The 139607-nt window shown below is 43.4% G+C and overlaps 1 protein-coding gene and 1 long non-coding RNA gene across 4 annotated transcripts; one reads left to right on the top strand and one right to left on the bottom strand.

Moving 5' to 3' along the window:
- Positions 1–18558: 18558 nt before the first annotated feature.
- On the top strand, positions 18559–98465 carry EPAS1 (endothelial PAS domain protein 1). Of its 2 annotated transcripts, none has more exons than XM_075412857.1 (16): positions 18559–18859; positions 63267–63457; positions 74611–74762; positions 75359–75443; positions 75931–76049; positions 76156–76358; positions 85173–85279; positions 90418–90565; positions 91332–91540; positions 91865–92052; positions 92968–93078; positions 94726–95213; positions 96314–96437; positions 96527–96644; positions 97164–97349; positions 98075–98465. In XM_075412857.1, the coding sequence occupies exons 1-16, from the start codon at positions 18834–18836 to the stop codon at positions 98224–98226; spliced, it is 2607 nt and encodes an 868-aa protein (XP_075268972.1). In that variant the 5' UTR covers positions 18559–18833; the 3' UTR covers positions 98227–98465. The 2 variants fall into 2 exon arrangements, with proteins under 2 accessions (XP_075268972.1, XP_075268971.1); XM_075412856.1 differs by lacking the exon at positions 18559–18859 and adding an exon at positions 58110–58288.
- Positions 76352–96571, bottom strand: LOC142360462 (uncharacterized). 2 transcript variants are annotated; one of them, XR_012763072.1, is made up of 3 exons: positions 96480–96559; positions 79383–79469; positions 76352–76455 (listed from the first exon to the last, which is right to left on the bottom strand). It is a non-coding gene; the product is annotated as an uncharacterized LOC142360462 (long non-coding RNA). The 2 variants fall into 2 exon arrangements; XR_012763073.1 differs by lacking the exons at positions 76352–76455; positions 79383–79469 and adding exons at positions 87608–89846; positions 95703–95819 and having other exon boundaries at positions 96480–96571.
- Positions 98466–139607: the final 41142 nt, after the last annotated feature.

Genomic DNA, 139607 nt, shown 5'->3' with positions numbered 1-139607 from the left:
ATGCTGTAAGTACCTTCCACACCCACAGCTCTAGGTTAGGTCCTGTTTGAAGGAGAGCTGCATTTCATCTTGCTTTCTCTTTAAAATGGATACTGCTTTATCTTTGCCTGGAAGTGTTTCTTTTAAAATGAATGTCATATCAGTGTGAGACTTTTTTAAAAATTAGGTATAAGAACGGGAAATGACACTTGCTTTTTCATTACTGGGAGGAGTAAGCAGGTAATTTCTTACAACAACTTCCCTTTGCTTAAGTCCAAAATCTTTATACAAATGAGTTGGAAATTAAGGATCCAGTCAAGTGCAAGCACTGAAGTGCATACCTGGGTTCAAGCAGGAGTTGTTATGGGATTTACTCATGTACTTCAGAAGGAGAATGTGCTTTAAGTTGCAGAGATAAGTAAGCTGGCCTTTCTAAATTCAAGATGATATATCTTTTTTTTTCCTGCTGCTGTAACATGAAATAGTTGCCTATGAACCTGACTTAGCTACCACAGCTCTATATGCCGATGCAGACACATACACTAGCTCCTGGCTGCAGATGACCCTGAGTTTTCCTGTGAAAATGAGGAATAGGTCTACCTAAAATGTGAAGTGCTTTACCCCAAATGCCCCCATTATTGCTCCTTACTTGCTCTGCTCATAAAGGGATAAAGAGGGTATTATCTCCTCATGTTTTTGGCTAATGATCTGGCCGAAAGTAAATACAGACTGCATCACAGGAATGCAGGTCTTCGCTGCTGCTGTTCTCTTGGTCAGGGATGACCTTCCTCTGCGGCTGCCCCACCACAGCCTCGCTGCCCAATGGCAGCTCGTGCCGATGGCGCTTTGTCAATGGAGCATGCGCGTGCTCCTTGGAGAGCAGCAAAGCCTCCGTGATGGATAAGGATGTGGGGCCTCATGAAAAGTGTGTAGCCTGATGGCAGCTCTTCCATCTTAAAAGTGCTGTGAAGAAAGCATGCTGGTTTGCCTTGCTACCAGGCTGAAGGGCCCATTTTGCTGAGATGTGGGTGGTGTGTAGATGAGCCTTCTTTCTTGCTTGCGCTAGTTCTCTTGTTTCTGCTGTGTGCGACGGTCCGTACTTCCAAAGAGGAAAAGAGGCTTCTTACTGGTGAGAAAAATGCCTATATGATAAGAACCACCCCGTCTGGTGGCGTACAGCAAATGATTAACAGCAGCCATATATTCTTATCTAGCCATAAGCATATCAGTTTTTCCACATTAGAACTATCAAAACTATTCTTCCAACAGCCTCACACTGGACTTCTTGCTTTGCTACCTGATAGTCAGTCTCTAATTGTTCATGAATAACTAAATGTCATAAATGATAACATTTTAAAAAAATCATCATAATAAAAGAAAACCCCTTAAATTTCTTGGGTCTTTTGATCTGCTGTGGGCAAGTGCCCTTAAAGGACATTCCTTTGACCAGTATGGTTGTATTAAAGATTATTTTTGAAGTTTAATTGATAATCTTCTCCATGCATTGAGGTCTGAGGATGAAGTGGATAAAACTTTGTTTTTTCCCTGGAGAAAGGATTCATGACACGGAAGAAAAGACGACTAGGAGCTGGGTTTTTGTAGGGGGATGTGTGTGCACTTCTGAATTTTGGAAGAGTGCAGTCTTTTTATTCTTAGCCATGTGTTCACATGATTTAAAAAAAAACAAACCACAACTTTTTATCAGTGAAGTTGTAAGAACTCTTATATGTTGGTGCTCTTGGAGTTAGTCAATATTAGCGACAATTGGTCGCCTCGAGAGAGGCACCTCTGTTTCTAAGGGCCTGATGTATGCAAAATGCAAAGATGTGAGCAGCTGAGGGACTCCTATGGGTGTATAGGCCTCAATCCAGCGAAATACTCAATTTAAGCATCAATTTTCCATGTCCTTCACTTGAAATACCCCCAGCCTTGGGGTAAACCATGCATGTTGCCAATCATGATACTTCTCCGCATGAAGTATCTTTGTATAACTCGGTGCTAATAGTGCTGTAGACTTCCACATTTTGAAAGGAAGAAAGATCCAGATTTCCGTGGCAGGCAGCCTCTCTGGTTCAACACACCTCTCTCGTACATCGTAGCATGCTTTTTTTTTTTTCATTACTATGAGTGAGCCAAGGTTGGTATGTCCAATGAACTCGGATGAAAGCTGAAATAAAACACAGAGCAAATGATTGGTTTGGAGCATAATTGTGGGATTTCTGTTGATTTCTTGGGTTCCATATTGTAATACTATAAACAGGTGAAGAATGTGGTATTTGTTCAGAAAGGTGTGGGGGAAGAGGATGTGTGTTTGTACTGCAGTCTTATTTACTGAGCTATGAGTATTTATATAGAATTTTTTCAGGGCAGGAAGCCCTGAGCTAGTCTAAATTGATTGAGTTCATTTATCATTACATTTCTGACTTTAAAGGAGGCACCTGATCTATAGCAACCAAGTATCTGCATGCATTCAGTCCTCCTTTGCCAGGAGCTGGCAGGTGAGACTTACGTAAATAAATGAAGAAGAAAATGCTTTCTTATAGTGTAACCATATACACTGGACAACTAACCCGATTTCTTCCTTCATATTAATGCTTTACTTGCACAAAAGTTTAGTCTGTATTGCTACTTGAAGCCATTGCTTTTAGGTGGAGTCTCTGTATATATAGTATTGATTATAAAGTTGAGAATAAAGCATTATGATAGAATTAATCCAAACCTCTGAAAGCTTGCCCGCTGATGGATCATACAGACTGGCAGTGCTGCCTGCCTATGAAATTTGTCTTCCTGCAGTGTGGCACTTAGGTTTGATCTAATTCCAACTGCAATCAACAAGAATCTTCTGACCTATTATTTTCATTTGAGAAGTGGTTAAAGTTCCCATGCTAACTGTGTGATTGTGTAAGGAAACAAACATGAAGATAATCCTCAGTTAGACAAGTCAAAATAACAAAGGATCATTGTGACAGAACATCAGTTTAAATAATTGTTTCTGGGGTGGTGGTATCTTTTTAACTTCTAAATGAAGACTTAAAAAAAAAAAAAAAGGTGATAGGGTGATGAAGAGAGCTTGTTTTAGAAGGTGAGGACCGTAAGACACATTACATAGGCTGAGGGCTGGTTCGTCAGGCAGAGTAACTGGTGCAATTTCCCTGAAGATTTGAGCTGTTGTATCTTGATTTCATCTATATTGGCCACATGTAAGCATGAATAGCTCTATTTAAATATATTTTTTCCCATATGTTGGATGGGAGGATGTGTGTGACAAGTGTGCAAGGTAACGCAAATGAACATAATGTAAAAGACGACAGGAAATAGTTAATCATTCGTCACCTCTGCAAACTGTGGGTAACATATTCAGATGCCTGTTTGTTTCTGTTTCAGTGCTTAAAAGACAGCATCAAAATGTACTGTAAACAAGAGATAAGCTTCTGTGAGATAGCTGTGTTAAACTCCTTAGAATTTTGCTTACTACCGAAAGAACATTTAAAAAAATAATAATAATATCTTAAGTGACAATCAGTCTTTCTAGGAAAATGTCAATTAATAGACAGTGAAGCTTCCCTGTTTCTAATAACTGCACTCCTCCCTTTTTTTTTCTTACTGATTAAAAAATACTTCCTGGTGTAGTGCAGTTGGAAAATTTGGCAGGCAGTCTGCATTTCAATGGAGCACAACTGCTGCCTTTTCTTCCCTTGGACTCTCCCAGCCCAGCTGTAGCAGCTTCCTCTCTCCGCTGGCTCTGCTCCTTGTGCGTCGAGGACCAGGTGGAGTCTGGGTCTACAGCTATACACATCGAAGGTTTAATGCCGTTCTTCCGGCAAAACGTTATGGAATTTTTGCTTCCCGGATTTCATATCTTTTATATTTGAGAATAGTCATTTATTGCAGAGACAGTAATAATGTAAAGCCCAAAATATATTGAATCTAAAAGAAAAGAAATAATAGAAAGCCTGACCAGAATCCAGAACATGGCACATCAGAGTAATACAGAGAGATGTGTATCATCTTGGCTGCTACCCGCTGGTAATGGGATTAGTCACAGCTAGAACTTCATGATTGGGAGGCTTTTGGTGAAGGCATTCTGAAACCAGTTGTGAAGTCTCAAAGGCTGGTGTTCTCTCACCAAGGTTCCTTCAGTGGTATTGGTGCTATGCGCAAATGTAGTGGTCCATTGACACGTGTGTCTTTCCTTGGAAATCGGTTTTGCATTATTGCATTCTAAGGAAGAGTAAGCAAGAAAGTAGGCAGACATCTGACTGACAGCCCTCACAAAGCTAACCAGGCAATTTCAACTCAGTTCATGGGTTGTCGTAAGTGCACAAGATAACTTCCAGGTTAGGTTATTTCTAGCATTACCCACCTCTACTAAAAGGTAGCTCTGCACAGTAAGGGCAGTAATGCTTATGAATGTTTTTGTAACTACTGTGTTGTATCGTATGAGGAAAATCAAAAGGTCTTGCCCGTACACTTCTGTTGGCCTTCTTGTGAAGCACTGAATTACTTGAGAAAGTCTGAGTGTGCATGTGTACCTGTTGCTATGAAATCTGCCTGCTTTCCCTCTCCAACACGCGTGTAACCAGATTACTCGGCACAATCACACAGGACACTGACAGATCCTCCTCTCCACGCATCAGCTTCTCCTCTACCACAGCTCACTACAACAAAAATTAAAAGTTGTCAAGTATCCGTTTCAACATGCTCAGAAATGCGCAGAAGAGCATAGCTCTTCTCCTGCTGTTCCAGCACCAGTTGAGTGCTTCAGAAACCTGTTCTCTTCACAAACTGTCGCCCTACAATTGTGCCTTTCACATAGCAAAAACAAGCTAAAAAATATTTACGTTAATTGTAGACATAGGTGTGTAGCCCAAGAAATTCCCCCTATAAATCACTGCTTGGACAGTATTAAGGGAGAATGACTTCCTTCGATATATTTACATGCTTTCAGAAAAAAAAGGTGGACTGTTGGTGCTAGCTGCATTGGAAAAGTATGTGTCCAGATTCATGATAATGAATTCAATAGCCTTGAAGGGTATTAGGGCGCTCATCTTGTTTTTTCTGCTGCTTGGTTGTTTGTTTTTTTTTCCCTTGCCACTGTTTATTTTCTGATTCCTGTGTTTTCACTTGTGTCATTTTTGCAAGTTTTCTTCTGAAACTATGAGGTTTAGAAACCTTTTTTTTAATGAAATTTTAGATTTTTATGTATTTTATGGTTTTAGCAAATGGGATCTAAAGAGATTTACCAACAGTATTGAGATTAATAATAAAAGTAAACCATTTTAATATTCTTGACTTCATAGGGGCATAGATGGAGACTTCCTAACTCCCCCAAACCAATCTATTACTCCATGTGAATGCTGTAAAATCTTTTTGAAAACATACAAAGTGACAGATCTAAACTATTTAGATGTTTCTTCCCAAATCCTTTTGATACACAGCTGTTTAGGTGGTTACTTCTCCAGTGACTGAGCACATTCTTCTCAGCACCAATATTTTTTTGTTGAAGAATTACTGTTGATTTACTGAAGCTTATGTGTATTGCTCACTTGTATAAAAGAAAAGGAATGGGATGTGGTACTAATTTGTGTCTGCTGTATATGTCAGATGGCTGGTGTTTAAGGGTTTGGAAAACCTGGATATATGGTATACACAGCACAGTAAAACCAATAGCAGGTTACTATGGAAGACTAGCATATGACAGTTCTGCGCTGCAAGCTGTGAAACAGGATAATAATTTGTAAATACTAAATGAAAAGTTTTCAAACCCAGGAAATGGGTGCTCACCATCAGGGAGGAGGGAAGAGATGATGCGTCTTTAAAAATATTGTCGCTGTAATTCCTCTTTCATCATAAAATTAATGAATGTGGTAAAATATAGTTTAATTGCATTGATTCTATTTTGACTCTATTCCATTTCTACAAGTTTGTGAGCAGCGTCCTATACATTTTTTCACACTGCTGAATCTGGGCCTTCTCATGCCAACTGTGTGGGGATAAAAGGACCAAAGTCTGTCCTCATCAGCTATTTGTACATCTTTTCTGAGAATTGTTCCTGTAAGTCAATGCCCAGTCACAGCTCACTCTTCCTAATAACAAAGTTAATTTTCACTAAAATCTGAGTCTGTATAGTTTAAGTCTCAGTTTTGTCCTTGCCACTGTTGGTTACCAGATGGTTACCTTCTTTTTTTGCAGAAGCTTTTCTATATTTAAAGTTTGCTATTGGCCAGCTTTTCTTTCCTGGTCACGCTAAAGACCTCTGACCACTCTTGTTGGTCTCTTCTAGTCATTCTCTGGCTTTATCCACCCCTGAGAGCTGCATTTCAGGAAAGGTATGGTTCAGCCTTATGGCTGAGACCTAGATGCTGAGCAGAGTGGCAGAACTTTTCCATGTGTCTTATGAGCTGCACTGTCAAGTGGATGTCTGAGTATGATTATCATACTGTTACAGTAGTAAGAAATGTTGAATTATGCCTGCTTTGTGATCCACCCTGTAGTCTCCAAATTATTTCTTGCAGAATTTTTGCCTCACCTCTTGTTTTCCACACTATATCTGTGCAGTCAGGTATCCTAGTAACTTGCATTTTTCCTGCCGAATTCACTTTTTTCCCCACTTGTCCAGGATTACGCAACCTATCTTTTCTTTCTAATATTATCATTCAACGTACACCCAGAAACTCCCCTGTCTCCAATGGATTACAGCCAAAAAATAAGAGGATGCCTCAATGTACTCTGGGACTTGCCAGACAGCACTAACGAATTTGGGAGATATGACAGTCTTTGCGCCCTAACTAGAAGGCCTGCAATTGTGTTCGGGGTGAAAATTAATTTGGCTGGGCAAGATTTGTTGTTGATAGATCCAAAATAATTGCTGTTACTCTCTTCGTTTCTTCTACAGCAGATTAATTATTTACCATACAATTGTTCTAGAGATTTAAGTAAAGTCTAGAAATCTATATATTGTTTGACATCTCCTCTCCCACTCCACCCCCCTCCCTTTTTAGAGCTAGCCACCAAGTTTGCCTCTTCCAGTTATCTGGTACACAACCATTCCCTGTTATCTCTCAAAGAATAACCATCTGAGGTTCTGAGTTTAGTTAAGCCCAAACTTTAAGAATCCTACGACAAAAACAAGGTGAGAGTGTTTAATTTAAATATTCTTTTACATAATCCCTGTCACCGGTGTCACTGTACGTACCAGCAGCCTACTCACAGCTGGCTTTTGGCAAATGCTGATGCAAAGATGGTGTTAAACGGTTTGGCCTCCTTGGCATGGGATCAGTTGGCTGATTCATAATTTGAAGTCATCATTCATGTTTCTGTTAAATCTGGTGAGACTTTTTTAAGCAAGTGTTGCAACGTGCTCAAAAAGCTCCTGCAGGTAGTTGCAGAAGGTGCCCGTGCAGGCAAAACTAGTGACTGATGCAGATCAAGCTATCGATCACAGAGAACTTTCTTGCAAGAAGTTCTCTTGCCGGAAGAGAAGGAAATTAAAATGATAGGGCTGTTGGTAGACCTATGAATGGTAGAACCTATGCTGAAAGGGATATAAAAACAGAATTGAAGAAAATGTTACTAGTTTGCTAAAATTTAAAAACAGACAAATAAGCAGTAATGCTAAAAGGCTGAGCATTTATTTGTGTAATGTATTTGAGAGAGGCCCAGTGACACAGAAATCGCAGGATGAAGTCAAAAGTGTTCCGGTATCGCTCATGACAAAGGAGGATAATAAATAGGAGTGTCTTGACAGGCTGAAATGACTTGCGTTTGAGAGTTTTAAAAGGGTCTCTGGGATACTGATTTCTTCCCCAAATAGCTATTTGAAACTGTGGAAAAGATAAGGAGATTTGACCTAAAACTTCACATTGTAGCAGCATTTTTAGAAAGATAAATTATGGTCTTATTCTGGGGAATATAATGGAACAACTAGTACGAAACCTGGTAAAGAATGAACGGATGAACTTAGTGCCACACAACAGTGTTGTCGTGTAAAATACACCCCACTAAACAAAATCTTTCTGGAAGGTTTGCTTCCAGAAATCAGGAGTGTGTAAGTAATGTGTTTCGCTTCCTGTAAAATATTTCAGTTGATGTCATACACTGTTTAAATTAGCAACTAGAATGACTTAGTTTAGCAGAAGATACTGAGTGCATTAAAACTGCATGACTGGCAGGTCTCAAAATGTAACTACGATAGGGACAGTGTTTCTAGAAATGTTTGGAAAAGCTTAGTTCTTCACCCAACTCTGATGCCTTTTAATAGGGCCCTTGGAGTAAACCAAAACCAGGCAACAACCACTCGCAGCCTGTGCAAAGGCTGAGGAAGCGCAAGGCAGTGGAGACTTGCAGCACCTGGAGGAAAGCGGTGGAGGTGCTCGGTGAGCTGGACGCTGCCTTGCTGAGCCTCGCTGTGCAGTTACACAGCAGAGTAAAAATGGAGACTGTGTTTGCATGGCGCAAACCTGGAGTGCAGTGACTCTGATGTCAGTTTAATGATCTCTGGCTGGATAACTTACTGAACCTCACCATCTGGTATGTTTGTAACTATAAGACTAACGTGGTCCTGAAATTTATGAACTGAAGAATTTCAGGCAATATTCACAGAACCTACGCTTGCTCTGTATTTTACACGGGAGATGCTTTCATGGTGCTTTCCAGTTAGTCCTATATAGAAATTGCAGGGTGTCCATCTGGGAATAATTAAAAGAGCAGAAAACTGCTTGTAGTGGGGCACATGAAGAAAAAAACTGCCAGAAGAGTCAAGCAGAAGGATGGGAGCTGACTAGATGGCAGATCGTGAGTAACTCCCAGGCAAAAGGGAATGAAACTGGAAAAACTTCATATTGATTATGAAAAACATAAAACATGTTACAGGTAGTAGAAGCCAGGCCATGTCACGCTGCATGTAGGTTTTCAACTGGGAGGATAAAAACATGAGAGCATTTACGAAGAGTTGTGATGGATTCTCACGGAGAATTATCTAAAAGATACTAGAAAACTTCTCCGAGGTATGCGGTTTTATTGGCTTATATCTATGGATCTATGACAACTGTATGTAAGGAGTCTTTTTAAATGGAGCATTTTGAGTGAAAGTGAAATGTCAGCTTGAGAAAAAGGTGAAGAGTGATGTGGGGACAGAGCTGCGAGGGGGGCATCTGGGATGGGTCTGTGGGAGAAGGTGGAGGGAGGGAGGGGAGAGGGTGAGAATTTAAAGAACAGTAAGGAGCTGGCATTTCATCAGCAGACTCCTGCAGGACAAAAACTAGTGAGGAAACAAGGCTGATAGTGCCAGATGGCAGACAGAAACACGGGAGCCTTTCTGTTTCACTGCAAGGAGGGAGTCCTGTGGCAATACCTAGAGAGCTCTTTGCTTCCTCCCAGCTTGGGTACAGCCTCAGACTGCTGAAAATCCCCCTTGCTTCTCCGTTGTTCCAGAAGACACATGTTAGAGACCCCACAAAATCGCAGAACTAATTCTTTTGAAGGATATTTTTACGTACATCTTCCAAATCATGAAGATTAAAATTAACTAAGCTTTCACAGGCAAAAAAAAAGAGAAATTCCAAGAGAAAAATAAACCAAAATCGATTGACAAGGCATGGAACATTTTGGTTGGTTGGAACAGTACTTCATGGTTCTCTTTCTTTTTTTCTTTTTCGCCATCATGTTCACATTTGTGGCTGAAGTTTCTATATCACAAATTCACATACCTTTTTCTGTTTGAAGCTGATGCTGTGTATGGACCAAAATCTCAGCTGGAAAACGAAAGTTATCCCACGTAAGTGTGGGATGAGAACACGTGTTAAGCTCTGAGCTCAGTACTTTGATTCCAGTGCTTGCCAGTAATGCTACACGCTTCATGCCAGGGGTTGAGCAGCACAGCTTGGAGAAAGCTCAGTGCTTTAGTCTCAATACATCATAATCTGTTTCTGCTATTTATTAAAGAAATTTATGGGCTTTGACATAAACTACTTTTTACTTAATCTCTTGGGAGATTAATTCTCTCATTTGCTTGCCAGGTTTCCTGGAAAAGAATTGAAAATTGCCTTGCAGAATAGATAGTTCAGGGTTTTCTCTCTGTTTTCATTATTTTAAGTTGCATGGCAGGGATAGCGGGTATTTTCTGGTAAAAACCACTTAAAAAAAAATGCAGTATTGTTAACGTGAACTAGCTTTAATTTGAATATAAACTTCTGTTTAAGTTACATTCATTCAGACAGCAAAAATTACTGTTTCCATCAAAAGCATCTGTACACAAGCATCTTCTCTTCCAGAACATTTTTAGGAGACAAAACTACAGAGCATAAACAGAAAAATGAAAACTAAATAAAAAATGTAACCGAAACATTTAGGTACAAAGTAAAAGCTGTGTTAATAATGCGAACGTTGAGTTAATTCAGCCTGTTGGAGAACTCTGCTGAAGTCATTTATGTGCCTGTAACTACGAGAATATGCCAGCACCCTGTGTTAAGCCACATCATGAGTCAATGAAGGCCTTAAAAACTGAAGTTCTTCACTGTGATCAGGTCAAATAATGGTTTATTTTAGTAGGACACTGATTCCCAATTGTTACCCTGCCTTTGGAGATTGCTACAAGTTATGAACGTACCTTTATGTTTCTGACTATGTGATATGCACAGACTTTCCAGTGCTTTTCTGAGACTCAGATGCATTACATGACACAGCTCAAAAGGCTTTTAGTAAAGCACACATCTGGATAACCAGATGAAGCTCTGTGCAATCAGTGTTTGGAAATGTGTAGGTTTCGGGGCAAGCTTTGATGTCCAAGCTGGTTTTGAGCTGAATTGTTGTGATAACAACAGTGGGTGCTGTGATTTCAAAATCTTGCTGCTTGTATTGAAAGCTGGTGTCTGTGGGGACTTAGGAAAATCCCACCGGTGATCATTTAGCAGAATGAAAGCAACTTGTGCTGACAGTGGGAAATGTCTCAAACTGACTGATGTAGGTGCCTTTAATGTTAACTGGGAGGGGGTAGGAGGTCCTGTTTTCAGTTTCATAATTTGCATGTATGTTCTGTAGGACTCTTGTAGCAAAACTTCTACTTGCGTCACTGAAAACTCGAGCGCGGTGTTCACACTTGCTCACCCTTCGCTTCTGACACAAGGCATGTCTGGGACTCTGCTATACTTGTCCCCGGGCTGGTGACACAGTTCAGGGAGAAAACCTGCCGAGCCTGTCAGGCTGGCCGAAATTTTGGGCCGTACTGGCCTAACATGCTCCGCTATTTGAAAAATGTAATTGGAGGTTTTACCTGTGTTCCCAAAGCCTCTCCGTCTGAAGAGAAAAACAGTTTTTAACATTGTTCTTTCCTTTTGCTGCTACACTTACTTGTCTATGGGACATATCATACAAAATCAGTAAGTCAACAACTCCCGCAGCTTGAGCAAACGCTTTTGTTGCAACTGCTCTGAAGCAGAGGGCAGATGTAGAGCTCAAATAAACTTGCTGGAGATGGAGATTCAGAGGATTTAGCACTTTTTGAACTTAATTTTAAGGCTGTTGAAAGGTAATGTGAGCCTCTGAAGCAGTTCCTTTTTCACTGGTACAGAAAGAAGAAAAACCACATATAATAGTGTCTCTGATTCCATGTTACTGAGTGGGATTTTCAGATATTTGCAATCTAATTGTAGTTGTCTGTAGCAATGTACATGAAGAGTAGCTTGGAGTCAGTGACTACGCAAGGATATTTATGTAGTCCCCAGCTTTGGCTTTGTGGAAATAGAAGTACCTACCCTCGTTCACCATGCTGCTGTGTAATATCAATTTTGAGTATGCAAAAATGGAATGATGAACTCCTACTTGAATGTATGTGTTGTGACCAAACTCACTGCCAGATTAAATTTTCTCAAGTTCATCATTAATGCCAATTTGCAGCAATCTGTGATGGTCCTTCTTGTTTTGATTCTTATGAGTACTGAAACCCAAGGGTTTGGAGAATGTTAAAGCATTCCCTTACCCAAAACAGCTTGCAATGAAATTAAACTTATTTCTCCTCAGAAATAAATGACTTAGGATATAATAGTTGCAGTTTTCTCCTACTCTTATTTTTTCTTTCTCAGTGAAATGGCACGGTATCATAAACTATATATTACCATGTAATGACGAGATATGCCCTTTAGTACACACAGCCAGGGTCATTACTGGTAACAGGTGCCTCACACAAAGCGTGCAGCACGTAGACATGGAAGGAGAACACAAAGCACAGAAACGGCTTTGGTGAAAAGGGGGATGGCTATCCAACTCCTTGTCTATGCGTGAAATCACTTGTACTGTTACAAATACCTTGTGTTATCTGTACTTAAAGAGCCTATAAATATTTCCAGGAGCAGATCTGCTTGAGAAACAAATGTCAGGCCCTGTGCCAAACAGTTGTTGGAGTGGTTCCCCAAAATAAAAGAAATTTCAGGGTGAAGAGGGGGAGGTGAACTCTACCAGCACTTTAAGTCATCAGGTTGCGGTGATCTTGTGGCTGTTCAGGAGGCAGCTCATGAGCAGCCCGGGTTCCTGGGTGGTGGGGGTGTGCTGGTAGGTGGAGGCTGTCCCAGGCATCTCCGAGACCTGGGTCAGGCTCTTGCTTCAGGTCACACTCTCATGGAAGTAATGTTTGCATCATCGACTGAGAGGGAGCTAAGGGAGACTTGGTTACGGTTATCCGCTGTGAACAGCTATGGCTGCCGCGGGTCGGTTAAGGTTTTGGAGTACCCCAGATACATTTGGAAGTTGTACAGCAGTACCTTTCAGCTGGGATTTCAATTACCCAGGACCTCACCCACTAAAAACTAGCCTTTCTGTAGGACAAAAGAAAAGAAGTCCAAGAGCTCCAGCAATACTGTGTGATTCTTTGGAAGGATGCAGTGATAAGGAACTTATACCTTTACGACAGTTTTCTGCTCCCCGAAAAGGTAATTTTTTCGTAGGGATTTGGCATTTAGTATTGCAGCACATGAAGAATTTAGGATTTTTTTTTTCCCCCAGCGTTACAACAATTTGTCACCTTCTTTGGGTGACAAGTGTCTACAGGGTTCATGGGTTCAGTGGCTTTGCTAAACACCAGTAATTTAAGAATGACTGTCTTAAAACAAACTCTTTTCAAGATCTTCATTAAAGTAAATTAGTCTTTGGGGAACAAAAACAAAGTCCAAGTCTGTTTGCCTGGATTAGGGTTAAATCAGCATTTAGTGCTGGGATTAAGAAGAGAGGTCATTATTTCAGTTTCATTCTAGTCTGAGTTTTGATTGGGATTATGTTAGAGGGAAATTCACTGCTATGCAGAAAGTCAGTATAGGCTTGAGCATCGCCCACGTGCCATGCAGACCCTCTAGAAGTAACCGCCAGAGACTAAAAGATTTAGGAGCTGTGTTGCCTTTGATATTTAGGTTCCTAAAATAATTTAAAAATAAAAAAAGGTCTATTGGCTCTTCTTAAAACTCAAAGTTCTGCACTAGGCATGTTACACTGTCTCTGAATAAATATTTGTTGAGTGACTGAATGTTAACTACTAGGCATTGGTATCAGCTTCAGTATTGCAAAAATCTTCAGTCACAGCTTCCCATCTCTCTGGACATTCCTCTGGCACACAGTGCTTTTGCTCGTGTTTATATTGCTGCTCCTCCTCCTCTGCGATGATAACTGGTTCTTGGGGACAGGAGGTAATGAGTATTAAAAACATCACTACAAAATTTGGCTTCTAAAATCCACCTGGAGGAATGGTTTCCCCTCCTGTCTCCTAAACGTTACTGTTGTTTTTGCTGGCTTTGAGTAAAATGTGCTTCTGGTGATCTTGTGTCCATGTTTCCTTCTGAGAGCTTCTGTCAAGGAGTACGAAGAGGCTGCAGACCTCTTCTGCCCGACGCTAGCACTGACAGCAAGGTAGTATGGAGGGTGAAGTAGGAGGTAATAATTAATATTATACCTATATGGTGCCTACCTTCCAGAAACATTGAAAAGAATTTCTGAAAATTGGGTGAAGGCTGTATCTGCTTCATACTTCATTTTCATTATGTTGGGCTATTACTGCATGACATACCAAAAAGCATACAGTAACAGACTATATTCGTAGATCAAGCTCACTCCTCAGTAGGTTTTTTTATATACGCTGGAGTCTCTTGTGTGCCCTAAGTCTTCAAACTGCTGCCTGGTTGCCCTGGCTGCCCTACAGTTGTTTGCGTTCTAGATGATGAATCAGGGTCCTGCTTAGCAAATGTGTTCAGCCTTTAGTCTCCACAGGCCAATAAAAAAAGCCCAAAAAGTAACCATGAAACATAGTATTTCTAAATAATAAGCTACCAAAGGTCAGGAGAAAAACCTGAAACAAAAGCCTTCTACATTTAACAAGCTGGATTGCATCTGTTTTCGCTTTGGTTGAGCTTTCCCAAAATTTCAAAATGATAGTTCCCAGTGTCGTCACAAGAGTGTTTCTGTCTGCTTATTCATCACCAGTTTTCTTTCTAAACCAATTCTGTTGCATCACATTGCTATGTTAATTGAACTTTCTTTCTTTTATCACCTTTCCCTGGGATAGGCCTAAGACATCCTCAGTATGTCATTTTGAAAAAGGCTAAAAGATAAGATGAGCAATTTTAAGCCTTTTCATATTTTCTGGTACATGCCCAACATTTTGGCCATCATGTCTCTTTTTTTGGATGGGAGTGTGATGGCTGAAACGTCTGGAATGTGTCTGTAAGTAATCAATGCCTCGAAACACCGGAGCTTATCTGTGAGCCTTGCTTGAAGTTGTGCACTCAGTATTTAGAAGCTCTTGAAGACATCTTAATGTATTCCCTCGAAATTACATTTTAAACTGGCTGGTGCAGTATTGCCTAGAGAGTGGGTATTGCTTTCTGCCTAGGGCAACAGGAGGAGTACTGTTTTAATCATGGAATAGAATCGTTGAAAGGTAAGGGACCTTAAAGATCATCTAGTTCCAACCTCCCTGCCATGAGCAAGTTCTTCTTAATATCTGTCCTTGTATAAGAGCAATATATGTATCTTAACTTTTCTTATTCTTGTGTAAGAATTCTCTCTCTGACATGAAACTGTAGCAACAGGCAAAGAAATCCCAAAGGCTCCAGGGTCTGTGGTGCTGCTCCCTACCCTGGCAAGTGGTTGGTGCCACTGTGGGGAACGGGCACAGCTACTGATTCTGCAGAAGGTACAGCTATGCTAAGACACAGGTGCGCACCTGGAGTTATGAAAGAAGGTGTGAGTGAGTGTAAGTGATCGGTTGCACAAAGAACAGTACTTCATTTTTTTGCACCACGGTTCAGGCATCTTTATTACATCTCCGTCTGTAACTCCCCCTTCCTCCCATGGACCTTTTGTGGTTTATCGAGCTTATAAATACCACTTTTTCTCTGCTAATAAAATCACCTGTAGTTTGATACCTTTCTGTCTCATTTGCTATCACATATAATAAATGTTCTGTGGCAATAATTTACCTATTCTGGTACGATCAAGTGAAGAATCCTGTCTCTTTCCTTCAAAGGATCAGCTGTGTTGTAGTAACAGGACTCTTTCTCCCCTTCTCTTCCCCATAATGTCATTATTTGTTGTTACAAGCATCAGCTTTTTGCTGTCATACTTCCATGCAGTATTGAGGAGCCAGAAAAAAAAAGAAACCAAACAAGGATTATTAATGAAACTGAAACACTTCATCCTCTCAACAATCTCTTTTTAATTTTAATAATAACGCCTCCCGTGTGAGGAATGGAGTGTCCGTGTTTTCTTCTCACTACTCTGGAGCATTAGTGTCCAGCTTCTGTACGTTTTACCAATACTCTTCAGTGAAGACGGGGGCCAGCAGCATGCATACATAAGCCAGGGCACTAGAGCTGCTTTTACTTCACTCACGACAGCTATGCGCATTCAAACTGGTGCAAGCCCTGATTTGGGTGGTTGATTACATACATATGCACATCCTGAGAAAACACAATGTAGCATAACTGGTCCTAAATCAATGGTGTGTTTCAGAATGAACGGCAGCAATCAGGAGCTTGCCTGCGCCTTCTTTGGGTGACGGGGTATTCCTGCCCGGGAACACCAGAAGGGTGATCTGAGCACCAAGGGCCCAGTCGCTGCCCTATGCAGGTTTTCTAATTTCTTGGGGTAGTTTAAACTTGAGGATGGGTCATGAAAATTGCTAGCATGCCACCATTGTATTTTTGTAAGTCTTCAATTTGTTTTTTCCCTACCACCTAGTCCAAACGCACTTGATGTAAACTGGTCCCCTGTAAACCTGCAGGCCCCTTCAAGAACAACCATCTCCTGTCCGGGCAGCTGCTAATGCGTCATTTCAAATACCTCATCTGAAGGTTGCTTTTAGGAAATCAAAAACTGTCTGTTCCTATAACATCTCTAGAATAATTCACATAGGAGCAATGTGAGTCACCTCCATACAATTTCCAGAATAGAGCGGACAACATAACCATTTTCTGTTTCCTCTGACCACCAGGAGTAAGGAAGCCCGGTTGTTGATTCTGCTTGAAACCTTGATGGGGAAAAAACCCAGAAGCTGACACCTGCTAAGGTCAGCTCATGAAGTTTTCTGGGTACTTTTTCACCTTCCGTGAGCTTTTCTCTGAGTTATACCTACTAAGCTAAGTGTAAAATACAGCAAGATAAGCTGTAAGGAGGAATATTGGAATACAAAATGGAAAGAGCTCTTACAATATGATAAGCAATAGGACAAACTGTGCTTGCTGTCTGTTTGGGGTTTTTCTTGGCTTTCCTGGCAGTTGTCATCTCCTGCAGATTAAATATTGCACCTCTGTAGAGTAAATTCATTCACAGTGTGGCTCCTATTGAAGCTTCTGAGTAGTCTAAGACCAGACAAAGTCTGCCTTAGAGTTGGTACTACTCTTAATAAACATTGACTGATCATGAAGGAGATCAAAGTAGTGATGAGGTGCATTTGAGAATGAAATTGTGTGATTGTCTCTATTGTTCTCCAGCAAGGAGAAAACTTTCTGCATCACTGTATGTGCCGTGGAGTCCCTTATGGTGGTGGGATGGCCCAAGTAGAATGACTGTGCTATTAAATCTGTGTTTGATCTTTCCCTCCCTGAATAGTCGTGGGAAAGAGAGGGAATTAACAACTGAAGTAAGCTCCAGAAGACAGGCCATTTGTTTTCCCCCTGGTCAAGGCGGGGAGCTCAGCTGCCAGAAGTAATAGTACAGACAACTGCAGGAACCGAACTCGCGAGGGGGCCGTAAGAATCACCCGGTCTTGCTTGCTGTGCCTTACTGACGCAGCAGCAAGGTTCTGCTTTTGCCGGGTGTTGATCAGCACTGAAGCCCACCAGCTTGTCTCCACAGAGGAGGACGGGTGGTGGGTCCTGTGCGGCGCTTAGATGTGAATTCTCCTGTTGCCAGAGCACCTTCAGGCCTCGCTGGTCAAGAGAGCAAGAGGTTTAGACTGTTAATCAGCTACACCATGTCTGTGTAGGCAGAGCCAACAAGAGCCAGGCCGATGGGCTAGACCTGGAATATTTGAAATTTACCGAGTAGTTTAGATTCAGCCGATCCGAATGCTTTTCTTGTCTGATTTTTGAAGGCACGTTGTTTGTCCAAGTGAAGTGCTTGAAGATACAGCAAGGAGCATTGACATCAGCCGAGATCAGTGAAGGACGAGGAGGTCTATTTAATCTAGGAAATGAGTGACTTGGCTCTTTGATCCTGTTGCATTTTCTTCTTCCCAGAAGGTTAAATTTAGTCCTGCATGCACAAATTCTGTTTGCCTAAGTTTACTTGGGTTTTAAATATCTGTGAGTGTCTTTTGTTTAGGTTCTCTTGTATAACACACACAGAAAAAAAACCCCAGTGGTTACCACGTAATGAGGCTGTTGCTGCGTAAGCATGTGTAGCTCTTTTCAGACTGGAGCGCAGAATATGCAAATTCAAACCCAAATGCGTTTCTTTAGATATGAATATTGTAGAAAAGCAAAAAAAACCCAAAAAAACCCCAACAAACAACGCCACCTCTGACCCATTGTACCCAAACAGGCCTGGGACACGGCGTAGGGAAATTGCTGAAATTTGAATGACCGAGAAATAAAACGTAATTTTGCTCATGGCGCCTGCAGAGCTCCCCCTTTTTTTTTTTTTTTCCACAGAAGCGCGGGGCGAACGCCGAGGTGCGCGTTTCGGGAGGAGGTAAGGCAAAATAATAATAATAACAGTGATAATAATAATAAAGAAGAGCCCTCGCGTCGCTCTGTATTTATGATTGACGTTGGCCTTAACGGCAGCGAACCGTAGCAGGTGCGAGCAGCCCCGGGAGTCTTAACAGTGCGCGAAGGCAGGGCCGACCCCTCCCGCCGCGGGGGGTCGCCGGGACCCACACCCCCCCCCCCCCCCCCCCCCGCCCGCAGGTGCCGGTGTGGCGGGCGAGGGGGGGTCCCGCCGACCCCCCGCGGCGCGACCGGGCAGCTGGGGGCGGGGAGGCCGGGGCGCGGCGGCGGCTCCCCGTCGGGCCCCCATTGGCGGGCGCGGCGGGGCCGGGCCGGGCCGGGGCCGGGGCGGAGGGGCCGGCCCTGCCCCCGCGGCCGGCGGGGCGTCCCAAGGCTTAAAGTGAGAACTTTCTGCGGGCGGCGCCGAGCCCGCACAGCCCGCCGCCGCGCCGCTCCTGCCCCGCAGCAGCAGCCGCCGCCTCCCCCGGGCGGGCCGTACAATCCTCGGCAGTGTCCTGAGACTGTACGCCCGCCTCGGGGGCGACCCGGCCGAACCAGACCCCGACCGAGCGACCGACGTCCCGCTCGCCGAGCCCCGCGCGGGCAGGTGCTGAGCCCGCCCCGGCCCGCCCGGCCCGAGAGGCGGCGCAGGAGCCGGCAGCCGCCGCGATGACAGCTGACAAGGAGAAGAAGAGGTGAGGGGGCCGCGGGCAAGGCGCCGGGCTGCTCGGGCCGCTTCCTCCCCGGGCTGCCCCCTTCCCCCGCGGCAGCTCCGGCCCGGCCGCGGGGGCCGGCCGCGGCGGGAGCTGGTTCGCCCAGCCCGGGTTGGGGCTGGCGGGGCAGCGTCGGGCTCCTCCGTCGCGGGAGCTGCCCCTGCCGAGCGGCACAGCGGCGAGGGGCGGCCCCGGCCTACGCGCCCCGAGCCGCCTGCCCGGGCAGGTACCGCTGGGGGCACGGCCGGTGCGGGACCGCCGCTCTTGCAGGGCTGGCTGTAACGCGCCGTGGCGGGCGGTGCGCGCTCACTGACCGAGCGGGGCGAAGCCGCCCGGACGCGGGCCCGCTCCGGCCCGAGGAGCCCCGCGGGGCTCTGTGGCGGGCCGAGGGCCGGGGAGCAGCCCGGCGGGGCGCGGGGCTCGGCCCCTGCTGCGGAGCCGGGCATTGCCAGGGCGAGCCTTCCCGAGGGAATGAAAGTTCTGTTGCGGTCGCGTCAAGGAGCGTTTTCCTGCTCGCTCCCGGGGCTGAGCGTCCGAAGTTGCGGTCCCTAACGCAGAAGTTACAGGTGGAGGTTAGGAAAAGCAGCGTCTAGTCGTGGCTCCAAGCCCACAGACAGTTCCCGTGGATGGCACGGTGAGGGCTGAGCAGGCGGGGGAAGGTCCACCAAGTCTGGTAACAGGGCATTTATCCGCTCTGTGTTACGCGGCCGGCGGTCACAGGGCCGGCTCTGTTCCTGGCTCAGGTGGCTGTGCTGTTCTGGCTACCGGTCGCGTTCAGAAACGATGTGATTTACAGACTGAGAATTTTATCTTGCCGTTTGTCACGCGTGCTTCGCAGTTGGTGATGCCCTAAACTTTAAACGCTGCTTTTTGGTTTGTGCAATAGCTCCTTTTTTATTGAGTCACCCTACGACGACGTAGTAGGGGAAGTGTTATAAATCATACATTTTCTGGGTAGCTAGCTTCAGTTTATCAGACACTGATGTATTAAGGTTAAATGAATGCCTCAATTGTAGTTTGTTGTAGGTATCAATCTTCTGTGCAGGGTATAAAATATGGGTACATTTTGTGTCCTTGAACAAGAGAGTGAAAGATTATAATACAGGATGATGTAGTTATAAAAATGTTATAGCAGTTTATAGGAATGAGAATATTGAAAATACACTGCGTTCATGGTATCACCTCTTTTTGATGAGGCACTCTTTATCTCTTCGGTTTTAACCTCTTACATTCAAGCACAGTGGGGGATTGAGCGCTGCCCAATCTTGCAGAACAGTGCGCTGAAGTGCTTTGTGGAAATACTCTGCAGATCCAACACAGAAACTTCACAGGACCAAAGTTTGAACGCTAATCGTGACTCTGTCACTGATTTTACGTGGACCGTGTGACACTCCAGTGACAATTGTCTGTCTCTCTCAGAAGCAGGCTAACTGTTGTCTGGCTCATGGGATTGTTGTGTGAATTGCTGTTTGTGGAAGAACCAGGAGAGTATCAGATGAGGGATTTCAGGTAGCAAGCTGTCTGCGCACGTATGTACATCCCTGTGGGGACGTACCCTGTGTAGCCTATTGGAGCAAGATTGGGGTTGTTTTTGAGCTTTATGATACTGTTATAGAATAGATTCATTACCTTGAGTTCAACAGTAGTGGTATTATTTGCTTGATCTCTATCCAGATATGCAGCTAGGAACTCTAACCTGACTCGCTAATAGCATTTATAAATCAATTTGAGGGGGAAAAGGTGGTAGGGGTGATCTGATTTACCAGATTTGCAGGCAGCTCTGGAACATGTGTTTAGAGGAGCAGTTCTCTTACAGATGCTCTGTGGAAGATAATCTTTGATTCTTTTAATGGTCCATTTAAGTTGAAGAGCATTCTCAGGTTCTCGTTTGAAGCTCTGTCTGTCAAGAGAAAAGAGCAACTGCTTTCTTTGGAATAAATGTTCTAACACTTTCAATAAGCTGATTTCCCCCATTTAAAATTAGTCTAGGATACTGGGTTGAGATTAATACGATTATTATTTTAACTTAATTAAAAAAAAGAAATTATCTACACAGTCTTTCTAGTTTCCTAGAATGCCAGTAATTGGAAACTGGGAAGAGGAGGAGTAAATGCGTAAAACACATTTTAGCAAATAGTAAAAGCTAAGGAAAAAACGTCTGTGATCATTACGCAGTACAATGACAATGAGTAGATGGGTCCTAATTTAATTAGGGCAGTCTTGTAGAATACCTTGGTGTGATTTTAAATTATTTAGTCATCGTGTGCTTTTGAATTATTTGAGGGACGTGGTCATTTTTTTAGAAATGGATGATGTGTTAAATGGACTATTGTGGATGGGCAACAGCATATGTTTGAGAAAAGTTTGAAACCAGGCTCAGGACAAATCAGGTACCGCTGAGAGTAGGAAGCATCATTTGGCTTCACCTTTTCAGTTGTGGTGTTCGGGGATTTTTTGTGTTTGTTTTCCAGTTGTATAAAAAATAAACCAGTTGTGCAGCTCAGGGAGATTCTATACTAGCCGTGCCTATATAATTATACAGTATTGTTTTGTGACCCTAACGATGCAGTGTTATATAAATCTGTTCAACTTCTTCTGGTCCAGATAGCAAACAAACGGGATTCCTCCCCGGTATTGACTAGGTAACTGATTGCTTTCCATTACCCTTTCACTTCAGGCTTTATTAGATGTTGAGCCCCTCTAAGGAGACACCTTGTGACTCAATTTTCACTGACCTTTATTTCAGGAGAGTGATTTTGCCAAGCTGAGGTCACTCTTGGCTGATCCTCCTCCGGATGAGGAAACGGTCCTGATGGCACCGCTCTCCGGAGCTCAGGTAGTCCCTGGCTCTTAGTGGACCTAATTCAGATGCCAGGAAACGCGAGCGTTTGGCTGTGCCAAGGTGTTAGTCTGCAGATTTCAGGAAACATACAGTCTCAGTTTTGTTTTACCCAGTATGCTTTCTGTTTGAAGGTATGTCACTGTTGTCAGGTGTACTACCTCTTGCCTGTTATTCTGTGACAGGGGTGAGTTAGATGATCTTGTCCGTCTACTTGCCAGCATAGATTGTTCCTTATATTCTTGTAAACTTCATGTACTTCAGCTGAGGGGGCTTTGACCGCTTTCCTTTGCAGACTGTTGGATAGATTACTTGGCTTCATAAAAAAATTGTTAAAGTTTTGTTATTGCTCAGCACCTCCCCACATGCAGCCCACATATTTCGTTTACTCCTGTTTGCTTCTATGTTAACATCCGCCCTTACAATTTTTCTTATTTGGAGTTATCGAAAAAAGGAAGTGCAATCTCCTGAATTCGTGACAAACAACCTGTTTCAGCACGTGTTTATGGTATGTTGACGTTAAGCAGCTCGGACGTACGTTTCGACACCAAAGGTGCAGGCACTTCATCGCTTGCAGGTCTTCTGGAATGGCCCTGGCCACTGCTGTTGCACTTTGCTTTCGCCCCTGCTGGTTTCTGCACTCCCTGCCCTGTCTGTATTTCTGCAGGTGTGGAAAGGGCTTTGCTCCCGGAGGGTGGCCCAGGGGTGCAGGAGTGAGGAGCGGCAGGCTGCGTGCGTGCCTCCCTGTCCCCCTTTGCCTGCGGTGGCACGTAGCAGAGGCTGGGCTGAGCTCTGGCTTGGCGTCCTGGCCTACCTGGGAAGGCTTGGCTTCTGCCACCCAACTGCTGCGGCTTCACCTCTGCAGAGCCGGAGCGCCTGAGCCGAGTGAGGGCTGAACGGCTTTCGCGGTGTGCAGTGGCAGTGTGCGTGCTTCCCGGGCTGTGCCGGAGTCACCTCGGCTTCCTCGGGTTTGTGCTCTGCAGGGGCTGGCTCTGCTCACCTTCAGAACTTAGCCCAAGAGCAGGTTAAGAATCTAACACCCTTTACTATCTGACACCTTGCTGTGTCGTCTCCTTTGCGCTTGATCTTCCGGTGTCATTGGGAACATCTTGTGTATTGGAGGTACTCTGCTAATAGGAGTCTTGGGATTATGCTGCTAATTTAGGAGACCCATAATGAGTATCAAAAATTAATATCTCTGCCTTCCTATACTGTTTTTTATTACGGTGGATTCATAAACATTAAGTATTTTTGTTTTCAAGTTCCAAATAGGAGCTTCTGTTAGGTGTGTTGAACTTTTTGCTGTTATTTTCAAATGGATAATCTTTTTGAAACTGAGAATTAGGATAAACATTAGAGTAAGGAAATGAGCAATGCAAAGGCGGGCTGTATTTAAAAATAATTTTGATATATACAATGGTTTTATTCCTCTAAAGCTGTTTGTGAAATGCTATGCTGTTAATACTCCAATATTCAAAGTGTCGTATATACCTTAGTAGTTATAAATACTTCTGCTCTCAGTAGCTGGCACAAGGTTGACCGAACCCTTCTCTTAAATTAAGCAGAAGTGCGAGTATAATTATTATACAGCTGGCAATTTTTTTTCTCATTTGTCATTCTTGTGCTCCATTGGCTTAAAAGGCAATATAATACAGTAGTTATCTGCTAAGCATAAAATTTTGTCTGCTTGTACAAGAAAAAACAACTGCTTTCTTAAATTTACAAGGCTACTTTTCATGGAGATTCTTTCTGAAGTATGTAAAATGGGAAACTATTTTACTGTGTGTTTGGAAAGTAGATTAATGAAGTACAGTAGGCCAGTTGGCTGACAAATAACTAACTCTCATTTAATTTTATGCTCTTTACTTCTTAAGCTCAAATCTAATTATGATTTTGGTGCTTTCCTCTGAGTTTAGGTCTAAAAAATTTAGCTGAAACAAGATCTATCGTAATAAATTCTGATTAAATGGGCATATTTAGGCCTTAGAACAGTTAGACTTGTAATTTCGTTTACTTGACTGTTATTACAAAGAGTTTGGTGTTGGGTAACTTGTCGATTGTGATTCTCTGTCCATTGCATTACATGACACAGAAAATGTTCAATATTCCGTTCTGTAGAAACTGATCAAATGTTTTGCCAGACAAGAAGCAAAGTTGGCTTAGTTGAATTTTTATGTCTGATCTTCAGTCAAAGAGGTGCCCTGGTCTTGACCCTTCCTCTGTGTGCGAATATGTGGAATCAGCAGTTTTCTTTGATTAGGGGAGTGTTTAGGGTGTTGCCTCCAAAAAGACTGTCAGAAAAATTCAGAAACTTTACAGATGCTTTATGTTAGCCTGTGGGTGTGCGATTAATACTGGCTTATTGCAGCTTTATGAAGAAGTTCTGTGCATTTGGGCAGGAGGACAAATCTCTTCTTATTTTGTTTCTGCTCTCAAGTGGGACAAAACCAGGATAATACAGCTCTTCAGCTTTTTTCATTCCTAATGTAAATATGTTGGATCATCCCCCAGGTTACAAATGCTGCTTCCTCCTGCTGTGTATGTATTCGTATAGAGATCTGCTTTCATGCAGAAATTAACTACAGTATGTTTTAATCTCAAGTATTTGTGGAGTGTCTATAGAACCAAACTGACTGTTTTCCAAAAAAGATCTCAACAACTTACTGGTGTTTCCAACACGTTACAGGAGCAGTAAATGCATCTCTAAAGAAGTGTCTTGGCCGTGCCTGGCTACCCGTCCAGCCCCTGCTTCTTGAGGGCTATCCCTGAATCCCAGCTGTGACCTCCATGAATGGAAACCCCAGGCCAGAATGTGGACAGGCTGTAAAGCAGCATTGTGATGAGAGAACAACGGGGCTGTGGCCATTGACGGGATTTAGCTGGGATTTGTTTGTTTTTTTACTGTATTATTGGTAAGCTTAAGAGTTATTGCCTTGCCATGATCTTAAGATAACTCACAGCAACTAAGAAGTCTCTTCAGCTATTTCTTCCCAACTAGGTGCAGTGGCGATTAGGTCACCATTTGCTCTATGAACGCAGTGCTCATTTTACAGTCTACCAAGATGAAGGTGAGGTTGACCGAGTGATGATTTCCCCACAAGTGTCTGCTTCAATCCGTCAGATCTGTAAAATGAAGGATGTATTTAAGAAATAGCTGGTGGGCAGATGATGCTATTTCTTATTGATCTGGGCTGGTGTCAGACCTACCTGAAGTTTCTTTGAACTGGGGAAAAAAAAGACAAAAAAGACTTTCTGCTGGGTGCTCTCACGCCGACATGGCTGTTAGCTCTTTCCGGCTGCGGGGAGGGTTGCACCAATGATCAATATATCCTGTGAGACACCATTTCTCACCTTCCGCGCTGTTGTGCCCACGACCCGTTTAACATCTTAGCTGTCCTATTGCTTTTGGCATAGGCGCAGTCCCTGGAAGACATAGCCGTAGTGGTGGGGGACATGGGGTGATGGTGCGTGCCCAGCCTTGGATCCCATGCTCTGGCGGGTTGTCCTGCTCTTTTTTTCCTACAGAACAGCCACGAGTGAGGAGTCCTACAGTGCGCTCTATCTGCCTCAATTTTTTTTCCAGAAATCACTCATTCCCTGTTGCTTTCGCCTCCTTCTCCGCATCTCTGGCAGAACAGAAAGCTGGAGCGCTGCAGCATCCCTTTGTATTTGGGTATGCAGACATTCAACTACTTTTATAAATAACATTTTGGAGCTAGAAGAGCGTGAGCAGTCTGATCCTCTCTTTGTTTCAGGAAATTGTATTATCGAAGGAGAGGCTAAAATTAGAAGGGATACAGGGAGGGTTGTGTGTTTTGTTTTTTTTTTTAAACTGAGCAACTCTTCTAATGGATGAATCATGTGGGTGTAACTTACAGCACTTGATAAGCAAGCAGTCTGTCTGAAGGTGTATGTGTAAGAAGATTACCAGGATCATTTAGAAACTATTTGGGGCTACTGAAACGTGAACTTAATCTGTTGTAAATATTTGTTACTCATTACCTAATATATCAAAATACATTTGGATAGAGTTAGGCAAATGAAGTAAGATATAAGCTGCAAGTTTTGAACAATGAGCTACTGAGCATTGGAAGAGCTGTGGATGCAGCTGGTAGAGCAAATATTTTCTGTAAAAATAAATATTTTCTTGGAAAATAAGTTTCCAGTGCACAGGGGAAATAAGAGCTAGTGTTAGACTAAAATGAAGAGATGGGGTTGAGAAATTGTCAAAACATTTGGAGAGTGCTGAAATGTTTTAGATTTGATTTCATTTGAATAAACTTTCTCAATTCCTGTGTCGCACTGCATTGTTAATCTTAAACTAGGTGTTTTAAATTTCATTTGAATGAGACTTAAGTAATCTTTAGCCTCTTCTTAGTGTAAAGATTTTTTTCTTTCTTTTCTGGTGTTTGACTCAGTTGGTTTTTTTTCCCAGATCTTCTTTGTTTCACTGAAAGCCACATACATGAATCTGATCTGGTGGCTTGACCTGAATCAAGTTCCTTCCAGAAAGGCTCTTTTTAAGTTTATCTGCTTAATCAAAATATTAAGTATTCGTTTTATGTTACTGATGAAGCCCTCATCACTTGAGGCCTTGAACTCAAAACAGTCCCAGTCTTTCAAAAACTGCAATTGATTAAACCAGTTGCCAGGTCTGATGAAAATATTTAGTCGCCTTTGGATTGGGTTAGGCAGGAAGTGTGACTCGGCCATGACAAAGGTCTTCTCTGGCTTTGGTTATGTGAATAGCTATTTAAAGACAGTAGTATAATTGAAAACGTAGCAATAAAGGCCCTCCCTGCCCCCTGGCCCACATTACTGGCTCCTCATATGACAAGAAAGTCAAAATGTGGGAGAGGTGAAAACAGCATGTTGCAGAATTTCTAAGCTGCTTGTTCTCGAAGGACTGATAATTTCAAGAGTCGTGTTCTTGAAAACCTGCCTACGTATGGTGAGAGATAGAAATGTTTACCTTTCCCAAGAAAGCTATTGCTTTAAGTAACAGATGTAGTAATATCTTGAAATATAATGATCCCAGGTGATAACCACCTTTGGCCTAATACATGCATTTTCTTTAGGTAATTGGCTTCTGAGTCCCTTAGTATATATATTATTTAATACACAGAAGGTGATTTGCTGAATGACTTCAGTTTAAGAAGCCAAAACCTGAATAAATTACATGAAACCAAAAAATGTGCCCTATTGCCCTTCTTTTCTTAAAAGGGAAAGCTGTTTCTAATTTGTAGTGTCAGAGGCCCTACGAACTTTGAAAAATCTTAGCGCTGGGAAAAATCCATGAAGAGCTGAAAGGTTTGGTGCAAGTCGTCTAATAGTGTTCAAAAGTTAGTGTATAGTATTTTTCCTTTAAGACATATTCATGTGCTTGTAAGATGAAGTATTTGCTGAGGCAATAAGCTGAAGGAAGCATGAAGTGGGATGGTTATTAGGCAGTTTTTATACAGGTAGTGGAAGTACTGAAGAACATTCCTTGTATTTTGTTTCATCATTAGCATATCTAAGGTCTTTACTGCCATAAAAAGGTACTTAAACTCTTGGTATCACCGTTGTCGTTCACACTTGCATTTGTATGATAAACTACAAAGCAACCCTATTTAGTCATTGTGTTTGGGACATTCTCGTGGCTGGTGTTGGTCTTCCAGCCCTGTCCATTCACAATTGTATCACCCTCTCTGCCAGTAAATTCTTGGTGTTATTGGGTACTTGTTGTCACAATACTTCAAAGATCTTTGTAACATTAACAAACGCTGGAAAAAAAATCCTCACCCCTCTCCGTATTTCTACATTTGTAAATAGGGAATGTTGCTAGGAATGTACCAAACTTTCAGTTCGTGAAATTTGTATCCAAAACTTGTTGAAAATACCAGACTCTATTCTGAGACTGTATGCGTTGTTCTGCCTGGTTAGATTGTTGTATGCTGTTATGGTGAAATAACATACTCGTCAGTTGATGCATTGACAGTATCTTCAGATTCTTAGGTAGTTTTGGAGAGTATTGATTTAGTGCTGATAAGAAGCTTGCTTTAGAACAAAAATGTTTTTCAAATGATCCGTGGAATGGCAGCATCATACATACATGTGTGAGAAGAAGTTCGACATCAAGTGGCTTTATCATGCCATGACTCCTTAGGCAGTATTTCTTTGGGATACAAACCCAGTGACCAATTATAGCTATACTCCACTCCAGGATTTTTACTAAGGGCTCCGTTGCCTCTGGTGTGTTCCATCATCTATGAGAGAAGATTGGAAATTGGTGGAAATGCTTCTGGTATTATTCCTGTACAGCGTTTGCCAGATGATTGTTCTGGGAAGGCTGCGTTTGCCCAGTTCTCTGAAGTGGAGAGCCTTTGGGAGCGGCCTCTGCATGTTGCCCTCACCAGGAGGGAAGAGCTGTCCTTGGAGGAGCGGCAGCAGGGCTTTGCTTACTGCTGGCTCTGGCTGTCCCTGGGTTTTCCTATCCCTCCTTAAAGGGAACCTCTGTCACAAAGGAAATCTATGGCGAATGCAGCTTTTGGTTTACTTCTTCCAGTGCATCCCCATATTGACCCAGGCGACCCGTTTCCCGTCATCCTTTAAGCTGACTCATGTGCACCAGGGAATACAGAGAGTTGGAGTTTGCCAACGTTTGCACAGGAGATGAGTGACCTTCGCTTGCAGAGGGGGAAACCACTAACCCATCTGTCCAAGAAGATGGTGCTTGGTCTTAACAAAGTAGTATTACTTACATTTTTAAGAAAAATTAGACATTTGGGGTGGTTGACCTGCTTTATTGCTTAATGCAGCAGTTTTACAAGCATGATTTGGAGGAAGATTTCTCATCTGACTGATGGAACGTAGCTTGGTTCAGCTGCGGGTGGGCTGTTTATGTACTGCAGCTGTGAGATTTGTCAGTTGCTGTTAATACCTCCAGTTATTGGGTTTTCCCCTGAAAATTGTTTGAAGGATGTGTTTATTGCCATTACTAATCAGAAGGACTTTTTTATGGGAACATCCTTTCCATGTTCAAGTTGTCTTAATGCTGCTACTGACTTTCACACTACAGCAAAGCCATATTTATGTTCCCAGTGATTCACAAAAGGAGACTATCCCGTTCGCTTAGGCATGTACTGGCTTGAAAATGAAATAGAAGCAAGTGCAGGTATCTTGAGGGAAACTTAATATTGGTGTTTCGAAACACCCATTCTTTCCCATTTAAGAAAAACAACCCCCCCAACCCTACTTTTGTTTGTTAACTTCATGGCTGGCCCAAACAAAGCCTCTTTAGCATGGGGACCTAAGCCAAAGCACAGCGAAGCTGAATAAAACCATTTCTTGGATTCTATGTCTCTTGAGCTTGCTTGCTGCTCTCGGTAGAGCTGGCTGTGAAAGCCGCGTCTGGTTGCTGGCCTGGCCGCTGAACAGCAGCTTCAGCAAGCTGTTCTGGCCTCTGCAGCTGCGTCTCCCGTCGCCTTTCCCCTCCGCACCCCCTCCAAAAGCCCCGCTCGCCCGTCCCTGGCTCTGTGTCCTGCTGGGGGTGTTGGGTTGGTAATGCAGCCTGCACGGGATGGCTGATCTCTGTCCTTGTCCTCGATCCCCGGTCTGGAAAAGTGGGATGGTAGTATATCCTTCCTTCCACCCTTTGTGTGTCTTATTTATTTAGACTGTAAACTTTAAATAAAGTAGGGACTTTCTATGCCTAACACAATGCTGTAGCGATGGTGGCAAGAAGTTTGTGTGATAAACCTAACTTGAAAGTGCTTTAAACAGGGGATTGTCAAATGGAAGGAGTTTGGTTATCTCTTGCTCTTCTTACATCACCTGGTTAATGCCTTTCTTTTCTGCACCACTCCGCATTACCCCTCAATATGTAGGTTACACCCACGTGCTGCCGGGTGACCTACGCTTCCGTTTGCTTCACTTTTCAGTTTGGCCCTCCTGTCATATAAGATCTACGTGCAACTTAGATGCCCCAAGCAATTGAGGAGATGGGGTGGTGGTAGTGGGGGGTTACAGCACCCTGAAGGTGTCTGGGAGATGATAAACACCCCCCCCCCCATTCTTTCAGATTTAATCATGAAGCAGGCAGGTGAGCAACCTGCGGGGCAACCAGCACAAAAGGACAAAACCAGTCTCTTCTGCAGACGGGGAGTTCACTAGGGTTTCAGCCGGCAATCGTTTGCTCTCGGTTTCTGTGAACTGGGAGCTGTAAGAAGGGAAAGCAGTGCTGAATTACAGGGTTAATCTGACATGGGTTGAGAGGTTAGCCAACGTCAGCTCCTTCACATAGACTGCACAGGCTGAAGTCTGGGGATCTTCATTAACATCAAGGCTTCTCCGGCGTGTGGGTGGCAGGGCAGGCCTGAAGAGGGAGCAGCCTGGTTCTGCAGTCAAAAGAAAAGACGCTGAGAAAAGCCTGACATTTTATACAGGCTTTTATTGGCAGCTTTGCATGCTGTATACACAGGCCCCGAAGAAGATAATGCAAGAAGCTGTGTTATCTGTATAGCACCGCTCCTTTTCCTTTGCCTGCCAAATCTTAGAACAGCATCCCCCACCCCCCAAACCTGAACGCCGCCATAAATACCGTGTAACTAAATTCCAGCTTCTCTAGAGACAAGCATGAAGCAACAAACCAGCCCTGTTGATTTCCGTTTGTTGTTTTTAATTATTTATTTGTTTATTTTAACAGAGGTGGATGACAGCAAATAGTGCCTGTTCAAAAAGCGGTGACTTTTCAGTGCTCTTCCAGCCTGGGGAATAAAATGAGCAGGGAGCAAAGTCTGCATTGCAGGTCACAGTAAGGGTTTCAGGTGTGGAGATGGCTGATGGGGAGCAGAGGTTCACCTAAAGTCAGAGCTGAAAAGAGGAATGGTGTAACTACAGCCTGACCTGTTAAAAGCATTAAGAACAAATCATCCCAACGTGACGTAGTTACAGAGCAGTCTTTCAGAGGGAGTTGATATGCTGAATACAGTACAAGCATAGAATGATTTAATGTTGTGTTGCATTTTGAGTAGGTTACAGCGGTGGAATGAGCCTACCTGAGTCATTTGTACATTGAGCTGTGTGCTCCTGTTGGTCGTGTTTCTGTTTGTACCTTACCAGATTGAGTGCTCTGGCTTTTGTATCAAAATAACTCCAGCGCCAAAATATTTGAAGCCTGATAATATGTCTAGAGCTTTTATCAAAATGGGGTTCAGTTCCTGCCTGAGACCTCTGGGTACTGCTTTGTGAAAATACCTTTGAGGAAAATGTTACATAAACTGTGTGTAGTGTCAGACTTTATCCCTCTTGAAAGGGAATTTTGTGATCGTTCCACTTGGATTCTACTTCTGTTAGCTGGTAGATTAAGCAAGTGAATGGTCAAACACTTAGTAAGGTGTGAGGAAAGCAGAGCAAGCATCTGTTCTTATACTGTTATTTGTGTTGGAGATCAGTTCTGATTTACAAAGTTGTAAGAATGAAAAAATTGGTGGGGAGAGCTATTTCCGTACCCTCTGTTTAAAAGTATTTCATTTGCTCATGTACCAGGAGTTGTTGTAGGACATACAGTGAAGCTGTGGAATATGAAATTACTGTACTGAAGGAAAATAAAGAGAAGGCCTCAGCCTAGAGATATGCTAGCTGTTGAGAGTCAAAACTTCTCCCCCTCTGCCCCAGAGGAGGTAAATGCTTTATTGCTTGTAGTGGTTGGTATGTTATAGTTGGTTGTAGCGGAGTATGAATTGCATATGGGAAGTTCGGAGAAGGATTTTGGCTGGGTGAGCTGATGGGAAATGCAATAATGAAAATAAATTTTAATGGAGGATTTACATTTAATAGAAGATGAGACAGTGATTAGAAGAACTATCCTCTTCTAGCTTATTTTCTTAAAGAATCAAGGCTTACACAGTTACACTGTGTCTCTGTCTCCATTTCTGATGGAGCTGTAAGGATCTCAAGGATATTAAACACCTGGGAATAGGTGTTCAGAAACAAAGTGTTGTGTCTCTTCAAGGAAGGTTGCAGCACAAGTGCGTTCCCCTGCAGAGACCCAAGGCTCCCTGCGGCCACAGGTGCCGCAGGGGCAGAAGCCCCAGCCAGCCCTGTCTCGCCGTGCCGCAGGTACCAGGGCCCGGCATCAGTCTGCACAGCTGCAGAAATGGGGTTCTGCTGCTGCCCTTGGGCGCACAACAGCTCCTTGCTTCTGTAGCGTGGTTCGCTTGTGGCAAGTAACCCTTGTGGCCTTGTGACAACTCGCTGCGAGATGTTCGCCTGGCTGTTTGGTAGCGATAGATGCAGGTAAAAGGTTTGTCCTTACGCTGGGCATTTCCAGGTGTTTCAATGTGCTTTGACGTTGCTGGTTTTGGTTGAAGAAACTGCTGCACAACTATGATTAATACTAACAGTTGATACTGCGAGGTGTGGGAGGAACAACCCCATGCATCAGTACAGGCTTGGGGTGGACCTGCTGGAGAGCAGCTCTGTGAAGAGAGACCTGGGTGTCCTGGTGGATGACAGGTTAACCATGAGCCGGCAGTGTGCCCTGGCTGCCAAGAAGGCCAGTGGGATCCTGGGGTGCATCAAGAGGAGTGTGGCCAGCAGATCGAGGGAGGTTCTCCTTCCCCTCTACACTGCCCTAGTGAGGCCTCATCTGGAGTACTGTGTCCAGTTCTGGACTCCCCAGTTCAAGAAAGATGAGGAACTATTGGAGAGAGTCCAGCGGAGGGCTACAAGGATGGTGAGGGGACTGGAACATCTCTCCTACGAGGGGAGGCTGAGGGAGCTGGACTTGTTCAGCCTAAAGAAGAGAAGGCTGCGAGAGGACCTTATAAATGCTTGTAAATATCTGAAGGGTGGGTGTCAGGAGGATGGGACCAGACTCTTTTCAGTGGTGCCCAGTGACAGGACAAGGGGCAATGGGCACAAACTGCAGCACAGGAAGTTCTGTCTGAACATGAGGAAGAATTTCTTCCCTCTGAGGGTGACGGAACACTGGAACAGGCTGCCCAGGGAGGTTGTGGAGTCTCCTTCTCTGGAGATATTCAAGACCCACCTGGACAAGGTCCTGTGCAGCTTGCTGTAGGTGACCCTGCTTCGGCAGGAGGTTTGGACTAGATGACCCACAGAGGTCCGTTCCAACCCCTAACATTCTGTGATTCTGGGTTTTAGACTGGCCACGTTAGAATCACCAGTGTATGCTGGACATGGGCCCCAAGAGGTGTAGCTGGGCTCCTGTCTGCTCGTCAGGAATTGTTGTCTTCAGCTGGAGAAACAACTGCACTTCTGAACAGCTATAACTCTGGATCCGGCGGTAGAAAGGTCTGTTTTGGCTGGAGAGGTGCAGCTGTGTGGGGGTTGTCAAGTTAGTTGATGGTTAATTTGGGCCATTGTTAAGCTGGCATTGACAACCAAGGCATTGTCACCGCTAACATTTTCACTTTTTCCCTCTGAGGGTGACGGAGCACTGGAATAGGCTGCCCAGAGGGGTTGCGGAGTCTCCTTCTCTGGAGATATTCAAGACCCGCCAGGACGCGGTCCTCTGCAGTCTGCTGTAGGTGACCCTGCTTCGGCAGGGGGGTTTGGACTAGATGACCCACAGAGGTCCCTTCCAGCCCTACCATTCTGTGATTCTGTGTGTTGCTGCCGTGCTTGTTTAATTATTTTTGCAAAAGCGGTAGGTTATGGGAACCTTTTCATGTGCAAACCATGGGGAAGACGGGAATCTCTTGTTAGGAGTTGAGTATGTTTGTTGTTCCCATAAATAATGGTAATGATGAAAACTTTTAAAATTGGTTCATTGGTCTTGGCAATTGGTATCTACTGGAGAGCTATTATACTTCTCGGAGTCACTTCCCCCAGCCAAGGCAGTGCTACTGTTTGGTTTTTGTTTGTATTGTGTATTTGCTGGAAGGAGAGCACTATTGTGTATTTTTTGAGGGCGATTACAAACATAAAATATATTCTCTTGGGAATGCTTTGTCTACGCTCATCACAATTGGTAATTGTTTTGTGTTGTGTAAGACTTTGCATGCTGTGCTTCTTATTTGGCAGCGTGTATGTGTGAACCTCAAAATGGGTTCCTACCTCCAGCTTTTTATCATTGGTGTTTTAAAGGTGAATCCTAGAACAAAGCATAAAGCTTCTCTGAATTCACGTGTTGCTAAATGATGAAGGTTTGCCAGATTAAGGCCAATTTTTCAGCCATTTTGGAAACAAAAGTTTGCTTCGTTTTAATGGATGTCTTCTCCAAGTAGGACCTGGATGAGGTAGTTCCCAAAAATGCAAAAAACCCCAATTATTTTCTGCATGGAAGCTGATTAAAATAGTATAGTTGTGTGCGAGGTGGGCATCATATTTTTGTGCCAAGTCCGCTTGCAGTGATCATTCCAAAACGCCAAGAGAAAAGGTACCCGTAACCTTCCCATATCCTATTAGCAGAGTGCCTAGAGGTAGAGGTGGGCAAGATGCATGGAAAAAATGAGGCTTCTGCCAGACGTTTTCTTTGTAGGTCACTTATTGTAGTTGAAATTACAGGGAGCGTAAGAACAAGCGGTCTATTAGCAAAGCCGTGAAAACAAACCGTTTGCCACTTCTGACAAACATCGGCCAAAAATATGCTCCAAATTTTAAAAATAAGTGAAGACTTGGCGAAAAATAAGACCCGGGTTTATCTGCATTTCATCAGGTACATGGCGTCCTGGAATGCAGCCCACTGGCAGAAGCATGGGGAGTGTTATCCTTTGCAGCACTGGGAATGTTCTCTGCTGAATTTGGCGCCAATGACCGAGCTTTGCTTGTTAGCTGGAGTTCACACAGACTCCTTGCCAGGCCTGCCCAGAATGCTGTCTCCTCTGACTTCCTGCGGTCTTGCATAATATTTCCTTGCTTCTTGTATAACCGCGGCTTGGTCTGGTCACTGCCCGGTTTACACCGGTGACTTTTAAAAGGCCAGTCCTGCAAACGTGCGGCTGAGCCATGTCGGTGGCAGGAGACGTCCCGGCGGTGACGCCGATGGAAGCGCCCTTCCACGGGAGAACCGCCAGCGCCGGCGGCGGGGACCTGCGGCGATGCCGACGTGTCTGGAGGCAATAAAGTTGACTGCCGTGGCCTTGTGACCAGATAAGCGCGAGGCATGACTTTGGATTGACTGCGCCTTTGAAATACGCACTGCTGTTGCTCTAATTTCTGTAACAAATATAGCCATTAATTAAGGGGGGGGGGAGGCAGCACTGTGAGCAGCGTATTGCTGAATGAACACATTTGCAGAGCACCAAATTCTCATTATTGCTTGTAGTTACTCAGTTAAAAGTCCTTACATTTGCCTTGAAAACGTGCTCCAGGTATCCTGAGTATTAAATTTAAGACAAGGTTAGCGAGTCAAGGTGTTTGAGAAAATACTCTCTTCATTCTGCTGATTTTTAATGCTTCCACACAAGTTGTTTCTGCAATTGTCTGCTGTTAAAATATGCATTAATATAGCATTACTGTTGAAGCAAATATGTTTATTAACTTGTACCATTTATTAGTGTGGTTTATTTGTATATATGATTTGGAAGTGAATTTTATAGCAGTTTGTGTCATGTAACTCTGCATTTATTCTGATTATCTTTTAAGTATTTGTGTTTGCGTATGCATTTATACATATAACACTGTGTGTAATTACAGAGCTTTGTCAGTAACTCGTTTTCAGAAAGACACTCGTCTAACATGACGCTTTCTAGGACCCCCTTTCTAAATGCAGTTTTCAAACTGTTGCTCATGTTCCTTGGCAGCCCCATTCCCAGCATGGTTTTGAAAAGCTGGAGAGCAAAGATTACGAAATAGTGGCTTCAGTGTGTTTGTGAACTTACTCAATAGACTTTACTTATTTTGTGTGTTCTAGTTCTCAGATCTTGTACGATCTTACAGTTAAATGCTATCTGCTGTGAAGAAACAGAAGAATGATTTTAAGGGAAAGCTTTAGAATTGACTTAGTCATCACAGTTATGCGAGATTTTGTTTAGATCATCTCATACTATCATCTCTTCCATGAATCCAGGTTATCCGGTTGTCATAGTAACTTTGACATCGAATAGTTCATGCTGCCTACACATGACTTCTTGCAACACTGTCTATTAATCGGATTAATTTAATGGAAAATACACTTTTACTGGTTAAGGTGTGTTATGAGGTGGCTTTTCTGGTAATTTAAAAGTGGTTTATTGCCTTGTATTCTTAGGATCAACATTTTAATGACTATAGTCAAGCTAATATAATGCTTGGAGAATTGTCAAAGTCATGTAGTGGTGATCCTACTGACACCTAGCAGACCATTTTATAGTATTATGAATACCAACACTTCTGGGGGGCGTGTATTAAATAGACTGCATTTTTGGCAGATGGATGCAAAGCCAGAGTTCCTAGTATGGCTTGACCATACAGCTCTAGCAGTATGGATGCCAAATAGATCAGGTTCACCTCAGCATGTTTGTGCCAATGATGGAGAAGCTGCATCATGTGTCAGTACCAAGCTTGCTTCTCACTGATGGGTTTGGAGTCCTGGATAAGCCATACAAATACGAATTGCATGGTAGGAGTAGACTGATGCTGGGTTGGCCCTAAGATTAAGGAAGAAGTGTAAGAATTACAAAAGGTGTTGGAATGAGCATCGCTTAGCCAGCTAGAGGACACAGTTCACGGTCAATAGGGAGGGATTTCCTCTCTAAATGGAAGCAGTTACAGAGAAATTTTAGGACCCAACAATCTGTTTCTTTTAAAAAATATTTCACCCTCCTGTAAATCATTTGAGCACTTTTAAAAGATTTCAGAAAAAATGTTTTGGCTTATAAAGTCACAGAGTTGGAAAGAGGTTTAGAAACTCTTGGTCAAAATAGATGGGCTCAACCACAGTAAAGAATTGCAAGCCTGGATTTCCAAGTGAGCTGTGGTACGTGTATCAGCAATGTCAGAGGGGCACACGTGCTCGCTGAATCCAAACATGGCCGAGTGTTGGAGAGGTCTGCGGTCAAATGGTCATCTTCTCCTCGCTTTTAATTTTTTCTTTTCCTTTGATGATTTAGAAATATGCAAATGGGCACAGCAGAAGATTTAAGGGTCTAATCCTCAGCTGCACAGGCAGACACATACTCGCTGCATTCAGGGGGTGTTTTGTCTGAATAAACAGCTCAGGATTGTGCACTTGTATACATGTCTAAATATGGATCTCGGTCAAGTAAACAAGCATGTAGCTGTATGCAGTAATCTACTTTAGAAGCTGGGGAACACCCTGTGTCTCTTGTGTGGCTGAGTATACGGCCACGTCTTGAGCTTCATGTGAGCTCGTGTTAAGGATGCTGATCGCCAGTCCACATGTGTCTCGCCACAGCAGGGGAGCAACAGATATCCCCGAGGGGTACGGCAGCCTCCGTCACTCGGCTTTTGGTGCGGCGAGATACTGCCCTTCTCTGAGGGATGTGTCGGGGCAGATACACGCTTTCAAAATGCCGGTGCTCACAGATAAAGGCAGAGGGGAGCAGCTTGCCTGACGCTGGGTGTTTGCAGCCCTGCGTGCCTGCCCCTTCCTGAAGCTGAAGATCTCGCTCAGTGTTTCTCAGGCTGAACTTTTACAGGAGCAAGAATAAACTTCTTATCTGCGGAAGAGACTGTGTAAAGACTAACTGGAAACACCAGAAACAGGGTTAGGCTTACCGTGCCAAAGAGCATTAGAGCATTTTTCGTGAACTGCGTCCTGCAGCCGGCAGAGTGGGCAGTGTCTGGAAACCTCTTCATAGGTGTCATGCAGAGGGGAATGGCACGTATTTCTGAATTTTTTAGATACTTCTATGAGTAACACAGTTGAGAAAGAGTTGCTGATATTTATTTTCTTCTTATAATTTTAATTTTTTTAATGAACTCTCCCAGAGGTTGTGGTCTATCAGCAGGGAAAGCCAGACTTGTGCTGTCACCGCTAAACATGCCACGTCTCATGCAGTATTATGCAGTGTTGTGACTCGTATGCTGTAATTAGGGAGCTGTGCACATGAGGGAATGCTGTAGGTGTGTAACAACAATTCTGTTGTATACAATAAAATCCAGTTTTGCTAAGTACTGAGGACCTCGGGAGTTTTGGAGCAGTTTCTCCTACTGTCTGAAGTAGTAATGCAGTATATTTAGCCTTTTAGAGGATAGGTCTTAATGACAACAATTAGTACATGCGTGTGTTTAAGTATGCTTAAAAAGCTTAAATGGATGTGGTTTGAAAAAGTGAAATGAAAGAACTGTAAAATTAACATTAAAACCCAGCATATGCTATGGTGAGGAAGTGTAGTCTTAGCCATGCTACAAAAAATAGAGATCTGAGAAGCTCTCTGGTTGTTAGACCTACCAGATCAAGCAGAAGTGAATGGTCAATGTTACTGTCGCTTACGGTGCATTGGTTTTTGTTTGCATTTTTAAAGCATTGGGGGATGATGCGGGAGCAGGGCAGAATAAAACTATGAAAACGTACCTTTTTGAAATGTCAACAAAAAGTCCCAGAAAGAACAAGGACATCTTACACAGTTTTCACACTTCAGTTTATCTAAACAACAACAACAAAATAATTCCTGTTTCCTTTAGTGAGTGAGGACGAGACCATTTTTGAAACAAAGGCAAAGAAAAGCTCAAGGCAGCAGGAGCTTTAACGGAGGACGCTAGGTACGCTGTTCTTCCACTGGTGCCAGTGCTCCTGCAGGCTTGGTGAGGCTGTCCTGTGGGTGGAGGTGGCATCCGCAGCACCAGTGTTGCCCGGGGGCTGGGAAAGGGACAAGGGGGCTCTGCCTTCCCTACCTGTGGAGCCCTGTTCACCAGCACGAATTTCTCCTGAGGAGACTGCTGTAGGTTACCTGCTGCATGGGAGGGCCGGCAGGACAGGACCCTGAGCTGTGGAGAAAGCTGATGAGCAGTTTCAGCTCGGAGTGTCATGCTGGCCTACCACAGCATGTAGTTTCAAAGGTTTTTGCTGAGGCTTGGGTACATGCCAGACTTCAGTCATCACGAGCATCTGTGGCCACTAGAGGTTTGACTGAACCGGCCGTGGGGATGGTGCTCAGGGGAGGACAAATGCATGGAGGCTGGGAGAATGTGTTTGGGGAAGGATCGCTCGGCTTGCTGTGTCCTTCTCTAAGTGTCTGCTGATTGAAATGGGCTGATGGGAAGATGCTGGGCTGCATCAGCCACTCTCCTGGCCCACCAGAGCTGTTCCTGTGTATTCCTCTGTTGGCAAGGAAACCCCAAGAGGGTAGAAAGGGTTGAAGAAGGGGCAAACCAGCTTTACTTTCACTCTATCCAAATCTCCAGCAAAAACCCTCCTGGCCGTACATGCTTTTTGAGCAGTCATTCTCATCACTGTGTATCTAACATTAATATGTGTATGAATCAACTTTAGGTCTGATGGTTAGTAAGGGCTCTTTATGAGTATTTTTGTTGCTTCTGCTTTGCTTGTTTTGCAGGAAAATAAACATTTGCTACTGGCAACCATAGTTATTCCAAGAGTTATTCCGCCTTTTCTCCAAATGGAGTGTATGTTTTTCCACAGCAAAACACATTTTACATACCCTTAGCAGAACTCTAGCCTTGACCTAACGCTGGGGTATTACAGAGGTAGGATACTAGCCATGGCTTGCATCATCTCCTGATAAACTGGAGCATCGTAGGGTGCAGAGTTGTAGCCTCGGAAAGCAGACACAACAGCATTTAGGGGTCTTTGAAGTTCTTGGTTTAGGGATTGAATAAGAATCAGGAACAAAGAGAGTTTTTGCAAGGATTATGGGGACCCTGTGGTTAACTGTTGCTATAATTATTGAACTCCTTTCTTGTTGCATAAAAAATTGGTGCTCTCATTTGTTTGTCACTTTCACTCCGTTGACTGAACCATACTTGGTAACAAAATGCAACATGGGGAAATAGTAACATGGTCTATTTCAAGAAACATTTGAATACTGGAAATGGGTAAAATGAAAGGCGAAGGTTAATGATTTAATAGCAAGGTCTTCAGGACTGTGCCTTGTGTGTGGAAGGCAGTAATTTGCATTTGCTTCCTGTAGGGTGGCTTTACTGAAGAACTGAGGGCATTTAGTTTATGCTGATGCTGAGACTCTGCTGTGCATCTGTTACTGCTTGGAAAGTATAAAGTCTGTGATGGAGACTTGTAGGGTGTTGCAGGAGGAGGAGTGAGGCACTGATGGATGGGAGAGCACTGGTGTAGGCAGGGAGTGGTGAGGAGAGGAGATGGTGATGTGTGCTCCAAAAAGCTGAGCGTGCACCAGGGTAGGTAATGTGGGGACATAGGCTCTGCTGAAGAGAGAGATGTTTATGTGCTACATGCAATTGCATATACAGCAAATATCCTTAAATATATTTTGTGGTCACCAATACTTATATACAAAGCAAAACAATAATTACAGTGCTGTTCTTGTTTTTGAAACTTCATCGTGTGCCAAACAAGTTCTGGATATTTGTAGGGCACGGTAATGTCAAAGATCGCCCGAGTGTGAGAAGGATAGGTTTACGGGTACCAACTGTATTCACAAAACCGGCGGAAACTGGGTTTTCATTCACATCGTATTGTGAAGACTTCAACCTTCAAGTGTTTGACGATGGCTTCTGCAGCACCAGCGTGCCCACAGCAAATGTCACGGGGGGTGGGTGGCTGGAGGGGGAGCGGCTAGTGGAGCAACAGACTTGTGTCCTCAGGCCCTTTGACTCTTCCCTGATCCTGGCTGGGCTGTGCAGTACGTGCAACAGCATCATTAGTGTCCCTTTGTTCTTCCCCAACGCTGTATGAACAGCTTGGGGCAGAAAAATTTCCTTAAATTGAGTTTGCTGATGATGACGATGTCTTGTGAAGATCAGTAGCTTCACTTTGCCATTTTGATTGTGCTTGCAGCGCCTTCTGGGACAATATCCAGTGTATTGGGTGTTTTATTTTTTTGAAATGTTTCAAAAAGTTGAAGGAAAAGTTGTTTTTTTATTTCATTGGTTGATATGAGACGGTTTTAGAAGAACGAGTCCTAACTGCAGTTGGAATGATGGTTTCCTGGACAGTTCAGCACACTCATTCAACAGCCGTCCCTCTCCTACCAGTGTCCCTGCTGTTGTCTGAAGATAAATTAGAGACATGGCATACCATACAGGTCAGGAGCCTGGAGTAAGAGCCAAAGGCTTCAGCTTTGGCAGTGGCCAAGCTCCCACCGACTGTATGTCCCCAGGATTCCCCCCAGTTAGCCACAGGGTGTTGAACTTGCTCCTCCAGTCCAGCTTGTAGAGCTCACGATCTCAAATTACTCAAAGTATACATTGGACCTCTGCTCAAAAGCAAAAAAAAAAAAAAAGTGAGCACCCCTAAGTCTCTTTGGAACGCTTAACAGTAGATGACTAATCATTTTAATGCATTAGGGGAAAAAAATACACTATTTGTGACCAACTGTCTGTATGTTTGCAGCAAAGGTTTTGTTCTGTCATCCTTTCACTGCATGTTTTAAGGAGCGTAAGAAGCACTAACTTTTGCAGGCGCGAGTAAAGAAATTAATTGAAAACGTGGCCATGTCATGCTTTTGCCTGCCCTGCTTATGCCCTGTTCAGTACTAATGGGACTGTATGGGATGTAAATGGCCACAGCACTTCTGTTATATATAAACTAAATTTGGGGAACTTATAGTGTTTGTTATGCACAATGAACCTCTGGGAAAGCTTCAACCTTTAACCTCTGTAGTGGGTTATGACAGGGAAGAATCATAAGAGCTTGATTTAGACCCATCTGTGGAAAGCTGGTTTAAAAATATTCAACTACCATGTTCTTTCTCCTCCCCCCTCTCAGTAAAGGTCCTCTTAAAATACATTCTCTGTGACTTCATTTTTATCATTACTTTGGGAGCCCTGTAGCCAAGCCTGCTTGTAAGGAAATGATTAAATTATATTCATGTTTGTGCTTTGAAATTGCCTTGGTTGTAGTCCAAGAAGTATTTTCTTGCTCTTCTGAATTTCCGTGTACTGTAATATTAATTTATTTTCATCAGTGTGACCTGGCCCGGCAGTAAAATTTGTTTGTAATTGGTCATGTAACGATTGCTGAAGGGACATAAAAACTAAACTATATTTATCTCAGGTTTTTAAAAAAGTTATTCTAAGAAAAATAAAATTTTTATTAGAAAATGAAATGGCATTTGACAGTATCAGTAGGTGATTTGTCACAAAACTGAATAGTCATTAAAGAAATTACGGCAGCAGAACTCTTTAATTTGTTTTTACAAAGTAGAATATTCTTTCTTTGAAATACTTTGTCACTAGCTTTGAATTTTGCCTTACATGTTAATAAATGTTTATGCTTGGGTTCTGTTGGCAATTTCAGACTGAATAACCGGTAATGACATTATTTGTTGCCTTTGAGAAAGTACCCTTTTATGTGGTCTGCATATCACAAATTAAAACGATCCCAAATACCTAGAATTAAATAATTTTTTTAATGATAGCACAGGCAGTCTTCGAAGTAAGCCAGGACATTTGGCTGTCAGTTCAGACTTTGAAATTCTGTTTTGCTAACATGGCTTTTTTGTTAAGTAAAGGTGAAAGGATATTTCATGCAGGAACAGAATTGACTTTATTACTTAGGAGTGGCTATTACTGATGACTATTAGTTGTGGTTTTAGAGCAGTCTATAGTATTTTGTTGTTTTTCTTGCAAAAAAGTTGCTAATCAAAGCCATTATGCTATCACTTAAATGGACAGGCCATGGTTTGCCTAGAACAGCTGTGTAGTTACATTAACTTCTATAAATAAGTTTATTATTGTAGATGAAAGTTATAAAGCAGTCTGTTTACCTCTGTTGAAGTAAGTAGAACAGCTGAAAACACGTCTAAAAAAGGATAAAGAGCGGCACTGGAATAACATAACATTGTTGAAGGGTTCTTTGCATATTTAATATTTTAATCAAACGACTTTTTTGTGGTTTGGTGGTCTTGAGAAAACTAGAAGGAAGGAAAGTGCTATTTCACTCTCCAACTGCCTGAAATGTAGTAATTTCCATGTTTAAAATATTGATTCTCCGCAACTGCCCTGAGATGTTTTTGGAGGCACATAGAAATGAACGGGGGGGGGGGGGGGGAAATACGAAATATGAAAATACAAAAACTTCCATTAACTGTGTGGAGAGAATAAAAGCATTAGCATGCACTCTGTTCTCCTTTAGAAACACATATTGGTTAGGTACAGAGGTTTCAGTACCACGTATGCTGAAAATGTGGTCTAAGAGCCTTAATTTACCTTCGTCTGTCAATGTTAATGGACAGGGCAAGTGCTAGAGCTGCTGTAAAACAAATCTGTTTTCTTTTTGTCTGCTGTGCCAGATAATGAAATAAAAGCTAAATTATCACTGATAAAAGTAATTTGCAGAAAAGCAATGATAAAAATATAACAGCAGAGCTTGCCATTAGCAGTTTAAAAGGATAATGTTTCCTAGTGCTTGTAACCTACTTCTGTCCTCTGTTGTTTATTGTCTTCTCCTCCTTCCCATGTTAGCAAGGGACTTTAGGGTAGAGGCTTAGAGCGGTAAAGTTACGGGTATGCTAAATCCTGGCAGGGGTAAGTTTCTGAGGGTAAACTACTATTTTTTTTTTATTTTCCTATTTCTTTTTCTGTGCTGCAATATTGCCAAGCCGAAGCATGTACACAGTTTGAAGTGCTGTTATCAGTATAATTTTATCCATCCCAACCTGAGGAATGTATCTGCTAATGATGGAAACTGAGAAGATGGTTTATCTCATTGCAGCACTGGTAACTCTTGTAAACTTATCATGAGTTACACGGTATTTACTGTGAAAGCCTTAGTTCTTGGAGTCATGTGTGAAAGCCTTAGTTCTTGGAGTCATGTGTTTAGGTGAGACTCACGCTTTCCTTTCTATCTGTCTCTCTGTATGTCTGTTTCTTTTCTTTATTTTTTAACTCTGAGATGGAGAAGTTTGAAGTCATGTCCCAGCTGTTCACAAAAACTCAGAAATGGGAAGGCAAATGCACAGACTTCTGTGCCCCGTGTGTTTTTGTGTGTGCACAATGATTCTAATGTGTGCATGTATAAATGTAAATGCACGTGCACAAACATTTAAATCTTATAATTTCATTGCAAACCAGCCCTATCTCTCTTGAAATTGAGCCATCATTTTTTAAACGCTTGGAATTCAGATTACTTTTATGACGGGAAGCCAGCGTCCAGAGTAAAACATTAGCCGTAGACTACTGGAGGGATGATCGGTTCCTTGTAGGAGCTGGGCATGCTCAATGGTAGATCTGTAGTTCATAAAAGTATTTATTTAGAGACATTCAGTTGTGAATGACTAAACAGGGAATGATAGCTAAACTTTAGCTGCAGTACCTAGAAGCATTCTATGTTTGCAGCCTGGACGCCGCTGTACAGTGCTTGCCAGTTTGCAAATGTCAAGGACAGTTACCCTCTTGCATTCCTGAACGGTTTGCCTCTGACCATCCTTCAGAAAACCGGCCCTTTCTCCAGCCGTGCTTCCCTCACTGTTCTGCTGTGCGGCTGCCGTGGCTGAATCCTTGGGACGGCCGGGCGTTGTTGGTCCAGGCGGTCTGGGAAGGCACATGAACTCCCCCTCCTTGCCCCCCAAAATAAAACAAGGGCACCTGGAAAGCTGGGGAAACTCTTTTCGTGCATGTGGCTGTGCAGAGGATCAGCTACAGCACGCAGCCTTGCTGCTGCTGGTCAGGCGATTTCTTACAGGCACAGGCTTGCGTGGGGTGCAAAGCTGCTGTTCTTTTAATATTTTACTGTGCATGAATATCTTGATTTTTTTTTTTTTTCCTGTGTAATGTAAGAGAAAATATCGCATGTATGGACTTTCTGAAATACTTTTATCTGGCAGAAACCTTGGTGTTAATCTTGTAAGTGATATGGGTTGGTATTGCTCTGAAGCGCTCACAATTTATTGTGGCTGAACACTGTTGTTATAAAACGATGATGTTATAATACTTTGGGGTTTGCTTCTGTATTATGTCCATTCTGTGTGTCAAGCTTTATTCCCTCTGCAGCTTCAAAGAGTTTAGAATATCTATGCTATTAATAGTATACTATTAGAAGTGTGTTTATAGCAGAACAGATAATGAAGTTGTTCTTCTGCAATACTGTTCAAACAGGTGAAAGTTTATTTCAAAGATGAGTTTAATGGCATAATATTTAGCTATCAATATAATGGAATAATAATAATGCCATGATGGAAGAAGACCTAAATTTTAGTTTAGTGATACAAAACTGTATTTATGGCAATCACCTGAAGCCGTGGTGGCAGAGGTCTGCTTGCCAGTGTACAGCAGCAGCTGTACTCTGGCTTTTAACAGGCAGGCAGGGTGTGATCATGGAATTATAGGTTGGAAAAGACCTCTGAGATCATCAAGTCCAACCATCCACCCAACACCACCATACCTACTAAACCATATCCTGAAGTGCCACATCTACACGTTTTTTTGAACACCTCCATGGACGGTGACTCCACCACCTCCCTGGGCAGCCTGTTCCAATGTCTGATGGGATGCACAAGCTGATTCTGTTCATGGCGTGTTAAACACAGCTTCAGGGAAGTAAAACTTGGATGAGTAACATCAAAGCTGTATCGCTGTAGCTGAATAGCAAAGCAGTCTGATGCGTTGGCACTGTGCTTATGTACTGGTTAACAAAACCACCAGCGAACAGAATGGAGTAGCAAAACTGGTGCTCATTTAGAGACAGAGGCCAGAGTGTGAACTCCAATATAGAAGTAGAAATGCCGTTTGTCATATCTACATACATACTTGTGATCTTCTAGGTGCAAATGGACGTTGGACAAAGCAGTTTTGCTGCTGAAAGCAGTCCCCTATTCTCTGATGGCAGAGTAAAATAGAGGGGTAGACCGTAAAACTACTGAAAACGGCAGCGTGAAACATCCCAGAGCTTGAGGAAAATGGTCTCTCTGCTGAAAAACTTGTTGTAAAACGCATATGGAGGTGCATGCTACTGCAGAATTAAATCCTGAGAATGGCTGGTCTTGGACTAAGCTGTTGTTTGAACTTTCCATCCATCTTCAGGGAGGAGGTTGCAAGTGCTTAGCACCTCCTGGCCTGCAACATGGTTGTCGGAGACAGAAGCACAGTAGAAAATTAGCCATTTTAGGTTGTTTAGGTGAGCAGCCGGACCAGAGGTAAAGCATTAAGACCTGAGCTGTTTGGACAGACAACCATGAAAGTAAGTTTGTTCAGGCCAGAACTGGAAAAAACAATGCAAAAGGCTTTTCAGTAAATAAAATTGTCTCTGCTTGAAGGGAGAGTTATCCTCATCAGGAAAGCGTGTACTTTTGGGAAGGGCTAGGGGGGTGATCTTAAGTGTGCAAGTGCTAGCACGGGGCCCACAGAGCAAATAGTTCCAGGAGCCTGGCGTGGGTGAAGGCAGTGCGAGTTGGTGGGCAGTAGCATGGGGAAAAATACTTGAGTGAACAGAAGAGGGATCCTGATGTAAGGTTTATTCTAGATGTTTTTCAGGACTGAGTTATATCTGCACAGTTGTAGTTGTATACATTTATATGAAGGTACTGCTTAACAGAGGGTGTATTTTTATCCTTTCTGTAAAGTTTTTATGCAGTAACTCTTCTTTACAATATCCTTGTGGGAAAGAGAAGTGGCTCCTTCTTTAAGACCATTTATGATCTAGCAAGTCTTGGTAAATGAGGCTGATGAAGCTCCTTAGCGGGCTGGATGCTTTTGTTCTGAAGAGTGTTATTCATGGAGTTAAACAGATTTAATCTTTGTCCTCTGACTGTTCTCAAAGCCTGATTAATTAAGATGATCAGTGCTTGCATAACTGGGACTTAACAGAGTCCAGATATTCCTGTATTTTATCCACACTTGCACCTTTTGCCCTGTGTAAAGCAAGGCACTTAGGCTGAAAAGTTCTCCACTTCTCTCTTTATCTAATTCTAGGTCTGCACTTGGAATGCTCCATGCTCTTGAAGTCTTTCTGCACCCATGGGATTTTTTTTTTTTTTTGGTTGTCTGCTTTCCCTTTCCTCTCCCTAAATCTGCTGACGGCACTCCCAAATCTTTCTCCCATTTTCTGAATTGTGTTATCTACTTCCTCCAGAGATGGTTTGATAAAAATCTGGTTTCCAGTTCTCTCCATGCTTTGAGCCTCCCTGTGGTAGAGAACATCATTTAATGAAGCTCTGTTAGTGGCCCTTCTTGCTTTCCTTAGTGGTATCCATTTCAAATGCTTCTCAGTAGTTTTATTAATTTTTCTATAATGAAATAGAATTGTATTGAGACATTGGAAAGTCTATATCATAGACTGGCTAGACATTCATTCTTTCTTGGCCTATGGAATTACGTGAAGCCTTCACTGGTTTTTGTAATAGACTTGTAGAACTAATTACTTTTTTCATGCAGACCCCTTGTTTTGTTTAAACTTCCCCCAAAACTGTTGTTTCTATCTACTTTCTGTTTTAAGTCTTTATCCTTCCCTTTTGGCAGCCGGGTAACAGAGCTGATCCAGAAATTTGGATGTTCTTTCCCATGCCAAACAGTCACTGCCTGCTAGTAGCTGCTCTGGTGTAAGGAGCGTGACATGTCCCAGGAGAACCTGAGAGCAAAGTATTTCCTGTTTATTGACATTGATGCAAGACAAGAAAATATAAAATAAAACTTATTTTGAAGAGCTGCGTTCTGAGCTCCCATCCATGCGAGTCAGGATAACTCCATGTAAGTTAGTGTGGTGAGGTGAGAATTGGTCGCAGGGATGGGTGTGGTGTGATCCCCCAGAGAAGGACCTGGGGATGGCAAGCTTTGCCTTTGTAGGGTTGCAGGCTAGTCCTCCACTGTGGACTCTGTTGTGTCCCCACTGTGTCCTCTTCCTTTCTACCACAAAGACCATTGTTTGGATGGAGTTTCGGATGGTTTTTGCTGTCCTTCGTGTGCTTGGGTTCCCTGTTTGTGTGTGGGGATGAGCATTGATACAGGATTCCTGCTGTGAGTTGGACTCTGGCGGGTCAGGCATGGGACATCTCACTCCCCACGTCAAGGGTGTTTTTTCCAGTCATTTTGTTGCTGTTTTGGTTTTAATGCTAAAATGGGGAAGCAAGAAGTTTAACATCTGTAGATTATGATTGAAATAGCTGCACCTCCTGAAAACATGGGAAAGACGTGTTTTGAGACTGGCTTTGCAAAGCTGTCTTGAGTCAGCCCTAAGTCGGAGAGTATGCTCCATGGCATCCAGTCCTTCCCGTGCAAACACTGGATAGAGGTGGTCACACAGCAACAGGCTTTACAGCCACTGCCTATAACCACCCTTTGCCTTGTCACTGCCCAGAGTAACTCGTCTGTAGAAATGTTCATGCCTAGCAAAGCTGTGTGATGGTGAGTACTAGTGAATGGGTGTAATTCTGAAAGGATCTCAGTAACGACTTGCTGTGGCTGATACGTACCTAAGGCAGAAGGAGAAATAGCATTCGCCAGAGTAAATGCACACACTGTATTTTCTGGGAACTGCGGCAGGGGGTGGGGATGTTTGTGTGTGTGGTTTTTTTCTCCCCAAACCCCATAGCTTATCTTGCTTGTTTCTCTTTTTCCTCTCCCCTCTGGCCAGGCTTCAGTTTGTAATTCAGCATTCTTTCCTGCTCGGCCTGAAGTTTTCTCATGTTAAATGTTTGTTTTGAATTTGCACCGTGTTTTTGCCCAGAACATAGTGGTGATGCAAGACCTGCTGGTTAGGAGATTTTCAGCATATAAAACAGAGGCTGAAAGTCAAGTGGTATTGGGTTGGCACGCCTGTGTACCCAAAATAACTTCAGACCTGTAAAAATAGGCAGTAAGAAATTAATTCTTACGGAGGGAAAATAAAATCTGTGCAAATATTTTGACAGTGAAGGTGACTGACCGGTAGAGCAACCTGATAAATGTTACCGTGACTTGGTTGTCCATCCCTGAAAGTTGCTTAAATTGACCAGATTTTTCTTTTAAGGAAATGCTCAGATTCAAATTGTATTAATGCGAGTGAATCCTGCAGCCTCTGATCTACAGGTTAGACAAGTTGTTGGCATTCTCCTTTTCTGGGCTGATGAGGTTTGATGCTGTCATTCATCCTTCTCCCAGAGCTGCTAGTAAGCCAGAGCTTCAGGGAGACATGTCTTCATTCAGGATTTTAATAAATCATGCTATAATCATAGCGAATAAAATCCCTGCATCTACAGAGGCACGGGCCTATGCCCTACCTCCGCTCTGATTCGAAGCTTAACTGAAAATATAGCAGATCAGTGGACTTTCCTATTTCTTGTCACATTGCGGGTCAGTTTTACTCACTGTGCTTTCAGAAGGGTTTTATCCACCTTCTGTTGGTTAAATCTGAACAACCTCCTCTCAGCTGTGGTCAACATTTATTGATAGATAATAAAGTTTTATGTAGTATCATTCATGAAAATCGCCTATTTGATTCTTAGGCAATTATCTGAGATACTGGACCCCTCTAAGTGGAGACACTCTGGTTGAAATCTTCACCCACGTGGGTTTGTTCTACTAATGACTTGTAGAGTCCTTGGAGATTTTTTCCCAGTGTTTTCCAGTTTTCTTTGAAAGAGTACTGGAAGGGTCAACAGAAGTTGGTGGAAGTCCATTACCTGTATGGGGAAAGTTGATATTGATGATTGTTAACGTACAATCATGAATAAGAGATTTTTTTTTTTTTTTTAAATTGGAAATGAGTAGAATATACATAAAGTGTAGTTCTCTAAGGCTTGTTATTTTATAAATGTACCATTGACTAATAACTATGTTAAATCAAGTTTAAATCATATTTGTACAATTTAGACTGACTCCATTAGGTGTGCTGTGCCTTACTCTTTAATTATTACTGTTGTTTTCCGTATGCATTGCATTATAAAGGTTTCTTAGTCTTAAATGCGTTTCACAGTAGCATATGGCTGTTCCAGTAGAAGACTTAAATATTTATTCATATTCTGTGTTCTGTATGAAAGGACTTTCTCTGTTGGGTTTTTTTGGTTTGGTTTTTTTTTCCTGTTGATGAAGGGTTGAAAATCTGTATAAGTACTCTTGGCCATAGCAGCATGTTTTGTACAAATATAGTTAACTATGCTGGCATACAAATACAGTTCAAAAGAACGCATTAACGCCAGAAGCAGTGTTACCTTTTGAATTCAGCTTGTATCAACACGGGTACGTGGTGCTCTCGCTGCGCCTGCCTCGTCCCTCTTTTGTGCTAGCGTTTGGGGTAGGGTTGTGGTACGACTGTTTCTCAGCGTACCTCATCTCTGTACCATCCCAGTTGTGTTTTCTAGTAACAAAATCATTAGTTTTGGCAGCGAGTGCAGGAGCTTTTCTTTGTTTCTTTCTGTTCTTCCTTTTCTTTCAGCTTATGAGAAAGCAGGCATTTCTGGAACAATCATGCAGTTCAGTTGATTAAGTTATTTAATTTAGGACAGGAAGAATAAAAATTGCCTTTTCCAAGAACCGCTGTAAGGAGGCGTGAGGTATGTTTACAAGACAGTGCTGGTAGTTGTTGAGACTCTCTGCTCAAAACAGATGAGAGCACCCTTGCCCCTGCCTTGGGAAGTACCATCTGCTTGGTGTAACCCTTGTGATCCCCTATGCGTGTACTGATACACTTACATGCATTTCAGCGTACGTATCTTGGGCTTTCTTGTGAGAAATTTGGCTGCTATACAGTTAGAATCAAAATAGTGAAATATTGAGGAACCACACCCTGACAGATGCAAAGTTCTGATAGATGTCCAAGACCTGCCTGGGTGTAACGTGTTTCTTGTTGTAATGTGTTTCTTGTGAAGTAAGCTGACAATTGTGAATTGTATCAAATTAAACAAAAAAGTCTAGCTTATCTTCTGGAAGAACTAAGTTTCACCTACCTACCTTTGTCATACAGAGTTTTTATTACAGTTCTTAGACTCCCATCTCCTGCCCTCTTGGCGTGATGGGACAGTGATGGAGAGGAGAACCAGGCCTGATATATGCATATATGCCTTGTTGCTTAACCTTAGGAAGAATAAAAGCTCCAGCAGGAGTAAAGGCAAAATACTGATATGTTAGTTCAGAGTTCTGAAGTAAAAAACAGAAAATATGAAGAAATGTGGCCATGTGAATGTACCTTTGTATACATGCTGAATGGTTCCTAGATTTCCTGCTTCCCATTTATCATCATCTTTTATTTTTGTCTAGAGTAACCATCCTTTGATTGTAGATACATAGAAGTTTCAAGAGTTTTTAGGCAGGAGTAGGAAAGAAAACAGTAAAGCAAGAAACACAAAAAAGAAAGACTGCATCCAGTTACTCGCTTTATATTACAGCACAGACTGCCCTTATATCAGTTCCCTTTGAAGGTCTGTGTTTAGCAAGTAATTATTCAGGGCGATGCGTCAGAAGAGCCAGCGGCCATTTCCCGGCAGAACCAAGCCTTAATTTTTAAAATATTTGAAATACTGCAGTGAGTGTGGAGAGGCCACAGTTGTTTCCTCCTTGAGTACTGGAGTTTTGGTATCCCTCTGGCTTCTGCCACTGCGGTGGGAGCCGAGGGGCAGGGTGGTGGTGAGAGGGCTCCACAGGGAGGGCTTTGCCAGCACCCGGAGGAGGCTTTGCCAGCAACCGAAGGTGTGTGCCGTGAGGGGGACGGGGAAGGTACTGGTGCCCCTGAGCTATATCACTCCAGCTTCTGAAGTTAGCCGTAAATATAGAGGAATTGTCGAACTTTGCTGAAGTGGCTGCTGGTTTTCTGGCCGGGTGGCTCAAGCAGCCTGACCCTTTGGTTCAATCCTTCTCCCTTGTAGTACGAGAAGAATACCATTTATCCCAGCTCAAGTTACTAATGTGTGATTTGTATCAACTTAAACTAGTGACAGACTTAAATACTAATGGGAGATCAAAATCACAGCATGCAAAGCTATCAGTATTTCAGTTTACCCAATGACTTAATTAAGACAACTAAAAAGCTACTGTATAAAAGAACAGCCCCCCAGAAAAGAAAGTAGAAACTAAGAATGAGCTGTGTCCCAGGATGTTTGTACGGACAGAACTCACACCCCAGAGGGCAAAGAACGTGGCCTGGCTCTCAGGATCTGCACTTGATGGTTGTCACAGGAAGTGGAGGAAATTGTATTACATGGAATGATCAAAATTTAGAGCATCTGTATTGTTATTCTCAAGAATTATTATTCCCTACTTGCCAAAGAAATGGCTGTTTAATCCGTCTTTCTGGACATCCATCTTCTTACTGTGAATGGCTACAAGTCAACGAGAGACAGAAAGGGAGAAACCATTAACTTCCATTGTAACCAAGCACACATTAAAGTGATTAAGGTCCAAAAAGTAAAGAAGAGTCGGCATTATTTCATAAAGATTTTACTACAAGAGCTGGTTTCTTACCTTTATTGTTAGAAGATTTGACACTTTGGAAGGACAGAGTATGGCTTATTAACAGACAATGGCTCAAATGAATTTTGATGGTCATTTTGAGCATTCTCTAAAGGAGAAAAAACATTTTCATTTCGAGCTGGTGTGTGCCACCACTTCAGTCTTTAGAGCTTCCAACTCAGACCCTGTGCTTGAAACAAAGTGACACAAAGTGGCTGAATTCCCTCTGTGGATGCTCTATGTCTTTATATACTGAACTTGGGAGTAAGGGTGCTGTAGAGGGCATCATGACAGAGCAGCCCAGAGCCTTAGGAGAACCACCACCTCTTCTTATGTTCCCAAGGTGGGGAGGGCTTCACCTGCTCAATCTTTGCTCTGTTGGTAACCTTGCTGACTCCTATGGAGACAAGCCTGTGCGAGAGCGGGGCCTCTGTATCTTCAAGGACTGGCCTCTAGTCACTGATTATCTGCTGATTTCAGAGACCCATTTCATTACGGATTGGTTTTATAGCTCCTTTTCTGTCTTGCAGCTGTTTTGTCCTAAATATTTTATTAGTTCTAACCATGGTTTTAATTGGTGGAAGTAGAAAAAAAAAAAAAAAAAAAATCACAGCTGAAATGTGTTGTGGAGGGCCATTTACTTATAGAATAATTTTTAAATTGTGGCAATATGTTTACTTTATGATCCCTATAAATGGTCACTATTGTTTGGTTACCAGCCATTACTGTTTTAAATGTCAGTTACTGTACTCTGGAAATAAAGATGTCTGAGTCAGCTTACAAAGAGAGCCTGGAGATGCATGAGTGGTGGGGGAGGTTTTGGTGGGTGCTTGCAGACCTCTTGTATGACTCTGGTGAAGATCTCTGCATCTTTATGGCTTACTGATCTCTTTGCAGGGGTTTGAGAACCTACAACGTATTGAAGGGTGGACTGTTTATTTTCCCTGTGTTGTTTTTATGTACTGAAATGTTGTAGTGAAAATAGCTGGGTGGGGTGTAATGAAGATTTTCAAAGACCTTCCTTTGAAAGAGGCTTTTTTCCAGCTCTTGGTGGTCACCACCCATTTTCCTGTGCTGTGCGCTCCTCTCTCATTGTTCCTACCCACAAAGGCCCCTTGTGTCAACCTGTCAGCAAATGTGCCAGCACAGCAAGATAAAATGTCATGGGATATTGGTCCAAGCCTGCTGAAACACCAGGGTTTTCACCCGCAGATGTTGGTGGGTATTGCCCAAGGCGTAACACAACGTTATATCATAAAACTCGGGATTTGTCAACATTTTTTGGCATGATTCTCAACTGTTTACAGTTGAGTAGATTTGAGGCTGAAGTGTGGGTACACAGAACACTGATAGTAAAGTCGTGTGATGGCAGTGTTTGTCCCCTAGGCTTGAAGTAAAGCTTAACTGAAAAATTGTCCTCATTTACCTGCAGTTGCACCATCTTGATAAATAATGCTGGTTGTGGTTTGGTATGGGCTGGGATGTGGTCAGTTCCCCATCTCAAAAATGAGACTGGTTTTGAGTTTAACTTCTGGGGGCCCTCCTGGCCTGTGAATTGCACTTCGTTCACCTTTAGCATTAACCCGCTGGTGAAGAGATAAAGCACATCCTTTGGTATGTGTTTTTTAGAGTAGGTAAATAGTTGGGTTATCTGAAAACAGATCTGAGCAATACCTGCTGAGCTTCTGAGCAACAATATATATAGACCTCTAGATTAGCTGTCAAAATTGACTGATTACTACAAGTAATGCCATGTGATAAGGATCTGCAGTCTCACAAACACAAATCATTGATAGAGATCTTGGGTTGTGCATTGTCATAACCTTATCCCCGCTGCTGCGGTGCAATTCCAGCTCTAGCTGTACTGCAGGGACTCTTGAGTGTGTATGTGGAAACTATGGGGAAAAGCAGAGTGGTACGTTTGTCACTCCAAAACGTTTACTGATTTGAAAAAAAGTTCAGTTTTGGCCAATGTTGAAACAGTCCTTTCTGTAGCGTTGTCTAGGCATTTTAGTGGTGGGCTTTTTTAGTCTGCAGGTTATCTCTGAAACTTGCTGTATGTTGGTTGATATCAAAGAGTTGATTGCCACAGGGAAGGGATCCATGATCCCATATCTTGATGGAGAAGAGTAGTGCAAAACCAGTCTCAGGAGGAAAGATGGAGTTTACATGACTTTGTACTCCTCTGGTTGAGATTTGACCATGTACTGGGCTGCTTGTTTCTTTCCAAATTTTCTTATTATTTGAGAAGACAGAGGAGGTGCTGCTGATCTGGTTTAAGTGTAGGCTGCCGCAGCTTTAGAAGGGTGATCTGGAGCTGTCCTGGCCCTTGCTGTGACCGGCATTGGGCTTGCTGAGCACGTAGTGACTTGGAGCAGGAAACTGCTCTGCCTGGAAACGAAGCCACAAGAAAAGTCTCTCTGCCGTCTAGCCCTAATGCAGGGAATGGGTTCAAGAGGCAACAAGGCAATGCTTCTGCCTCTCTCTGCTCTAACTGCTGATCAAACAGCAGCCTGGCATCTGCTCTGCATGGCGTGGGCTTTGTACGGTTCCACAAGGCTGTGCCTTGCCTCAGCTGCAACCTGTTCAGCACGTCCTCTGAGGTACCAGGCTCATGCAGGCGTCGCGACTGCCGGATGGGCTGCACTCACAGCGTTGTAAAATAATCCAGGACCAGATTAATGGCTGCTGAAATCCTAATACTTATCTTTCTGGTTCAAGGTACTCGTAAAACTGGAAAAATAATGGTAGAACATAAATCCTTTAGAGGTTGTTTTGCTTACTGTGATTAAATTTATCAGACTCTGGTGACATATTGTGAACCTAAATCCTTTAAAATAATGTAAGCGCTCCTGCAGCCTCAGTAAGGTTTTCAACATTGAACTCTCAAACTACTGCTGAGTTGCTGTGACAACTTCGGTATTCACAATGATATTTCAAATTGCAGGTGCAAAGTGTTTTAGTAGCTGCATTAAATGCACCTAGTGGTATAAAAGAGATTCTAGTGGTATAAGCATTTTAAATGTAATGATTTTTGTCTCAGCACTACCTTTTTTCCAGAAATAAATGCCAGGAATGTTTATGAAAATAAATAAAATACAAATCCAGTACAGCTTAATTATTAAGACTAAAGGTACCACCAGAGCTTGAGACATTGGAGAAGTTAGTCTTAGATGTGGTTTTAAAGTTCGTATGGAATCTGTCCTGTCGAAAGAGCTGATGTGTTCCCCATTCAAGAAAAACATGTTCCTGGCTGTGTTACTGTCAGTGGTGGTGGTCCTAGGGTGACATGGACTTAGGGAAGCATAAATATGCTCTAAGACACCGAAAGTTTGGTATTCATTTAGGCCACGTCTCCTGATACTCTTGACTCTTGTAGCCAAGTCCCCTGTCGTTGTGCCAAGCAGCCTTTGGAAAGGCCTAATGAGAACGGCAATGAGATCCTTGCTCTTAACACGAGCTCTTTGCTTGTCTGTCTCTGAGGCGTTCATATTTGCCATTTTCCTGACTTTCGTCTGGCCTTTGGTTTTAAACTTGGAGGAAAGAATTGCATCGCATGTTGATATGGCAGTAGGTGCCAACCCTTACTGAACTATCATAGAATCATAGAATGGTTTGGGTTGGAAGGGACCCGACAGATCATCTGATTCCAACCCCACTGCCATGGGCAGGGACATATTCCAGTAGACCAGGTTGCTCAAAGCCTCATCTAACCTGGCCTTGAACACTTCCAGGGAGGGGGGTATCCACAACTTCTGTGGGCAACCTGTTCCAGTGCCTCACCACCCTCATAGTAAAGACTTTCTTATATCCAATCTAAATCTGCCCTCTTTCAGTTTGAAGCCACTACCCCTTGTCTTATCGCTACATGCCCTTGTAAAAAGTCCCCCTCCAGCTTTCTTTGTGGGCCCCCTTCAGGTACTGGCAGGCTGCTCTAAGGTCTCCCCTGAGCCTTCTCTTCTCCAGGCTGAACAACCCCAGCTCTCTCAGCCTTTCCTCATAGAGAGGTGTTCCATCCCTCTGATCATTTTTGTGGCCTCCTCTGGGCCCACTCCAACAGCTCCATGTCTTTCTTGAGAAAGCAAGCTGGCCGCAGGACTCCAGATGGGCTCTCATGAGAGCAGAGCAGAGGGGCAGAATCCCCTCCCTTGCCCCGCTGGCCATGCTGATTTTGATGCAGCCCAGGATACGGTTGGCTTTCTGGGCTGTGAGCACACGCTAGCAGGTCATGCTGAGCTTCTCATCAACCAGCACCCCCAAGTCCTTCTCCTCAGGGCTGCTCTCAATCCATTCTCCGCCCAGCCTGTATTTGTGCTTGGGATCGCCCTGACCCATGTGCAGGACCTTGCCCATGGCCTTGTTGAACCTCATGAGGTTCGCACAGGCCCAGCTCTCAAGCCTGTCCAGGTCCCTCTGGATGACATCCCTTCCCTCCAGCGTGTCGACCGCACCACACAGCTTGGTGTCATCTGCAGATTTGCTGAGGGTGCGCTCAATCCTAGCAGTGATTTGTTATTTAGTGGGTATGTACAGCAACACAAGAAATCTCCCAATCAAACCAAGGAGTCGGTGGTGAGTTACCGTAAGTTTGGGCAGCTTTAAAGGAAGGGTGGAAGGTATTTCATTTCCTTATTTTTGTCATAGCCCTTTCTGTTAGTAGCTTTTCTTGTTACCTTTGAACTCTCATTTCCTCTATTAGTGAATTCCCCATTTTGGCATTGTTTGTATTTGTTTTCTCTGTGCAGTGGGTACCATATCCCAATGTGTGGAAACGCTGCTTTGGCACTTGCCTGCCATGAGCACTCCACGTGCTTTCAAGCTTTTTTTTTTTTTCTCTATCCAAGAATAACCGCATCCTTCCCCTTCCTGTTGCTCGATAGGTGTGTTGAACCTGGGCATCTGGTGTCTTCTCAGTCTTCAGAAATAATTATTTTCACTTAAAAGAGGTATAAGGAGGGATCTGTATGGCACTGTATGTGGATTTCATTCACAGCTTTCATAGTTTGGCCTGAGTTCCTGGTGAGCAAGTAAATTGCTGTTTGTGGCACTTTTAATTTACTGATGGTCACTTTTATTACTTTAATGGAGAGGGCTTTCAAAAGCACAGCATGCCGTCCAGAATAAACTGCTTGTAAGGTGGAATGATTACAGATACTTTTTAAAGGAATTTTAAGGCTAAATAAGCATGACTGCTGGCTGCTTGGTGTCTGTGCAAGCACATCTCTGGGGCTGTCAAGCGGTGTGGTTCTGAGGTAGATGTGGAGTGTCTCACAGTCAGCGAAACTCCTTTATAGATACTGTTCTGGTTCAAATCATCCAGGGATTTGCGGAGCAGAAGGTAAAGCAAAATCTAAATACACAGCAAAAAATTGATTTGCTAGTTTGAAATAAATCTTTGTTGTTATGTAAGATAGTACTGCCTGTACTGCTTTTTATTGAGTTTTTACAGGTTTAAATTGGAAAATCTTTTTTATGCTAAGCATCTGATCATTTTTTGTTTATTTCTACTGTAAAATATTTTCTTATCTTTGCATCCGTAGAATGTATGTTTCTTGTTCTGCAAGTTAGCATTTGAAGCTTTAACTCTAAAGCATTCAAAATGATCATTTACTACAGATATTTCTTGTGACAGTTTAATTAACTGTGGATTCTTGACCTTTAAAGTGCTGGAGCTACAAACATTTAATAACCAGCCATTGGATATAAAGTAATATGCTTGTTGTTTTACTAGCTTGCATACGTGGCAGTTTGAAGCAAAGTCCAAGGGTCACCGAAATCGTGAAGTAAACTCCAGCGAGTCAATCTGAACTATGTATTTCAAAGCGTTGTATGAGTGTGTCACGCAGTATGTATGTACGAGCGAAGGCTGCCACATTGCATCTAAGGTATTTTTATGCAAGGTGCAGATTAAGATTTCTCCAAGAGCTTCTGTGATCTGCAGCCTACAAGGAGGGAGTGTAATTCAGTGCGATTACTGTGCTGCCTAGTCTTAAGCAAGCGTGTGTCTGCACAACCAAAGTGTTGACGCACATGGACTTGATGAGAGCAGTGAAACCCTGAGCAGAAGATCGCTGTTTTGGCAAGTCCCCTCCCTCAGCTTAGAGGAGACCACCAATGTCTTGGACAGAAGGGAAGATCGCTGAAGCTGACCACCCGGCACCATCGTCAGCTGAGTGGGTACCAAGGGCTTTGAGGGGGTAACTGTGTGCGGGAAGGACCAGGGAGATGCATGGATGGAGGTGGTGGGCAGGGGATTACTGATGGAGATGGAGTATGGGTAGGATTGAGACTTCAGAGAGTGAGCATGGTCGTAGTCAGTGGAAGTGGGACTGAAACTTCAGGTCAGTGCCTGTCTGCTGAGCCAAGGAAGGTTGTGTGGGTGCCTGACCCTGCTCCAGACCAGTGAGTAACACCGTATGCCTGCACGTAAGCCCCCGTGCGGGGGGTGGTCTGTCTGCCCCAGTGTTTGTGGGGCTGACCCCTGCTGTGTCCGGGTGCCCAGGCCAGAGCAGCCCCTGGCTCAGAAGACAATCCCGAAGCTGACATGATAGTTTTGCAAGGTTATTTAAGCCAGATCGGTTATGTAGGCCTTGAGGTTTTGCCAATAAATTGCCGTGCCTGGAGTTTCCAGTCCTGCAGCAAGAGAGGCTTCGGAAAGCCAGATTATGATCTTCACCCTGGGTTCCCAAGACCTTTGTCTGCAGGCATTCCTGCTGATTTCAGTGAAGCTGTGTCACAAGGGGCTGCTGGAGATGAGCCAGGGGATAGGAATCTGGCTCCTGGGATCCGTGCAGGGCATTCTGACACCCCTTCGGATGCTTCCGGCGGGTGGGATCGTGTGCTCTGTTCCTGTGCGTGGGTGTAGCCGTGGGACTGGTGTGTGGTTTGGGTTCTTGGGAGAAGCATGGAGAGCTTTTGCCCCTAAAAATTCGGGAGCTTCACCTGAGCGGGCAAATACTTGCCAGTTGTTTGTCATCTTTGCTCACATGCGTCGGCCCATAAATTCTATTTTCAGAGCGCAAACTAAACACACCGAGAGGGAGTGGGAAATCATGTAAACAGCAGTCCTGGGGGTACAGTGCCATGCTTGTGTTTGGTGGCGAGGAACTGCCTGCGCTGCCTTAACTCTTCCAGTCCCTAGGGCTCGTGTGTGAGCTGTGGCTCGGTGCGGCAGCCCTGGGAGAGTCCTTGCTGGGAAGTGGCACCTGCCTGTCCCTGCTCCTCAAGCCCCCCGACTGCCCTCCATATAGCCGAGTCCCAAGTGGAGTCCCCAGGCCTGTTCCTCAGCTCAGTTGTGCCCCGTTTCTAGTGGAGATGTGAGTGTCTCCATTCCTTCCTTGTCGTTTCATAGGGAATGGTTGTGCTGCGATGGCAATGTGGGGGGGTGTGTGTGGCCGAGCAGGACCTCGTCCTGCCGGATCCCGGGGCTCCTGGAGGAGCGAGAGCTGGGGAGCTCCCAGGAGGCTTCCGCTGCGGCACCTCCGGGCTTCATCCCACGTGTGGTGGATTCGTTTGTGGTGGCTTTCTTCTCTCTCTCCCCTCTGCACTTTTAAAAATCTGACACGGGTTTTGGGTTAGTGAGGCTTCTGCTTCTGCTTGCGTCACTTTCTGCAGGCAGTGACGCACACGTGTGCTCTTTTTTTGCCACAGAAGTGGGTGGTTTATGTGCTGGGAGGGAATGATTCATAAATTAGCCGGAGCCTGGGCCTTTTCTCTATTGCCCTAATGATGTGTGAAGAGGATTTGGTGTCAGCCTTTCTTCCTGGCCCTCAGACGGGCAGGTTGTTGAGCAGTTATATTTTCACCCTCTAGCTGCGGGTAGTCCTGCCTCGCCCAGGGTAAAATGCGAATCCCACGCATAAAATGGGGGTAACTGCATAGAGTTAGTGGCCTGACACCCGCAAATGAAAGCCATGAGAATACTGCTTCTTGCAGAATTCTGTCACTCGGCTGCTGGTTTCGGGGACCAGGACAAGTAAGCCCAGAATGGCCGTCTTTGACATGGGTGTCCCTGGAAGGGATGGACAGCCAGCACGCGTGGATGTGGGAGGGATGGACAGCCAGCAGGCGTAGATGTCTGCCTGTGGCGGGGGGAGGCTGCACGGGGCGAGGTTTCGGGCCGTGGTATGCTTGTGCTGGGCTGGCCGCAATAACAACGCGACTGGAGGGTGCGCCCGGCTGGGGAAGGTGGGGAGGAGAACCGAGGCGCAGGGGAAATGCTTAACAAGCAAATTGTTTGTTTATTTAAAATGATAACGGGTGAGCAAGAAAGTCTTTTGAAAGCAACCGGGCAGGCTGATTCCTCCCCTTGTTTTCTGATGTGAGAAAGCTCCTGTGCAGCCTGTCCTGAGCAACGATGGAGAAACCCAGCACCACAGTTAGAAGCAGTGTTGAGGGAAAGCATCTGCAGCACGGAGGGGGGAAAAAAAAAAATCATTCTCTGCTCATAGCAATGGTTATTAGAAACCTTGAGCAACCCATGGTTAATGGAACAAGCTTGTCTCGTTAGCCACACTTCAAAATTATATTTACAGAGGTTAGCAAAACTAAATATTTTTCTTTGTGGCCAGAGTGGCGTCATGAGAGACCCTGTCTTATACAACCCGTTCTTAGTGCGCGAGTTGCGACACAGCTTTCGCCTGGGTTCCCACAGTTTTGTATTTAAACGAGGAGGGATTGGATCTCGTTTTGCCCAAGTTGGTTCTAATGTGAAAATTGTGGGCTCTAGATTTAGAGCAGAGCTCAGGCATTTACGGTTCAAGTTAAATTTTCTAATCCGCAATGGGAAATTCTCACAAATGTTGCCACGTAGTTTTTGTTCAGTTTGTTTTGTTTCTACTCTTTATTTTGTTGGTAGAATTAGAAACTGAGATTTGTTTGCAGTCTGGCATCTTTACAGGCACAGTGTAGACACTTTTTTTCGGTAGAGAGCAATATGTACCTCCGAAAGAAGCATCGATGTAAGTAGTTCCTGTGGCTATCCCGTTCCCAGCACCTGCCCCAGGACAACAAGAGGCATTTTCTGTTGTACCTTCTTGGACAGCAGTATGGAGGGACTTTTTTTTTTTTACCTCTACGTAGTATGACTCTTACCTGGCAAGGATAAAAGCGCGCAGTTAGTGTCACCCTGTGAATATCTGATCCTTTACAGTCAAACTTGTGCGGGTTGGTGTTTGCTCCAGCGATGCTCCTGAGGTCATTTATCAGAGTTGGATCCTGCCGTTAGGTACTGAAATGTGTGTAGGTCTCATCCTGTGCATACCTCCTGTAACAGATGCCATGTTCGAAAATATTCACCTCGGGCAAAATAATTGTGAAAGAGGTTTGCCGAGGGCTGATCACGGATCTTGAGAAGATACCGTAAGCATTTATGAGGCCCCTTGCCCTGTTAGCACACCCGCTGGTGAGCTCCTATCTGATCCCTAAGCGTATGCCCAGCTTCACGTGTTTTGCAGCACGAGGCCCTAGTTGTGTGTTGTGAGCATATTTGTGCTTTGGATGATGATGTTGAATGCCCAGCCTGGCCTGGGCCCCAACAAATACCTTACTGTAACTTTACTCTTGGCATTTAACACGCACCCTGGCTATTCTTGCTTCTTTCTAATTTATGAAACCGCCTGTGGTTTCCATGCTAGAAGCTTTTGTGGGTAGTCTAGCTCTTCTAGAAACGATTGTCGTCTTTAGAATACATTACTATGTATTAATGTTCTTTTTCTGTTTTATATGAGACCAGCCATGATTGGAACAGTTTCTAGGATTCAGTGATGCAATTAATACTTGTTTTCCTCATCATTTTCACACAAGAGAATATATTTGTTGAAATGTCCTGTTTTGATAGGATGTTCTTTGTTGTTGTTGATCCATTTTTATTCTATAGGCTCATAATTTTATGCTGACATTGGAAAAAGCAGGTTAGAAGATGCTTCATTTTTAGGTGGCCTTGCAAATGGAGAGCTGCCACTGGTGATTCTAGAAGTGAATGTGCAGCCACAGTAGTAAAAACAGTGGGGCTGATCATCTCCACACTCTGTTCTGTGCTCATCCAAGCTGTGCTGTTTCTACTGGTACAGTATTTCAGGAGCCTGCCTGAAAGGAAAGATACTCTGTGCTGGCATGACTAAGGTGCAAAACCTCAACTCATGCAAGTGAAGGAAACTTGTAGTATCAGCAGAGCTACATAGGGTTGAAATAGCTGATGGTTTTGAATGGATTCAGGTTCTTCGTGTTCTGAAACAAGAATAAAAGAACCTTAGAGTCAGTCAAGTTCCCTTTTAAACTGTCCTGTCTGAGATCCTTTGTAAGTGTAGCCCTTGTGTTTCTGGCATGTTAAATTTAGCTTCACGTCCCTCGGTGGCATAATTTTGCATACTTTCTTCTTAAAATGTCTGCTTCTGTGTTATTTCCTGCTCTCCTGTTCTCTGAAGAGTTTGAAGGAGGCTGGCTGTATCGGTCATGTTGTTTTACTCAAGAAGGAATCTGTTTTCATAGACAATGGAGAAATGGTGATTTAATTAGAATAGCTTCTACGTAGGAGGGGTTTCTTGCATGCAACAGTGTTTTCTTTCCCATTTTGTATCCTTCGTGGTCAAGCGAAGGTGGTTTTCCAGAGTAGTGTCGGGTTAAGAGCTGAGACAGTTGTGTGTACAGACACAGTTTGATACCCTATTATTACTTGTATTTTATTGTGTGGAACAGCCGTTGCAAGTCATATCTATGACATAGCCACATGCACTGTAATTGTTCTAGCTTTAAAATGGATTGTCACCTCATCCCAGAGTACGTTTCAAGTAAATTAATTTAGATTGGACAAATGAAATTTTTGTTTTTAACATTTCCTGAATCCCAGAAATAATGGTTTTCTATTTCATTTTGAATCTCTCATGTAAGGCAGATCTTGATCCTGTTACACTCAACAGGAATTCAGGGGGTCCAAAGGCTGGCTTCTGTAGCATCAGAGCCATTTGCAGTTGTGACAGTCCTCCCCTAATTCCCATTTTAAAAGGAGAAAAGAGATATTAATGTCTGGTCAATTGATTTAAACCAGTTCACAGAATGGATTCATTGCTGAGAATAATTACTCTTGTAAATGCTTCTCTCAAGTTGTGAATTGCATTTCAAGAAATATTTTTTCTTCTCTCCTTTACCTACCAGGAGCAGTTCAGAGCGGAGGAAGGAGAAATCAAGAGATGCAGCGAGGTGCAGGAGAAGCAAAGAAACCGAAGTTTTCTATGAGCTGGCACATGAACTGCCCCTGCCCCCCAACATCAGTTCCCACCTGGACAAGGCATCCATAATGCGCCTGGCAATCAGTTTCCTACGCACTCACAAGCTTCTGTCTTCAGGTGAGGTCTGGGTAAAAGAAGTTGTCAGTGCTAGTTGACGGCAGCTTGGTAAGATTGTGCATGTTCTTCTGGGAGTCCTGGGTACTAAAGTGAGAACGGGACACAACTGCTTGTGTTGTGAGAATACAACTAGATTTAAAGGTAGGTTGTCGGGTTTTTTTAATCAGAATTCTGTATACTTTAATTGGGATAGAAAAATCTGAGTCATATTAGTCATTTAAGGACTGCATTACCAAAATAACAACTGCTGTAGTTTTGCCTCTCTTAAAAAACCAACTCTCAAACTTCTTGAATGTGGTTTATTAAGCTCAGTTACAAGATCTTCAACTTTTATGAGTTTAATCAGAATTCAAATATACATCTTTAGCTTCCATGCTGAAACAAGTAAATTTTGCTTGCACATGGCAAGCATGCTTGTGCCAGTGAATTCAAAAGGCAGCTGGGGAGTTCTGCAGGTCCAGTGCTTCGTTTGAAAGGACTGATTGTTCTATATGCCGGTAATGAGTAGTAGGTAGATTGTTTATGGCACGGTAGACCAAGATAGCTAAAGCAATCAACTTCTGAACGCTTGGCATGAGCGGATTCTATGTGAGCGGAATCTTGCTGCTGTTGGATTAGTAGGAAAAGTACACCAGCATCATTTTCATAGCCTGTGAAAACCGATAAAATGAACAATGTTCTTATTTGGTACCTATATTTGAATAATCACTTGGATGGAAATCTGTGGTTTGAGTAGCCTGTGAGATCAAGGAAAACAACTGACGTTTCTGGAGGAACTTTCACACGGTGACTTGTAAATGTCCAGAATACGCTAACAAAACAATGCCTGCGTTGTTTGTGGAAGGTAAACCCAAAATTTTGGCTTTTCATTCATTAATGGCAAAGCTCTCAATAAGGTCACGATTGCACTTCCTCTCTTTAGAAAAGTTGAGTCATACCATAACAATAACTTTAATAAATGTTATTAGGAAGTATCTCATTTTGTGGAAGAGTATGCTGTTGGTTTGTTGTTGGTTAGTCTGAAAAGTATGACAAATTCAATTCTGCTTCTGTGTGCTTTGTATTTTTTGTAGCTTTATTAGATTCTGCTAAGACTGTTGTATAAAACGTGGTTATTTTCATCTTCGCTTATGGAATGTGGTTTTAACATTTACTTCTGTGAAAAGAAAAGTTTATTTGCTGAACAGTGTTTGCAAATAATCTCTGATTTCATCATGTAATTAATGCTTGAAGAAGCTGCATAAGTAAGTAAATGTTCTTAAACATGCTATACACCAAGACAATTTGTTAGTAACTTTCTCATAAAAACACAGCTTTGGCTTTTCAAGTATTTATGCGAGGTGAACTAGAGACTGGCACAGCATAGGGAAAGCAAACTTCTGAAGGGCTGTAACAGATAATACAAATAATGAGTTTGTCTGTGAAACTTGACATTAAATAGTTTGCTGTCATCACTGGAAAAATGCATTTGCTTACCTGGAAACTGCTAAGTTTAAAGTGAAATTTTCAAATACATGTACTTTTCTTGGTGAGGAAAATATCTACAAATAAAACTTTTATTTAGTGCTTCTGTAATGTTAAGGCTTAGGCTCATATAATTTGATAGTGATGACAACTCAATATACATATATAATATACATACACATACGTATATGATTTTTCTGTGACAATGTTGAAAAACAACTGTAATTTGTGTAGCTGATTTACATTTTCTTGAAGTACCACCAGGACCCGGCCATTAGAAAGGAATCTGGAAATGAAATGTTACGCTAGTGACGGGCTGTGATTTAATATTTCAGACTTCCTCTGTGTTAGTTATTTGCTTAGCCTTAAATCTGGTGCAAGTTGAAATATTGACTTGGAGTAAGTCCTCTCATTAAAATTTGTGGTGTTAGTCAAATGCAGATTTGTCCATCACTGCATCTTCAGACACTGGAGATGTAGGTAAGGGTGTTAAAATCTTTAGTGCTTCTATTCTGAGGAACTGAACTTACGGTACTTGAAAGGGACTGATATTCTGGAAGAGCTGGGTATTATTTTCTGACAATGAGAATACACTGAAATGAAAGAACTCAACCCAGAAAGACACTGTTTGCTTGTAAAGGCCTCATCTGCTACTTGTATTCTTGTGAGTATAGCTAGCATTTAAATTAGCCAAGCTAAACAAGAAGGCTGAAAATGTAAGCCCTGAATATTTGAAAGACAAAATTTATCAGGCATTGGAATAAAGTGGCATCAGAGAGAACTTTCATTATCGTGATCAGAACAACGACTTCGGAGTGTTGTTTCTTCCTCATGCAGTTACCCAACAGTTTACACTTGCTGAGACTCCTGGGGTTTACAGGTGTAGAGTACTGCTCTGGCCACAGTCAATCTCTTATCAGGTTGAGAACTGTTTCTTGCTCTCAGGAGACAAGGCTGTAAAATTGCATATGGGCATTTCTGGCAGGTGAGCTTAGCTGAAAAAATACTGCCTTGCAGGACTGAATAACATCATTGCTGTACAATAGCTACTTAGTACAGCTAATATTTGATGGGTGCTATTTTTCTGATTTGTTCCTGTAGAAGCAGGTTTTAAGTCTTTGATGGTGGGCTTCTGAATAATGTCAGTCTTTGCAAGGACACTTTCTGTCACCAGAAGGCCGTCCGATTTTATTCAGAGCAATAGGTTTTCAGTACAGCTTTTGGCTCTCAGATGAAGAAGTTTGCTGCCCATCACGTTTCGACAAGAGTGTGGAGCAGATGGACACTGGGCTCGTGTGATGCCGGTCCACGTTCAGTTCTCCCTTTTGCTCTGAACTCCTGAGCCACAAGCCAAGCTGCCCCATTTCACACGCCTGTTTAGCAGGCTAGAATTTGGCCCCTAATTCTGCGTTGCGTTTGAGGAGCCTGATTCAGCTGACGGAGAGCATGGGCTGACTGTGCCATCTCTGATGAGTGAACTAGGGAATGGGGAGGTTGAGAACTGCCACATGAGTGAGCAGCAAATGGCTGCCCCAGTCCACAGAGCCCCCCTTGGCCTTATGTTGTCTTCATGGAAATAGTTTTGATTATTTGGGCTAGATGCTTAGTATAAACTGGAGTTAAATGGGAGTATTTGTTCTGTCATTAATTAGGACATTAAAATAACATTTACTGCACTTATATATATACACAGTGTCACTGAAATAAGCTTACTGTGCAGCTTGAATAATGCTTCAAAAGGTCATAAAGAAAAAAGTACTGCTTTAGGAGCATTTTTGATACTTCTATTTATTCTATCAAAAACTACTGGTGGACCAGACTTTATTTTATACTACTATTTTTATGGGCATGATTCTCAAATGTGAACACATCTCTTCGTTTCACGGCAGTTCTGCTGGGAGTAGAGAGCAGGAGCCTTCCCAGGACTGCATCCTCATCTTTCCGCAAGCTGATGCTCCGGATGGGATTTTGGAGATGGCTGTAGGCAGCTTGCCAGCCTCGCTCCGCTGGCAGTGAGTGTCTCATGCCCCTTCCTATTATTCCCTGACTCGGAATAGGGCTTTTCACTTGTGCAACTCGGGCTGTTTTGCTAGCTGTGTCTGCATAATGATTATTTATCTGTCGGGAAGCCAAGACCTAGGGAAATCTATGGCCACATTCTTCCAGCAGGTGAATGGAAGAGCCCACAAGTCTGAGCCCTCATTGAGAGCTCTCCCGCTACGTGCCTCTGAAAATCCCGGCTTCTGGATTGCAGGGCGCACGTCTTCTGCAGGGCCTGAGCTTGGCCCTTGTATCCTATCATAATAGGAAATAGCTGGTTGTATATCTCAGAGTTCAAAAGGGTAAAAAATACCAGGTTTTGCTTTATAAAAGTTGCTGCTTTACTTAGTAACACGTTTCCCTTTGATTTTCACAGTAGGCAATTCTGTGTGGGAATGTTGGAGAGGAAGCCTTTAACATTTAGAAATGCAGGCTGTTCGTCTGACGGCCTGATTGAGATTAGTATCACAGGAAGCAAACTGAAACAATAGCTTTATAATACTGTTTCCATGTTGTGCACAGAACAGTACACAATATAATTGGAATCCTAAGTAGAAATATCATTTAATTATGATAATCTTAAATATTTTTCAAGATGTCTCCTAATTCTGTTGGCATGATACATTTTTTGCCATCATCGCATGCAAACGTTTGGGATAAATTTAGAACTGATCTTTGTTCATTTCCAGTGAAGTTTTTGATCCCATAAAGTTGCTGCTGAAAATAGGCTGACTGATGCTTATCAGCAGTGGAACTTTTGGATTTGGGATCTTATGTCCTTTAGTATAGTCAGAAAAATTGATAGCAATACTTGTCCCCTGTTATTCTCTAGTATAGCTAGTAAATTAGCCTAATACTTTTTGGGCAAAAGAGAAATAACTGTATTTTGTTATAAGAATGACTGTCTTGGTTAACAGCTAACATCGTGACGGTTGCTAAGGCTGCCTCGGATAGTCTCTTTTTGTCTGAATATGAGGAAGAGAATCCACTTTAGGACGCTTGTATAGGCATTAGCATGCGGTGCCAATAATTCTAAGTGTTTATTTGGACCATACTGGTGCTAAAGGCGTTGCAGGAACCAGTGAATTTCTGTGTGCCAGGACTACAGACTTTTTAGTCAGGCTAATCAGGCAAACACAATTTTATCGTCTTTCTTTAATCCCATCCCAGCTGTGTGGTCACCTGGGTGTCTCTGCTGTGCAGAGATCCAGCAAAGGAAACTGGCTGGGAGTTGCTCCTGGGCAGGCAGACAGCAGCAGAGATGGGGAGGGAGCAGGGAAGCAGACGGGAAGTTGTTTGGGAGAAGGGAGGCCACAAGGAAGCCAGTGTGAAGTTGTTTCAGGGGAGGGAGACAACAGAGCCGGAAAGCCAGCGGGGAGCAGAAGGGAAAAAATAGCTTTTCTCTAGGCTTTTGAGGGAGAGGACAAACTGTAGGGAGAAGTGATGTGGGCATTGTTTTCGAATGTCTGGACAAGCCGCATCTAATCTCAGACCATTGTGGCATAAAACAGTGCTTTAAAAATAGCATGTCTACTTGTTTGCTTTTATTAAATTGGAAAAATAGTTTTGTGCCAACTGTGCTGCTAGGAATGAGACTTGAGCTGGGTGCCAAGCACTTCAGCTGCTTGAAGTGATGTCCCTTTTCTGGGAAGGTGCACCAGAAGGTCCCACGGGGCTCGGGAAGCCTGGTCTGACAGGGTGCTGCGTCCCCACCATTCGTCACTGATGGCTGCAGGACTTGAAGCTGCTTCTGGAGAGCAGCATCTGAATTATTTGGCTAGATGAAAAATCTGCAATCAAAACAGCACTAACATAAGTGTTTTCTTTATCAAAGTTGCTTGTGCACTTGGAGATAAGAGCCCTTCAGGAAGCTTCAAGTTTAAGAGTAGCTTTCTCTTGGTGTATCTAAATTGAAAGCTTTTATCGAACATGTTGAAAATATCCCCTTGAACAGGATGCACTGTCCTGTCAAGACAGAAAAAAAGAAAAAGAAAAATCAGTCACTTTCCTTTGATGTAAAACAAGATACCAGGAAGAGACAAGGCTGTCTCAAAGCTGCTGTCGCTGATGCAGGATGGAGCTGCTGTTAGATCTTCCCTAACTTTTGCCTACCAGCATTGGGCAGTTTTTACAATCCTCCTCTGGAGTGGCAGCTGTAGCCTGGTGTCTGTTTTGTATGATATCCAAGCAACTTTCTGGTACTTTTAGGATCCAGGATTAGAGACAAAGCCATGAAAATACTGAGGAGGTGACGATGTGACCTCCAGTAGAAACCCTTTTTATCACACTCTACCTGTGAACTGACCAAAAAGGTCCCTTTGAGTCAGATCAAAGGTGTTGAGAGGAGTATTGACTGTTTGCTAGGAGATTGTTTATACCTGAACAGCTATTTCTTGTAAGGAGAGCTTGATTTTTGAGCCTTCAGACTCGTTCCAAGAGGTTGGACTGAAGGAAATGAGCAAGCATCTACGGAAAAACTGTGCTTAAACTTGGGAACAGTGCACATCCTGACAGTGGGAATTAATCAAAGCTTGTTTACAAGAGCTATTTTTAGCATAAAAGGTTATCATAAACACTGCAATGAGCATTTGCCATTACAGTTCAAAGTTTCTTGTTGAGGAGTCAATTCTACTTTGGTAGTTAGATTTTTTTTTTTTTTCAAAATGGAGCTGATTAAAAAATATTTATCAAAATTTGATGAAGAGTGAGACATGGACTTAAAAACACTGTATGAAAAGTTGATGCAGACCAAGAAATACTGCCTTGGGGCAATATGAACAGTAGATGACCCATCACATTGCGACAAGGGACACGGTTGCTCTGTTCCTGGTTCTGCCGTAGCTCGGACACTCACCCCAGGGAGACCACTGTGCTTTTCTGTGACACTCTGGTGTGTTTCAAGATCTCTTGATCTATGCTAGGCAGGGATTCTCCATCATTTATAGGCTTCCCAGTGCTCCATATCAGAATCTTGGCTGGGATCCATAAATGTAACTATAATATGAACAGTAATATTACAGTGCTTCGTTCTGCTGAAGGCGCTATTAATTTATAGTGAAACTGGCATATTTGCAGTCCAGTCTCCCTGCTATACTGTCATGGTGCCTGAACTGAGATACTCTCATTAGTAGAGGTGGAAAAAGTTGCAGGAAAAGAGAAGAAATGCATCCTTATTTCAAAATTTAGTTAGCAGCTATTTTGAAAAGCAATGCTGATCACAAAACCTCTAACTGAAAATAAGGGTAAATTGAGTCCATGGTTACTTTTCTTTAAGACCTGGAAAATTCTGGCAAGTCTACATGGGGTGCTGCTACCTGGATAAAGTGGCCTCAGACCTACTGGAAACCAAGTTCTGCCCTCACCTCCTCCTGCTGACCTCCTCCTCTCATTTGGTCCCAGCCTTCTCAAGCGTTTTCCATCTGAAGACGAAATTTCTTATCCTGAAATGAAAGACAGTAGGGATTTCTAGGAGCAGCTTGTAGTAGTGATGGCTTTATTTGTTTTTCTTCTGCAAAATAGATTCTTTCTGAAGCAAACCAGATTTTTGCGAGTGGCAATAACTGAATGGCTTCTGATGTATCAGTCTCCTAACGTGTATATCCTATGTGAATTAGTAGCCAGTGATTTTCACAGGAGAAAGGGACCAAGCTATAATGCTGTAACTGCAGCCATATGAGGGACTGTTATTTATTATTTATGTTACTATAATTATACGAAGTTACCTGATAGAGGGCATGCCAGGGCTGCCGCAGTGATGCTCGGCACATTTCTTTGCTGCGGACTGAGGATCTTCAGGTAGTTAATATGCTTCAGGGGCTTAGCACAGATGACACCTCCTGGGACTGTGTGTCTGCAACCACCGTGCAGACCCTGGACACAGCAGAAGATGGGAGTATCTTTGGTGCAGTCCCCGGTGCCTGGTCTTCCCTGGGCAGGCTGCTGGGGATGCTGATGGGGGACAGGTAAGGAAGAGATGGTGGCAGCAGCACAGTGGCCCCTGGAGGAACTTGTCACTTGCCTGACGGTGCCAAGGGTTTCCTCACTCCATCTCTGAAACATGAGCATGCCCTGTTAAGGGCTACAAGAAACCCGTATCTGCCAGCTCCGCTTGCCTGCTGTGAAGGGGGAAGGAGGGTGTGCAGCGGAGTTTGTTTGAGTTATCAGGGAAGCTGGAGTGTGTCTTCAAAACACCTTGCTTGTGTTTTTGGATTATGTGAGAGGGGGTGCACAGCAGCGCAAACCCTCTTCTCTCCCTCATTCCAGTCCACATCGCAGATGCCTCCGGCTGGATGAAGGTAATTTTAATGAAGTAGTTGAACTCTAATCCAACAAAACCCTGTAACCATGTGCTTTAATGCTGACTGCATCTTTAAGTGCTGTGCTCAGCTAGGACGTTAAGGGTTTGAACCTGCAGCGCTGATGTGAGTGATCCTATGTCCTCTATGTGTGTTTGTAGAAGTAATATAATTTATATACATGGAAAAACAAACTTAATCATCTGATAATACAAGTAAAGTGTTTGTCTTTCACCGTTGGAGGCATTTAAGAATACAGGCACTTTGAATAGCCTTCCTGCCTTTGAATGGTCATGTTTTGTTAATGCAAACTTAATGAGCTGGGAAAAAAAATGGAAAGGAGGGTCTGGGGTTAGAGCTGAAAAGTCTTTTTTTTGTCTGAACCCACACTTAGCTGATTGTCTTGGGATATAGCCATGATCCCTCCTGAATAAACCATTTGTTTGCTTCCGGAAAAGTAAAAAACGACCCTTGACATTCTTTACGCAGCAGAAACAAGCTTGGGAGCAGATGGTCACTTACCTTCCTCCCCCTTCCCTAAGTGTTATTATGGTCAAAGTGCATACTATTCAGATATATTATTGTGTGTTTTCTGTATTTTAAATGCTAGCCCTGATGTAATTTCCTGAAGTCAGTTGCTTTGTACTGAGGAGGAACTAGCGCCTGCATGTGTAGTTGGAATTGCAGTGCAGGGACACAAAATGACAAATCCGCAGCCTGTGCTGGCTGGCCATCCCCAGACCACATCTGCTCTTCCCTGCTACCAAACGATTGCGTTGTGAAGCAAAGGGTGATGAACCAAGTGCTCCCAATGGCTCTGGGCTTGAGTCCATTTGTTTCCCTTCTTTGTGTGATGGGTAATGGGCTGCTGCAAGGGAGGGATGTTGAGGAGCAGGAGGAGGGTGCAGAAGCAACATCATCATTTTTGTCACCGCTCATCTGTTCCAAACAGTGGCTTGGTGGGCTGCGTGTTGCAAAGGCTCATCCGTCTGCATTTGCTTGCTGTCCATCCTCAGGGAATAGTAGATGCAGTTGCAGGAGGTAATACAGATCAAACTCATCCTTTAATCATAACTCATTAATACTTCAAAGTAAAAACTGCATTAGTTAGCTTCAGCTTCTTCCCTATCCAGAAAAATACCAAACCCAAACCACTTCTGACAATGTTTTACAAAGCAGTACCCCATTCCTGCTTCTAGACTTCTTCCCAAATGAGTATTTCGACAAGAAACCTGAAGGGAAATGATGAATGTGCTGTTTCAGGGAGGAAAAGAACAACATTGCAATACTTTTCTCAAGCACTAACAGTATGCGTACGAGAGAACAAAAACTGTATGCTGAAATTGCAGCAACATTAAACCAACAAAGAGGAGCAACTTCTCCAAGAAGCTTGTTTAATTACAAGTCCTGCTGTTCTTGCGAGTAAGGCTGATGCAATTATGGCTGGAGGCTCTGGCCAGTGCAGTCGGTGGTGGGCCCAGCCTGGGGCACAGCCAGCAGCATCCCTGCGGCTCCTCTCAGGTCCTCCTTGGTGCCTCTGGCTGTGGAGCACCTTTGATCTGGATGGGATTTGTCCCAGCCTTGTATCTTCAGCAGTGTATGGCTGGATTTGGGTATTATTTATTCTGAGACATTATGGGGTTTGTTTGCTTGCTTTCTCCCTCCGAATTCAGAGCCTTACCACTAAGCGTATTTGCAATGACTGATGGCAAACATGCAGGCTAACTGACAAAACTGTAAAGATAAGCTCACTGCAGCATGTCTGAGGTACACAGACCAGAAGCGATATCTGTAAACAGTTTTGTAAAAAAATGAAAAGTCCCAGAAGTTTCATGTAAAACATGTCAAGAAATTAATGGGCCAGCTCCTACGTAGACATTTTTCGATACTAGTCATCTACAAATCATCTCCTGCGGGCTTCTTATTCATGGAGCTGAAACATACTTCAAAGTGTAGAAGGGAAGGCAGGAGTGCTGAGTGGACGCTTGGGTGACTGGCGTTAGGAGGAGCAGTCTCTTCCCTCCCTGCCTATGACTTTGCCTGCTTACTGCCTCCCATCGCAGGACATAGCCATATGGAGCACACGCAGCGAGGGCATCGCGCTGCCATTGATTGTCTCTGCAGCACAGCCAAAAAGCAACAGGAAAATGTGTAACCGAAAAAAAAAATGCTTTAATAAATATTCTCGCATGGCCTTAGACTTCAGCACAACAGTGGCACGTCTTTCCCAAAAATGGGTAAGGCGCGCACTGGGTTCATGAGTCTGCACAAGCAAACATGGGTGTAAGGGGGGTCTGAGGCTCTCCTCCTCGCGGGGCAGGAGAAGTGTAGGTGGGTGATGAAGCCTGTCAGAGTTCGATGGAGTGGCGCGTAGGGAGTTCTGATGTCTGCAGATGAAAAAGCAGGTATCAGTGGGATGGATCGGTGCTCTCCCTGGCAATACTGAGGTTTATGGGATGAAAGATTTCCCCAAAAGGGACTTCAAGGAAGTCGTTTTCTACTTTTCCTACTAAAGGTGGTGTTAACAGACCAGTACCCGAAGGGAGCCTACAGGAAGGATGGAGAGGGACTTTTCACAAGGTTGTATAGTGGTAGGACAAGGAGGAACGGCTCTAAACTAAAAGAGGGCAGATCAGATATTAGGAAGAAATTCTTCACCATGAGAGTGGTGAAACACTGGCACAGGTTGCTCAGAGAAGCTGGATGCTCCCTCCCTGGCAGTGTTCAAGGCCAGGTTGGATGCAGCTCTGAGCAACCTGGTCTAGTGGAAGATGTCCCTGCTTATGGCAGAGGAGTTGGAACCAGATGATCTTTAAGGTCCCTTCCAACCCTTACCATTCTGTGATTCTATGATCTCCATACTGAATGCAGAGGTCTGTTTAGGCATGCGTTGTAGGAACAGTATTTGAACTTCTCAGAAAACCTGACCTGATGGAAAAGCCTTTTGTTAGACGTTTGTTAGGAATGCACAGATTTACTTACCTTCTGTAAGATTTGCCCTATACCTTGTGCCTGTTAGGAGATACAAAGGCTGCATGTGGCCAAAAGAATGTGCGTGAAGAAGATGCGCTTCAACGTCTAGGTATATAGGTGTTGCGTACTGAAAAGGCATCTTGCAGAAGTACACTAAAGGTGAGTAGAGGGTCTATTGCATTTGCCAAAAAGTTTAGAAAAATATCTCCTGCCTGTCTAGTGATACACTGTTCAAAAAGCGCCACCAGAAGGGGTTTCTGGAAAGGAAATTCGAACAGCAGAAAAATATTATGCTTTCTTGTAACTGGATGTGCATGTACTGAAAAAAGCTGGCTAGGATACTGAAGACTTTACATGCTTTTTTTTTTCTTTTTTTCTCAGTATGTGCTGACAATGAGAATGAACTAGAGGCAGACCAGCAGATGGACAACTTGTACCTGAAAGCTTTGGAGGGATTTATTGCCGTGGTGACACAGGATGGAGACATGATCTTTTTGTCAGAGAATGTCAACAAATACATGGGTCTTACCCAGGTAACTTGTTCCCTAACACTTTCCTGTCTTTGCAATACAATTCCTAGAAACGAGTCCTATGCCTAAATGCAGGAAAACAGATGTGTGTCACTGCAAAAAAGACTGCAAATAAAATGTCTTATTTCTCAGGCAGGTTCTCTGCACACCAGACAACAGTGGGGGTTTCTCCCTCTTCCTTTCTATCGAAGGTGTAGTGTCTTTGGTGACTGCAAACATGCCTTCCTAGATATTACCATGGAGAGGAGAATGGGCATTTATGCAGCTGGTGCCTTAGACTGTGGTACAGAGGGGACAGAGCTGCTCTTTTGCCTCCCCGCTTTTCTGCAGGGTTTGGGGAGTGGGGGTTTTCTGCTGTGCTGAAAGTGATGTTGGCTGTTAACTGCACTCTGCAAATCCAAAGACAGGAAATGGTTCTGGGGAGAAAATGAGAAGTTATGCATAGGGTAAACAAAGGGAGGGTCACAGGATTTGTGTCTGCGAGCATCCTGTCGATGCACTTAGTTCTAGTGACCAGTTTCATCTGAATAGGTGGCATTTAAAAACAGATGAATACTATCAGTTGCTTTTATTTGGCTAAGTGTAGTTCTTCTGCACAGGTGGAATTAACTGGACACAGCATTTTTGACTTCACTCATCCATGTGACCACGAAGAAATTCGAGAGAATCTGAGTCTGAAAAATGGTAATAATGAAAATACAAAAGTCACTGCTTTTTAAATAACCAAGTGAAGCAATTGGCTAGCAGTAGAGATCTGTTAGTCATGGTAAAGGGAATTTTCATTCCTAGAGTAATCATTAACTATTATTCAATGCTTTGCAGATTTGTTTTGTTTTGCCAAATATTGCCTAAATATGATAGCAAAGAGAACTGTTTGTTTAGTGTTTTCCTTTCATCAAGTTAAAACAGGCATAATGTTTTTACTTGTAATGCCTTGCGAAGATTTATGTGCTGCAAGCTAAAGCACAGGCTTAAATGTGCAAAGGCCTACTTAAAGTTTTGTGTCTGAGCTCTACAAACTGGTCTTCAATGGTCTGTGCGTCTTTGATAGTCTCTGCAGGTAAATTATCTGAGAATTAGTCTGTTATTCCTATTGAATCCTTCATGCTCATAAGTAGAAGAAATCGCGAAGCAAAACTGAGAGAACCCATTTGCCCTTTTCCTTATACAGGTCCAGGATTTGGAAAGAAAAGCAAAGAGATGTCAACTGAGCGTGACTTCTTCATGAGGATGAAATGCACCGTTACCAACAGAGGCAGAACTGTTAACCTCAAGTCTGCCACGTGGAAGGTACCGTGTTTGAGCCAGAATAAGTGGGTTTGATTTTGAAAGATATTTTGGCGTGTAGAGAAAGTACGTTCTAAGTTTGTTTCTCATTCAAAAATCATTATTTCAGGTTTTGCACTGCACTGGACAAGTTAAAGTGTATAACACCTGCCCTCCTCACACTCTGTGTGGGTATAAAGAGCCTCTTCTCACATGCCTTATAATAATGTGTGAGCCTATTCAGCATCCTTCAAACATCGATATACCCCTGGACAGCAAGACCTTCCTGAGTCGTCATAGCATGGACATGAAATTTACCTACTGTGATGACAGGTAAACTCCACTGATTTTTTCCTTTCCGTAGGTGTCTCTCTCTTTTTGAACAACACAACTTCCAAACGTCCTCCTGTGTGGGCCTGGTAAGCAAGGACTAGAAAAAAGTACAATCTGTTACCAAGACAGATATTTAGTTGCTCACTTAATACATCTCAAATCTCTGTTTACAAAAAATGGTACTCCTGCGGTATTTCCTCCTCCTGCTGAGTGAGGAATTCAAGTTCACTGGCAGAAGATGAGGCAACTTAGGGCCATAACCATTAGCTTCTCAGGTTTTAAGAAACTGAGGAGTACATGGGATTTCTGTTCTTGTTTTTTAGAGAACATCTCACATGCCATGCCTTACGGACCTTAGTCAAAGACTGTCTTGTGGTTGGTTTGGCCCAGGATGCTGTTATCAGTTAGCTGGAAAGTACTTTGTGCTCTAGATTAACTAAGGATTGCTAAGGCATCCAGAGCATCTGCAACTCTGAAATGGAGTTGCAGCCTCTTGCTCAATGAAAAGCAAACAACCTTTGCTGGTTATCTATCTGCTACTTTTAGTGGAAAAATGAAGGGGAGGGGAAGATCTTGGGTTAAGAAAGGGGCTGTGTCTTCCACTCCCCACCCTTCTCTCTTGCATGGAAAAAAATGGGGATCTCCATGGCATTTCATATCATCTCCCTTTTCTCCCTGACTACATAATATGGTAACCATCTTCCCTGCGAGTGAGTGAGCCAGAGATCCCTTCCCATGAATTGTCCTCCTGTTCCCCAGAAAGTCATTTCTGTGCTGCTGTGGGTTCGGTGTTTGTTTGGGGTTTTTTTTAAGTCTATGAGATCATCCCTGAATTTAATATGAAGTTTTTTGTGTAATGAAACTGGTCTCCTGAAATTCAGAGATGCTAGCAGCTGCTGGGGTCTGTAGGGTTATCAGTAGGATTGTACGTAAGCTCGCATCTTATGCAAAAACTCACAGGATTGAGATCTTGATTATTCATTTTCATCTTTCAAAGTCTTTTTAAAACTTGTTCTAAGCAAGATTACTATTTTAAAAATGTGATGAATCAACCTTATAAACTAGCAGTGTTAGCAGCTGTGGATGAAAGCAAGATTACAAGTGTGAAACTTGTGACTGACCTTCTGACCTTTCTCAGAATCTAGCAGCAAGTATGCTGTAACTAGAAATGTCCTCTAATGTAACCTCAATGAAACAGACTTTTCTTATTAATACTTTCCGGATGAAAATACTCAGATATCAATAGGATTTTGCTGCTGGAGGGGGAAGTGACAATATGGTAGTGACTCATTATTAAAAACAGTGTACCTCTGAATTACTGGGGCCGTTCGGTGGCAGGCTAGAGGAGAGGAACAGAGGTTTGCTGTGTTGCAGCATTCAAATGTCACTGCCAGAGTTGGATGCATACGCAAATATAAATGAGAATTAGAGGCACTGATAATATCCCATTAAAAATACATATGCTTGATTTAAACAGAATGATGTATTATGCCCTGTATTGAATAGTGGGAGTTGATTTACACAGAAAACTGTTCGAATGGCAGTGAAATACAACAGCTTCCTCTGGAGGATTTAACTTGTAGGGAATTTCAGAGATTTCCCTTTAAAAACGGGCAACAAAGCAGCACGTCTTTTACTGGATAGTTTCAGTCTGATGTTTCATTTATGTTTTACTGAGATTATGTGAAAGCTGTAAAAAGCCAGCCAGGCCAGAGGAGAAAGAGACTTCACGCAGCAGTGAAGTCTCTTTCAGAGAGATCCTCTGGCTTTCCCAGCAGATGCCCCTGGCTCCCGCTTCCCTCCCGGAGGGATGTTGAGTTCTCCCCACAGGGGACACATCAGTAGACACATAAAAATGCAAACCACTCAGCTGTTCTTATCAGATTCGGTGCTGCTAGACAAATTGCATTGAAGGAGCAGTTTATGCCAGGAATGTGAATCCAGGCTGCGGGGTGGGGGAGGAAAAGCAGCATGTGCCAGTCAGATGCCTAAACCCTTTTCAGCCTGCTCTGGCCTTTCTGCAGCAGCGCAGCAGGCCTGACACAGATCGCTTCCACGTAAGAGACTCTGACTTTCCGATTCCGGGTTGGTGTCCTTGAGGGCAGCGTGCCTCCTCTAGCAGGCTGCTGCGGTGATCTGAGTATCCCCTTTGCAGCTGATCTGGGGTGGACAGGTCTGCTTCCAGGGAGCATTAAGATTTTGTTTTAGAAGCATTCAGTTAAAGAAACTAGGATTTCTGAGGAGGTACCTTAATGAATGGCAGCCGTGCTGGACCTTACTAATGGAAACATCCACTTTCAGCATGAAGCTTAAGGGAGTACAAAAGAAAGCTGCCCTTGTAAATGAAGCTGAAATTTATCCTTGTGGAAAATGAGGATCACATCTGTCATGTCATTACGAAAGCTCATGCTCTCTGTCTGTGACAAAGCAACACATAAAATATAGGCTGGCTACCTTTCAACACTTTGTAACAAAATCCATGAGGTAAAGTGCCTTGATTCTCTTGGCTTTTCCTCAGGAGGCTACAGGACAGATGCAATGCCAAGCAGGCAAGACTGGCCTTCCATCATCTAAAATGTATGAGGCACTAGCCCATGTATTTTGCCTTCCAAAACGAATTTACGTATGTGGGCCTATGACTTGCCAGTGGTTAGGTGGGGTATATTTGTATTTGTATTCTTAAAGCAGCTTTTGCAAGGTGATGAGCCTGTAAAGAAAAGTTTGCGAGATATAAGTATTAAAAATAGGTTGGTAATTCAGACTGTTGTTCTGTTAAACGCCTGCTTCAGCCATTACTGAAGAGCGATTTTAAAAATGTTCCCTTGCTCCACTTATCTTGGCTAAGTGGTTTACGGGGAGGATTATTTTAGCTGTAATGCGGAAATGCTGATCAGTGGTACAATTCAGTAATCCAAGTAAGTATTTAGTTCAGCTGCACAATGCTTTTGTGTCAGGGAAGATCTCCAGTGAGGGTGTTTTAGTCAGAAAAAAAGGCAAGTCTTTGTACAAAGGCAATTTTGTTACCTTGATGGCATAGCTGTGATGCTTGGCGTATCTTCCCGTGCAGGGCCAGGGGGTCAATGGGTAGATCGAAATAGCAGCAATGTGTTTCTGTTGCAAAAAAATCCACAAAACATAAGTGCAAACTGTATCTGAATTTGATATAAAACCCTGAAACTAGTTCAGGTGCCCCTGCACGTGCGGTCTCAGCCTTTTTGTTTTATGCATAACAAAGGAACACCATAGGCTGGGTTTTGGAGAGGACCAGGGTTTTGAAAGCAGAGAGGGTAACGTGGCATTGCGGGTGGTGTTGGCTTTTCACCTTCGTCCCTGCGACCTCTCTGAGTTGCTGGGGAGAGGAGAGGGAAGCGTTCTTCACTTTGCTGTGGGCAGCATGCATGAGAGGAGAGAGGCATAAGGAAACAAATCTGTTCTGCGCAGAGCGAGATGTGCCGTCGGTGGCTCCGGAGGCTGCATCACAAACCGGTTCCCTGGCACCGGCATGCTGAAAAGCATATGTTCTCCATTACTATGAAGGCATGGCTTGCTTTGGGGAATTGTGTGTTCCTTTTTACAAGAAACCCGGTTCATTATAGTCTTTTTTGCCTTTTCTTGATTGGAATGTTTTGATGGAACAGCTGAAGAAGAAGAAAGGAGTGATGGATATATGGTGATTCAGAACAGGATGGTGCAGGAAAGTGCAATGCCGACAGTATTGGTCCCAGTTAGGTTTGTCCTAATATGAGTCTACTTGTGGGATCCAGGCTGTACCTGACTGAAAGGAAGCTGAGTTGTATTGTGCTTCCAGTTATGTCCCTGTAAAACAGAAACATGCAGGCACAGGACCTTATATGAGGTTTTAGGTCAGTTTGCCATTTGACCTATATTAGGGGAATAGTTTTAAATTAGGTGAGAATGCAAATAAGTGTTTGAAAGAACCTCCTGTCCCTCCATCCCTGTTCAGGGGGAGAATGCAGTATGGAGACAACAGTGATGATATTTGAAACTAAAGATCCAAATTTGGCAAAACTGGCTTTTCATATATGCCATATTTAAGAAAAAACATGACCGACTTCTTTTGTTAATAATGAAACTTTGATTTAGATATACCAAACAAGTAGGAGAGAGACAAAGTCCTGATGCTGTTTTCAATGTACCCATGTAAGTTTTTCGCCTAGCAGAGCAGATACACCTGACCAGGCCAGCCATCCCTCTGAGGAGTGGACAGGGGTCGCAGGATTTTGCATTTTAGTTTCTTCTTTGGCCTGGGTTAGTGTGGAAGAGCCATGAATGTTTTGGAGAGGAAATGTGGGTGCCTGGGAGGACTGCCACACTGTCCTGACACCTGCTCGATAGCAGGTTGGCAGAGTGCTTTAACTCCAGGCACAATGGCTGTGTTGGGAATTTTTTTCTTTCTTTCTTTTTTAACTCATTCTGCTTTAAGTATAACTTTGTTTGTTTGTTTGTTCCCGCCAAGACCAGTTTAACTTCAATAACTTGGTAACAGTTTGAATACAGAAAGACTTTGTTAAGAGATCCACACCCTCACACACACAGTCCACACATGGCCTGACGAATATACACCCAGCTCTTTTTTTATAAGCAGTAAACATTGCAGCAGTCTCTCACAAGGAGCCTGGCTTCCCAGTCCTGATGGTTCTTACGATACTATTTTAACTCAAGAAATGGTATACAATAAAGAGCTTTCTGCTCCTGTGAAGAGACAGAAAAGCACAATTTTAAGAAAAAACAAACCACTCGAAGTAGCTCACGCCTGAGGAGGTGTAGCCTTTGAAGCGGTGAGCTTTGCTTGCTTTGCCACGTCTCGAAGAGATAAAGCAGGGCAAAGTTGTCCAAATCTAGAAACAGAATTCAGATCACTTGTTTCTCCTTTGTGTACCTGAAGCACAAAGCTTCGCCTTTACTCCACATCCCAAGAAATGGGTATATTAAGAGAAACTGAAGTAGTGCTCAAAGAGCATTTAAGTAGTGGTAGCTGGGACAGATCCACTGCTGTGGAGTGCTGCTGCCCACCTCTTTAATGTGTTTTCTGAGATTTTGACCTCAGTACATCATGTTGACAAGTTTAGCTCAGAAAACCAAAGGACTAGTCTGGCAAAATTCAGATTCCCCCAAAGGTATTTGTGTTTTCAGAAACATGTGGTTAACGGAAGAATAAACAGCGTCTCAGCCCACCTGTCGTCTTCAACAAAAATTATTAGTATCCACTTAGCACCAATTTAGCTTTTACAAATGCAAAGAAAACACAAAGCCTACCATGGCAGGAATGCCATCCAAAACCACCATACAGTTTGTTTTCCAATTTTGTCATTCCACGGCTTGCACAAAGAGCAATTTTCTGTCTGGCGTCTAAGCAAAAGCAGAAGTCTTGTGTTCTGGACTCCGGTTTGGTAAGACCCGTTGGTCCCGCAGGGCGTATACATTTCTGTGACTCTCTTAGTTTCATACTCCTCCTCCTTGTAGCGATGTAGGATGCTTTTTGCTTGTATTTAGTCCTCTGTGTATTCGTGTGGCATTGCTACGAGGCTCCTGTGGAAAACATGCAGAGTTTGGAGGCTGCACCTCACTGGTGAACCCCAAAGCGATGCTCACGTGAGCTCCGTGCAGAGACCTTTGCTGAAGCACCCGCTGCCTTCTGGTCCAGGCGCCGCTTGGGCTGTCGGCTGTGGCCCGTCTTCTTCCACCAGCACCTCGGGAGAGTCACGGGACAGGTGTGATGGGGACGGGGATAGCTGCCCTAGTGCAGCATGGAACTGGCTGATCTGACCTCCAGCCCTGCACTGCCTGCAGCCACTGAGATTTTTGGAAGCTTCTCAGTGTCGGCAGCACCAGAGGAGGAATAAAGGAGGCTGTGATCTGCCAGTTCATGCGCACAGAAACAATATTGCTAACAATTCTTGGAGAGAGAAGGTGTTTGTTATAAAGCAGTGGCATTTAAAAATGTACCTGGGAAACATTGTCAGCCAGTTCTAGGTCTTTTGGGGGATGGGAAAAAGAAACAGTATATAGTTTTTTTTAACAAATCATTTCACTCCCAGGATTGTTTAAAGAGAAATGTAATGAATCTGAATAGTGGTAACAGATTAACAGATCAGTTAGCAACGGCATAGAGGCTATTTAGCCTTTTTTTAATTATTATTTTTAAGTAACTATTTTAAAACAATTACTCTTGATTAGCATTTCACTGTTACCAGGTGTGGGTTTAGAATTTGGCCAGTGTTGTGGTGTTTGTGGGTAATTCCTTTATATCTTTTTATCTTTCTGTATACTTTTCAGTTGGTTGTAGTAAAAAGATACCAACTGACCACCTACTAACTTTAATCTAAGATTACATTAGATCTAATTATATTTGACATTGTCACAGTAGGATCGCACCACAAGTTGTTCTGTGCCACGGAATGACAAAAAGTAATTTTATAGTGAGGATGCTTGTTACAAACTGATCAGCGAGGAGCAATTTGAGAGGGGAATTACAGGACCGGAATAGACAATTTGGCGTAGGGATTGCAGTTCCTATATGATGAGAGCTTAAAGTCCCTCAGCCTGCTATAACGTGGATTCGTTGCTTGCTATCTCAGTTCCACTGTTGACACCCACAAAGGCTGTAATGTGGCTTTGGATTTGCATTGGTGCTGCTGGGTATATGATGCTTCTTTTTTTTCCATTATATTTATTTCCTTTTCCTTCTCCCGACTCAACCCCCACTTGGCTCTCAGCTCCTGATGACTGGATTAAGAGTAAATCCTCAACTTCCTGAATTTAAAAGCCTTCCCCTTGTGATGAGCTCCAAACTAACTGGGATGGTTTTATGATACTATGCCATTATATGACCAAAGGCTGTAGTTTCTGTTTTTAAAAGACTGTATCTTTACACTGGTCCTGGCATAAGCCTCTGGCCAGTTACACCAGTTTGTCCCAGCTGACTGTGTAAAGGCAAGCAGCAACTGTATTTTGGGAGCCTTACTTTTATTAGGGCTCCTTCTGTATTTGTTGTTTTCTCCTGATGGTTCAGCTCTAGTGACCAACTCATAATGAGAACTTCTGCTTTTGGTAAAAAACGCAAAAGCAATTGTGGTTTCAGAGAAAAGTTACAGATTTGACTGGGGTGCAATTTAAACGCTCAGCAACTTGTCAGTGAAGAGAGTCAGAAACCTGATGCCAGAATTTCCCCTTTGTCAGTCTAACTGTATGCATAAATAGAACTGTAAACATAAACAGAAGAGTAAGTCTTCGAGAGAAACCCAATAAAACCAACTACAGTCTTTGTTCAGCTAAACCATTATAAACTCGGGTACATTCCGTGGAAATCAGAGAGAGAGCAGTTCCAGAGTGACAAAACCGAGGTGTCCGGGGGATGTGAGCTATGCAGTTCTGTGGAGGCGAGGGAAAAGCTGACTCAAAGCCTTGGCATTCAAACCGTACACAAAATAGCTCCATCTTCTGTGTCTTCCTTGCTGGAGGGGGGATCCAGGAGATGAATGCCATGCTCTTGCTCTGTTTGTTTTACAGTATTTACATGTCTGTCTTGTAAAGACATGCTTGTGTCTGGAGGGCTGGGCCAAGGCTGTCCTTCCAGGGAGTGCACAGACCTGAGGATGTGTCTCTTAAAAGTAGCAATGCCGCTAATCAGACATGGCAGTGGTAGATAAAGCCTTTCCAAGGGAGGCAGGTAAGGAGGCATGAGACTTGGGCACTACCATTGATGGCAGCGACGCGCTGCGACCGTTCCTTTGCAAACCTCCTGGCTTTTCAAGGTTTACGACAGCTTAGCAGTCGGTTTGTAGTCATTTTTGATACTGTTCTCTGCAACATTACAAGTTGTTATTGCAGTTTAAAATCTAAAAAAAGGCATCTAAGAGTGTAACAGTAAGTGTGTTAACGGTAACATTTCCTTCTTTTCCAAGATCTGATTTCTTTGATTTTGAATGCGTACAGAGTTGTGGGTTTTTTTTTTTAACTAAACATGTTTCCTGTAAAGTTGTCTGTGATGGTATTTCAAATTGAATTTAGGAAAAAAGAACCATTTTCCTCCACTCCCTCATTAGATAATATCATCTGCACAGTTTGACCTGTTTTCATTTATTCAGAAACTTGTGATGCCTTGCCTAAGTACTCAGAAAGGCTCTGAAAAATAGCCTGGGTTTTGAGATCATAGCTTTCTTTGTGTAAAATCCTACTTAGTTTGTGGATTAGTCACCCAAGTAACCTAATCCATATGCTAAAGTTCTCACATAATTGAGAAACGCTAAGTAGAAGAGCCGATTTTTTTCTTTTAACTGCCCTTAATTTCTCACCTTGCATTTTTATTTTATTAAATGCAATACCCAAAGTAGTGATTTAATCCTTTCGTGTATGTTTTTTAAATGTGCACATATTTTTAAACCTGATGATGCCAGCCACTACCTCCCTTGCGTTTGGTTTTGAATGATGGTAGTTGGGAGCTTCTGCTGGTAGTGGACAGCTTGAGAACTTTGTCTGCAGTGGTTTTCCAGTTGAGACCTTCTGTAAGAAGTCAGTGCAATAGGCCTGGGAAAATTTGCAGCCTACATAATGACATCCCTAGGAAGTTTTATTCCAGCAGTAGTAAAAGACAGTTTACTCTGAATGTGGAAATATTTCAGAACATGATCAGAAGTCCTCTACAGCTCTTAATGTGTTTGGAAGTTCAGAATTTCTCATATTGTGGTTTTGATTCTGTTAGTCTAAGGACTAGAGCTGACAGCTGCCCTGCACATGTACGCATAAGGCTAAGGTGACCTGAATTTTAAAAATTTGGTTTTTTTCTTAATCAAGAATAACAGAGTTGATTGGATACCATCCAGAGGAGCTGCTGGGCCGTTCGGCATACGAGTTCTACCATGCCTTGGACTCGGAAAGTATGACCAAGAGTCACCAGAACTGTAAGTCACATTGGGTTTTTTTCTTCATAGTTTGCCCATAAAGCACAGCTTGCTGGGTTCCTCAATAAGTAGTTGAAAATACAAATTCATCTTGTGTGCAGATATGCTCTGAGAACAGTATTTGCGCTTTGCAAGAAAGCTCACAGGTTACCATGCTTGTCTCACTGAAACCTGCTGCTCATCTTTCCAGAGGGTCTGATTTTTGTTGTAATTAAAACTAGACTTGGATGGTAGAGAGGAGAATCGCTGTCTCTCTAAGGGATAAAGGATCAGCCGAAGATTCGAAAAGCTGAGTTAGGCAGTATTAGCCTGGTGAGAAGTGCATTTACTGGTGGTGTTACCCTTCTGGTGTGCTGTTGGGCTCAGCAGAAAGAGCAGCTCTAAAGAGTAATAGGAAGAGCTTGTTGCAGTGTGTTTTTTGATGTCTGTCTTCTGCTACCGAATAACAACTGTCTTCCCCACCCAAAACAGATCTGCGAGGAGACTTTCTAAAAGGGATGTTCATTATACAAATAGTATATACTGCCAGGAACAGCTTCTTCTGGTTATTCTTATGCCTATGTGAACTGCCTGGTTTAGCCATTCTGAATGTGAAGTACCCAAATTATTCCGGGATCAGAGATCAGATCCAAGATCTGCTCCCCCTTTTCAGCAGGCCACACAGTTACCCTTCCCCTCTCTCACATAAGGTGTCTTAAGATTATTGGATTGAAATCTTCAGCTTCTGTCCTCGGAGTTGGCACTGTGGCTGGAGACAGCATGGTGCACTAATGTGCAGATGACATTCCCCCCCTTGGCTGGTACAGCCACTGAGCTGGTGTGTGGCAGAGTTCTCAGCAGCACATTGCTAAAACGTCTGCTGCCGCTGCTCTTTTTTATAAAAACAAAGTAAAGCTCCTCGGCTGGAGTCCACAAGCTAAAAAAAAAAACACCCCACCTTGTAGTTAGTATGATCACGGTCTCTGTCCTCAGCAAAAAGCCCGTGATTTCAGTCTTGTCTGTAGGGAATTGCCCACCAAACAGACGTACAGAAAGTATGTCTGTACTTCCCAGAGAAAAGCAGCGGCAAAGAATAACTGTCTGACCTTAAGGGAGAACGGGAATATGCGTTAGCTCCAATGGCAAGGATTCAGGACAGTTTTGAGTTGAAATGTTACTTGAAAGAATGTTTTGGCAGTGATTAAAGTTGTGTGCTGTAGAACAGTGCTGGTATGAGTCATCCTGTTTCCAGAGCTGCTGGGAATGTATTTGTTAAAACTGTTTCTTAGGCAATGTGTTCGTGTTTTTAACAGTGAAAAGGAATTAGTGATATTCGTAGATAGGATGTCCGTATCCTATGCTGGGCTATCGAGGGTCATCCTGAGAAGTCAGGGGATATGCTGCACTGTCGTTTTTGAATCGCTGAGTTGCGTTTCGAAGAATGGGACCACACCAGAGAGGGAATGAAAGAGAGCTGGCAATCTCTGTGATAAGAGGAGGGAGAGAGCATCTTTGTTGAGTATCCCAGTTTAGTTAATTAAATGGACCACTGAGCTGGAACTTGTCCATGTGAAGATTTCTGGAGAGTTTCTAGTACCCATCTTGACCAGGCATTGACTGAGGTTGCTCCTCGCTCTGCCAAGTCAGTTCATCTCATGTAGTGCAGACTGTACGTCTAGATGCCATTTGTGCCTACTGAAAAGGGCCGTGTCCTACAACCTTCTTCTGCAAGGCGTGAGGACTGATCAATAAGCAGAATGAAGGCAAGGGAAAGTCTAGAGGGGTGAGCTATACCAGTAAAAGTGCTCAAGGCACTGTGCACCGCACCGGTTATAAATATCTAGGATCAAACTCTTCCACAGTGTTATGATGGCACAGGATCGGCATGGATGAGCTTTGCTTTTTGAAGCACAGGACCAAAGTCTGTCCTGTGATAAGTGCTGATGCCCACAACAGAACCATCAGTTTACATTGGCAGCAAATTTGACCCCTTTGGTTTTTCCACGATAAATACTTCCTGTAAGGACAGTCAGCTTCTTACCAACTCAGAGAACAACCACAAAGGCAAAGTGACAGCAACCTGTGATTTGAGAAAACACACATAAGCCCTCTGAATAGGAAATCCCGAGGTTTCATAATGTGTGCCATCAAGATGTTGTCTAATGCACAGGATACCCAAGAAGGTATATGGCTTATACACAACCTACTAGTTCTTCCTAGCATGTAACCATACAGAACTTACATAGTTCTTCTTGGCCATGTTCATTTATACATGGAAATACCACCTCAAAATTCATGTTCAGCACGCTTGTATTTATTAAACAATGATTTTTATTAGAAATATGCTATGTATAGAGTAGACATTCATGCAGTAATACAGTCATTGATTCTGACAGTGCCAAGCATTTAGTGTTGCATAGGAAATAGGTGAAAGAAACTTAAGTTTGAAGAGAGAGAGAGGGGGGAAAAAGACTCAAATGAATCTCTTGGGTAGAAGCAGAACTCCTTCCTTTTTCTTCCTTCTAATTTAGCGATAAATCATGCTTATTGCAGTTTTACTGTACTGCAGGGTGGATTTTTTTTTTTTTTTTTTTTTCTCTTGAGGTGAAATAACAACCTCACATTCAAGCAAGCCACAACAGTTTTTGTGTTCTTGGCTGGAAGTATTGCTACATATAGAGTATGAAAGTCTTAATTAGTCACCATCAAATGGAAGATTAGAGTGTGTTTGGCAGTATTTAGCATGTTTTCACATGTTAGGCAAGCAAGATGAAAATCTTTGTCACATAAATCTAGACAAAAGATTGACTGCAGAGCTATATTTTCCAATTCAGCGATTAGTCTATAGTGGTTTCCATTTAGAGTCTGGTGTTGTTGCCACTAAAGCCAGTGGCAACTTTGCTGTTGACTTCAGTGGGGAGGTGAACGTCACCATCCGGGACCTGCCACTTGGTAGTACGTAGCAGAAGTTCGACAAGCTTTCCAAGTGAAACGTATTTCTCAAGTGTCTCTCAGCAATTAAAAGAAATTTTGTGTTCAATTAAATTCATCGCTGCCTCCCCCCCTTTCTCCACCCAAAGATCAGGAATATAACTGGAGCCTGTTTCATTGAGATGTTACTAGTTCTATAAAGATACAGGTAGTGTATACTAAAAAAAAAAAAAAGAGAGAGAGAGAAAGAAGTGAGATGTTCACTCTGAAGGCAGAACCTTAAATGTGGTGTTGATAACAAAGTCAGCAGAAGTCAGCAGTTACGAGTGTATTGGTAATCTATGAGATTACCCCATGGAGGGATTCTGCTGTACTTTATTATATCAGAACATGACATGCATAATAATAAAAAAGATTAAAGCAGTAAAAAGCTTCTTTGTAATGTAACAGGTGCCTACACTGTGACTCTTACTGATGGGCTGATGATTAAGAAGCAGTGTAATTATGTTTCACAAAGCAGAGCAGGGCAGTCCAGTCACTAAAACACTTTGAAATTAAAGCCTTTTGCTTTTGTTCCAGAAGTATTTAATCAATAAAAGTGATGTTCTACTTTGTCTAAATAAATTAAATGAAGGATGATTAAATAATCCTAGGAAGAAAACAAACAAACTTCAGAGATAGAAGGATAAACGCAGCAACAATTATCTGCAAAACAGTTGTTGCATTTCAGAGGCCTCAATTTGTACATTTGTATGGTGGTGATATAGGGGAGACCAACAATAAACAGCTTCTGTTAATGGCCACATTCACAAGGAATTTTTTCTGTACAAAGACTGCAGAATCAAGTTTCCAGCCTTACGGAGTCAAATTGCATTATTTTTAGGGCATTAGTTTGATGGCATGCTGTCTGCAGGCATAAAAGCTGTTTAAAATGAAAGGCTGCCAGTGTGGTCAAAGGTTTTGTTGAGCCGTTTCCCACTTTTGCTACTCAGTGCAACTACGTCTGCTTACAAACTCTTATTAGTACGATGTCATGGTTTAGCCCCCCTTTCCCAGCCAAACCTGGGCCATAAAAGCACTGCTTGCATACTCCAGCCTGGATTTTATTGCCATTGATCCACAATATTTTTCCTCAGCTGACAACTGTGAATTGCATGACAATATTCATTGTTTTTAGGAAAGTATTTCCAACAGACAGGGCATCATAAAACTTTACATCTCAGAAGTCCAAAGCACCGCACTGAAAACTGATTATCTTCAAATATTACAAAATATTGAGGGAGGGGGAAGTTCACCCTTCAGACATCTAGATGAAGCTTTAAACTCAAAGTGTACTATTGTCAGTTTATTGAGAAACACAGGCTAGTTCAAAAACACACTTGAGTTCAGTAGACGTTATTTGATTTGTCACATGGGTCTTGATTCCTTTTAGGCTGCTAATTTCAAGCTATTGCAGAAGAACAACACAGTTCAAGCAGACAGAAAAATAAGAGTAGTTCAGCTTAATTTTTGTCTCCTAGGCAAAACAGTCTCATTTACTGTTCTTAATATTTATACTTTTTGAAGAATGATATTACTTCTTCAGCCTCTGAAGACTAATGCTGTGCTAGTGACACTGTCACTTTATTTGTGATGTTGGTATCTCCAGCTCCTGACTCTAAAGTATAAAAAGAGACAGGTATAGATTTAAACCATGAATTTTTTTTACATTTTTGTGAGTATAGCTTTTAAATCATCTGACTCTTGGGCTTATCCGTCACATAAATGAGGAAGCTATCTAATAGTTCCTAAATAAATTCACATCTCTACACATCAGCTTGGGAGCCCAAACTGAGGCACCCCCAGAACAGGGAATCACTCCCAAGAAACATGCAGTCAGCAGGCATTATTTGGGGGGCACTTGGGATCTTACACAAAGTTAAAAAAAAAAAAAAAGCACACTCTGAGCTGAATACTTAGACCATCTCAAGAACTCAAATGCCAGAACTCAAATTTCCAGTCTTGAGTGGAAGCCTGAAATGAACACCCCCTTTTACATTTAAAATGGCTGAATTTTCCCAAAGTTAGGCATCCTTGCTAACAAACGTCTTGGTGCAGTTTTGCATAATGAAAACTTAATATGCAAGGTTTTAGCATGGAAAGAAAGCAGGTTTATTTAAAACAAGTGTTACATATTGTGCGTTCCTGTCCTGCTGCATTATTTATATCTCTCTGCTCTCTTTTCTCAGTGTGTACAAAAGGTCAAGTAGTGACAGGCCAGTACCGTATGCTTGCCAAGCATGGTGGATACGTATGGCTGGAGACTCAAGGAACGGTGATTTACAACACGCGCAACCTACAGCCTCAGTGTATCGTCTGTGTCAACTATGTGCTGAGGTAAGTCATACAGGACAGAAAAACCACATACAGATTCATGTGCTGAAAGAAATGCAATAACCAGAGGAACTTTTGAAGGGTCTATTTATTTAGTGTTGTTATTCTGAAATCAGTTTAGTCATGTTTGTTCAGTCTTGTTTACTGATGTTAGACATCGATGAAAAATGTGGCATGCCCGTTCCCATACACGCTGTTGAAATACACCACAGCCCTTCTCTTCTGCAGAGCGGCTGCTCTGCTGATACAACAGAGCATAAAGCTTGCACTGAAGATTTTATTGTGTAACACAACTGCTAATATGTTTTGGTTTTCTAATGCTGTGACAGAGACATAAAATGAAATAGTAATTGTATCTCATGTTGCTAGGAGAAGCTGTTTTCCACCTAAAAAATCGGGACCAATCAGGAGTTTTGCCTCCATTTGGCAAAACTCAAGTGGTTTTGGTCCTAGAAGGGGCCAAAATAGGAAATACTTGTTTGAGTGATAGTCTGGGTCATTATGGCCTCGACTACATCCCTTTAAAAAACAGAGCAACAAAGCCCTGAGTATTCCCACAGAAGTCCTGACCACACTCTCTGCGTCATCGGAGATGGTGGTGCTCAGCAACCCTGGAACCGTGCCTCGCCTGTCGAGAGCCTGGCATGCGACCGAGAGAGGCCAAAACGCTTGCACAGGCCCCAGCGTTAGAGAGTTTATACTGCCTACATTACCCGCATCTTTTTTTTTTTTGAGAGTGCAAAATACCTAAAACCTATTTTCTTGTTAGTGAAATTGAGAAGAACGATGTTGTGTTCTCCATGGACCAAACGGAATCGCTCTTCAAGCCTCACCTGCTGACGATGAGCACCGCCTATGAAAGCGGCATCCCTGGCACAGAGAAGAGTGACTTCTTGTTTACTAAGTTAAAGGAGGAGCCAGAGGAACTTGCTCAACTGGCACCGACACCTGGCGATGCCATTATTTCTCTGGACTTTGGTTAGTATTTGTATAAATAATTTTTGTACAACAAAGAACCACATATGAGCCTACGTTTAGAAACTTAACAGGCAAGGTCTGTTAGCTGTGTGTACAAATCAGGAGTGATGGCTGTAAGAGCCCACGTGCTCACACCAGTGGAAAATTTCTGTGAATGAGAGCAGAATCAGGCTTTCTTGCTGACTAAACAACATGCATTAAGTCTATGCCAACTTATTGTCATGGCAACTAGGAGCAGTGTTTACTTTCAATGAATAGCTGCAATTATATCATAACACAGCACAACCTAAAAGCATCCATTAATATTGTTAAAACTGCTTGCAGGGACACAGAAGTTTGAGGAAGGCCCTGCCTTCACCAGTGCTGTACTGACACCAAACAAAGCTTGGCCAGTGGAAGTGAAAAGCCACACTGCTCAAGGTGAAACACTGACGATACCATCCTTTACAGTGCCTCAGATTGCACCTGGCAGCAGTACTCCCAGTGCAAGCAGCAACAGTAGCTGTTCCACGGTAAGAAGAGCTTTAACATGAGAAAAAAAAAAAAAAAAAGCATGTTATGTTTTGTATGTAAGTCATCATCATAATATGTAGATGGTGTTCTCATGTTAGCAGTCCTGTCCCGATGCTTATTAACAAGGCCCAGTGTATTTTTTTAGAGTGAACTGCGCTGCATGTATCTTAAGCATCAATAGCGAAGACATCAAATGGGAACTATATCCTGCCTTTACATTGCAGTCCTCATTTTCTCCCAGCTGTCCTCAGTAATTACCATAACCTGTAAAACAGCTAGTAGAAGAACATGTTACCACCTTTCAGGGAGTTAGCCTTAAATAAAAAGCCAATGCAAAGTGGTGTGGTCACTAGCAACACTGCCCCAGACCTGTGTGGCCACTTTCTGTCTGTTAACTAGAAGCTGTAGTCTCTAGTCCAGGAACTTCACCCAACTGAGGCTTTTGAGAGCAGCTCCATGGAGTTCCTCACTGAAAGAACGAACGTGCTTTCAGGGCATTGCCCGCCAGAGCTGGGGCCACTCTTAGCCAGCCTTTACTAGAGGATGTCCAATTTTAATAAAGACGCTGAGGTAGTGCTAAGCATCTCCCTTCTTGACACAGGTATTTAATAGTGTACATCTCATGTTGCTGGGCTGAGTTGCCAAGAAAACATTTAAACTAAGACGACAGCGAGGTTCCTGTACTGTGTGCCTTTGTTAATCAGTATAGTTCTCAAATTCTGTAGTGACAAGTAATCTTGTGTTAGAGAAAAGCGTATGATCGAGTCAGACAGTTTGGGGTTCTGAGGACACAATATAATACAGCCTGGTATCATAGGAAAGAGCTGTTACTGAATAGCACAGTATAAACTGTATGATGCTAAGCCAGTACTATGGCGTCTTGCTGCTTATAGCAAATTCTTATTTCTGTGCAGCCAAGCAGCCCAGGAGATTATTACAGTTCTGTGGATGAAGATCTTAAGATTGAGGTGATTGAAAAACTCTTTGCCATGGACACAGAGTCCAAAAGTCAGTGCAGCTCCCAGGTAAGGAACTAATATCTCTTCCAAAAGCCATAAAAATATGCTGTGTGTGCAGATACAGTAATGTACATGCGAACTGCACTTGCGCATGTACACCAAAACTTTATTACACAACACTAACAAAAATACACACTCTCAAAAGCTGGGGTGTAAATTTCTGTCCCTAGCTCTCGCTGAAGCAAGTGCCCAAGGGTGTCACTGTGGTGGCACTGTGAAGAAGAAAGAAAAAGCAGTGAGCTTTCAGAATTTGGAAGTTTCTGTAGACTGGATAAGGGATATAAGCAGCAGCAATTTTTTTTAATCTGGCCTAATGACTAGTGAGCAAACATCCTTTCCAGAACAAAATATAAATAAACTAATTCTTGCAAAATGTCAAAATGAGAAAGGAATGCCCCTCGTAGCATGTATTTCCTTTAACTACAAAATGAAAACTGTCATTTTGAATATATTTTTCTTGTCTTACCTCTTGGAGGATTTCAGAGAGATGTGATAACGACTTGCACATAAAGTAACATAGAGTCTCCACCTCCTGCATTCTAATCAGGGTGTAAGTGTAGAAATTCCCTCTGTAAATATGTCTCTTAATCCTCCACTATTATAACATTACATCAAGTGAGCTAGTGAATAAAAGGTGTAGGCCTTAGTTGAAATGCCTTTGTTAAGAGCTTATACTTCTTTATAGTTAAGAGAAAGGAACCGGCCTTGCTGGCTGGCGGCTCAGACCTTACACTCATCTCCTGCTGTATTTCCTGTGGAAAGTTTGGGGTGACTGTGGCCTCAATTTGCCAGTGCCGTTTTCAGGCTTAGGTAGGCTGTCGCCCGTGTCCTGAGGAAATTTCATCTAAGCCTGGACTTAGAAGCAGCAATGAAAGCCATAGAAAGAGCGGGCAGATAGGAGGAAAATATGGACCAGGATCAAACTCGGTGCAAGACTTGACACGCGCAAACTTCAGTTTTGTCAGACTGAGCATATCTGCTTGCTGAGGTGTGTCCCACCCCACCAGCAGCTTTGGTGGGAAAAATGAGTGTTGGAAAAGTGCCCCGTGAGCTGACTGGTGGGCCAACATTGATTTCCTTCTCTGTTCAGCTCTGGTTGAACGCCAAGAGAAACGAATATAAATATGACGAGTCCTCCAAGGAAAAAACAAAATACAGATTTAAGTGCAATAGTGTCCTTCCAACTACTTTTTTTTTTTAAAGTTTTGCACTTTTCGACACTTTTTTCCATGTAGCTGGCTTATGAGAAAGCTGTGTTTTCTGTTTTAGCATGGAAAAGGCTGAGGTTGAACTACATGCCACATGTTGTAGAGTCTTGGCAGATAAGTTATTCAAAGCATAATGAAACACAAGGTCTACTTCAAATCACACTGATGCTGCAGGCTGCATGCAAGCTGCTTTAGCAAACACTGCTTATCTGGGAGATTTTTCCCTGCAGGTTGTTTCCTTACTTTGCTGCTGATGATATGATGAACATGTATGCTAGTCACAAAAATGAGGTATCTTTTAATAGGAGCTAGCCGGTTTCACATAGGTAAATTTGGCATACAGTGATTTTTCAGCTTCACCTGCACTAGTATTCCATATCACACTGCCTGCCACAACTATTATTAACTTCTAGTTTTCTAATGGGTTTACTTTATTTTTGCACAGACTGACTTCAATGAACTGGACCTTGAAACTTTGGCTCCTTACATTCCTATGGATGGAGAAGACTTCCAGCTCAGCCCAATCTGCCAAGAAGAGCGTCCTCTCTCTGAAAATGCACAAAATACCCAGCAGAGTCTAAGTAGCATGAGTACCATCTTCCAACCCCTTGCTTCTGCTTCACAGAATCAGTTCCTCCCAGAGAAATATTGCCCACAGCTATCAAATAAAAACATTAACCCTGGTCATGGGTCCCTGTCGTCGGTGTTCTTCAACAATGCGAGTAGGTCATCGCTGCCACCGTACCATGACCAAGCCAGCACTCCCCTGTCTTCGATGGGAGGAAGACCAAACACCCAGTGGCCACCTGATCCCCCGTTAGAATATGTTCCTGCTAAATGGAGACTCATGGATAAATACTCAGGATCCCTATCAAGTTCCCCCTCAGGGCCACCACCAGTACATTCTCCGAGCGTGCCCATATATAAAAAAAGGTAATAGTTTTTGTGGTATAAGTATGTATTTTACTCAGAAAATATTATAGGGGATCAGGGGGGTCATAATCTTGAAAAATTACTTTTCTCAATTCAACTGGAATAAGTTGTTTTGATAGGCATCAGACTGCACCTCTGGGGAAATTAGTGTGGTCCTCTCCCAGTGGCAGTGAGTCTGGTGGAAGCAGAAGTGGGCTAATTTTTCATTGCCTATAAGGATGCATGAGCGGATTTCCTGCTGGTCAGGTAAAAATTACCCCAGTAATTTTGCAAAACCTGCTTGACTTTATGCAGTTTAAGAAGAGTACTGAAAAGGATTACTGGTCCAGCATAAGCGGGGACCCATGCATATTTTCTTAACCTGCATATATTTTTTGCACAACACAAATAGGGGAGAGAGAGGGATGACAGTACATTTATTGTTAGCCTATGTAAATACTACAGCTAAGATTTAAAATGACAGGGTTTTTTTCTACAACCCTTCCTCACCTTGTTCACTTGCTTCACACGTGAACAGTATGCGATGAGATGTGGGTCAGAGGCTAGAAGTTTCCTACCGTAGCTAGAAGTTCCTCTGTAGCTCTGGAGTCTTCAGTGTTGGTCACGCTAAAACATTCAGGAAGTACATAAAATAGCAATGGTTGTTTTAAAACATGAAGCTGCGCAGTTTGCCTGCAGTTTGCTTTCTGGTTTTCAAGTTGGCAGAAATACCAGTGTTTGAGTATGTCTGTGAAAGAGAGGGTTTGTCCCCAGAGGGCAACCTGTGTGTTCATATTTAGTATGCAGGGCAAGGGGACAGACGTGGCTCTCCAAATCCCATCCTTAAAAATCACATGACTTTCTTTTCCACACCATTTTTATGTCTGCCTGGAGATCCCTAGAGGCTGTTTGTGTTAGACTTTCATTAGTCTTTGATCCCAAAAGTCAAAAGTTTCCAAAGCTTGTGGAATGACTAACAAAAGGAAATAAAAACATTTGTTTGAGGTCTGTCCACTCTCATATGTCAAAGACACCTTAAATGAAAGAAGAATCTGTATAAATGAGCAAGATGGTTTAGGTTTGCCTCACTGCTCCCTCACCCAGAGATTGTTTCTCCACAGGCCCCTGGATGCTTTTGGGCAACGAGGCATAGATATAAACCCAGCAAGACTTGCTCTGTCTAACAGCTTGAAACTGAAGCGACAACTGGATTATGAGGAACAAGCGTTGCAACAGCTGAGTGGGGTAATCATAAGAAATGCATCCCCTTCACAGCTTGGGACTCACCATGGTCATCGGTGTAATCATTTATTTTGCTTTTCTTCACATTCCAGGGAGATCCGTCTGTCATTAACCCGTCGCACCTCATGTGGAAGAGGATGAGATTTCTGAAAGGTGAAAACCGTTCCTTGGTTACAGAAAAAAAGTCTCTCAGCACAAGTGTTCTTACTGGTAAGACAAAGAAAGTGGGTTTGCAACGCAATTTTAAGACAGGTTGAATAGACACAAAAACTCTTTCAAAAGGAAACGTAAATAAGCTCTGTAAATATTACACTAAGCTAAAATTAAAGATCACAGGTTGTATCGCTAGGAGCTGAACAATTTGAGGTACATTTGACAACTAGCAGGTAGATGGTTTCATGTGTGTTCACACCCTTGCTCTGGAGGTAACAGACATGAGCGTAACGGAGATGAGTTTACCTCACGCTGATCCAAGGTGCGGACATCTCGGAGCTAGAGCTGATACTTTCTCTCTACAACGCTGTGTTTCCTTATGCAAGCACGTCTTGGGTGCAGTGCTACTTCTAGAGTTGGTGCTGTATCTGTGCTTCCTTTGTGACAAGATGTAGGTATGCCTACGCCATGTGACCGTCACGCCGAGGATCTGTTTGCCTTTAATTACTATCGTCTACTACAAATACTGGCTTAATTTAAACTTTTTTTTTTTTTTCCCCTTACTGTGTAACTCAGATGAATTTGTCTGTAACTCAAGAGGTCTGAGCCAACCAGTGAATCAACTGCAGCAACAGCAGCAGCAGCAGCAACCACCCACCTGTGGCAGTCCTGGTGAGAATTTGAAAGCAGGAGCGTTTCCCCCTCCGTTTTACAGTTCCCATTATCAGGACTACGCTGTCCAGCCAGCTCGTAAAGCGTCAGGTAAGAGCTGTCAAATACAGAAATTCACAAGTGTTGGTATTTAGTTCCAGTACTAATTCCATGAAAGAAAACACTTAAAAAAATAGGGAGGAAGGTGATAAACCAAGAATCAAATATGTATTGCTTCACAGAATGAAAAATTAGTTCAGTTGTTTAGTGTGAAACTTTAATGCTTACATTTGGTAATATATGAGGAAAAATTAATTTTGCCCTTCATTTTAATTAAACTTAATACATTTTTACCTTGGAGGCCCAGTCATCCTCCATCCGTACTCTTGTGATGGAATTGATTAAATTTTACTAAACAACTTCACTGCAACATTGATATGGGAGGTTTGTAGGGTAGCGTTTTAACACGTGCCTTCTGGAAGTTAAAATAAGTAATTAAAGGGGACGTATATATATCCCTTTATATATATAAGGGGAATGGGTGTCCGTTTAGAAACTGTGTTGTTTACTACAGCTTTCGTCATGTGCACCGATACCATTTTTCTCAGAGCAATCTAAATTGGGGGTGGAGGTGAAAAACTGCACCTGTCCGCGTGACACACTTCCAACAGCTTAAGGCAGAGCGGTGCTCTGAAACCTCTCACTGCTGGTGGTCTGAGGTGTATCAACACAAACCCAGAGTGAAATTACCACTGGTGTGAACAGGAGAGGGAGGAGAGGCAAGAAGTCCTCTCCCTGGCCTCAGCCCTGTGACTGACCTCACTGATCTCCTTCAGGTCTGACCAGTCGTCTGCTGGGGCCCTCCTTTGAACCCTACCTGTTGCCCGAGCTGACAAGGTATGACTGTGAGGTGAACGTCCCTGTTTTGGGCAGCTCGACGCTTCTGCAGGGCAGTGAACTGCTCAGAGCACTGGACCAGGCAACCTGAGCGACCCTGCAATATTCCGTGGCCTGTACTGTTCAAAACAGCTTCAGTTTCTAAATATATTTTTGCAAGTAGACAATTTCTAATACCAATACACTTTTACAGGATTTTACTTAGATATTGAACCTGTCCACGTTACCAAATAGTGGCCTTTTGAAGTTATTCACTTTATTATTCATATTAAAGAAATACATCTACTGTATTTTCTCTATTGCAATTAAAGTGTTGTTTAGAGAGTTTGATTACCCTTCCCCCTTATGTCATTACTTGTAATTTATACTCTGAAATTTTCTTCAAATTTCATGCTAATAAAAAGCTGTGGTATAAACGCCTCGTCATGTGATGCTTTGGCTGCAGTACTGCAAAGATTTATTTTTATTGCCAAAGATGAATGAAACAAATTTGATCTCCAACCACAGTTTTTGTTGATCTGCCAAATTGAAATCCTTTGAGTCTTTCTGTTTTCCAGCATTTATCGTATTGTAACTTTTATAACTTTTTGAAAAGCATACTAAGGAAACAGCCCAGACGTCCGCCCCTCCCCCCCCCCCTCCCCCCCCGCATTTTTTTATACTCTTTGTTGAAAGAAATGTGAATAGTGAGCTGCAGTGTTTGTGGGTATCTGTGAAAGTTGCACATTGTAAGCTTTTTTCCTCGGAAGCAAGCCACGTTCTCAGCTCCCTTAACCTGGTTTGGCCTGCAGGTTTACCCCAGTGGAGGATTTAGACCTGTGCTTTCGTTTGCGTTGCGTTGGGGTTTCTTGTTTTGTTCTTTGCTGTTCTCTTTATTTTTTACACAAAACAGATTTTTTTTTTTTTTTTTTAGATTTTTTTTTTTAGTTTCTCTCTGGGTCAGTTGTTAATCATCTCTTGGTACTTTCGCTATATCTAGGCCACAACAACTTTTAAGAGCTGTTTCTGCTAGGACTAGTAGTATTTGTTGTGGTGTTGCTGATACTTCAGGAATCTGACCAGCGGCCAGTACTAACACCTCTGATTAAAATGTTAGCCTTTTTCATTTTACGTGCTAGCTAGCAATAGAATTGCAATGTTGAATCGTTAAATCTAAAAGTTGATAGTAGTATTTCCCAGCGTATTAGGCTAACTCAGTTTTAGGTATTCAAAAAGAGTTAAGGATGGTGTAGTGAGATGAAATAATAGCTGGCAGGCAGGTCTCTATCATTTGTACTTACATTACATTAATCAGTAGCTGAAATGTCATTAAAACGCAGCCAGACATTTTCAGAGCTCCTTTCCAACTATCATTAGTTGTCATGCACGTATTTTAAAAAAATAAGGCTTTGAATGCTTTCAAAGGCAAAGGGATTTGAAAGTTTAAATTACAAAATACTTAAACAGCAAAAATATTGAAGTAATAAAAGGCAGGTGAGCAGTTCTGACTTAAAAATACATACAGACCTAGATATATGTTGGGATGTATCATCTTGTTTCCTCTGCTGGTATAAATCATTGTAGCTTCATGGAAGAAAATGGAACAGTGGCAATGTACAAAAGGTAAAAATCTGGCCCAGACACTTAGAACAAAGATCTGGTTGGGACTTCTGATTCTGCTGAAGCCTGGTTTATGAAATTGCTTTATATCATGCACTGACACTTCCAGAGAGGGAGCCTTGGGTTCACTGAGCACTTCAGAGTTCGCTGTGTTAAGTGGGTCTTAACCACGCATACTTAGAAAAGCTGAAGATCTTATATTATTGGTACATAATGTAAAAAATGGTGATAGTCCCTATTGTAGGCAATCTGTCAAGAGTTTATTACCAAAAATAATCTACTCCTAAAGTGAAGTTATTACTGCGTGGAAAAAATACATTGTAAGCATCAAAATTGGCAAGACAGATTTGACAAATTTGCAGTGGCAAGGACTTAAAGGCTTCAAGGATTAAAGACACTTGAATACGGCTCTTCTGTTTCTTGTTTGTGTAGTTTCAGCATTAAAAATATTATATCCTAACAGTTTACTAAAACACTCTGAAAAAATATTCCATGTCTTAATATTAATCATTCTTTTTATCATAATTATTTCATAATCTATATTGCTGAATTCTTATTGACAATATTATAACTGTATGGGAACTTTAACTTGATAAGGAAATGTATTTTGACACTGATACCTTATTAAAGTATACTGATCCTAAATTCTTTGTGACTCATTTGCTATGAATTTGTTATTTGTTGTATTATTGTAAAACAAAAGTATTTATTAAATTATTTATAGAAAATAAAGGTTTGCATTGATCTTTGAAGAATGAAAGAACAAACAACAGTTCCCCATCTCTGAGAGCCAGCCAGGGGTCTGTACCCACCAAGCTTTTTGTAGCGTGTACCGAGCCTGCCTCGGCGGGAGAGTTAATGCCCTGCAGCTCGCCCCTCGGAAACACGCTGTGTGCTTTGGGGTGCTGCTTCAACTTTGGAAGCGTGTTTCTGAAAATTTAGGTGACAAAACCACATTTTAGAGTCTCAGTTGCCGCAGTTCTGTTTTTGTGGCAGTAACATAAGCCATCCTCTTCTGGCAGTCCTGACAAGCCCGTGAATAACAAACGGGGCTTTCCCCCATCCACGCCCAGTGCTGCTGTGCAATGTGCCTGTCCTTTTCCCTACAGAAAGGGCCAGTTTTGCCGGTGTAGTAACGCTGAGCATGCTCTCTAGGAGGACAGACGTATTCAGAAATGAGATTCTTAATGCGTGCTTACCCTCTGGCTGGGCTGTGGGGCACTTTGAAAGGTTATCATTGCTAACTGCTTGTCATTACTATTTGCTTGTCACTCACTAAAGACTAAAGTCACCAAATTTTCTGCAGGGTACAAAACAACTCTTCGCTGCTAAATCTGTTGTGAGTGACGAGCAAAGAGTGTGTGCCCCCTGCCCTCCCTTTTATAGCATCCCATTGCACTCCGGGGCACTCGCACAAAGTCTGACTCAGCATGTCCTGTCTTTATCCAGCTGAGGGTTAAAAAAAAAGTCGCTTAAGCAGAGATTAATGTGTTTAGATCGATGCCTGTCTTTTAAAGGTTATCGTTGCTAACTGCTACTGTAAACTACTGCTGCCAGGCACTATTTTTTGGGGTATCCCACTGGCATTCTGCAGAGCTTCAAGCATTCACCACTGCCATACTCAAGTAGCTTAAGGCACGCACTAGTAGCGCCTTCAGCTTCCGCCACCTCCTTTCTACTACAGCTAAACACATCTCATATTAATGAGTTATAGTGACTTTTCCCTTATGCATATGAATGGCCTGGATAGCTGAGCCCTGATGTTGCAATTTATGTACCCAAAAGAACCAGATCCTGGCCAGAAACAGAATACCTAGCTGAGCTTTGTTCTGCTGAACAGGGGTTTATTACAACTTTTAAAAAATGTAGATTTTCCTCCCCCTGCCCCGAGTAGACCAGCAGAAGTGCTTAAAATTAAGTGTACATTATCTTTCACTGCCTAAAAGCACCGTTTCTTGGTGTCACATCTTGGACCTCCAGCAGCACAGACAGAACCGATCACAACTTGGTTGTTCAACACTCTCTGTGTTCTCCCAAAGCCGGGCGGTTTCGCCAAATGCTCGCAACTGGGGCTGGACTCAGTCTCTGGCTGATTTTGAGTCTCTTGTCTTTTCAAAATAATCACACCAACATTTTTACTAGACCATGGCTTTCACGCAGGTAAGATTCACGCTGTATACTGACCAGCCACAACAAAATACTGTAGGGAATTCTCGACATCGTGCTGTATGTGTATATACATATTATCATAATTACTAATAAGACTAAAAAAAAAAAAAAGGCCAGATGACTTTGAATAAAGTCCAACTATCTTTTCCATCAAGACACCAGCACCTAAGCGAGACTGAGATCTGCAGACAGTAGGTGGTTCATCACACTTGCTTGTGGCAGTAGGCAGAGCACGGGAAAGCACAACTGCTGCACTTCGAGGGGGTGAAGGTTTCGTCTGTTACTTCTCCCTTAGGAGCTTCATAAAGCTATTCACAGACATGCCAGATATTTTTTAAGAGCTACAGTGGAGAACTGGAAATAGCCACCTACACTTGAACAAACACCATTATTTTCTTTGTGTTTCCCCCCCCCCCCCCCCCCCAGTTCTCTTATTATTGGCTTCCCAAGACAGGAAGAAACAATTTCTAAGAAAAAAGTAAATCCTTAAAAATAGTTTCTTAGGGCAACAAAACCTGTCACATGTCCCAGGTTCTGCTCCCTCGACGCAAGCCAACACACAGCACCACAGCCGCCTGGGAGTGCGCCCTCGCCCGCAGGGAAGGCAGGCGGGGATTCCCTGTCCCAGGGGCTCTGTTCATTGCTGTTGCTTTCCGTAGTCAACTGAAGCTACAAAAGCACCATAGGAAGGCTCTAGCAACTGGTACGTACCCCATTTTTGGGTGTTCACATGAAAAATGGCTTCAAATTAAAAAAAAAAAAAAAAAAAAAAGAGTGAGAAAAACCTTGGCTACTCAGTTTGGAAATACCACCAACATTTCTTTTGTCTGAAAGCCAGCCTGCAGTTTTGGCAGCTTGAGATGAGCTGCAGGTCACGAATGGAACATCTTCCTTGAAGAAGTCCTAAATTCCTGTAATCAAGGAGTTGCTTAATTCTCTTCAGGCACACCTCTCAGCAACGGGGTTAAGGTGTCTCATTAGGGAACAGACGCACATTCGTGAACCTGGCTTCCAAAGACCACTTGCAAGCCAGCCAGCACCAGCTACTGCTGCCTTTGCCACTGGACAGTGGCAGGCCCCGGGGGTCAACAGCAGCTGCGTCACCCCGTCGTGTGCTATCTGCTGGGGAAATGGCTGCACCTCTACCGCAGCAGCTGCAAGGGCTGCCGAAACTTGGGTTGCATCTCAAAAAACACAACAGCCCTTGGCTTCATTAAAAAAAGGAAAATAAGCAACACCCCCAAACTCACCACTTGACAAGTCTGTGTTTAGAGCTTGGAATTGCAGACCACACTGGCAAGATAAAGCCTCAAAGTCATAAGCACCAGAAAACCAGAGTGAACTCCCCTCAGGTATACTTTGAAAAATTATATGATTTTTTCAGCTAATGATTTGAGGTCTGGCTGTTGGTCTTTGAAGGACTGCCACTGGCTGGGTTTTGCAAGAAAAGGTGTTGCACCACCAGCTTGAGTGACCGACGCTCTGTCTCCCCACAGCACTGGCAAAGGCAAACCAACAGCAAAGTCTCTTGTGGCAGAAGAAGTCTACCTCAACCCTTGCCTCCTCCAGGCCTATTGGCATCACTCTCCAGCACGTAGTTCCAGGAGGACTGAAGGTCCTGGATAAACCGCAGCAACACAGGACCAGCAGCTTGATGGCTTGTTCATCCATCAAACATTGAAAGTCCTCTAGCCTCTCAACAGCTGAACATGTGTCTTGGCTGGAGCAAGCAACCTTTATTGCTTAGTCTTGATTCCCAGCCTTTCCTCAATTCTGATGACATTTCTCCCAATCTCCCAGTCTTCACCTAGGTCTGCGTGGTTTCATCATCCTGGTTTCTGCTTCATGCCACCCTCCCCGGGCTCACCTTGCCCTCCTGACGCACCTGCTCCAGCCTGTCCCATCTCTACATGTCCCTCATTGCAGGCAGCATTTTTCAGCATGGATTCAGGGACTTCTGGTATAGGGTCTCCCTGGTCATGTCCTTGCCTTGGCTGTCTGTTTGATAGGACTCTCCGCCAGATGCCCAGCCCTTTTTGCCCAAACCCTCAGCTCAAGTTGAAAATGTCCAAACCCTATTCCCACTCTAGCTGCTGGGCAGGACAGACCAGTTCTTGCCCTGACATGAAAGCAGATTTAATGCTCCAAGCCACAGGAAGCTAGTGCATCCCCCTGAGAACTGCAACACCACCACCACTTCAGCTCAAACATTTTCCTCAGCTATTAGAGGGCTGTTTCCATTTGCTACTCCAGCAAGCAATGGTGGGGTATGGATGAAAAAGGTCCTGCTGGCTCACAGACCGTATATCTCTTCCATCATCCCCTTGACAGTGTGCCTGAAGCAAAATTCTCACAAATTTCAGAAGCAGATACAGTTTCTCCTGCAGTTTTAGAAATGAGAGCAGAGCTGAGCAATTTCCCGGGATGGCTGAACTTCGTCTGCAAAGCCAGAACAACTTCCCAGCCATAAGAGGAGCAGTATGGGTCTGCTCTTTTAGCTCTATCAGCACCACAGAGCTAACACTAGTGGGAAGAGAATCTGTATTTGCAGTTCCCCAAACCTTCTCCCTGTACCAGTAATTGTGTTTTCAGGACAAAAATTAAGCCTGAGATAGAGAGAGGCGCATACACGTGTTAGAGCACTTCCAGATGCTGCTAAATGCTTGACGGACACCGACAGGCTCACTTGGGGTGCGATTTCCGAGTCCAGCTTATCCCTTGGTATTTTCAGCCCCGGGCAATTCTTAATGCACTCACTCCAGAGTTGGGCTGTTCACAACTTGGAGAACCCCGGGGTGCCCCAGAAGAGAGTGGCCCACGAGGATCTCCGTCCAGTTATAACCCGTAAGTCAGAAAAATCGAAGGTTTGCACTCCTGCAGGCAAACTCAAACCCACTCGTATGTCCACCGGAGAGAGCGACAGTAAAGCGATCACAACACCACTTCAGCAGAGTTTTCCAGAAAAAAGCTCTTTCTAAAGACATTGACACGGATGCATTTTCCCAGTTAAAACTGTTTATGCGCAACTGCATTTTATTTTAGATTCTCTAGTGAAAAAACCCAGCAGCTTGAAACTCTCGCTCTCTTTTTCACAAGATGTTGGTAAAGGCCAAATTTGAGATGGAAGGGGTAAGGACAAATCCAAAAAACCCAAAACTGCCAAAACCCCAGATCGAAGCCCACAGCTCCCTGGGGCATTATTTTGTAGCAGAAGTTGCTTGAACTTCAAAGTGGCAAACCGCAAAAGTTGCCTCATACGATAAGCCTTATGATCAACACAAATGCATACATAATTTTAATTCTACCCCTCCTCCACGCAGCAGCACCACAACAATATCACACGGGATCAAACGAAGCATAAAATGGATGTCATCACCGTCCATTTTTAGACACGCCGCATGACATCTATTGGCTTTTTTCCTGGAAGAGCAGGCGATACTAATTGTGTCTGTCGCCTTACACAGATAGTGCTGTCCTTAACTGCAGCCGCCAAAGCCCAGTTGACAGAAAGCAAACCAATGGAAGCCTACTGGGAAAGCCGGTTACTCTCCTTCATTTGAACTGCAACTGCAAACATCAAGATGAACTTTTCTGTGCCTTGCTCAACCACAGAGATGCTTGTAGTTTTTAGTGTATTTACACCTTTTAACACAGCCTGCGGTTCACAACTTCAGTTTGTTTAAAAGCAGGTTTTGGAGTGCACAGTATCATCTCTTTTAAGGCCTGTCTGATCACTGCAGAAATCTCAAAGAGAAAGGACACACCAACACTGAATACTTTAATTTTTGGTCAACCTTCCTTTTCCCTCTCAAAACCGCTCTTCTGCAGAGAAGATTCTGTTTAACGATAGGCAACACCTTGAACAACTTTGTGCTGGGTTCGCTCTTATCTAGCACCACATTCTGCCTTTCCCAGATCCACAGCAAGCAAAGTCTGTGCAAAGGCACCCAAGCACTCTGAAAAGTGGAGACAAACCCGTGCCTTTTGCAACCATCAATTATATCTTAATATACTGAATAAACACTTTAACTTGTGCTTTCATTTTTAGAGTGACTTCTTCAACCTCCCCTATTACACATCCTCCCTCCCCCCATGCAAAACCAAGAAAGCATCATCCTTAGAAAAAAATGAAAGTCACTAAAATACTCGTCTGGGTAACCAGCAGAGGAACCAGGAAGGAACGAAATACCTGGAACTCATTTAACTTCATTGGAAAGACAGAGAGCGTTCAAGTCAACAGTGCTCGCGTTGTTCTTTCTGCAACCCAGTCCCTGCTGGGCAGGGTTTGTTTGCGCTGAGGTTTTGTATTAGAAACACACAGAGCTAAATAAGATTTCGCTCGTCCAAGATTTCTTCTGTCCTGTTCAGTGCACAAACTCCACAAACCTGTGCTGAAAACTATAAACACTGCTGAAGAACCATAACAGGTGCCTCTGACCGGCAGACTGCCATGCTGGGCGTACTCAGAAGGCTTGTCCTGAAACCTGCTCAGAACGGGTCCTCTTCAAAACCTACCAGGAGCACGCTTTCCCTGGTGGGTACGTTTAGAGTGGGTCTCAAAAAGCCACCTTGGAGAGCAGGAGATGCTCCTGCTGTCTCCTGCTGAGCCATATCCCAGAACGTTTCCAAGAAAACAGAAAGAAGCGATCCTCCCTCCTCCCCTTTCCTCTTCCCCGCATCGTGCCTCCTTTCCATGGAAATTGCTCAAAAAGTATTTTGAGTCTTACAGACAAAATCATGTCCTGACTCATGCCAAGGAAATAAATCCCATGTGTCTGCAAAGCCTAGGCGACAAACCAGTTGCTGAGGGGGTGACTGTTCCCCTCCACTTACATATGGAGCAAGCGCGTAGATAAGCCTGGCAATGCGTTACTTCCGTGGTTCATGGAAATACTTTGTACTACACAAATACAATGGAAATACATTACAGAGCAACACCAGGCCTGGCAAAAGCTGCTTCACAGGAAACTGCCCCAGGAAGCTTCCCAAAAACCATGCCTTCCACTTTCACACTAGACCCCTGAGCTCCACTGCCCGAAGGGCAACAGCATAGCACACCACTATGCTCGTGTCCTGCCCTGCTCTTCCCCGTGAGTAACGGCGTGATGGCAGCAGCTTGTGAGGACCAAAGGCAGCACTGAAGGTCCCCCAAGCACACTTGTGCTCAGCAGCCCTCGCTCACAACAGCTCCTTTCACAGCAATCAGATACTTCCCCAGTCTGCTGCACCCCTCAGCCATGCCCACCCTTTCCTCACTACCAACATGCTGAATTCTCCTCCTGCATGAACATTTCCTGCTCACTTTTTCACACCGTCCAACAGCGTTTAGAAATCCTTTTCCAGATGCTCTTGTTGGAAATACAGACCATACAATTGCAAAAGGAGTTCTGGGATCTTATCTGTACCACCAGTATGAGACGTACGCAGAACTAAATCAGTCCATACCCAAAGAGATAATGGGCTTGTGGGACTAAGCTCTGTGAAGAAAGCTAGGCACTCAAAACCGAATTTTAAAGATAGTATGTGGTAGCTGTACAGCTAGTGCTAGATACAGGAGACTGGGCTGTACCTGCACTGTGTGGTGCCTGTAACTGAACTAACGCTGTCGGTAAACTCTGTCTCCTTCATGATCTCCAGCCAAAGTCCAACCAAACAGGTATTCTTGCAATAACCAAGGAAACAGGATGGAGTGCATTTGAAGGCACAAGTCAGCAGGATACAAAGAGGCCTTTTTGAAAATAATGCCAGCTATTCTCTTCATTTTTAAAATGGAAACAAGGAGACTGTCATCCATTTCTACCCATTTATAATGTGTGTGTTCCTGCCCAACATACTGATAATTTCTTACATCTTCAGCTTTTTCTGCTCTGTTTAAAAAAAAAAACAACTCATTTTTATTTTTTAGCTTCTTAGGGTCTCCCCTTAGCCACTACAGAAATTTACAGGCTCTAAAAAATGAGCTACTTTGAAAACTTAACTCTTTAAACAGCTCAGAGAAGCTGGCTGTCATCCTTTCATTTCCAAGCAGCAGTTTGTGTAGATTTTAGTACAATCAATTTGTGTCTATGTCACCTTTCATTTTCATGCTTCATTTTACAAGCCCACTAATCAGATTAATGAGGTTGAATGTGAAAAAATTCCTTTGTTTCAAGCTGAACAGCCTCTGAAACCTCAGTTATAATGGTCTTTCTTTGCTTATTCAATTCCCGTTTCCAAGTAATAGCAAAAAATGGCATTACAGAAGTTTTCTGGTAAACCTTAAAGGCAGAAAGCCATCTTATTACAACATCCCTGTAATTTACAGGAGCTCGGGCTGTACGTTGATGTAAGGAAGTCACAGTGCCTTCCGCTTTGTGAACACGCTTAAATGGAAATAAAATCTTATTAATTGCTTTGGTAGGGTCACAAATACGTTCCATATGCTTCAAGTCAGTGGCTTAGGGCGGCCCAGCGAGCAAATGCCTGTCTGCAGCCAGGAGGGAGTTTGTGCTGTGCTGACCACACTCCCGCACGGAGGAGTCGGTGCCCCATGCGCCCGTGTCTGGGACCTGGGTAGGCACTGGGACCTTCCTGGTTCGTTACCCCCTCTAAACCATGGGCCACACGTATGTGGATAATCCACAGCAGGAGACAGAAGCCAGAAGCGGAGATGGAAATTCCCACTTGGGGATTCGTTACAGAGCAGTCCCAGGCTGCCACGCAAACTGGCCAGTGCTCCGTGGAGCTTTTTGTCATGAGTCAATGGGAGCACAGAGAGACGCCCAAAGAGACTTACAAGGGAATACACGCAATTACGGGACGGTGCCACAAAGGGCGACACTGTCAACCCACACACAACTCTGATAAACTTGAAATCATAATCTCAAAATATTCCTGGCTTGAATTTGCTGATTCTTGAGGTTTGGGGTTTTTTTGTTTTGTTTTGAGGTTTTTTTAGGGGGGGTGGTTTTTTTTAACATCACACACAATTCCTCATCCCACTCTTGCCTTGGAAAGCAAATAGTAGTCACCATGTAAAGGTAATCAGAGAAAGACTTGTTTTGTCCTCTAAACACCTGAAGTAGCAGCCCAGACCATCTGCTGAACAACTGGCTAGTACATCGCAGAGTTCGGAGGTCACAGAGCACTCCACTTTTACCATCAGGATTACTATGGGTGTTACTAGACCTGCGCAGTATGAATACACAGGGTTCAGCTGTAGTTCAGAGTTGTCTGAAAGATGCTGGATACACCTATAAAAGAAACACACTCCTGTGACAACATATCCCAGGCTACGACAGAAGCTTTAGGTCCTTCACACACCAGCTATTACATTCTGAGCTGAGAGTCAGTGGGGCTTTAGGGAATCAGAGGTATCAAGTCACCTCCTATCTCCAACCAGTCCATGGAGATGGGATGAAGACTTCTCACACCACAGCAGGGGCCAGCACTACCTCCCCATGGGCTCTGCCTGGCTAACCTTCAGCACTTTCCTAGGAGAATGGAGGAGCATCACTGGCGAGAAGACAGAGAAAGCCTGCTCACCTCCTGGCCTTTCCCAGTCCTGGTGCAAAGACACCCACCATGTAGCAGCACCCTCCGTATCAGGTGGAGCCTGGCCTGGCTGCAGAGACAGACATGGGAGGACTGGGGCAGAGCCCATGGTGGGTCAGGACCAGTCTCATGGCTGCTACAACCACAGCACGTGTGCATGAATATTAACCAGTGCCTACATCTACCCACAGAAACCAGACATTTGAAAGTGCTTTTGTTTTTCTCCTTCATAAGAGACAAACCTGAGCCACTCCTCAGCACTACCATGGCAGGTAAATAACTGGATGTGGAGAGCTCTGTGCAGAAAAAAGCATTTTAGCTTTCAACTATCTTGAGTGATCCTCTGATGTTTAATTAGGAATAATTAAAGAACAAACAAAAAGCCTGAATCCTTTCATGAATACTTCATAGGTATACGCTAGCTGTTTCAAACGGGAGCTTGGTTCCAGGGTGGCAGACTCCCTTCACACAGGAACTGAGGGAAAGCAAACTAATCTGTTAAAGAAATAAAAAGGTGTCAGATTTCTTCCAAAGCAGAGATATTTTTGACAACAAACTGGTTAGTAAGCTTAAATAAGATGACTGACTAATGATAGAGAGCAATCCCCCACAATCAGCCTCAAGACACGAGTGTTATTAAAAATCAACATGTAGCTTTACTGAAGTCTTTAAATACTGTACTGCCTCCCAGACATGGGAAAAGAATAAAACTGCCTGAGCAGCTTGGGTTTGGCATAGAAAGACAGAGTTAATTAAGGATTTGGGTTATTCCCAAACCATGCTGTTTAAGAAGACCCATTATACCTACTGCACAATAGGTGGGATCCATTTTCCTTAGCAATGCTTATGTCAGATATTAATTCAAGACTGTATCGCGTTTAACAAATACTCCCCTAAGACAAACTACCTTCTGCCGAAAAGAGGTAAGTCATGTCGCAGGGACTACTGTGAGGGGAAGCTCACAAACTGGAGCGTGTGGGTGAAAAGTGGGTGACATGGCAACGCATGTTCAAGCAAGTTTAAAGGTGGAAGGTGGAATATCATTTAGAGCCATACAAGAGGAGCAATGGAAAAGGATGATGGTGCTCCTCAAAGCGAGGGAGCACGGCCTTCACCATCCCACTACACCTCCCAGCTTGTCTCTTGTTTTCATAGAATCACAGACTCATTAATGTTGGAAAAGACCTCTAAGATCATGAAGTCCAACCGTCAACCCAACACCATCATGTCTGCTAAACCATGTCCTGAGGTGCCATATCTACATGTTTTTTGAACAACTCCAGGGATGGTGACTCTACCACCTACCTGGGCAGCCTGTTCCAACATCTGACCACTCTTTCAGTAAAGAAATTTTTCCTAATATCCAATATCCAATCTAAACCTCCCCTGATGCAACTTGAGGCCATTGCCTCTTGTCCAATCGCTAGTTACTAGGGAGAAGAGACCAACACCCACCTCACTACAACCTCCTTTCAGGTAGTTGTAGAGAGCAAGAAGGTCTCCCCTCAGCCTCCTCTTCTCCAGACTAAACAGTCGCAGCTCCCTCAGCTGCTCCTTATACAGCTTGTTCTCTAGACATGTTCTCTGCTTCGGCGCAGTCTGTGTTCTGCCCCTCCGGAGGCGGCACGTGCCCCGACCTGAAGAATGGCCGCTCTGTTCAGCAGCACAGGGGGGAGCCACAGGCCCGCAAGCACCCCCCAGGCACGCACATCCTCCCTGGGGTGCACGGGGGGAGGATGGGACAGAGTCTCACGGCTTCCACGCAGCTGCGAGGGCAGCAAGCCACACGCAATGGGCCAGTCGGCAGACACGTCGCCTCTCCAGCTGATGTGGGAGCGGCCGGTAGAGGCCTTCCTGTACAAGGGTGCAGCTGGTACGGGGATGCCCTCACCTCCTGCCCCACCATGACAGCTGCATGGCACAGCTGGGCACCCTCTGGCTGGGGGGACTGGCACGCACTGGCACAACAGGCAGGGACGAAAAGCAGCACGGAGAGAGCAGAGATGTGAACAGCACCCTCATCACAACATTGCACCTCTTCTTAGAAAGCCTGTGCCCCAGGAAGCACCCGGGGCAAGGACAAGGTCCTGTGCAGCCTGCTGTAGGTGACCCTGCTTTGGCAGGAGGGTTGGACTAGATGACCCACAGAGGTCCCTTCCAACCCCTACTATTCTGTGATTCTGTGGGAATCATCTTCCCATCCCGCGGCCACGAAAGGCACAGGGGCAAGAGGCCGGAGCATCAGTTTCAGCAGGAGGACTAAGCAATGGAGACCATGCCAGCCAACACCCAGCGGCAGCTTCTGCCTCGTTTTAGCACCAGAGGTCTGCAGACCTTCTAAGGATGCTCAACAATGTCCTGAAGGTTAGTCTTGAGGTTACATTTGGAAATTCAGAGGGTGTGTTGCATGGGGGACAGCAGGTTCCCAAATTCTGACCAAAGGAAGGAAGGAGGCTCTGCAGCCACACAGGGAAGAATCAAAGGTGCAAAAGGAGGATGAGGGTAGCATCCCTTTCTTCTTTGCCTCATTGGTCCATTTACACGTGAAACCCTCTAGTGCAGGGATTTTCTCTCGCTCCTACCTCTGAGGATGGAACCTTGAAGCCATTTGTGGCTCTAAAGAAATTTCTATAGGTATAGAATCATAGAATGCTTTGCGTTGGAAGGGACCTTTAAAGGTCACCTAATCCAACCCCCTTACAATAAGCAGGGTCATGTTCAACTGGATCAGGCTGCTCAGAGCCCCGTCCAACCTGACCTTGAATGTTTCCAGGGATGGGGCCTCCACTGACTCTCTGGGCAACCCCATTTGTGTTTCACCACCCACATGGTAAAAAATTTCTTCCTTATATCCAGTCTAAACCTACCCTCTTTTATTTCAAAAGCATTACCCCTTGTCCTATTGCAACAAGCCCTGCTAAAAAGTCTGTCCCCATCTTTCCTATAGGCCCCCTTTAAGTACTGAAAGGCCACAATAAGATCTCCCCGGAGCCTTCTCTTCTCCAGGCTGAACAGCCCCAACTCTCTCAGCCTTTCCTCACAGGAGAGGTGCTCCAGCCCTCGGATCATTTTTCTGGCCTCCTCTGGACCCGCTCCAACAGGTCCATGTCTCCCCTGTGCTGAGGGCTCCAGAGCTGGATGCAGGACTCCAGGTTGGGGTCTCACCAGACCAGAGCAGAGCAGAGGGGCAGAATCCCCTCCCTCGACCTGCTGGCCATGCTGCTTTTGATGCAACCCAGGATACGGTTGGCCTTCTGGACTGTGAGCACACGCTGTCGGGTCATGTTGAGCTTTTCGTCAACCAGCTCCCCCAAGTCCTTCTCCTCAGGGCTGCTCTCAATCCATTCTTCGCCCACCCTGTGTTTGTGCTTGGGATTGCCCCGACCCATGCGCAGGACTTTGCGCTTGGCATTGTTGAACCTCATGAGGTTCGCACAGGCCCACCTCTCAAGCCTGTCCAGGTCCCTCTGGATGGCATCCCTTCCCTCCAGCGTGTCGACCACACCACACAGCTTGGTGTCATCTGCAGACTTGCTGAGGGTGCACTCAATCCTGCTGTTTGTCACTGATGAAGATATTAAACAATACTGTACAAACATAAAGTACAGTATAAATAATACAAAACAAGAAAGAGGAATTTTAGTCATGGCATGACAATGTAGAGGAGGTATTTAAATCGGCCTCTACCTCCAAGCACTTGCCACTCACCAGTAATGCTTTCACACCAGTGCTGTGCACTACTTTCTGGCTTAGCAACGCGTTACATCAGCATTACATGTGAATCCTCTAAGCAAGTTTTGGTCACCTCTTCATGTCCAGCCCATCTTCCCTTGCATCAACAGAAACAGCGTTTCACACAAAATAATCAAGAGGCCTGCTGATTGGAGCACCTCCTAACTAGAGACGAAGCATCACAGCTTCATGACAACCCTTTTTCCCTGCATTCCCAAGGGCATAGCGCTCTCCGTATTTGACAGAGCAACACTTTCGGTCTTCAGCATTTGTGTCACTGTAGCTAAGCAATCACTAATAGCTAAGCTCCCAGATTCTAACCATAAATAGTGGCAGGGGTGAGTCCATGCGCATCAGTTAATACGTCCTAATTTAAACCACACAAACTACAGCCTCATGCACTGAGCACCCCGGACACAATGAGATCCAGGGCAGTCTGCAGACCGCCCTTGTAGCAAGCTGAGACCTGCGGCTGTGAAGTTAAAATGCTGAATTTCATCTAGAGCTCTAGTCTTGCAGATGTCCCTTCGCCATCTCCCCATCCAGCTGCTATTCTTGCAGTTTTTAAATACTCTGAAGGAACCACCATATCTTTCCAAAGGATGTTCAGTTGCAGAAAGTGAGCAGAGACAAACAAAACTAAGTAACAGTGCCTCAATTCTATTTCAAAACTAACCACCTTACATTGCTTGGACAAGCAAAACCATTTGCAGAACAAATGATAGTCTACAGCTCACCAACAGGAAAGGTCACATTATTGTTACGGTTGTTTTTCATGCGTAACCCTTCCTATCTCATTTGCTCTTCTCTTCCCTGTCCTCACATAGTGCAGTCTGATCTCAGCGTGGAGACTTTCTGAATTTAACAGAAACATGTGAAAGAGTGGGAGCTTATATCACTGATTTAAACACAGGATGGAGACCTTAAAACTGTCCTGAATTAAAAGGGTCCAGTTGTTAACAGCCTTAGAAAAGGAAGAAGTAAGAGATACTGTACTAGTCTAGGATTTTGAGCTACAGCCATTTAATATTTTTTGAAGTTTATTCCACATATTTTTCAAAATTTTCTGCAGAGAAATTGTCAAGAAATGCTACAGAGTACCATGAAGGGCATGTCCTTAGGAATATAAGAAAAATAAACGCTGAAACTCCCAAAGTACTATCCCTCCCCTCAATTGCTTTAGTTCTAAAAGGATGGGTTTAAAAGCAGAATATTTTTGCAGCAAGAAATAGATAGGGTTATAAACTTTAATGGTTATAACTGGGAGGAAAAATATTATAGGTTCCCCCTCCCCGCCCATATTCCAGTCAAGATTTTGGACCTGAAGAGGGGTTTACACACCCGAAGTTAGTTAGATTTTGAGGAGCAGAGCTTAACACAAATATGTTATGAAACAGAACAATATAGTTTAACAACAACAATAAAAAAACGAACATCACAATATTATCTCATTTATTCTTGGAGCTTTTTGCTGCATATTCTCACCCATCCACCCTCCATACATATTCCAGGGAAACACACAGCGATGATATGTGTATATTTTACTCTGCAATCTTTCCTCAATATAAAAACATTTTTTCTTGAGGTATTCTTGTTAGTTCCTAAAAGAAACATTAGCATCAGCAGATCTGATCACAGACAAACTCTCCCCAATGGTTAGACAATGTTTATGCTTATAACAAAGAAAACCCCATAGCAGACTAAGCCCTCCGGGATGAGTAAGCAGACAAGAACATCTAGACCAGCTCAAGTATCGTGCTGTATATTCCTTCATTAAAACAACTGCGCAACACTTAGTCGAAAAGCTGAACTTTCTTTATGCTTCTCCACTGAGCAACAGGTAAAATGACCTTGTTTTTTCCTACACAGCTTGCCCTTTAGCAATATTCTTTTGAAGAACAGCAAACCACGGACAAATGAACTCTAGCATCCTCCAAGGATCCCTGAAACAGTTTAGCCCTGATAAGAAGTTTTTAATGGACTCTTCCCGGATGCCTGTATATCTTCTCACAAGCATTTACCTAAGAAAAGTGAAGCAATAAAGCACACAACTGCCTGTTTATGTAAGCTCATTCATGTGCAAACATGTGCATGAATACCAAAGGCTGAGACTTGAGATCTTATTCTAAAGTACTCCCAATGAAAATGACTCAGTGCAAATAACATCTTAAAACCAGAGGTTCTGGGTGCTGGAATTTAAAGCTTCCACAGTGTTAAATCAGTCTTGATCATGATGACACACAGTCGGGTCAACGTAGGTCTTCTGAAGGCAGATGCCTGGTATCAAGCGTTTGCATATATAAATGCTGACAATTCAGTTAAGTATATCTCAGACATACATAGAGGTAAATTATATTGAATTTAGTTACAGATACACCGCACAGTATGTAAAGCTTGTCCACTTTAAATTTTATATTTGGAGAGAACATAAATCCATGTTTTTTCTTCTCTGTGCTACTCAGTTTTCCTATAGATGCTACAGAAAAGATGCATTTCATGGACAGAGTGAATTGTTCACCCTTCTTGGGGATGACAGAACACAAATGAACTGGTCTAGGGCCTGAAATTACCTGTGCAAGTGTACAATGGAGACAATACGGCTTGTTTGAGCATACTTACGGATGCAAACCATCCTACTCGGAACATTTTCAAGCATGGTATGAAATGCCAAGAACACAAAAACTCATTACATTTTCTTATCCATAAAGAGAAATTTAAAATTGGCTTCTGAATCCATTAGAGAGAACAGAGAACTAAAGGTTCTTCAAAACATTTCCCTGCATGGTCCACTTATCTACAGGAAACTCATGAAGTCCTCACAATGATAGCAAGTGATCATCATTGCAACTGCTCCCAGAATGGCTGAGATGCCTTCTGGGCTGTTTATGAAGGAGAGTCAGAGGAATTACACAAGTACCTGAGGGTCAAGAAATGTTAGACCCAAGATTATCATGCATTTCTCCTCCACTGTGCCAGTGGTAAAGTTATCTGTGACCTTCCACTGTAACCTTGTATAGTCTTTCCTCACAAAACTTGCTAGCAAAGAATTTCCAAGTGCCTGAATTTTGAGTACCTGTGATGGAAGAAAAGCCTCTAGGTCATATTCCCACAATCCAGAGCTAGACTATTTGAACCAGATCCAGATGCCACTCCTAATGGCCCTTTTTGATGAACAGAAATCACTAACTAATGATGCCCCAGAGCTATTTTTCTACTCTCTGCAGAGCGGCTGTAATTTTCAAGATTCTCCATTCGCCATTACTGATGCACATCTCTGTCATCATGGCATATCATTGCACCTCATATTCAGTGTAATTTCCCCTCAATTTATGACCTCTTTCCCTAGAAAGATGCCAAGAATCACTCCATCATACCATGAAACAATTAACTTTGCCAACAGGTCGATAGCAGCTGCTCCTGAACATCTGCCTTAACCTGTTGTCCAGCACATAATTATTGCTTCTAATACTCAACTGCCTGACATGTTAGCAAGAGTCACAATTTCTGGTATGGTCCTTTCTTACCCGTAGAATGGACAGCAATTATCAGAGATAAACTAGAGACTAGAAAAATCCCTCCCTTCTAGACCTAAGTGGTGAGAGCCATCTTCTCCAGATATGACTTTATATACCTTTTGGGCACATAATTAATTAAAAAAATCCCCAAACTTTAGTCTGAATGCCAGTCTTTCTCCTGGTTCACTCTATTGGCAATGAGGAGAGGTAGATTATTACACAGGGCTACTCAGAGCCATCACTGAACTACCCTGAGGAAGGGCCTGCCTTTGATCTAAGTGGTGTGTACAAAGCCCTGAAAAAACACACATGGTCATATTGAAAGAAGATGAAAGATCTTTGGACTAGCTAATTTATCGCTAATTTTGCCTGTTTGGTTTCGTGTTCTCATCCTTTGCATACCAGACAAAACCCAGACTAGACCTCCCTGATATCTCAAATTTTGCATATTCCACACAGGGCTGACTTTGATAGTCCTAAGCGTTTTGAGAGCATACTACCACTGATATTCCTCCTGAAATCAGAATCGGGGTTTCTTCTGTCTGGAGTATGAGAGTGTGAACTGTTCCCAGTGTAATGTTTGATATGGTTTCAATCGTCTCCTCAGCTGAAAGTAAGTTTATAACAGAGAAAGAAGCCGAGGAGGGAAATGGCTAAGTAAAATTCTAAGTAAAATGCTAAGGAACTGCTGGACAGGCAATAACCTCCTGTTACACAATTTAACATTTATTGGCAAATAAGCAAGCTGGAAGTTATTCCCCTTTCACATGGCTTCCTGCCCAGTAAGCAGGTTTCCATCCAAGTTCTTTACATCTTTTCTGAACATGAGCACTTCTTTGTCAAAAGTGATCCTATCACCCAAGCCCAAACATCAATCACAGTTCATGGCTAAAGGCATGCCTGTCTTGTATTGAATTCACGGGTACCTCATCTCCATAAACTGTCTCTGTTTCTGTTCATTAGGTCATCTGTGTAACAGTATTATTGGGGGACAAAAGAACGTAAAAGCATTGCCAGAGCTATTTCATTACTTCTTCCCACCCGCCTCCCTCCAAATCAGCTCTCTCCTACGTATCGGGTGAAAAATAAGCTCTAATGCAGAGTTACAACCTACTAGTCCAATTTTAAAACTATACTTCCTCTTATCAAACGTGAATATTAACTTCCTTTCTTAAATTTAGGGTTTTTTGCAAAGTTGACATATTCACCTCCTGCGCTTTTGGTTACATTCAAGGTTTTTCAGGCTTGAATTCACAGACTGGGCTTGTTTAGCCTGGAGAAGAGAAGGCTGTGAGGGGATCTTCTAAATGCTTATAAATATCTGAAGGGTGGGTGTCAGGAGGATGGGGCCAGACTCTTTTCAGTGGTGCCCAGTGACAGGACAAGGGGCAACAGGCACAAACTGAAGCACAGGAAGTTCCGTCTGAAGATGAGGAAGTACTTCTTCCCTCTGAGGGTGATGGAGCACTGGAACAGGTTGCCCAGAGGGTTGTGGAGTCTCCTTCTCTGGAGATATTCAAAACCCACCTGGATGAGGTCCTGTGCAGCCTGCTGTAGGTGACCCTGCTTTGGCAGGAGGGTTGGACTAGATGATACACAGAGGTCCGTTCCAACCCCTACCATTCTGTGATTCTGTGAGTGTAAGTGTGACCTCATTCACTCCTATGCCCACTGAGGATTCTCATATCTTGCAAGGTATTTCAGTCCTATAAACCACTTGAATCAGTCTAGCTATTCTTCTTTTTTTTACTGATCCTAGAATGTCTTCATATGCAATATCTTTTTGTAAGCATAAATGTTGCCACACTACTGTGGGGAATTTGTTCGTATCTGCTTTGCCATAAGCATGGGGGGGGGGAATCGAGCAAAGAATTTCCAGTTCTTGTCAGAGAAGCACTCAAGCAATTTTTTATTGTATTTAATTCACAGCTAAAATATAAGCTTAAATATAAAATGTAATGATGCAGACTTCTGCTTGTGAGACTGAAATTTATCCCTTACACCAGCACAAAGCTCCAAGGTAGCTCAGAGAGGAAACTACACAGGTTTTTTTTGCCTTAGTTTCTCTGGGAGTAAAGTGAAAATAAGCATTGGTCATTACTGAATATGAGAAAGTATTTAGAGACTAAAATGTTCTATGTAATATTCCTCATTATAAAGTGTACAAATATTCTTTGATCTTCAATATTCAAAGTGAGCGTTTAAAGGCCACAAATTTGAAGAGCACACTGTTAAACTCTTCTCCTGAACGCAGTTGTCAGGGTGGAATAAGAAAAATACCTCTCAAGCTGTTTTTATTGTGTATATCTACAGGACACAGATGAGTACCTGAGTGACCTGCTATTGCTTTAAACACAAAAGAAGTGTGGATGTGAGAACCATACCCAGATTCCAGTTTACAAGCAACTCCTGTAACCTTTTTCCAAGTCAGGTATTTCAGAGTGCTCTGTCTCTTTACCTTTTTAGTGTTTTTCTAATTATTTCCAAACATATAGCCTACCTCATCAAAGTTTGATATTTTAGACAAGAAGTGAAAAAATTATTTTTTCCAGAAGATAAATATTTTACTGCACAATGACAACAAAACAGCAGCTCAACAGGACCATGGACATCAGATACTGATCTTGTAAATCTATAGCTTTCAATTCTGCCTCTAATTTGTGGAATAGTGTGGGTTCAGTAGAGCACAAAGGTATTTTCTTGTGTCAACAGAACCATAGCAATGCTCAAACACTTTTTGTACTTTGACTTTAGTATCTTATGATACATCTGTTGCTTTTAGTAGTCATGTCTCAATCCTGATTCATATTCAGTGAACCAGGTGAACTTGACTCATGCCTATGCAGATGATCACATTCAGGTTCACTGGGTATCTCGCACACCTATGAGATCACCTGTTCCAGGCCTCTTGGCTCACATACGTTGCTTAATCAAGCTGTATTGTGCACCTTGTAACAAAATACCTTCCCTCTTCCAGGAGGCCAAATACATTATCAGCCCTTTCACCATTTATATTGACTTTTCTACATCAGCAGGGTGCCTGTTAGCAAGAGTAACAGGGACCTCAGCCCAGGGCGATTCAGGCATCCTGCACTGCGTTCAGGCAGGCGAGAGCACAAAGGGTGTGCTGGTTTTTACGGCCGATCTACCTCCAGGGTGCTGCAGTCATTGCAGACAGAAAGCTGCGTACAGGTTTCCAAACGCCTTTTGTTTGTGTTGCAGAGGACAGCACCGTGGCTGCACCCATCCCTTCTCCGCACTCCAAGGGCTTCATTTTCTCAAGAACAAAGACTATTCCACGGGTGGGATGAACCAAGCTGGGAGGAAAAGGAGTGGTACAGAAGCTGTATTTTCAGAAAATGCTGTTCAGTGTTCAGTTAACTTGGCAAGAAGAGCAGGAATGACAGATTGAGTGATACTAGGGTAGGAGAGAGAGGAACAGAGAACACGGCAAGTGAAAAGGAGTGCTGGGGGGTCTGCTACATCACTGGGGTGTGCTCCAATCCCCCATGAAAAATACAATCTCTTTTCTTTCAGTCAGCTGAGCCCTGGGTTTCTATTATGCTTGCTGGCAACCTGCATGCAAACTCCAGAAGTTTGTACTAGGTACTGCATTTGATAGACATCTGTTCTGGAGAAATGGGAATAGATGATCAAAGGGATCAACAGGCTGTACGAGTGCTTCCAGGAAAACACAGCACAGATACTAACTCAGCAATTACTTCCTATGAATCCTCATAAGATAGACATGTGTTTAGAAAATAAAGGCTCTAGTTCAGTCCTCTGCAACTGACATAAGTATGCTCTTCAATTTCCATTTTTTACATCAACAGGCCTTTTGGTAAAGCTGCCTTGGGATAGGTGCAGCGCAATTGCCACAGATGAGTGTTTTCTGGTATGGCCAGCCTCAAAGCCCGCCTCAAGCTCTTGACAAGAACTTTGTGTCTCTAGGATATAAGTAAGGGCTCTGCTAGCCATATATCCAAAAGAGTTCCAGCAGAGGTGCCCAACATTCAAACTCCATCCCACACACATATTTCTGCAGTGGACAAAGCAGTATGCCTCTTTGGGCAAAGTTTAGTTCTGTGCCAATCCTCCCCCTCCTCATGTTAGCACTGACCTGGAAGGGTCACCCATCTTGCTCGACATTTGAGTCAGGGTGTGAGCAGTGGGGACAACCATGACATTTAGACTTGAGCACCAGGCTCAGGTAGCAAAATACCATTGACAGAAGTTTTGAGAAGGCTATCCTTCTTACTTCTCCTTTCCTCACCTACACAAAGAATAGCACGAGGCTATGCAAGATGAGCAGCAGCAACATCTACATCCTCTCTAAATTCTCTCCTGAAGGAAATTGTTTTAAAGCCGATATAAGAACAAAAGACAATGTTGAAATGCATACAAATCAAGTGTTTTCACTCCCTCCAAGACTTGTCACTAACTAGAGGAGATGTCTTCCTCCTCTCTGGGGAACAGATTTGATGTTGCTGCATCTGTTGTGGCTTTATTCAATACTGTGCTGAGCAGCAGAGAACTGTGTGGCCTTTTGCAATTCAAATACCTTTTCTTCTACTTCGTTTGCCTGGATTGGCCCTATTTCCAGCTCGTGGTACAATATTCTGATAACTCTGCTTCCACCCTTACTTTCCGCTATCGAAAACAACATCTGCCATCATTGATGTTAATATGGCACAATATATCATTTGTTTTTGCCTTTACTAAAATGTAGAGTCCATACCTGCCAGAATACTTTCTCCAATCAAATATGGTAATGAACTTCTCACATGAGACATCACAGCAGAACAAGCTGTCGTAGTACTAAGCCACCCTGCTTCCCTTTTCTCTACAGTTTCTCCTACAGCTATACAATTAAAATACATGTAAACAGGAGTGGGCAGATCAGGGTGGGTGCTTTGCAACTTCAAGCAAAGACCACATGTAGGATATGGAGAACCCAGAGAAGCAAACATGTTATTCTAGTCTCCAAGGAATATTCAGAAGATACCTACCTTAGACGTGTTTTCCACCTTAGGTAAATAACACAATTATCAGATTGGAAGAGTGCTTAAATACAGTGAAATCTTAAAAATAATCAGGTAAGCAAGTTTACACAAACCAGAACATTTAAACAACATGAGGAAGGAACTGTTAGAGAATAAAAATGATTGCTTACTAAAAGAGTAATATAAAACTTGGTACTTGCAAAAGCAGTTGTACAATAAAGGGTTATCCTACACACCGATGAGTTCCTGAGATGTCAGTGGGTGACAAACCAGGTAGGAGGAACCACAGACTACTCGACTACAAGGCAGGAGTTTCTCATATCATCCTTATCTTTTAAGATAGCTTACCAGCCAAGGAGAATGTGCTCTAAAGCCAGAGAGTCTAAGCAACATGTCGAAAGCCAAGAAGAAATTTGCAGCAGAACAAACTGAACTCAATCCCTTAATCACTGGGTCATCACTCCTTACCAGCACTGTTTGACACTTGTAATTTAAAAATCCTTATATGACAGTCTGAAGAACAACACCAGTTAGTGTATGAACAGATGTGAGATGTCTACTGCACCGTTACTGTGCTTGGGTTTTACACCCAGGGACATGGTTTATAATGAAAGATTCCAATAGCTTTTTTGCATGTCTCTGGAACATTATAGAACGCTGTTCACATGCTCCCACCTCACAAGTAACAAGCATCAGTTAGAAGCATCAAATCTACAGATTTGGCACTGAAGTCTAGCTTTCATATTTTCTAACTAATTTTACCTCACCATCAACTTTCCACCGTAATACTGAAAGGAACAGGACAGTTACAGTCCTAAGGGAAACACCCAGCAACTTCTCTCTGCTACACGGTTTCAAAGGTGCGGACAGCAGCAGAAGCTGACTAACAAAGCAAGACATTTGAACCACAGATGCAGGTTTAGGTATTGAGATCCGAGGGTATGCTGCATGCCGGCCAAGTCATCAGCAGGCAGAGGCCAGACAGGGATGAAGTCATCTCAGCATGTGAGAAGGCATCTTGGAAAATAAAAATCTTGCTTTTCATGTCGCCTTGCCCTGCTGGGGACGCGGGAAGATGAGCACAGTAAGAAGCCTCCTAACCAGACGATTCACTTATCTTTTTCCCTTTGCAGGACAGAAACACCTATATCTTGTTTGCTGCTGAAAGACTAGCTCTGCTACACAGGCATAATAGACCTAACCTCTGAGCAGCAGTGCCTTTGCTGTAGACAGGCAGATGTGCTTCCTGCCCTGGAAAGGACACATGCTGGAGAAGTCTGTTTGGGATTTTTCCCAAAACTTCCTTAGGAAGTAGATTTCAAACAGAAATGTCACTATGCTCAATCCCAGATATGGTTACCTGCTCCATAAAGAGGTTTTGATGATTCAAAATTAGGTACAGTGGCAAGATGGCACCAACCAGCTTTAAGGTAGTTTGTATCATCTAGAAGTCATCACTGGAGAAAAAAAAAAGGTAAGAGTAAAATGGTAAGCTGCACATCAAACATTCAACCAGCAAGCACATCAGTATCAAGGGTCTGAAATGCTTTGGATCACAGCTGAGGATGAATCACCAGGATTCCCCTGCCTACAGAAATCTGTGATGCAGAAAGCCAACAGATTTTTCCTCAGCTGTTGGAGAATTTTGATATGGGCTGTAGATACACTTACATGCCCAGACTATAGACCTGATAGAATAGGTAGTACAGAACAGGGCTCCTCCCTATTAAAGCTGAAATCTACTTCGAAGGGTGTTTTCTCTGTGTGTGCGCTCTCCTTACAACAAGGAAGAAAAGTCCTGGCCCTAAAAAACCAAACCCGAATGGTGCCTTACACAAGACCTCTAGAGCCAAAGGCAAGCCAACCAATAACTTAGACAAGAAGTTCAGATTTTTCACAATATGTTTTCAAGAGCTTTATTTTAGCAGTATGTAGAAAGTATTTGGAAGCTGTGACCTGAAACCTGAAAGAGCACAGAAGTTCATAATGAATGCTGACATCTGCTTAACCTCACACCTCTATTTCTGTCCCTACTACAGCTATGACTGTTGCTGATTTTAATCAGTGTCACAACCTTTCAGACTAACTCTAGAACATAGAAAACTTCAACTTCCAGCTGTAAGCATGGACAGTAGCAGGAAACACTGAGGGGGAAAAAAGAAAGAAAAAGAGATAGCAAAAAATTTGACTTTCTGTATTTAATTATCAGCGTGACCTGTCTTTAACCCAAACACTATGGTTAATAGGTTTCCTGTAGCCATCACGTGATTAGACAGCTCTTGCACCTGTTAGCATATTTAGGCATATATTTTTGTGTTAACAGCCAGTGTCTTTTTCTAAATAAGCCACGACTACATTTTAAATTGCTTAAGTCAACTTCCTCAAGCAACCACAAAGTGAGAGGTTCTCGTGGGAAAAAAAGAAAAGAAAAAAGTGCTAGGCATCAGTTTTCAGTTCAGAAAACCTCAATTAAACCTACAAATTATTTTATCAGAAGAAGGGAAAAGAAATTAGAAACTACCCAGTCAAGATACAGAATAATAAATATAGAGTGGAATAATAGGGTCACAGGTGGAAGAATATCTTTATGCTTTATCTTAGCTTTGAAGTGCTGTTGCTTTACCCAGATTATCATAGATAACAAGTTCTCCGAGGGCAAACATTGCAGTATTCATCTACAACTGCTCAGAACAATACAAACTAATTCCTGTTCAGGGAAAGGACAGAAGGCTCCTGGTGCAGGGCACCTCACAGAGTAGCTCTAACTGCTCTCTTAAGTGTTTGCACCTGGAAAATAATCTCAGTAAAGTAATAAAAGGGATTTCTTTTTTTAAGAAACAGCAGAGTGTTTCACCCTATTCTTCCTTTCCCTTACACCTCAGAGCATTATCATTAATGCAGTTTTCTCCTTCCAGACTACATTTCAGGGCCCAATTTTGTGACCGTAACTTACATTACTTCCCGGTTAACCCATTTTGGCCTGATCCTCATCTCCGCTCATCCTTTTTCAGAGCTCCTTGAAGAGGCAGGGCTGCATTTCAGCTAGCAGTCTCCCTGCCCGCACAGCACAACAGCTCCTTTCCCACCGAAGGCGCAGGGGGATGACTGTGTCTGGGGTGGGTTTTGCTTAAAGACTCCTTCTGTTATCAGTCACGTACAGGTCTATTGACTGCAGCTGGGCTTTGTACGTACTGATACACACACACACACGTGCAAAGTGCCATCACACAAGGTCCTCCGCAGTTACCAGTCAGTCACTGTGACAGTGAGGAAGTGCGTTTGTTTGAGACCATTGGCACAGTGACATGGAAACAGCTTAATCTAAGTGTCTTCTACCAGCATCATTCATGGTCTCATATACGGGAATGAATGCGAAAGATACTCCAACATGCCATACCACAACACTGGCAGTACCAGTTCAACAGTATTTGTTGGTTGCATAAAACACAGTTCTCTGGAATAGTAAGGCTGTGCAATTTTTTTTAGCATGGACAAGACCCAAGATACTATCCGATTATCGGAGTCTGGCTTGCAGTCAACTAATCCCTTTGTATTTCCACACGGATCTCTCGCATGAGCTCCAACCAGCCACAGCCCTGCACTCAGTCAGCTCAAATTAGAGCAAGCGCTTCTTCATAAAAGGCTGCTCTGTGCTACACATGCAACCACCGCCCAGCATCGCACGGAAAAGAAAGACTCACGATTTGTGCCTTTCTTCCAGCTTGCTTTTGTAATTTGCAGAAGTTGTCATTTCTGCAGAAGCTGAGGGTGGAGAGTAGACATTCGCCCAGGCTGACAAGAAGGTTGGTAGCCTGCAGAAGAATTTGGTAACTAGATGATACAGGAGTGGACGAGGGAACCCGCTAGCTTTCACCTTGCTACAGAGAACAGCCCGACAAATAACTAGTAGGATAAGCAACCTAACCCGCCACGAGGACATAACCAGGAGTTTGTTAGCAACATCATCAGATAAAGCCCTTCAATTTTTGTGCAGAAATTGTGTTAACCTTCACAAATGCCTTCTATCTCATCTTCCCATGAAGCTACTCACTTCTGTATATCGTTATTGCCTCTGTAACATGCTAGCGACAACTAAGATGTGGTTACATTGCCTCAGGGTTTATTGCTTGATTTCTGTTTCTGAAGTTGCTGTATCTGCTCTGCGTACTAATTACGGTTTTGTACTTACGGTTTGAAGAATGATGTTTACAAAAATAGCAACCAAGAGATGAATTGCTAATATGGAAGAGTAGCTATGTTGGTTTGCCTTAGGTTTCACTATATGGTTTTGACAAGGATGATACATGTGTTTCTCAGGCATTAAGCACACTGGGTGGCCACGAATTAGCCAGCTACAGAATTGGGTTTTCCTGCTTACTCACATTTTCCCTAGCCATTTATAAGATTAAAAAGAAAACCTCAGGAGTGTTAGGTTATGTGATAAAAAAATTCATCTGCACATGCCCAAATGAACACAGAGAGGTAGTGGCAGGAGGGGAAGCCCAAATAATACCCTGCCCTGGCTATTGCCAAATCCATCACAGGACCCATCAGCCCACCACAGCCTCATCTCCACAAGCCCAGAGAAGCCCAGAGGCATAAGGGCAGGCAGGAACCCAAATTAGGGACTCAGAGGAATGGACACTTGGGCTTGGGCCCCTCCGAAAGGCTGTCCCAGCAGGGCCTCAGCACCAGTGTCCAGGCGTGAAACCCATCCAGGTGGGTCAATACTAGAGCACCTTTTGGATAAAGAGGGGTTGCTGCCCAGGGCCATGGGACACATTACGCGATGTGGGGGAAGAGCATTTTGGGACTGCACAAGACTTACTACCAGATGTTTAGGGAAGGCACAAGAGGTGGGAAAAGGGACGGATTTAGGTGATTTTGGGATGAACAAGATGAACAAGTGTAGAGAAAACAGAGAGAGAAGGAGATATAAAGGGTTGGCCAAATGTAATCAGTTGGCTGTTTGGCACACTTGTCTGGCTACACCCTGCCCTATCTGCTTATTAAATGAATTTCTAACTCTTTTTCTGGGTGAGGGGCTCTCTATTCATTACGTGCGTGCGTGTATGGGGGTCTGAGCACAGCTACTGGAGTTAGACCACGGGTGGGAGGGCCCGTGTGTCCATGGAGTGAGTGCAGGTGTGCAAGCAAGTGTGTAAGCACTGGCAAAGAGCGAGCTGAACTAGCTGGTGAGGAAGCGAACCGGCCTGGAAGCCAGGGTTGTCTTTAGGGGCAAGAATGCAGGGGAGTTGGCTACTGGAGACCAGGGTGGGAAAAAAAAAAAATATTCCACCCAGAGAGGGGAGCAGGATGCTGCCTTTGCTACTGTCTGGGAACACACTGCCAGCCTCACTGCTGGCTGGATCCACCTGGGGATGCAGCAGTCTCACGTATCTCAGGCCACTGGTCAAGTATTTTCCCCTGACAAAGTACTCTTTTCTGAGTTACTATTACTCACACATAATTTGTTGTCACTACTCCATAGCACAAGTATGTTTCATAATATACTGTAATCGTCAAGAGAGATTTATATGCAACAAATGATTGTTTCAGCACCCTATCTTCACAAGTACATTCTGACCTTTAAAGATGCAGTGGCTAATATATTAACAATTCTCTGGAACTTAGATCAAAGCAATTTAGCTGAGGAAAAAGTAACTTAGCAGTCATGACAGAAAACACCATCTATTTTTCACAGGAAAGAGCTGATGTGTTTGCTGTTCACAGCCAAATCCCTCGCTGGAATCATGGCGGACCACCTTGCCTCTTCATTCATCCACCATCAGGTGTTAAGGGCCATAGCCCTTCAGAGATGAGGAGAAGCAGACATTCAACACCATGCACAGTCAGAGAAATCTCTGCCTGAAGAGCGTGCAGGCTATATAAACAGGAAAGGAGACCCGGGCAGGGAGAGGCAGAGTGCCTTTCCCCCCATCATACACTGGGTCCGTGACAAGGCCAGAAATAGAGCCCCGGCTTCCTGAGCCCCCTCCGTCCCGCGGCACACCTGGCCTCCCACGCGGTGGGGCTGCGGACGTCACGCTGGTGCAGAGACAACCCTTCAGGTGGCCGTGCGTCGGGAGAACGCAGCAGCAGCGGCCTCGCTCGAGCGGCACCTTTACTCTTTTCAGGAACTGAAGTTTCAGCAGAAAGAATTGGGCCAGGAGGTATTACACAGCAAGGACGGTATTTTAATATTCTTCACTCCAAATCAGTTGTCCGTCCTTTTCTGGATAGCATTTGGGGGATTTGGTTTGCACTATAAATTCATAGTTTCTCTTCCCATGTAAGAGTCTATTTTTATCACCAGACAACATCACCGCAGAGTCTAGTTGTACAGCTGCTAAGAAAAACTCCCATTTTAAACACTAACATAAAACACAGTGCAAGAAGAAATCTCTCTACTAGACAAACATCAAACCAAATATACAGCACTATTGTATCCCCTTGCCTCTGAACAGTGGAGGCATTTCACCATGGAAATGATTCTCAGTCAAGCAACTGAAGTACAGAAATACTCCTCATCTACACAGTCAGCGTGACGACAACTTCAGTGTCCAAAACAAATGCTGGGGTCTCGAGCCTGTTGACCCACAAGAAAAATTCATCAGGTGAGAATCAGATCTGAATTTGCTCTTCTGGGCCCTTTTCTATTGCTGCAGGGCAGTGCTTGGGTTTATTAAGTAACTCACAAAATCAGAGTTGCAGGCAGCAGTGCTTCATTCAAGAGCAGCATCTGCGTCATTCCCACCCAGCACCATACGTACTCGGTGCTATACTTCATACCCCCAGGCCTGCTTGGCCACGTTAAACCAATAATGAGTGGGTGGTTTGGTTTCATTTTTCTTATTTTTACTATAGCAGAAGGATTTGGAGGAGGCTTTGAATTGTAACCTAAGGAAATTATATATACAGTTTGTTCTTAAGCCTCTGGGCTGCTTCTTCCAGAAGGAGCACACCTCAGCTAAACAAAACGGCCTCTTCCTCAGGTTTGAGCTAACGATACATACATTATCCAGCAGTCACGTGTTGTTGCCTCTCTTTGCAGTAACAACAATCATTCAAGCACCAAAAAGCATAACATTTGTGAGTGCGCACCTCCTCGGTACATACAGACACGCACCCCCACCACCCCCCAGCGTCACCAGGAGCGTGTCCCGTCTCGTGCCATCCTGCTCCGCTCTGCCCCTGCCTCCACCCCAGCTCATTCAAAATCTTGCCCCTCTCCTCAAACACCAGGCAAGGCTGGGGCCGAAGAACGAAGGGCCGAACGTTTCAGTGATGCACATACAGCCTGGAGCCAAGCAGAGTGAATTAATAACACCACACCTGGGCAGCGAGCGCACACGCTGCCTATTACCAGGAGGCTGCCAGCCAAGCGCCATTAACCTCCAAGGCAGATCGTTATTAGACCATAACACCCAACCTGTCATGTCTCATTGTTTCATTAACACAGTTCTGGAAAGCCTCTAATAAACTCAGGGAAACTGTTGCCTCAAAATTAGCAGAGATTACAAGATTTTCCACGTGGATACTGAAGAGAAGAAAAGGAAGTTTATTACAATAATTTTAAGGGCATTAGAGATAACTGTGATAATTTTGCTTCTGATCTAAAGCCCACTGAATGCGGTAAACAGGTTCCTACTCTTGTCTTCTGAAACAGTGATTTTATTATTATAAACATGATTCTCCCCCACTCATTTATTAAATTGAATTAGAAGTTGCCCAGCCCAGAAGAAACCTGTAATGCATGTACCAAAATATTTGCATGGCTGACAAGCTCTGTCTTTGAATCTTCATGAAAGGCATATAATTGTGTTTAATGCAATTTATTTGTCATTAAAGAAATAAGCTTTGATCCAAACATCTTTGCAACAGAGATCCAAAGAAACTAAAACTCCAGGTCTATTTTAAAGCAATGTGCATTTAACATTCATTCCTTTCCTTATCCGATTAAGAAATTTATTCCCTGGTAGACTGTAGAAACAGTACAAAGAAAAAAAAGTTACATAACTTTATTAATGCCTCCTAACTTATAGCTGGGCCAGTTTGTTGTTGGATTTTTTTTTTTTTTTTTTTTTTAAAGAAGGCACATTCTCATCTGATTTAAACTAATGAACCCTGGGACAAAGAGGACAAAGATTATTGACCACTCCACCACCACGGAAAGCTTAGATAGCATCTGACCAAGTAGGTTTCCAGTGTTTCAACAGGTCTCAAATTTATTTTTGTCAGATGGCATTCAAATGGGGAAAAAAAAAGTAAAGGAGAGTTTTGAAAAACTTTAATGGAAACACATTCATGAATAATTTTAAGGACAGTGGCCGCTTGTCTGCATTTAAGTAACTCTCTGCAATGTGTGCGTGGCCAACAGGGACACTGTACTTATATCCACAAGGGAGGAACCAGCTAGATGGTTTGCTGGAGCGTTTTTTGGTTTAGGTTGTTTTTTTCTTCTTTTTTCCTTTTTTGATTTAATCAAAATACGAGCAAAACAAGTGCTCCAGAATTTGATCAGGTAAATAAAAAAAAGGAAGAGAGAAAGAGAAAATGAAAACAAAGAAAAAAACCTCTCTAATAGAAAACTTTGTATTTTTTCCTCTCCCAAATGCCTCCAAGAAACCTTCTGTGGGAGTTGGGACATTCACCTCCCAGAATCTGGCCTGTAGCGAGGAATTGCAGCGTGCCAAGCCAAGAAGAGGGGGGGAAGGTAAAAAAAAAAAAAAAAAAAAAGCGAATTCTGCGAATTCTGCAGTGATTGTGAAATAATCTGGATCATCTAATTTCCTATTACGCATGTGAAATATTTCTTTAAAAGGAGTAAAGTTACTTAGAAGTTGTGATTGCTTAAAGAAAGAGGAAGAAAACTTTTAAAGACTGTACTAGTTAGACTTTCAAAGTGGTTCTTATCCACATGAAAATTAGTTATTATGGCATTCAAAAAAATCACAACACCCACAGTGGATGGGACTGTCTTTCAGCCACATCAGTTTCTGCAGCCTAGGTTAGCCTGTTCCCAACACTGGCAATTACCAGATGCTTGAGGAAAAAACGCAAGACCAGCTCAAGCGTGTGGTAAGGCCTCACCAGACTACTCTGCCAGGGTCAAGTCAACACAATTCACAGGTCTCTTGTGAGACTCCTTCAACCCAGAACTCTTGAACCCATGTGAAGTTCTAGCACCTCTAACCTCTGCTCAGCAGCTTAGATGACGTTACAAACCTCCACCCCTAACTTTAAACACCAAGCCTGCTAAAGTTTTTCACATCCCCTGGATCTCATATTATAAGCAGCATCAAACAACTAATTTCTTTTCATCTTCTCCTTCCCTGTGGCATCAAAAGACTTTTGTCCATCCTTTCTCAGTGGCTTCTTTCCAAGAAAGGAAGTCCCAAGCCGATCTGCCGCTGTACAGAAGCTGCTCAGTGCCCTTGACAATTACTGCTGCTCTGATCAGAATCTTCTCTAGTTCTAATCCACCTTCTCTGGTGTGGAGCTGCCCTTAGCCCTGTTCTGTGCTGTTGAGTTTTGACTTCTTAACCCATTGCGTGAAGCCTCAGTGCAGACAACAGTGGAACCAAAGGCTCTTCCAAAAACCAGTAACAAGGCAAGCATTTGGATTTTGTGCTCATTAATTCCTCATGGATTGGCAGAAAAATGCATTCTTAAAAACAAACTAACAAATGCCAAATACACACAACATCCCCCAACCCCCCCCAAAACCAGGTTTTCATCTGAAGTCATAATTTTTGAGTGAAGGTAAGTCAGATTTGTTAAGCAATGAATATTTTGTTTTAAAAGAGAAGAAAGTCCTAGAACAGACTCACTGATAAAAGCAGCTTAGTTAAATGAAATTTCTAATGTTACCATGCTAGTTCAAATTATTATTCACATGAAGATCCTTTTATTCCAGCCAGACTGACGTGGAAATTGTCATGCTGTAAAGACAAAGCTGCTTTAGAGTGCCTGCACAGTAGAAACAGCTCAGTCTCAGTGAATTTGTCTCTAGAATACCCTTGTTAATTTAGCCCTACCTCAAGAATGGCCTGAAATACAATTGTCAGGCTCCTAAGTGCAAAAGATCCATTCCAGAAAGTCTGTTTTTCCATTTGTTTTTAAGCAACAACCAGCACATGCCTTAGAGACTGTCCCAAGAGGTAAATTTGTGTTTCTGTCCCCAAATGGAAGGACAGAATTAGCTGCTTCTTCAGACATTTTCCACTCCTTTCCTTAGATTCATTGAGCTCTCCAGGGAGAAGACTACAGAAGTAGATGAGGAAATCACGTGTATAAGGATGTGATGGGGGTGGAAACATCAGGGTATGAACTGCATTCCCGCTCGTCCTGTGGTGGCCACTGGCCGGATCCTGCGGGATCCAGGGCTCGGCGCTGCAGCCGGACCCAGCGGTGGCTCAGGAATAACCGTGCCTGCGGGGCTGTCGCATTCAGGCAGGGAAGTGAAATACAGCTCCGCCAGAACAACTTCGGTAACCAGAGAGTGCCAGCTCTGCAGGGTCTGAATGATGACACCAGGGGCAGCTCTGAGTCTCTCAGATCTGACCCGAAACCGACTGAACGCTGGAGAAGTCAGGAAGCTTTGCTTGTAACTGGAGAGTACGGGTCCAGGCCTTTGGCACAGCCTCTGGGGAACAACATTTTAAAACGCTGTGGAAGCCCAGCCACAGATGCAGAGATGAAGCATTCATTGCATGCATTCTAATAATTTCTGTTTATATAGCTCAGGAAAAAAAACCCACTAACTAAAACTAATGCCTTTTTGTGTGGGAATCTGCTCTGGTTTAACTCAAAGGTCATTTTTAAGTCTATGTGCCTTTACAGTGCTAGACAAATATTTGTCAAATACACAGGCTGCTGGTCTCGTTTGAAAGATAAAGGTTATGGGGGAGGAGGGAAGGGAAAAAACCACCCCAACCAGTGCAGAACACAGAACTGGCTGAACCTTGAGGAAAAGCATCCCTCTGGCAGAGCGCGACAGATTCCTGCTAGCAGAGAGTGCCACCTTTTGGGGAGCGGCTTCAGGGGCCGAGCAGAGGAGAGGATGCTCCACCTTTCCCACAAACTTCCAGCCTCCGGTCTGCATTTGCCTGCATGGCAAGAGAACCAAATGGTTTTAGTTTCTCAGCTAGCTTCCAATATAGGAAAAACTGAATATTTACAACAGGAGTCCTGAACTCTGCTGGGGTTTTTTGCTCCATTTCTTAAAAAGCAAGTTATATTTTCACAGTCTGTTCATCTTGTCCGCTGCTGCTATTTTTGGATCTGTTAGCCAATTTCAATCAAAGTTTACACAGAGGAAATCTCTCCAATGACAACATCCCAACTCACTTCCTGAAAATTAGCAGCTGAGAAGACGAGCTACATTCAAGCTCTTGCCTCACTTGGGGAGAGCGAAGGAGGACCTCCGCTATGACACTTCCCAGCTGGTAACAGCCAGTCAACCAGCATGGCTGTGACTCTCCACCAGTCACTGCAAATAGTCCTGCTTACCCCAGACCCCTGCACTGACCCCAGACACACGAGGACGGGATGAACTGGGCTCACTGCGGTAGGTAAGCCAGGAGGGAAATTAATTCAAACATCATCGGCTCTGCTCCTCTTCTGACAGCTTGTCTTGCCAAGACACAGGGACAGAGCCTACAATGAGGAAGAAAACTAAATACTTTCCACTCTTTGGTAGTGTTTTGTTTATATCATGTGTGAAACAAATGTACAATACTGGCTTAGAATTTTCCAATGTGTTTTACCTGAAGTCTGGCATCAAAATAGGTCATCAGGCTTCAAAAAAAAGCTCAATGATGCCAAAAAATTGAGCTGTTGTGGTAGAAGCAGTAGATGCAGTCATTTCTGCTGCCCTCCTTGCCTCTCTTACCAGAGGGGATTTTAGTTTTAGTCTCCCTTTTCAAACCTAGCTGCCCAACTTCAATCCCATTTTGACACAGACAGAGTTATTAGGTTCTGGTAAGAGTCCTGACAACAGGCAGGGAAAGGCAGCCTCCATACCTCATGGAGCGACAGGCTGCAGCCAGAGCTCAGCCGCACCGTTAGACATGAGGGGCTGCGTGGGAAGCCAGGCGTCGGTCAGTAGCTACAAGGACCTGCAGCTCCACGCTGCTGCCTGCTCTGACTGGGGAGCAGTTTATCTCACAGCGCAATCCGTAGCTGCACACCACTACGAAACCCCTCTCCTGACCTGCCTTTTTCTGTTTTTATAAAAAATGGTCATTGCACAGACACTGTATCTCCCTCACTTGCTTTATCGGACAGCGAACCCTGCGGTTTCAAATCGCAGCAGAAACCTTACCTACAGCCCCTGCGGGTAGTGATGCCAAGAGGTACGTTTCACAGGAGCCTGTCCATCACTGGCCAACTAAACCACCTTCCAACGCTGTAAGATGCTCTCTTCTGTCACCATGAAGGAGACTGCAAGGACACTGCCCTTCAGAAGGTCAAAAGCACCTACACGTTGCCCTGGTTCTGCAAAAGGGAATAAAGCAAAAGACTGTTCTTCGATGTGTCTCCCAGAGCAACCTTTCCCAGCAAGTCTTCCACTCCACCTAGCTGCTGTCTCTACTAGGCTGCTGCCTCCTTGTCCTCTTCTTCTTGCTCTTTGTCCCCACCTGCATTTATGTGAAATTAGATCTTGTGGAGACCGAGATGTTGATAACCCTGAAGAGAGTTACCGAGGCTCTGAATGAAAAATGACTCAGAGGGGGAGGAGCAATGAACGTCACGCAAGAGGTTTAGTGCTGGAAGGGTGAGAATAAAAGTTATTTGGACAGGACAAGAAATTTTGCTTGCAGGGGCCATGACTTCTTCCTTCCTTCTCAGCTTATTTGGCAAGCAGGAGCAGCAGCATGACAAGCTACAGGCTATCCTAGTCTTTAAAATGCAGTGAGACGTGTTAAACACTACAGACAACCGACTAACTAGTTACTTCAATCTTCAATTTTTTATGCTGAAATACCATGGTAGCTACAAGCAACTGAAGCCCACATGCAAATTCAAAATCCAAGCCAAATCTTACAGCGGCAATTCCAGAACTTGCTACCACCACCACAGGAGAACGTTCTCAAACATCAGCTTGTGCAAACAGAACAAAACCTGGGCATTTTTTAGTCTTGACAAACAGGAGGATTGTTCACTGCACAGGAAGAAGACAGAAGATAACTTATTTCACCCTTCAAAAGCTAGCCTTGTCAGAGACAGAAATTCAGAATACACGTTTTTAATAGGACATCTTTGAAGGATGCTACAACTTTGGTGAGCCAACAAGAGTTAATTGATCAATTTATTTGTTCTCCTGGGAAAAGAAAAAGCACTTTCTCCATTGGAATTGCTGCAGCAGAACCAACAACAGACACTAATTCAGTGAACTGAAGAATGCTGTTGGGAATACGTGACAGTCAACGGCTTGTCTGAATCCTTGTCCAGCCCAGACTCTGACACAAAGTTGTGCTGGGCTCATCCCAAGTTTCCAGTATTCCATTAAGAAGTGACAAATAACATGGCCCCAGACAAGCCAATAAGTAATTTAGCCCTTTGCAGTTCTTAACCCAGAGGTAGGTAGGCTCACTCTGAGAAGTTGTCCCTGAAAACAAGTCAAGCAAAACCAAATTAAGCTGCCATGGTCTTACTGAGCTGCCTACAGAACTGCTCTGGGTTGCCTCCCTTCTGCAAGCCTCACTGTCTTCTGTCTGTTGGTCTACTCTCGATATCAAGGGCATATCTGGCTTGGCCAGGAACGTGGATCAGGGCACGAATCTCTCCTCTGGCCTCAAGGATATCCTACGGAATGTGGCAGAAATCAGGGTCCCAGGGAGCATGGCAGTAAAATAAAAGAGATCAGCTCCTAGGCCAGCAGAAATGTTCAAATATGTTTTCCCCTTAAAACAAACAATATGCTACTCACCAAAACCTATCAAGGCACGCTTTAACACCAAAATAGAGTTTTCTGAAAATCAATCACAGCAAGTTTGTGTCACCTTAAATCACCTGGCAGAATTTTTCTTTTTTGAACCTTGACATGTAAAAATAAACATTTTCCTTTCTAGGCATCAGAATGATGCTGGATAGACAGGTCTACCAGCCTAACTCGCCAGTGTAGCTAAATCTAAGCAAATATCTCAGCATTATTTTAGCGAAAGACAGCTTTGAGTCCGTATACCTTCTTCTTGCCCTGGTCAGATTACTAAAAAGATGTTACTTGAAACACTTAAGTAGAATAAAAATCAAAATCATATATGATCAACTAGGAGATTTAGGATACTGGATAATAACACAGGGCAAGATTTCTTACGGTTGAGGTACCTGGATGTTGAAATCCCTTCAAAAATTCAGTGAGGTTTGGTCATGTACATCCCTTTGCCTCCTCGGAATTCTACCCTTGCTACATTTAAGAAAATGTTTTGAGAGGTTGTTTTGCCTCTAATCTTCCACCAACCTCCTTCCTTTCTAAAAGAATTGGGGTAGAAGAAAAAAAAAATCACCTAGATGACAGTTGTCTGCCCTGCGGTGAACATAGCAGCAAGTGCCTTCAATTATTTTGAAACTTTCCAGCGTTTCCTCCAAAATGACAATCAAGATTTAAAAAAATAAATATGTAAAAGCAAGGGTCAGTTAGAAAACAAAGTGCAGCAATGGATAATGTCCAAGAGAGGGCAGCCTCAGACTAGGGATGAGCCACAGAGGGAGCTGCTGTCACACCTGCCTTCTGCCCCATTTGACCGTATGTGTCTAGGAAGCCTGGTGGTTAAATCGCACCATCCATCTAAAAAACCCTGGATACATGTCAAAACTTACAAGTTAGCCTCCTGCAAGCTTCAAATGAGATGGAAATATTACTTCCCTTTTACAAATGGTGTAACATACAGGACAGCATTCTGCACGTGCATTTAGTCCAGCGAAAAAGTATACGGTTAAGCACGTGCTCATCTTTAAATATGCCATCTACAGCAATCAGCACCACTTCTCCTTGCTTTCAAGTTCACCATCCGCAAGATCAAGGCGAGAGGCAATCACACAGATTCTGCAAGACCAAATGCTAGCACAGCAAAAACAACAATTACAAAATACACAATTTATATAGCATTTTCCCCACAAAGACAAAGGTTCTTCTGGGCTTTTTTTTTTTTAAAAAAAAAGACAAATCAAACCCATATCAGCCAGCTAGACTATGCCAGTCCTGCTGTCTGCTTTTCCTTCTGAGCAGAAGCTTTACTACCTAAACAATTAGGGAGAGAAAATTATACCAGACCAGAGTCTTCTCTGCCTTTCTTCAAATTCTTAATGAAGGCCACCTGGAAAAGTCAGCCCCAAAATACAGTCCAGTACCTTCTTTCTTGCCAGTGAGCAGACTAGCTTCTAGGAAGACACAAAAGTTTCCACCCATTCTGTGCCTACCCCTCCGTGCTTTAGACCCATCATTTTGACACTGGTACTTCCAGCCTAAGCACCAGCTGACCGATCGTGGTTCCCAGGCCCTGCAGAAACACCACATTTTGCGTGGTTACCCTCAGCACTCAGAAGACAACCTGGCTGGAAATAACCCAGGTCCTACAAGCCATTTATCTCTGCTTACACCAATGCTAAAGGCAGAGCCACCAGCTGACGTGCAGGAAGAAGCACGCAGAGCTCTGGGGACCAGGGACAGCAGTGCACCGGGGACAGACACAGGCTGTCCTTCAGGATCTCTGGAGAAACTCTTACCAAGCTAGGGATGGAGGAATGGCTGTGAGCGTGGTACTGCTTCAAATCATGTAAGTAATAAGATCCTGATTGATACACATGAATGTCCTGCTAAGGTCCCTTGTCCAGCTGCACACCATCACACTCAACACCTGTGAGATTCATCTGTTCTTGCCTGACAGGTAGAAAAGCCCACAGACATATTCACCCCAGTCAGAGAAACTGGAGTCCAGTGAATGCCGTTGCTTCACCCAGAATCACCCTCAGCATCTTAGAGATGCACTTCATCCTTTTCCTCCCAAGAAGTCACATGAAGCCATCTTTGTTCATGCTGGTAACCAATTTTATGAATTTCACTAAGCCTGCGAAAGACACACTCAATTTTTTTTCTCCAGTAAGGTTAACCCACATGGATATCAGCAGTTTCACAACAGCAATGAAACTTATGGGGGCAGAACAAAAAAAAGAAAAAAAACAACCCACGGGGGGAGAGATTTCTTAATGGAAATTAGGGTTCCTTACTGTGATTTTAAGGCCGTAGAAGAAAGCAAACAAGGACCTATTTTCTTGCTTCCCTCACTGAAGTACTCAAAAATCCCCAGACAAACAAACACTCCACCAGCTTCTGCTGCCAACAGAACACCACCACTGGAAACACCAAACAACTCGGATTAAAGTTGCTGCCCAGTGTACATACCTGGGAAGTTCTGTGGCTGTAATGAGACTTCTCCAGCTGTACTATCCCAACAGTAATACCCTTGAGTACTTTTGCAAGCCAGAACAGCTAACCCAGCTACCGCTGAGGTTAACATGATGATTTTCACTGGTTTCAGTGAAAGCTGGACCAGGCTGTAGCAGAGAGGCTATCTACGTGGTAAGGACCTTGGATGAAAGCACTGAGGCAGGCTTTTAAAATTCTCTTCACAACAATAAAGCAACAACGTACCTCAAGGGACCGTGGCTTTTAAGAAGCCAAATGACCATTTCAGTAACACCCATCCAAGGTGGGTGTGTTTCAAGTAGCTTGAAAGAGTTGAGTTCACAAAGTACTAAGCAACTACAGTTCCCAAACTCCAAACAAGAAGAAAGGAATCTCAAAAGCACAGAGTTAATTAACCTAACCACAGCACTACAAACGGTTTTTAAAGAAAATCCAAGAACACAACTGTTAACGCAGACTCAACGCATCTCTGCGGAGAGGTGAAGTGTCCTGCCTTTAAACGTGCAACACATGCTCAAGCTGGCCCTTACAGAACCAAAGCACAGACAAAAGGGCAATTCCACAACATCACTATAATTTAGGCCAAACGGTTCGGGTCTTTGGAAATAAAATGGAAGAAGATAAAGAGCAGTGGGATTTAGGGTGTGAGGCTCCTCTGGGGAGGCTGCGCCCATACCTGGCTGTGGTCAGTGGCATCCCAGGTGCAGGCACTTACCCAGTCCGGCCTCACCTCCCACCACTGGGAGGAAGGACCAGCCACCTGTGCAGACAAACACACACTCCTTACACCCTAGTTTTGTACATCGGGGAGTCACTCCCCTAACAGCAATGCAACTGGGAGCCCACCTCATTCCACAAGACCTGCAAAAGAGTTTATAAAGCTGAAGGCAGCAGGCAGGACCGAAAACATTTTTCTCCAACAGAGCTTACGTTAATCTAACAAGGGGTATCAGAAGTCCCGAGAGCCTCTTCTCCCCACTTCCCCCAAACCCCGAGTAGATGCAGTATACCTGGAAGCTGGCTGCTCGTGGCTGCTAACGAGCGTGGTACTGGCCTTGAAACCAGCCCCAAAAAGACCTGGAGCAAAAGCATCCAACCTAGAGCAACAGCAACCTCCTATACTCCTAGCAGATCTGCGCCTAACTCTTCGCCACAGCCAAACTGCTCTGTAAAACCAGGGGGGCCGGAGTCCCACCACCTACCTTCACCGACGTCCTCTTCGTCCCCCTGCGCCGGCCGGGCGGGGGTGGCAGGGAGCCCACCCGCGCACCCAGGTACCGCCGGGCAGCCGGGACGCTGCCGCAGCAGAAGTGAGCGTGAGACAGCAGCCGCGGCACCCCCTCCCCTCGCACAGCGGGGCTCGCATCACTCACCCCCCCCTCCCGGGGATGCAGCTCGCCGAGGCCGCTCTGCCCTTGGCTGCCGGGGCCGGGCAGCGATCGCTCCCCGCGCTCTCAGCCTGCCCTGAGCGCAGCCGGCCCCGGGGCGG

Source organism: Opisthocomus hoazin, chromosome 2 (assembly GCF_030867145.1).
Source record: "Opisthocomus hoazin isolate bOpiHoa1 chromosome 2, bOpiHoa1.hap1, whole genome shotgun sequence".
Lineage (NCBI taxonomy): Eukaryota > Metazoa > Chordata > Aves > Opisthocomiformes > Opisthocomidae > Opisthocomus > Opisthocomus hoazin.
This window is presented reverse-complemented; position numbering and strand designations above follow the sequence as displayed.

What these genes read in the sequence shown, in the direction of transcription:
- EPAS1 (XM_075412856.1), top strand. Translation starts at nt 58,230, where the DNA reads ATGTCTTGGACAGAAGGGAAGATCGCTGAAGCTGACCACCCGGCACCA. An exon ending in TCACAAGCTTCTGTCTTCAG is followed by an intron (nt 63,458 to 74,610) that starts GTGAGGTCTGGG and finishes TTTTTTTCTCAG; the next exon opens with TATGTGCTGACAATGAGAAT. An exon ending in TTTACCTACTGTGATGACAG is followed by an intron (nt 76,359 to 85,172) that starts GTAAACTCCACT and finishes TTCTTAATCAAG; the next exon opens with AATAACAGAGTTGATTGGAT.